Genomic DNA, 144179 nt, shown 5'->3' with positions numbered 1-144179 from the left:
CAATAGGAAAATATTTATTTCCGGTTGAGCTAGCGAATTAGGAAATAATGATAACAAATATGCACATTGTGTCAGTTTTCCTTGAATCAATATCTTGCATCCAATTATTAATTTTTAAAACAATACATAAGGACTAATCACTGACAATGTGGTGTTATTGTCAATAATGCAGTTTTGCAGGAAAATTGGAAATTTTGAATTTTAAAGTCTAGAGATTCTTTATCAGTCTTCTATAACCTTTTCCTATGGACAAACGATTGCCAATTTGAAGAAGAAAAAAATCCTGAACAGACAAGAATGGACAAAACAACCCAATGAGCTTGACTTACTTTAGTAACGGTGACATCTTTGGTTTGTCCAAGCCGATGGCATCTGTCAAAGCACTGCTCTTCACACGCTGGGTTCCATGCCTTTCAAACAATACACACACATGAACAATCTATTACAACTGAGTTCATAGTAAAATCAAATGCAAATCCCAAATGCGCGCTATTGATTGGTTGAAAATCAAGTTGCGCTTGATTTTTTAGAGTTATGATTGATTGCAACTCTTTCTGCAACGGGCCCCTGTGTTCATAGTAAATTTCTGGTTGGTTGCTCCTTTCCCACTTCTGCTGTTTAGGGATGCCAATTGCCACTAAGGCTTGGTCAAAAAAAGTATTAACCATTCAGAAGGCCCCTTTCCTACAAGAAAAGGTGATTTCTGTGGCCGAAAATATGTTGAAAAGTCTGAATTTAGACTCATGTCTGAAAAGTGGCATCCCTTTCTGTTGAATTTAAAGTGGGATGAAGTATCTTTACAAAGCATACAAGCGTCAAGAAAGGACAAAATGGACACTCTTAGATGAGTAGACTCATTTGTCAAAACCCTGTTGCACGCACCCACCCACACATATATCTTTGTTTCCAAGGGGTGGTCTAATTGTTCCTATTTTGTTCCCCCTGTCCTCACAGGGTCAACATCTGAGGACGTCATAGTAAGGCTTTCAAGGATGATTGTTCTCATAAATTTTCTCTTGTACACTTGTCCTTAGGCAAATGGCTATAGATGGGCAGGCACACAAACAGACCCACTAAGATAAACACACTTTGACCCTTAAGAGATTGCTAGTAAACTTTATACAGGTTCTACATGTAGCAGATATAGCCTAGAAGCTGCCGTCAGATTTATCCCAACCCCTCCAGCCTTGAGGGAGAGCAGAAAAACTTCAGGCGAGTCTAGATCATCTCTGCTGATCTCTCTCACCGCGCATACATACACACACACACACACATCCCTCCAAACGTGATGACCTTTGATCTTAACTTAAGAGATGGTTAATAAACTTACAGGGTCAAGGAGATATAGCCTGGAAGCTGCCGTCAGGTTCAGACCGACCCCTCCGGCCTTGAGCGATAGGAGGAAGACTTGTGGTGAGTCTGGATCATCGCTGCTGAACTCTCTTATAGCCTCGGTACGAGCAACGCGTGACATGGAACCATCAAGACGGGTGTACTTGAAACCCTTCTCACTGCAAATGTCAAAGCGTGGTATTGAGAATATAGTCAACTTAGTAGAAGAAACACTGCATAAACTACATCAATGTCAGAGGCACTCTGTATCATTCAACAATAAGGCAATTTTTTTTCTTCAAAACTTCTGAAACAAAAGTCACAGATTGGACTGATTCAAAGTAATCTGTAGCACAAGACAAGACATGAAAAATATAAATCATAAATTGCTACATAACATACAACAGACAATTGCTTAATACAGAATGTTTAAATAAGGGCAATTCCATAACGCCGACCCGTCTTTCACGCCCAACCCCCTTTTTTTAAACTTCACTTCACTAATAGCTCAAGCCATGACAATTTGAGTGCATTCCAAACTGTCACATGTCAATATTCCGTTCCTTTTCTGTACACTTCCAAAGGGCTTTGGATATTACCACCCCAACTTTAGCCTAGGAGCCTTTTACAGAACACAGGCATTTCAAGGGATGAAATCCTGTTACATGTAGGCACCCAATTACCACACCTGGGTCGAGTGTGGCAATTGTAGATCAATGTCCTGCCAAAGGACATTGTGCTGCACTCAACCCAGGTGATGCAAATGGGTACCTTACAGGATGAATTTCTTGTATACAAAATCCAGAAAAAAAAATTATCTAAAATAGCAATTCTTCTTCTTTACACTGTGAAAATTTGAAGTTGTGAAGTTGAATAAAAGAAAAGATACACGAGTTTCTTGGACACTACTTTTTCAGACTGCTTGGAAGATTCACTGAGATTGCACAGTATGCACATCTCATGCTCGAGCGAACCCCAAACTTCAAACCTTGTTTTCTCCTAATTTGTTGAGCTCTTGATGAATTTCCTTTGCATTCAATCAAGTACAGGTACTTGTAATGGTTATTGTTGGTCAATTTTAACATATTATATGTCATTTGAAAGCTTAGGAAATGAATTTTCAAGCTCAATAAAATATTAACTTTGGTCGACTTATTGTTGGTTTTGGGGTGGCAGGTCACTTATTATTCCTGAATTACCCCCCACAGCAAACTTACCTGAGGGGTTTCTTCAGCAAGTCAAGGAATGAGGTGAACTGAGAAACAACAACACTCTTTGTTGTCTTGTCTGCTGCCCTCTGTGTCAGCAAACACTCCATCAATGCATCCACCTATGGACACATATGGACACACACATATATAAAGATTGTTTACCGGGTAGCATGAAGAAAACAATAACATTCATTTCAGTCTTTCATTCAATCATTCACCTTTCATGAAGAACAGTTATGGAAAATCTGAGATTTTCCTGAAGTTTATACAATCTAAAAGAGGTAAACAACGGAAAAAGGGAGTTGTTGAGATTTTTATTCAAATCATAATAATACAACAAATAAAAGTGGAAATTAACCAACTGAGCACCAGACATTATACAAATAATGCATGCAGCCGAGTGCGTTCGTGGAAATGCAGAGCACGCGAGGTTTCTTTAGATAGGTGCCGCACTGTGCACGAGCCGCTGGCGGCGAGTGCCCAGTGTGCACCATCTGAAGAAGCTTTCTCTGCATTTACTTTTACGCACGATAGAGCAAGTGCATTATTTGTTTTATAAAATAGCAACACAGAAACAAATTCTTAAAAAGTTACAGTACAGTTTTGTTGGACTTCTCCCAGGACTTCTACCGCACTGGTTTGCTTGAGCGTGCAATGTCAATTTTCGTTGCGCACCTTTTGCACTGCCGTGCATTGCACCAAAAAAGTTGGATGTCATGTGACGCGTATTGGCCAATCGCGATGCTTGAAATAATACACCTATTTTATAAAATGAGAATTACAGGTGGGTAATAGATCAAAATAGGGATTAGACCAAATACTATCAGAGATAGACCAAGACTATAACCCATTTGCTCTACCTTTGCACTCGAATGCCACTCTCCTTCTGCATCTTCATTTCCAGTATCCGATCTATCCTTTGGCACCATGACAAGGGACTCCCGGCTTACCGGGTGTCGGCAAAGAGGGCAGCGTGCACGTTCCTGAAATAGAAATAAGATGCCATGAGAATACAGATCACACATCTGAAGATGAAAATGCAAATTAGAGATTGAGTAATGATTAAAAACACAATGGATTAATAAAATTCCATTAAATCATTTAAAATCGATCATAAATTTTTAGAAAATGAAGTAGAATCTGACCAGAATATCAAATTTTCTTTACCATTTTTTTGAAGACCAAATTACAATTAGGGTTTTTAGTAGAGAACCATCCACTGGCAACTTATTGTTGGTTTTGGAGTGGCTGGTCACAATTTGTCAGAGGGGGATTTGATATCAGCGTGATGGGTATGTACCGTACTTAAGTCTGTAGAACAGACTACGACTACATGTAAGGGATAGGGAGATGGCTGCGAGTGCAAACGAAAATTAACATAATATGCATTCAATCACCCAGGAAATGTGTACTTTAATTAGAACAGATGTGGACTAAGCTGGAGTATGGTAACTATACAAATTAGCCAAGGAAACCGTGTTTCATAACAATTAGTCAGGCAGGGGGTGAAAGTGCATTGAGTGCCAATAAGAAATTTTGAGTGGTTCTGACCACTGTCGACAACCACGGTTACCACGCTGCTGTATACATCCCTATGATACCATTTTGTACAGAATACAGGGGTGTGAGTGGTCACAAATAAAAAGATCTGAAAAAAGCTGAAGAGTGGTTAAAAAGTCTGAAATAGAAAGAGCTCCCATACTTTTTGTACAGAGGAAGGCCAAAAATAAGCTGAAATTAAGCTGAAAATCAAAAAGAAAATCTGAAATCAGATAAAAATCTGAACTCTCACACCCCTGAGAATATATAGTGTGCAATACCTTTTCTGAGATGATTACTTCACCGATACACCTCTGACAGAAGACATGGGCACATCTTGTAATGACAGGATCTTCGATGGACTCCAGACAGATACAACACTCCTACAAAATAACAACATCAGTAATATGTTCAAATCCAGACCTACCAACCTTATACAACAACAAAAAAGTATTTTTGGAAGGAAAAAAATATTTTTTGACAAAAAAAAGAGTACTTTCAAATATTTGTCCCAACTTAACAATCGCCAGCCTGTTGTAGTGAGATCGGTGAAAAACATGTGAAATGACTCTACTTGAAAAATTGATAATTCACCCTATTAAACATGTGCTCGTAGGCAAGAATTTACTTGTTCTTTTCATGCAACAAGTTTACTGGCCCGACAGTGATTTTTACCAGTCTGGGACTGTCGGACCTGTGCTAGTGTCACACACTGTGTATAATGCATGTACATACTCCGTGATTGGAAATTTAAAAAAGTAACAAATCGTACAAAAAAAGTATTGGTGTATTCATAGCAAAAAAGAGGAACAAATACTCTACAAAGGGGACGGTTGGCATGTCTGTCAATCCTACTCGGGGGGGAAATTATACAGGGGCTCAAGGCATTTTCATCCCCAAAATACTCAAAAGAGCCCTGATCGGGTGCTCGAGCATTCAAGAATGTCTTGCTTTAATGAAAGGTATCCATTTACTACACCTGGGTGGAAAGTGGCAACACAGATAAATGGTGCGACTGCTACTTTGGGTGATTTCAAGTCCGGTGTTGGCCTTGGTGTTGGTGTTGAAATTTGGATTGCTTCCCCTAGCTCCAAAACTTATTCAGAGTTTGGAAAAATTGATCCAGATCACATTATTGACATCTCAACAACTAGTGAGTGACTTTTCGGGACCATCTTCATTTTATGTTTGGTGTTATTATCGTGTCAAAATTGACATAAAACCAACACCAAAAGGTCAACACTGAACTTGAAATCACCCATTGGAATTTGAAACCCGGACCTTGTGGTTCAAAGTCCGCAAACATATCCACTGAGCATGACACCTCTCTATATATTGTATTGAATTACCCGAAAGAGGCAGTTTGGAGACAAAACATACATGTATAGACCCGTATTCTGAAGTCAGGTTTAACTTAGACCACGGTCTAACTCTGTGCTAAAATTATGGGAAGCCAAATGTTTCAAAATCTTGTTTACAGTGAATGCTTCTCATGTTTACTGTGCTCTTTACTAATTCTTTAATGGTGAAGACAACTGTCATACTTCTCCTTCCCAGGCAGTTTATAATATTTTGGGAGTCAAATGAGCTGATACATGGAACCTCTACTGTTATAGATTTATGTAACAACTGGCTTTTCATAGTTAAACCACAACTTAAAACCAGAGTTTAAATTAAAACCGACTTCAGAATACGGGCCATTTTGTCTGTTTCAATGATTAACTCAACATAAAATATGTCAAAATGTCTCCAGCTGGGGTTCAGCTGTATGACTAGAGACCATAATATTCATACACCACTTCCACAAAAAATATTGTTTTCCTATTACACCTCTGTAATAATAATCAGTTCAATTCCAAGTTCATTAATCCAAATTATGTCACAAATAAATGCCAGGATTACTTCATCAGATTCAAGAGTAACGTGAAATCAGAGTTACTGACAGGTAAATAGTCATATATACATTGCTACAAATACTAGCTCAAATTACAAAGATTACAGCTGTAGTTAATAATAAAGACTGCCGTTAATTTTCGGGAGATACCAAACATATAATCTCCTCAGCAGGCCCATATTGTCAGAGTCATGATAAGCTCAATATGAGACTACTTCTGGAATTACATATGGTATCTCACTCAAAACCAGTCAATATGTAAGAAATCAATCTCACCTCATCAGCTCCTTGACTAAGGAACGAGACCAAGGTTGCTACCAGCTGAGCTCTTTCTTCATCCGTCTTCTCACTTGCATCTATCAATCAAAAGCAAATCAAAACAAAACTTTAAAAAATAAGATGAATTTGAGACTAGTTGCAACATGCAAACTTATAATTATCCAAAAGCTTAGTACTTATGTGTACTCTTATAGTACCCCTTTCCCACTGACAAAGTTTACTCTACCGCTGTACTATAGGTGGGGCTAAATGGCAAGTTAGCCCCACCTATCATCCAAAGTCAAGCTCTGCTCACTTTCTTTTCTCACAACATTTTTACAAAGTGGGCTAACCCCACCTTTAGTACAGGATTATTGGCCAAAAATAGCAGGTTTAGCCAAACATTGCAGAGTTAAGCATGACAGTCTGGTTTTTGGATGCTGTGAGAAAAGAAACCTGGCCAAGCCAAGGATGTTGCTCGACGTTTGCCCCTAGGGCAGCGGAGTCGGCGCTCTCGTCCAATCAAAGATAAGCACTCATGAGTGGGTTCCACTAGTCCGGGGATAATGAAGTTTGTGTGAGAAAAGTAAGCATTTCCTTTTTGGCAGAAAATGTGGCTTGTGAGAAGAGGAAAAAATGATAGTACGGGGTTTAGGATAGCCAGCGGATAGCAATAGTCTGGGATTAAGAAAAGATTGTGAGAAAAGGGCATTCGTTACCTGTCATAATAACTTCTGAGGATCAGGCTATGTGCATGTATTTGTTAATGGAAGTTCTGTATACATACTACACGTACATCCAACCCTAAAATAATGCTGAAAGGTGAGGATGTATTTATGCTAAATATGTTTGTTAAAAGATGCTATGTAGTCATTTACATCCAATGAACGCGGATTTTAAAGCGTTCTTGGTACAGTGGCAGATACAAATTTTGACCAACGCGAGTATGTGACATCGCTATAATGCATTAAAAAATGCGTATTGTTCTTTTGATGATAGTTATCAATATAGTTAAGATATTTTTAGCATGATATCGACAGAGAATTTTCTCAACAATAACTGCCCTAGTATGTATTCAGAACTTCCATGTACAAATACGAGCTTGGAAGACAGAGCACTGAGGGACAGCCTGAATTTATATGTAAGGAACTATTAAAGGTAATGATGATGAAAAAATAAATATCTTTTTTTCTTCTTCTGCAATATGATTCTCCCTTTAATACTTCAAAGTGTTTTGAATTTCTTACAGACCATCTGTTGTGTAAACATTTTTGCAACAATCAGAGTTATCCTTATTTCATGATAATGTGATGTACTATTTTATCATTTACCTTGCACATGTTCTCTGTAAAGAATGTTATTTGTAATTATTTCTTTGAGATTTCATCATCATCATTATCATCAATCAATCAAATCTTTTAAATCCAGTTTTGTCCCAGTGATCGACGGTGGCCGGATTCACCCGACACCCCCAGCAATCGCCCTTACCCCCTCCCCTTCTTTCTTAATAGTATGTGGAGCGTTGTGGCCTAGTGGATAGGTCTTCTGACTTTGAAACAGAGGGTCATGGGTTCGAATCCCAGCCATGGCGTAATTTCCTTCAGCAAGAAATTTATCCATTGTGCTGCACTCGACCCAGGTGAGGTGAATAGGTACCCGGCAGGATTAATTCCTTGAATGCATGAGCGCTGAGAGGCAGCTCGAGCTAAAGCCGGGGTAATAATAATAACAACGCGCCTCGGAATAGAATATTTCTAGATAGATGGCGCTATATAAATGCCTATTATTATTATTATTATTATGACAATGAATATCAATCAATAAATGAATACCATTATTATAATAGAATCATAATACACACCAGTAGCGTGGCATAGGTTAGCAGCAGCCTTAGCACAGAGAGCAGGATGACAACAGAGTTGTCTCAGTCTCATGAGGATCGCTAGAATATCACCATAGTGATCTAAGACAGTGCCTTGCTGGAAATATCTGAAACAGAGGAAGATCATACATGTACAGTACTATATTTCACTAAAATATGAATATACTTGTACACTAAAACAAACATTTGTCTCTATCATGGTGTACTACAAAACAAGATGGATTTTTGACTGCGCACAGTTAACATTTATGCCTCCACCATTGCCAGATGTATATATTACACATCCAACTTTTATGTTTGACCTTTGACCTTGTGACCCACAAATCATATCAGGGCTCCATAACACAAAGCATAACGATTGATTGTAAATCGTAGTCAATGCAATCAATCGTGAAAATTTGTACTACGATCATTGCTAAGCTTTGTGTTACGGGCTCCAGATCATCTTTGTTCACACAGGCATGCATGAGCCAAGTATAAAATTGATCCCTTGAACAGTTCATCAGTTATCAGGAGAGATATTTTCAGGTATTTATCGACCTTTGACCTCAAGACCCCCAAATTTATCAAAGCCATCCTCCCTCAAATAAGCATACATGAACTATGAAGAGATAATTCTTTGAACATTCCTTCAATAACGTGAGAACAGGTTATTTCCATGTATGTAATGTGACCTTTGACCTCATCACCCAACCTCCACTTTGGCCCAAACATTGCAATTAAAACAAAAATATTAGAATAAAAGGGAGAATGCAACTGTTAAACGAGGAAATTGATGGTTCCCTATGCGACTTGAACTTTTCAAGCAAACATCACCATGACCCGACAGAACCAAATGAAAAGAAAGTCAACTCACTTGCTGACGGCCAGTCTGCCATCCTTCTCCATGGTCTTGTAGACCTCTTTCTCGTCATCGGAGAAGTCCACGTACTGGAGGACGACATTCCGAGCCGGTAGATCCACAATAGGTTTACCGTTTAACTTCTGGGATTTCATCCGACGCAGGGCGAGAGTGTTCATCAGCTTACGCACCCGGCTGAGGAAAAGATGAGAAGAAGATGAGGAGGAAATTAAGGAGTCTCTCATTACAAAGAGATTATGAAAATAGAACAGACCTGGGTCCCATAACAAAAGTTAGCGATTAATCGCACGCTTGATTTTCATGATTGATTGTACATTTCAGTCAATGCAATCAATCGTTGAATAATGTTCTATAATCATTGCTAAACCTTGTGTTACAGGCCACAGTTTGGAGTTATCTCATGGACAAGTTTGTTCAAATGGCCTTTCCTTTTTTGCATTAGGATAGTCACATTTCAAAGCAAGATATTATGTAAGCATGCCTGACATAGCAAGATTCAGAAATTGCAAAGACCAGGCGACGAGAATAGCACATAATAAGAAATAAAAATTTGGGGGAGGAAATTAAGGTGTCTCTCATTGCACAGAGATTATGAAAATAAAATAGACCTTGGTCCCGTAACACAAAAGTTAGCAATTAATCGCACGCTTGATTTTCATGATTGATTGTACATTTCAGTCAATGCAATCAATCGTTGAATAATGTTCTATAATCATTGCTAAACCTTGTGTTACAGGCCACAGTTCGGAGTTACCTCATGGGAAAGTTTGTTCAAGTAACCGTTCCTTTTTTTCGTAAGGATAGGCAAATTTCAAAGTAAGGTATTATGTCAGCATGCCTGACATAGCAGGATGCAGAATTGCAAAGACAAGGCAACGAGAATAGTATGTCAATGAACACTTTATAAAGGTATTTGTTGCATATCTACATTGAATGCATTAGTACGTTGCTATTATAATGTACTTGGCCAACTGTTAAATACCAGTTGCTAACGGATGCATTGTTGCTTTCCATTGGATCTAATAAAAGCAAAATTGAAAAGGAATGCAATCAACAACCAAAGATATTTCATACTGTTCTGTGATACTTACTCTATGCCAGCAGAATCATTGTTAGCAATCGGTCTCCCTATGATCCTCTGCCACCAGGTATGATTTGATTTAAAGGGTTCCAACCCAAGGTATGCAATCAATGACCAAAGATATTTCATACCGTTCTGTGATACTTACTCTATGCCAGCAGAATCATTGTTAGCAATCGGTCTCCCTATGATCCTCTGCCACCAGGTATGATTTGATTTAAAGGGTTCCAACCCAAGGAATGCAATCAACGACCAAAGATATTTCATACTGTTCTGTGATACTTACTCAATGCCAGCAGAATCATTGTTAGCAATCGGTCTCCCTATGATCCTCTGCCACCAGGTATGATTTGATTTAAAGGGTTCCAACCCAAGGAATGCAATCAACGACCAAAGATATTTCATACTGTTCTGTGATACTTACTCAATGCCAGCAGAATCATTGTTAGCAATCGGTCTCCCGATGATCCTCTGCCACCAGGTATGATTTGATTTAAAGGGTTCCAACCCAAGGAATGCAATCAACGACCAAAGATCTTTGATACTGTTCTGTGATACTTACTCTATGCCGGCAGAATCATTGTTAGCAATCGGTCTCCCGATGATCCTCTGCCACCAGGTATGATTTGATTTAAAGGGTTCCAACCCAAGGAATGCAATCAACGACCAAAGATCTTTGATACTGTTCTGTGATACTTACTCTATGCCAGCAGAATCATTGTTAGCAATCGGTCTCCCGATGATCCTCTGCCACCAGGTATGATTTGATTTAAAGGGTTCCAACCCAAGGAATGCAATCAACGACCAAAGATCTTTGATACTGTTCTGTGATACTTACTCTATGCCGGCAGAATCATTGTTAGCAATCGGTCTCCCGATGATCCTCTGCCACCAGGTGTGATTTGATTTAAAGGGTTCCAACCCAAGGAATGCAATCAACAACCAAAGATATTTCATACTGTTCTGTGATACTTACTCTATGCCGGCAGAATCATTGTTAGCAATCGGTCTCCCGATGATCCTCTGCCACCAGGTATGATTTGATTTAAAGGGTTCCAACCCAAGGAATGCAATCAACGACCAAAGATCTTTGATACTGTTCTGTGATACTTACTCAATGCCAGCAGAATCATTGTTAGCAATCGGTCTCCCTATGATCCTCTGCCACCAGGTATGATTTGATTTAAAGGGTTCCAACCCAAGGAATGCAATCAACAACCAAAGATATTTCATACTGTTCTGTGATACTTACTCTATGCCAGCAGAATCATTGTTAGCAATCGGTCTCCCTATGATCCTCTGCCACCAGGTATGATTTGATTTAAAGGGTTCCAACCCAAGGAATGCAATCAACGACCAAAGATCTTTAATACTGTTCTGTATAGGGGTACCTATGGAGACAAAATAGAAAGACGCCAAATATAATTCTGAGATATATGTCAGTTTATGGTAACAATCTCAAAATGACCACCCATTTTCATTTTTGCACATATGAATACAAAATATTTGCCAACTGATTTTGGTAGAGAATGTGTATTGTTAAGAAACAATAATAAACAATAATAAAACTGTCCACATGTGCTCATCTGTTTTGGTGTTCTTTAGTGTGATTGTTTTTCAGCTGAGATTTAATTTCACATAGTCAGGCTTATGAAAATGTACCAGTGCCCCATAGTACAAAGAGTTGCGATTGATCCGATCAATCACACAACTATGGACAGCCAGTAACGTCAACATCTAATATGCATGATTGTTCAAAATATGTTCTAACTATGATGCATATTCATGTATTCATTGTTTTCTTGAAAATTCACTGTGCTTCTCTTTGTTTACAAAAGTTCCTGTAAAAAATGATGACACTGATGGATTTCCATAGAGTCACGATTGATTGGATCAATCGTAACTATTTGTAAGACGGGGCCCAGATCTAATCAATGATGAAATGGGGACAATTAACTTGGATTTCTCATAAAAATCATTGTTTTCTGCTGCTACATTCCTTTTAATAGCAAAAAAGGGAAACATGAGAAAATACTAGAAGAGAGGATGAAAACTACCATGAGATTCCATTACTTTTTCATTTTTAGGAAGGACATTTTGGAGGGAAATAGTGCAAAGAATTGTATCTTCATATGCCCCCACATTCTACATATAATATAGATTAAGTGGTATAAGACCAAGTAGATTTTAAACAAAATGGGAATAGCTTGCCTGGAAATCAGACGAGCTACATGTAAATGGCAATTTAACCAGTGGTTCATAGATGATCTGGGGCTCATTTTTTATAAAACTTGTTAAAATAACTAATTGGCAATGACAGATTAAAGCTACCGAAATCATTAATAAGTTAACTTATACAGTGCATCCCACAAAAAAGAAAATCCGTTTTCAGAGACAGATTTCACAATTATCATATACTGTTTACTATAAACTTGATATTAATGGTAACAGTGGAATCTCACCTTTAATATGAGACCAACATCTTAGCAAATTTTTTGTGCATGGCGGATTACAAACAATGAATATTGAGGCATGTCAGAAACGATTTGCGCAGAAACTCACATGTGAATCTGAATCCAATCTCATTTCAGAGATTAGTGAGAGAAATTGATCAAAGAATACAAAAAAAATTCTGAGCCCATCGCCAAAATAGCAAGGTTGTCGTATCACGAACCAGTATCATTCACCTTTTCTGAGCAACCTGATTTTGACATTAAAATTTCTAATTCGTCTTGCTCATTAATGCGTGAAGTGTTTGTCTCATATTAGGTATCAAAATATAGAGGAATAATTGGATTGTATGATGATGTAAATGAAATGTCATGATTCATTGGAAGACCGGTAGACCCCAGACAACCAAGTCCTCAAGCAAAAAGGGCACTTGTTTTGGCCTAAAGTCTCCAGGTGGGTGTTTCATAAAGCTGTTTGTAAGTTAAGAGCAACTTTAAGAACGACTGGTGAACCTTTTTTGTGGTAAATGGTATACACCATTGGCGATGGTTAAGCGCGTACATGGCGTGAGAGAGGTTCACCAGTCGTTCTTAAAGTCGCTCTTAACTTACGAACAGCTTTATGAAACGGCCCCCAGATATTTGGAAGGGCATTAAGGCCATTCTGAGGGCATGGCCATGGCCTTGGGGTAATTTGAGCCCTGCAGTTTTTACTTTAATACCTGTGAGAGCCCATTTACATCTGGAATTGAGGGCGTGTGCGGCCTGTGTCTGGAGGGTGCCATGGTTCCTGATGGTATGGGCTTCGTCCAGAACTATCCGAAGCCACTCCACCTTCTGAAGGGTAGATTTCTCCTATTTAAAGTCACAATCAAATATTGTCTCATTACTATCCAAAAAGAAGGGTTGACATGAGAAACAGTCTTAATCCACGATCGCTCAATACTATCATAGGCGAATGAGTCTTCTGAAGGGTAGGGTTCTATCTAAAGTCAATCACATGCTTTCTCATTACTAACCAAAATTAAGGAGTTCACATGAGAAAACAATCTATTTTCACAATCATGGAATTTTACTAGTTTTGGCAAGCTCCATATCTAGGAAGGAAAGTTGCATCCTCGGTCGAAACAATGTTTAGTCCACCAGATGGATCAGGGAGGCTTTCGGCATTTGTGGGGAACAGAGACTTAGGACAATACACTCTCTGTTGATGTCTAATTATAAAGCGTTTTTGTGCACCATCAGCAACTTCGCCATCTACATCTACGACAAATGTCTGATGAAGCTTGTAGTTTTGTAAGTGAAAGCAAGCAAAAACAGGTAAAATTTCATGATTGGGAAAAAGAGAAGAGAAAATCCTTTCTTATCATCACCCCAAAGAAATGAATCTTTTTTTGGTGATAATAAGTTACCGATAAGACTTATGTTCTGTTTATGTACCTATACGGAGAGTGATTCGCTGTTTAAACAGGAATATCAAACCAGAAATCCATTAATTTACCTTTGCAAAACTGAATTCATGTTTTGGCTGTGTACAAAACAGAATTTCTATTTTAGATCAAGATTGAAAGGGAATAACAGGCTTTCAAAAATTGAAAAGACTGATTTTTATATGGAAAATCACTGTCCCTATACCTAGCGCCAAAAAAATGTCTGCTAAATGCTATAAATGCTATAAATAAATATATATCACAAGGCCAGAGTCATCACATATATTCGGAAAAAAAAATTTAAACGCTATCATCAGGTGTTTACGGTTTACAAGTAAAGGTAAACTCCCAACCCCACCAAAAAATGGTGTTACACTTGGTCAACACCATGAAAAAAATCTTTCAGAATCAAGAAAAAGTTAATATTCTTCGTTTTTTGGTAGTTTGCATTCCGACTATTAAAATCAAAACAATTTCAAAGTATGGAAAATAGATGGCCATTTCATGAATATGAAAGTACAATGTGGAATATCTGCAAATTTGGGGGAAGGTCCCCCCCCCCCCCCGGCCCTTGATCTATATAAAGTTAAACACTTATGAAAACAGGTAACCGTTTATGATAATACCAGTCGTTTGAGCACTGTTTAAAACGTTTTGACTCAGTCCTCATCAACATTATCATCATACCTTCTTGGCCTTGTACTCAGCAGCCATGGTATTATACGTAGTGATGACAACGTCTTGTTGCTTGAGATAATCGGCCTTCAGTTTCTTCTTTTCTGCTCCATAGTACAGACACACATTCACCTGGGCCTCATCAGAAACATGTTCACTGAATTGATCCTTAAAAAATATATTCAAATTTTCATTAAATAAAACCCAACCAACAATAAAAAGTGCACACATTGTAGCTAATGATTCCTAATTCTGTTTGATTCATGAGATTGGCTAATGGACATAGGTCCCCCGGACGGGGATCGAACCCCAACTTTCATGTGTCAAGTCAGACACCTTAAACAACTCACCTTCTCACAAACAATAAAAATTGAATAGATGGAAAATAAGCATAAACCTTTATGATTGTGTCTTTTCAACAAGGATAAAAAATTGGGACTGTTATTGACTATATTCCTATTTTTAGGTAGAATTCAGGATATAAAATCTTTTTAATGATGCAAGATAAAATCAAAAATAGGGCCTTAAATTTGACTAACCTTCAATCAAAGTTGGATCATTTGAAATGGTCGACCATGCCAATGAACAACTCTCATATCCAAGCCTTCTGTAGAATCATCAGGCCTAATTCTTTCACCCCTCTCTCTTCTAATAATTTATGAATACTATCCATTCAAAGTAACTTTATTATTCCCTCACTTCTCTTTTTCTCATTTTTTCACATCAAACCATTCACTATCATATAGAAAATAGAATTTTGATTTGAATACCGTTGGCAAAAAATAAATAAAATAAATATAGACAACTAATCTACAAATACTTAAAAACCAAATAATTTATGGAGCTTATCAGTTAACCACAAATTCAAAGACTTTGAATATTAGATATGCTAAGAACCTATTTCTATACTCACAATCCAGTTTGAAAGTACAGACAGTGGGCAAACTATGAGGGTAGTACGGGGGCCCTTGGCATCTCCATTTCCAACGTGACCTATGACCCCAACTCCAGTTGGTTTACTTGGGCCAGGTACTGCGACATTTGATGGACCTGGTGCAGAGCTCGATGCTACTGGTTTACGAGGGCCAGATCCTGAGTTGATTGATGGGCTAGTTCCAGCATGAGAGATGGCTAACTTACTAGGGCCAGGTCCTGAGGCATTTGATGGACTAGGACCCGGCATTGAGTTGATTGATCGGCTATCTACAGTGTGAGAGGTCATTGGTTTACTAGGGCCAGGTCCTGCGGCAATTGATGGACCTGGTACTGTGTTGACTGTTACGCTGGGTCCTGGTGGAGGAACCACTTCTTGGATAGTAGACAATGTCTTTGATGCATCTCCTGCGGGTGTCTTCTTGCCCTTTCCTTTACCCTTCGTAGCACTCTGACCTTTGACTTTGGGAACTGCTGCTGATTTTGACTGCTTCTTTTTAGCTGAAGCAAAGAATAAGAACAGAATAACCTCGAGTCAAGGATGTTCTTCACTACAAAACTGGCAACCTTAATTGTGAAAAAATCTGATTCTTTATTCCTTTTTATCATATTTTCAAGCCTTCATCCTCTTTTTCTTTAAGATTAAAAAAACATACCAAATATCATAATTCATACAAGTTTTAAGATCTTATTTCGTGTCATTTTCCCCTTGAGAAAAATCCTACTTATTGGCAAATCTGTTACTAATATGTTGCAAAAAAAAAAATCTTAATCGATATACAGTAGTATCAAAGAACTTATCAACCATGATAGCCCAAATTTGCAGAGGCTGTTTTGAATCTAAGCTAAGAAACCATGATTTATGCAGATTTTATGCATTTGTACAATCTGCATAATACTTTTATCACAGCACTACATGTAAATTCACGCCTGTCATTATTAACCCTTTGAACCCTTGATTATTTAGGACGGTCATGACCCTCACCCTGAATTCTTTGTAGATATCGAGATTATTGGCAAAATGAAGAAATACATGACATTTGAAATATAAAATGATCTCCTATACTCCTTGGTAGGGTAGTATAGTTTGGTCATTTGTTTTGTGCTACAAATGAGAGTCAATCGTCGACAAAATTATTAAATGAAATTATTGACTGAATATCTCTAAAATAACGTCATTTTTAAAAGGTCACCTGATACCAGAACCCTTGCTTTTCAAACCAATTGACTTAAAGCCGCATTCCAACTTTTAGGGTGTATGTTTTTCGGGTTCAAAGAGTTAAAAGGGTACTGCATTAATGAGCCAAGTGTAAATGTCGAAGTAATAATAATAAACCGTAGACTATTTTATTCAAAACAGTGGGCTCATTAATGCTGTAACCTAGTAAAAAGCATCAATTTAGCGCACTGTGATAAATGCAATGTATTTATTACTGGAGGCTTTCTTATTACATACCCTGAACATACATGTACATGTAAGCCTAAGTGTAAATATTACATAAAATCTGCATAATAGTAGAGCGGATTAGCCGAACAATTGTGCAAATTATGACTAAAGCATGAAACTTTCACAAGTATTAGTATATGCCGTAAGATTTATTTTAAAGATGGGAGGTAAATTTATAAATGCCATTTTCGGCCGTTGCCATGGCAACGGATTAATTTCTCCAAAATAACATGCATTCCCATGTAAATGGTAAATAAACATGGTATAGATGACCAAAATAATAATTTCAGGCTCCCAATTGAATACATATGATATTTAGAAATATTCAAGATCATCAAGATAGTTCCAAATGGTCTGTTGCCATGGCAACGGCTTGTTTTTCCCCAGCAAAGTAAAAACATTGATAAAAAAACGTTGTAGAATATGATTTATCTTTAATAATTTAATTTAATAATTAATTTTGGTGCTTTTCTTGGGGAAAAAGAGTTGTTGCCATGGCAACGGCCCATATGCAACATTGATATTTATCATTCAATTCAAGCATTACCAAGGCAATCTCAAATTTCATCATTCTAATGAACTAATGCGAAACACTGTAATCTTTGTTCAAAATTAAATGACTGGGTCAAACCTTGAGTTAATTGTTATAAATTGCATTTTCCACCTGTCCATTATCATGTCAACCATGTTATATTTTTTTTTCAAATCAGATGTTATTTGGTTGCCATGACAATGGATTTAGATATTATTTGCATGTTAACAGCAAACAGCAATATCTATTCTAATCCTAAAATTAAGGAAAATGAAAGAAAAATCAGATTATACAGTCCTTTTTTAAATCAAAACTGGTACTGTTCTTGGGTAAATGATCCGTTGCTATGGCAACAGGCCATTTGGAACATTGATATTTATCGTTGAATTCAAGTATTACCAAGGCAACATCAATGTTTATCATTTTAATTAGTTCATGCAGAACACTGACTGTATTATTTTCCCCTAAATTAGTTGAGTAGGTCAAACCTTACGCATGTACATTAAGTTAATATTCATTGTATTTTTCACCTGTTGTTAACCTTATCATCCACTTTTTAAAAAAAATTAGATGTTATTTGGTTGCCATGGCAATGGCTTAAGATGTTATATTTATAAATTTAGTCACAAACATATCTCGATTAGTACCTTTAAATTTGGGAAAATGGAATGATGATCATACCGTACATGTATTCTACATTTTTATCAATATTTTTACCTTTCTAGAGAGAAATAAGCTGTTGCCATGGCAACAGGCCCTTTGTAAAATTGTTCCTTTTTAAATTTAATTCAAGCATAACTAAGGGAACATAATTTTTTATCTTTATAAAGAACTCCTGCAGAACACTTTTTGTATATTTTGTTCAAATGAGGGGGTCAAAACTTAAGCATACAGATTAAAGTCAATTCCAATTGTATTTTCCACCTGTCCATTGTCTTGTCAACCATGTTATTTTTGTAAACTAGATTATATTTCGTTGCCATGGCAATGGCTTGAGATGTAATTTACACATTTAGCAACCAAAATATCTTTGTTAAGCACTGTAAAATTAGGGGAAATTAAAGATAAATCATTTTCTACAAGGTTTTTCAAACAAATATTTTTATTTTTCTGGGGAAAAACAAGCCGTTGCCATGGCAACGGACCAATTGGAACTATCTTGATGATCTTGAATACATGTATTTCTAAATTTCATATGTATTCAATCGGGAGCCTGAAAATTATCATTTTGGTCATCTATATCATGTTTATTTACCATTTACATGGGAATGTATGTTGTTTTGGAGAAATTAATCCGAAAATGGCATTTAAAAATTTACCTCCCATCTTTAAAATAAATCTTACGGCATATACTAATACTTGTGAAAGTTTCATGCTTTAGTCAAAATTTGCACAATCGTCGTGATTTTTGGAGCTAATCCGCTCTACTATAAACCATGTTTTCAAAGCACAGAATCAAAACCAATTTTGTGATTTGGGCCAATGTGTCAGATCCTTTCATACAAAAGTAAAGTGCTATATAAGAACTAAAACGGAGATCATACTTAATATGTTATACACATGTACATACCTTTCTTTATAGGTGATGGATTATCATCTGAATCATCACTGAAGACAAACTTGACATTAGCAGCACTTGCCCTGCAAAGAAACATCACCAAACAAATGTTCCTTAAGAGAAACACCAGTTGTGGTAACTACTGTATTCTCAAAATGATTTTCAAGTGCAGAACATGCGTACCCTGTAGGAAGAAACTCCTCTAATGCTTGAGTGCCTGGGCATCCCAGCTAAAGCCGGGGTAATTATAACATTATCATGTTTAAGCAGGGCCCGCTGGAGGAACAGTTTTTGGGGTTGAATTTGCCACCCTGAGAAAATATGATATTACTATTATCATTATTATCCCACCATCCAAAATTCCTTATATACCCCATGGTGAAATGTTAGCCTCTCCTACAGTACCATCATGAAACCCTTCAATGATCATCCAACAGTAACATATCCATTCAATTGAAATTAAGGGAATATTTAAACAATGTATTAACAAATAAATAAAGGAATAAGCCCAAGGGGGAGGGGTGAAATTTGAATCAAATTACCTCTTGGGTCTACCGGTGGCTGTGACTGCTGCAGTGTTTGAGGAACTTGTGACAACAGGTGCTTCATCTTTAATGACAATTATATCTTTACTATTGGGACTTGGACTATCCTGTATTACTATCACCTCCTCTGAAATGACAGGTATATCCTGGGAATCCTTGATCACCACTACTTCATCTACCACATTCTGTAAGATACAAATCAAGAGAGAGTGCAGTTGATATAAGGCATTATTACCTATACAAGGTATTTTAGCAGATAAATAAGTCATATTTCGTTCGCTACTTTCAATCCGAGACCATATCAACGAGGTAAACATTTGCCATGTTGCCCTCCCCTGGCATTGCCCATAGGTATTCTGTACAAAACAGAGGGCAATATTAGCCATATTTTTGCTAGTGCGCTTGCGCAGTAGGGGCCTCTACTTCAGTATTTGGGAAATCTGACTGGAACCAGTTTGTGAACCAACGCATTGTAGATAATGCACGGCGCGGCCAGCGCATACACGACCGTAACCCAAGCGTAAGATTTCTACGCGTTGAGTGTATGTGCACGCCAGGCTGGATGCAGGACTGGAAGGTAACAATTTACGTCACAATTGCTTATTAAGGGTTACTTCGCTAAGTTTGTGAATAACCTGAAATCGGAAGTATAAAAGCAAACAGGCATATAAATTGTTCCAAATAATAGTTTGAATTACACATTGTACAGCCTTAGGTAATAATATTATTGACTGGCTCTTCTTTCGGGAAACATCAAATATGTTACCCTTCAAAGAACCATATTGCCCTCGTCTAAAGACTTGGGCCAATGTGATCCTGTTTCGGGTGACATATTTGATGTTCCCCTCAAGGCCAGTCAATATTATATAAATATTAATCTGTTGGAAGGTCAATATTGAAATAATATTCGATAATATAGGACTATCCTCTATTACTATCACCTCCTCTCAAACGACAGGTATATCCTGGGAATCCTTGATCAACATTACTTCATCTATCACATTCTGTTACATACAAATCACGAGAGAGAGTGCAGTTGATATAAGACAATAACAAGTGGAACGCCTCTGGCAGTCTCGCCTGCATTACGCAATTTAATATAGCAGCAGTGCTAACTTTGAAAACTTCTATAAAATAATCATTCACAAAAACACCATTCATATGGTCAAATACACCCATGTCCACATTTCATTCACTCTATCCATAAACTTTCAAAGTTATGATGGCAATTCAACAATTACCCCAACATGGCCTAAGTTTATTGACCTTAACTGACCTTTGACCTTGGTTTTGTGACCTGAAACTCACAGGGGATTATTTAGTGATACTTGAATACTCTTATATCCTAAGTTTTATGAAATAGATCCATAAACTTCAGAGTTAGGATGGTAATTCAACAAATACCCCCAACACGGCCAAAGTTCATTGACCTTAAATGACCTTTGACCATGGTCATGTGACCTGAAACTCGTACAAGATGTTCAGTGATACTCGATTACTCTTATGTCCAAGTTTTATGAACTAGATCCATAAACCTTCAGAGTTAGGATGGTAATTTAACAAAGACTCCCAACACGGCTAAAGTTCATTGACCTTAAATGACCATGGTCATGTGACCTGAAACTTGCACAGGATATTCAGTGGTACTTGATTAACCTAATGTCCAAGTTTCATGAACTAGATCCATAAATTTTCAAAGTTATGAAGGTAATTCAACAAATACCCCCAACTTGGCAAAAGTTCATTGACCCTAAATGACCTTTGACCTCGGTCATGTGACCTGAAACTCAAGCAGGATGTTCACTAATACTTGATTAACCTTATGCCCAAGTTTCATGAACAAGGTCCATATACTTTCTAAGTTATGATGTCATTTCAAAAACTTAACCTTCGGTTAAGATTTTGAAAATAATTCTCCCAACATGGTCTAAGTTTATTGACCCTAAATGACCTTTGACCTTAGTCATGTGACCTGAAACTCAAGCAGGATGTTCAGTAATACTTGATTAACCTTATGTCCAAGTTAGGTCCATATACTTTCTAAGTTATGATGTCATTTCAAAAACTTAACCTTAGGTTAAGATTTGATGTTGACGCCGCCGCCGCCGCCGTCGGAAAAGCGGCGCCTATAGTCTCGCTCCGCTATGCAGGCGAGACAAAAACCTGTTGAAAGGTCAATATCCTCTATTACTATAACTTCCTCTCAAATGACAGGTATCTCTTTGGAATCCTTGATCACTGTTACTTCATCTACATGTATCACCTTCTCTTAGATACAAATCAAGAGGGAGAGAGAGAGAGAGAGGTTGATACATATATAAGGGAATATGGACCTGTTAACAAGTTTTTATTGAATAATAAATGCATATCCTTTACTACTATCACCTCCTCAGAACAACAGGTATATTGTGTGAATCCCTGATCACCATTACTTCATCTACCACCTGGGGAGCGTTTCATCAACATTTTCATCCGACAAGTTGTCAGATCGGACAACTTTCCTTAATTCTGATTGGCTTGGAAGCACTGTTACTATGGTAACTGCCGGATAAAACAGGACTTGTTAGATCAAGTCCTTCCATGAAACACTCCCCAACTGTTAGATATAAATCTAGAGAGAATGGTTAATGTTAAATATCGACTTGTTGACTTTAATAACCTTGGTTGAATTATGAGAATTTTTTCCAATGAGAGTAAGAAATTAATATCTGACCTGAGTAACCTGACTTGCCGAAGGCTTGTTGCAATCCATCTCCTGTGCTTCCGGCAAGCTCGGCAAAGACGGAGGAAGACCAACACACTCCGGAGGGAGGTCCGCGAACTCTGGCATCACGAACTCGTGCATGACGAGCGATATGACGGACAGAGTCTTCCCCAACCCCATCTCGTCTGCCAGGATCCCGCCACGCACGCTGTCCGGTCGCTTGGCGCTGGTGAAGTTTGTCAGGGAGTTGCGGTAGAGACCGGACGCTGTCTTGTCCCAGAACGTAGGCAGCTTGTCGTCGCTCTCTCTGGCTAACATCCAGTGGAGGGCCTGCTTCTGGTGAGGGTACATCGTACTTACAATCCACTTAAAGAAACAACAATAATACATACTAATTACAACCGCCAGTTACAGTAGTGCTCCAAAGTTAGTGAAACCCCACCAGAAAATGAAGATTATTAAATGTGTTCAAGTTCCGCCATGTTTTAGATATTTAATAGTGAAGCCAGGTGATAAAATGTTACACTCAATAAAGCTTGTTTGCCTCGGCTTGCGAACATTGTCTACATTGTCTATACTCAGCATGAAATGATTGCATTCTGTGGTGGGGTTCACTAATGTTTAAAAACAACTGTATTTTATACTGTGCTTACAGGTAATTAAGTGCTTCTGCATGCTGCATACTATAAACCCAGCTTTAGCACAAGATTTATCCACTAAGCCACAATACCTCTATATAAAAACAATTGAAAAAAATAAACAGAAATTGAGTCAAAAACAATATTTTAAAGTTAAAAATAGTTTGACTAAATACGATCAACTTGCCTTTAAAGACCACCTACCTGTAAAGACTAAAATTTAAATTCCTGTACATCTGGTGAGGATAAATTGTACATTGAATACAGTCAAACATGGTTTAGAGGCCACCTGGGCCCCATTGCATAAATGTTACTATTTTAGCATACCTTACTGGGTTCTTGCTCCGTAGTTTTGTCCTGAGATTTGAGATTGTCGAACAAGGTATCCACTTCATTCTTCATCTATAAAATAGAGAGGAAAGAAGGTTTTATGCATCAAAATTATTGCAACGATGAGTACAAAATACTTGTTTAATAATTTTATTCTTTATTCTTAGCACTAATATTCAAAAGTCAAGTCCACCCCAACAAAAAGTCAATTTGAGAAATAAATGAAAAATTAAACAAGCATTAAGCTAAAAAAATAAGGAAGACATTTTAAAACTTTGCTTAACGTTGCACGATACAGTGTTATGCAAAGGAGAGAATGATGTCCCTAACTTACTGATTCTTTTGCATCTGTACTTCTTTGAGCATTTGTGTACTTATGGGAATAATTAAATAACGTTCTTTCCTCTGCCTCTGACAATAGAGTGTTTCCGCTTTTACTACACGGAAACTCTCTACAACAAATTGATTCCTTTGAAAATGCAATCCAAATCATGAGGCTTTCGTCGAAAGTTGGTGGACTAGGACAGCAGATCATCCAAAGATTTGCCGCGGAAGAACAAATTATTGCAAATATGCCGTTGTCCAGAGTCAAGAGATTCCGATGCTGTCCCGGTCCATCAACTTTCGACAAAAGCCTCTCAGCTCTCCATTGTGATTTTACTTGCATTTTCAAAGGAATTGGTGCATTGTAGAAAGTTTCCTCCTAAGAAATGCGAAAGGTCTGAAACAAACTATCTGATGGTGATTTTGGATCGAGGTACATGTAGAAGACATCTTACAAACAAATGGAATGCCTCTGGCGGTCTCACATGCACCATACGATTCAATATAGCAGCAGTGCTGAAATTACTATAAAATAATTATTCATAAAAAACACCATTCATATAATTGATCATGTGACATAAAACTTGTCAGTGATACTTGATTACCCCTATATCCACATTTTATACACTATAATTATTAACGTTGAAATTTATGAAAGCAATCTAATAATTACCTCTAAAATGGCTAAAGTATAATGACCTTTGACTTTGGTCATGTGACCTGAAACTCGCATGAGATGTTCAGTGATACTTGATGACTCGTATGTCCAAGTTTTATGAACTAGACAAATATACTTACATAGTTATGATAGTAATTCAACAAATACCCCCAACATGGCCAAAGTCCATAGACCTTTGACCTTGGTCATGTGACCTGAAACTCGCATTAGATGTTCAGTGAAACTTGGTTACTCTTATGTCCACGTTTTATGAACTAGACCAATACACTTACAGAGATATGATGGTAATTCAACAAATACCCCCAACATGGCCAAAGTTCATTGACCTTAAATGACCTTTGACCTTGGTCGTGTGACGTGAAACTCTGATGGGATGTTCAAAGATACTTGATTACTCTTATGTCCAAGTTTCATTAATCAGATCCATAAACTTTCAAAGTTATGATGGCAATTCAACAGATACCCCCCACATGGCCAAAGTTCATTGACCTTTGACCTTGGTCATGTGACCTGAAATTCGAACAGGATGTTCAGTGATACTTGATTACTCTAATTCCAAGTTTAATGAATCAGATCCATAAACATTCAAAGTTATGATGGTAATTCAACAAATACCCCCAATTTGGCCAAAGTTCATTGACCCTAAATGACCTTTGACCTTGGTCATGTGACGTGAAACTCAAGCAGGATGTTCAGTAATACTTGATTAACCTTATGGCCAAATTTCATGAACTAGGTCCATATACTTTCTAAGTTATGATGACATTTCAAAAACCTTAGGTTAAGATTTTGATGTTGATTCCCCCAACATGGTCTAAGTTCATTGACCCTAAATGACCTTTGACCTTGGTCATGTGACCTGAAACTCAGGCAGGATGTTCAGTAATACTTGATTAACCTTATGGCCAAGTTTCATGAACTAAGTCCATATACTTTTCTAAGTTATGCTGTCATTTCAAAAACTTAACCTTCGGTTAAGATTTGGTGTTGACGCCGCTGCCGTCGGAAAAGCGGCGCCTATCGTCTCACTCTGCTATGCAGGTGAGACAAAAACCTCTGAACATTTTTTCTCCCAACTTTTTTGGAGTGTTTATCTTCTTATGAAGATAATTTAATAACAAGCTTTCCTCGGCCTCTGACTGTGTAATCGACTTCCTGAGGATGCTTTTGGATAAATCATCATCAAACCAAAAGTTTCAAATCTATTTTTTCCATGTGAACGGGGTGCTGGATTCACCTCACACTCCCAACAATGGTCGTTATCCCCTCCCTTCACTTTGCCTGATTCAGTGCATCCTCCACCCTAAACCCAACCCTCCAAGTCTCCTCCTAAACACGCTCTTCCGTGTCTTCTTCGGCTGTCCTCTCCTCCTCAAACCACCCACCTCATACTCAAAAGCCCTTTTTAAAACATGCCTGTCATCCCTCCTCAACACGTGTCAATACCAACGTACCCTAATCGCCTTGGCCAACAGGTCAAATGCTTCTTCCAAAACCTGCACCAAGCTTTGTAGGTATAATAATCTAATTCAGTTGGGCACTGACCTCTTTTGAGCAATCCTCTATTAAAGAGATAACATCAAATCAATCTTACCTCTGCCTCTGACAACGTCACCGACTTCCCAAGGGCACTTCTGGGATTGTATGTAGAAGACTTCTGGCTCTTGGTCTGTGATGGGGCATTCGATAGTCCTGCTCTTTTCTCTATCATCCCGATGCTGAATCCTCGGCTCCTCAACCTCTGCTGGACTACGGTTTGGTTACATTGTGGACCATACAGCGAAATATCTACAGGCATTTTGTACATGTTGTTGGTGCCCCTTGGTACCACTCTGTACAAAAAAAAATAGTGATAACTTTAAACTATGCATCGATCTATTCACAGTACAAAATACATGAGGACGACAGGCGATTTCGCACTTATGACAACCCAGATTCCCCAAAAATGTATGCTTTGGAGTGACCATCCTTTTTACAGTCGCCCCAAGATCTGTCACAAACAATATTCAAATTTTTCAATATTCTAACTGATAGAATAATGATATTTGTTTTTTGCTGCATAATTGCTTGTTACCCCGAAAAAAAAAGCCCTTAAAATAAAGGAAATTTCCTCAAAAAATTCTGCAAAAAATCAACCGAATGTGGATAGCCCCTAAAAAAAATTGTAGTGTATAAGGACATTGTTTCCTGTCACTTTACCTTTCACTTTTCGGATGCATTATCAAAATAATGATTTTTCAGATGAGACTTCTTTTTTATTTTTTCTGGGCTTCATTTTTGTAACATATCACAGACACATGTAAAAAGTGGGACTCTGTGGCTCAGATATTTCAAAGTCAAGTCAATATCTATAGGCTATGCCTTTAAATGTACAACTGAACTTGCTCTAAGCCAATCATACACAAAGATTTAAGTATCTCATAACAGTTTTGAAGGCAAGGCCACTTCTATATTGGGCACACTTATATATAGCTTACATGAGAACGATTAACCCTTAATGTGCCATGAACACATATCTGTGCATCCACTGGAGTGCCACGAACACATTTTTGTGCAATGGTCATACAGCTATTGTTATGTCTATTGCATTTTGAGGAGTGCATTACATGCATGAGTGATTCCATTGTTCAGTTCTGCTTATGGTCAAGAGGTTTAACATTATTGTCTCATGAGTGATTCTCTTTTTTTTATAAATAAAACATTTAAATATAGACTCTGAAAAAAGAGGCACTCACTGATTACAGTGAATGGCACATTAAAAGTTTAAAAGGGCACAAAAATATTCTAATGCCAGTGAAAGGGGCATTGAGACTAATTACTAGGGAATCCAATGGCCTTGGGGATTCTATAATTAAAGCACTGCACCACATTCAAAGTGATAACTTTAAATTATGCATTATATTTCCACCTGTCTTTTTTTTACCTAGAATTTCAAGTGAGGCAAACTTTATCAAATTTCTGTAATAATATCAATTGTAAATTCTTTTTGAAACAGAACCAAGGTCTAAAAATAATAAGGGTTCTCAAATTAGTGGCAAGTGTATCATTTGTGGATTACATACTATGAAATCATACCGTGTTGAAATTTGATGTTATGTTGTTAGCAATAAACAGTAGGAAGTGATTCTCTGTTTTTCGGTAAATCAAAATGGAAAATCCATTCTGGTTCGTTAATTTTCATGTGAAAGTTCATTCAAGGGTATGAATACTGACTCGATGTCAGGAATCTGCTGTCCGTTAGACCTTCATCCATAGAATTCAGGTGGGTGCATGATATCTTCTTTTTTCTTTCATTTTGGGTGTTTTTGGTACCCCAACCTCGAAGGTACCCATGTTAGTATTTGTTACCTGTGGCAGCTTATGGTTACCTTCTGGGCTTCGGCCCGCGCTCTCTGGGTTACCCTCATGGGTGTTCCATTACGGCATTCGTAAGTTACAAGCGACAATTTGAAAGACCGGTGACCCTTTCTTAGGAACTACATCAATACTGGTCAATGAAAATCTGGTGTGTATCATTTACCACAAGAAAGGATCACCAATCATTTCTAAAGTAACTTTAATACAGGCAGCTTTGTGAAACATCCACCTGGGGGTGTTTCACAAAGATTTAAGTGTGACTTTGAGTCACACTTAAATGTCTAGTTGTGGTGCGGTATAAAAGGCATGACCGCTTTGGTCAGATCATGCGAAGAGGACGCGCACTACTGCGTATTGACCAATAAGATTGCATGTTTCATATCTTGTAAGGCATTTAAGTGCGACTCTAAGTCATACTTAGAACTTTGTGAAGCATCCCCCAGGTCTATGATCTCACCCTTCAATCCGTGCATAGTTATTGTCTACGATGTATGACAATACTTCAGCCAGCTCTCTCTTGATGTGACCAACTTGCTGCCCCCATATGTTTTCCACTTTCACAGCATTCTTATCGTACCTGTTAGTAGGCTCTCGAACAAGGGACACCATCTCATTTGTATTTACCTAAGAGGAAAATACAACACAAAAACTAAGATGAAAAAAAATACAACAATTAAACGTAAACAACAAATAAGGATTTAAAAGATTATATAAACAAAAAATATTGTCTATCCTTCTCACTGATATCTGTCTAGTGGAATCAGTAAAAGAAATGAATGAATGAAAATATACAATGTAAGACTAAAATAGACAGATAACAGTTAAGATATAAACAAACAATTTACGAACAATAAATATTACCTTTGAAAATGATAATGATAATATTTAATTGTTCATGAAACCATTATTTTTCATTACCATCGTTATTAAACACTGGTAATATCACCACAATAATCAATAGTCTATCATCATTACGGAGCGTTGTGGCCCAGTGGATTAGTCTTCTGGCTTTGAAACAGAGGGTCGTGGGTTCGAACCCAGCCATGGCATGATTTCCTTCAGCAAGAAATTCATCCACACTGTGCTGCACTCGACCCAGGTGAGGTGAATGGGTATCCGGTAAGAAAAAATTCCTTGAATGCTTTGAGCGCCTAAGCAGCCCAGCTAAAGCCGGGGTAATAATAATAGCAGGGCCCACTGGGAGAACAGTTTTCGGAACTGAAGTGGCTTCCCTGGGTAAATAAACCTATATTATTATTATCATATTATTATCATTAATCAATCATTATCATCATATCCATCACCTTGATCATCAGGCCTAATTATTATCATACAGTATGTCCATCTCATCACCATTGCCATCACTGCCCAGGATATCATCAAAATCAGAGTGACTAAAATGTGTTGTTCATACATACACACAGGGTTATTGACTTACCAGAGAAACAAAAACTTTCAAATTGAATAGCCGCCATTCAAGATTAGGTGAAGTGTCAATGAATGTGATATACATGGTACTTTTTTTTAAAAATCCATATTTTATTGTTTGAAATAGACATGAAATGAAATCCTCCGAAAATTTGCTTTGCCCAATAAATCGTGGGCCCGGCAGCCGCTGTGCAGCGCCAGATCGACGAGGCTCTATCCCTTTAATCGTTGAACACCAAACAGGGTAGCAGTAACTCCCATCTTTTAACGTCTTTTAGTCTGACGCGGCCGAGGTTTGAACCCCCGACCTCCCTGTTGTGAGACGGACGCTCTCCCATCTGAGCCAACACACCGGTTTGAATTCACTTGGTCTACAAGCAGCACAGTCCTGGCTAAAAACCATCTGGTCTACAATCAATTTGGTCTAATTACCATTTGGCCCAAATTTCTGTCACTTAGGGCCTTTTCACAGGAGAATCTTGAATCATCATTGTGATGATGATTGCAATTCGTCTTTAGAATCATTGTACCATTCACACATTCACTCAAAAACTGTGATTTGAATTCGAATTCCTGAGCGAAGGCGGTATTGTGTCCCTAGTGACTTGTCAATCAAACCCAATCAAAGCACTGCATCGCAAAAAAGAGTGCATGACTGCATGACAATTGTATTATCTACGGAAGTGCTTGAAAGGACACGTAAGCTCCGCCCCTCAAAAGATGTTTTGGAGGCCAACCCTTTCAGACTTAATTTGTACCGTAATTTGAGTGAAACTTAAGTACTGGAATTCACCTCCAGAGTAGAATTTGAATTTGTGATTAGCGCTAGTGATTCTAGTTTGGTTTCACACGTGCTAAAAATTTGTCATTATAATTATTTTTCAATGGAATCATCATTCAAATTATGATTTTGGTACCGTGTGAAAGGGCGGCTAGTCTCATGCACAGATGGTAAATTTTCTACCTCATCATCTTATTTTGAATTTTGTCAAATTAAGATTTGGTTCGTAAAAAGTTCATCCTCGAATCATATCTGATGAAGTTAGAGTAAGTGAAGATGATATAAAATGGGTATCGTTGTAAAATTGGAATTAACGGTGGTAAAGGGGCCAAATAGTAAAGAGCAAATGTTTAGAAGATGGTCTTGTAGTAGAAGAACTAGGATTAGACCATGTGGGATGAGACGCAAATAAGAAGCCAAAGAAGCAGGGGTAGACTAATCATCAGCAATTCACTGTTTCTTGACTACAATGTATTATTCTTAAAACAGAATAAAAATAATAATGATAGCAATAATTGGGCAATTTCTATACTAAACTGAGCATTACAAAAATATTATTATTATTACCTCGGTTATAGCCGTGCTGCCTACAGGCACTCTGGCATTCGAGGAATTTCTTTCTAATGGCTACCCATTCACTCACCTGGAGATCACTGATCAATCAGAGAAACTAAACATTCAAACTGAAAAGCCACCATTAGAAATTATTTTATGTGTTAACATTCCATATAAATGACTTGGATGTTCAAGTACTAACCGTGCCAGAATAGTATTGCAGACCAACGATGTGGCCCAGGACCTGACCAAGGAATACATCATTGGTTCCAGCTTGGGTCGTTGCTATGGGGATATCCAACCCTAGGAGCTCGTTGTCATCTATGCCATCATCCCATGTTGACTGGCTCAAATAATCCATGGTCAAGGAAAGAGCTTCGGTCAAGGAATAACGGTTGCCATAGTTCCGCTTCTTCTTGGACTGTGACTTTTTCTTGCTGTTCTGGGACTGAGAGCCCCTCCCCCATGGTTCTGAGTACAAAGAACTTGGTTTGTGCCATCGGTTCCACCTTCGTGGCATGATTCCTACAGAAAAATACAAAAATTTATTCCAATGAAAAATGAGAGTTGTTGCCCAAAGTTGTTAAAAATCAACAGAGAATGGGCAGGAGGGGAAAATGCCCCAAAAACGGAAGGAGTTTTCTGTCTCATCCCATCATGCTAGCGAATGCTGATTCCACCATGTCCAGCGCAACAGCGGAGACCAGGCACACTAGATCTAAGTAAAACTAAAAGAATGTAGATCTATTATTTTGCCTGGGTTCTAGTTGCAGCAAACAATTATTCAATGAGAAAGCTTTTATGGCTTTAATTGTAACAATACTATCATACATCTAGATCAGTTGGGCATTTCATAAAGGCTGCTGGTAAGTTAAGCGCGATTTCAAGAACGACAGGTGATCTTTTCTTGTGTTGAATGATATTCGCCATTAAATGTTCATTGGTGATTATTTATGGCGTACATGTAAGAGAGGATCTCCAGTTGTTCTTAAAGTTGCTCTTAACTTTACCAGCTTTATGAAACGGCACCAGGTACTTTAACATAAACTTATTTTTGGAAAATAATGAAATCTGCTCTGAAAAACAATAATTCTGATAACCAATAGATCTAAAACAGAAAAGCATAGACCTCTGTGGGTGAGTGTAGATGGAGAGGTTAAGGAATAGACGATTTTTACATTTTATTTTTTTTCCTAAAAAAGTTATTAAAAATTTTTTTCTAAAAGTAGAAAATTAGATTTAAGATGGAATTATTCACGTGTGCCGCCCTCTCTCATTTTCCCCATATGCTTTATACACAGGTCACAGCTGCTTGCCGATATGCAAAGGTATTACTCAACACTGTTGGGCACCCTTCGCCTTGAGCGAAATCAGGCATTTAAAAAATTGCAGAAGACAGTGTCCAGTCTTCCCCTTGTAGTGTCTTTGCTTTAACATTAGGACCCCTTATTTATTCGGTCAGCGAAATCAGTTGACTAGACAGGAGAGGATGTGTTTGGAAAACAAAGCGGGATTTTCGTTTTAGTGAGTTCTGTGATATTTTCTTCTTCGTTAATGGTCTTTAGAATATTAACCACAAATTAGGGTAATACAAAACATTCAAATAATAACATTGTCCTACTTTTTATCGTCTGTAAACAAACCAACCAATGTATGGTAGCAAGGTCCCCCAAGTCTGCGCAGCCCCCCTTGTCTGCGCACACGCGTATCTGCGCGATTCCAGTGAAAGAAGATATACATTCTCGCCTGCATTACGCGATTCAATATAGCAGCAGTGCTAACTTTGAAAACTAAGTTCACAAAGAAATTGATTCATATAAATAATGAATTTTGAATTTGATATCACTTTATTGAAGTCACAATAAAGGAAAGACATATACAAAGTAAATACAAAGACATAATAGATATTAAGATAGGCCCAGGTCATGACGCATTACTGTCGATGCAGGGCAGTAGAATAAAAGTTAATGTACAATTTCGATGTAAGTAACAGGTACATAACTTATACATATAAAATATCTTAAAAAAGAGTATGTGAAATGATAAATAACAGCCAAAAGTGAGTGTAAATTTTAGAAAAAGAGAGAAAAAAGAAATATACATACACACACAAATATATTTATACTAAGTTTAAACAAACATCATGAGTAATTCCGACCACAATACTAAATCTGATAGGCCTACTATTAAGATAAAAATAATAATAATAATAAAAAATAAAATAAATAAAATAAAAAAATAAAAAATGACATTTGACCTCGATCAAGTGACCTAAGACGTGTCTGTGATACTTGATTACCCTCATGTCTACATTTCATAAATTTCAAAGTTATGATGGCAATTTAACAATTACCTCCAACATGGCCAAAGTTCATTGGCCTTAAATGACCGTTGACTTTGGTCATGTGACCTGAAACTCGCACAGGAAGTTCAGTGATACCTGATTACTTTTATGTTTAAGTTTATGAACCGATCCATAAACTTTCAAAGTTATAGTGGTAATTCTACAAATACTCCCAACTTGGCCAAAGTTTATTGACCCTAAATGACTTTTGATTTGACCTTGGTCATGTGACCTGAATCTCAGGCAGGGTATTAAGTAATACTTCATTACCATTATGACCAAGTTTCATGAACTAGGTCCATATACTTTATAAGTTATGATGACATTTAAAGAACTTAACCTTAGGTTAAAATTTTGATATTGATTCCCCCAACATGATCTAAGTTCAATGACCCTAAATGACCTTTGACCTTGGTTATGTGACCTGAAACTAAGGCAGGATGTTCAGTAATACTTGATTTACCTATGTCCAAGTTTCATGAACTAGGTCCATATACTTTTTGGCTCCAGTGAGCGGCCACCCCGGGGTGGGGGGGGGGGGCACTCACATTAATTGGTGGTACAGGGACGTGCCGCTTTGATGACCCCCTTTTTCTTTGTTCTCTAGATACTCCGAATGACAAAAGTTCCGTTCAGAAGATGCCACGCCCCGCTTGTAAGACCCGTTATGAGACATCTCAGCTCCCCAGCCCTGCCAAAAATGTGCAGCGCGCACTCCGCATGCGAGAGCTGCTCGCACGGCTTCACAACTGCCTCAGTAACTATTAAAGTAGCCGCTAGTATAACTGTTACAATTGGCCTGGCGAGCAGTAGCAGTAGCACCCACAGGCCACATCACATTCACACTGGAGACTAGTATAGGCCTAGACCTAGACAGGTATTCATTTAAAAAATCTGACTCAAAATGGTTGTAAAATAATGAATTTTTTGGCATTTCATGTGACAGCCTCAAAATGCATCTTTCTCATAAATAGGGATCTGCAAGATTTTTTTTATCTCATCAACCACTTCATTAAACTGATTTTTTTCAGATCTAGATGAAAATATGGCAAAATAGAAATCTACCAAATTTCATAGTAATCCATGAATAGGTTTTTGAGTAATAGCCAAATGAATTTCGAATGAAATTCAGTCAAATGCTCCCAATACCTTTGTAGTATATTTTGTCATAACATTAACACACACGCAGCTGAAACACACGACTACACACAGAGTGCAGATATTTTGTGTGCAGTTTTGCATTTGGGCCAGTACTGGGGGAAGGAAAGTTGAAAAATTAGTATTTCCAAATTCCATTGGATTTGCCATTATCGATACTACAAACACCCGCTAGTTAACAAAAATATGGATTATGGTATGATGGGGGGACCTAAAGCTACGCACTTTGTTTACAAACGATAAAAACTATGCTGATTTTTATATTCTAACAAACCATCTTTCACAAATTTGTGTTAAATATTGTAAAGATTCATAACCAAAAAGAAAATATCACAAAACTCACTAATACGAAAATCCCGCCGTGTTTTCCGAACACCTCTTGATTTCGCCGCCCGATGTAGAAGGGGTCCTAAAGCTACGCACTCAATTCATCATGCAAAGAAAAAGTATTTCCTGTGCCTAAACTTCTAAATAATGTTCATATTCTTATAGGAAAATATGAAATCAAACTGAATATAACTCCAAAATTCCAAACAGTTGCTGGATTTATCTTTATTTAGCGATTTATTGCAGCCTCTGTAGAAAAAAATGAATAGGAATCGTTCGTCACACTGCAGTCACTAGCTCCACACAGAATGCGCATTTTGCAATTGAAATTGCATGCGCATTGGAGTATTTGGAGTGGTGCGTAGCTTTAGGACCCGCGTAGCTTTAGGGCCCCCTACCATACCGGTACATTGATTCATTCACAAGATATGAGACTTGTTTGAACTTCCTTTTTTATTAATGCACCATATCAAAATTATGGTAGTAACCAAATGTAAAGTTAAACTTTACTTAAAGTTTGACTAGGCCGGTCTAACGTTAGGTTATTCGGAGCATTTTATTCTCTTTAATTTATAACTTAGACTTTAATTTGATACCAAAATCATTAAATTTGGATAACGTTAACGGGATGATCGGGATCATATCTTTAAATTTTAATTTTATGTCAGAAATGTGTTGTCTTTTTTTCTGTTGAACTTTGATTTTTCCCTCAAAACCATGACCATTTTTGGCTGTGTGACTGCGGTGGAAAGGGCAAACTTTTTAGCTCTGTGTGCAGTCACCCTACTCATAATTTCCCGAATAATGTGTAGGCCTAGTAGTCTGGTCTGTTAGCGAAATTATGTGGACACGGCGGACAAAAGCATGATTTTTTCTCCAGACCTTTGTTTATGTATAAGAATTAAAAATGGGGTATGCTCCAAAAAATCTGGCTGCAGGAACAGAGAAAAAATGGGTGAAAAAGGTCAGAATTTATGAGTTTAGATTGGTCTGATATATAGACTAGCGCTAGTGCAAAACTCAATAGCAGTGCATTATTTTGCATTGGTTTAGTTCTTGAATTCAGACCCTTTTTGAACAGATGTTCTGTTTGTCCTCACATCTCAATGCACCAAAGATCTGAATGCAGATGCTAAACAAGCCGAAGGGTGGCGGTGGAGGGGGTTGGATGTTGGTATGTATGTACATATTTTGGTCTTGGGGTAAAGATGTGCAAAACACATTTTTTGCATGTGTTGGAAATGGTGTTGCCATGGTAACAGTGTATTATGGCCAAAATAAGCTAAAAATCTTGCAGTTAGAACTACTTCCTCTGTTTTCATCCGATTCTCATGAAATTCGGCACACACATTGGTCTTGAGGTGAAGATGTCTAAGACACATTTTTGTGTGTCTTTCGGAAATCTCGTTGCCATGGTAACAACATATTATATGGTGAAAATTGGGAAAAAACTTACAATTCAAACTGCTTCATCAGTTTTCAATCAATGCACATGAAATTCGGCACACACATTGGAATTAAAGTAAAGATGTACAAGGCGCTGTTTGTGTGTGTGTTTCAGAAATTGTGTTGCCATGGTAACAGCATGTTATATGGAAAAGTTTAGGTAAAAACGTTGCAATTTGAACTACTTCATCAGTTTTGAACCAATTAATTCTCATGAAACTTGGCTCACACATATGCCTTGGGGTAAAGATGTGCAAGAACCATTTTTTGTGCATTTGTCAGAGAGTGCATTGCCATGGTAACCACATATGTTAGCCAGAAATGCAGGAAAACTCATTGTGGATCAAACTTCTTCCCCTGTTTTTAGTCAGTGCTCATAAAAGTTGGAAGAAATATTCATCTTGGGGTAAAGATTCATCTTAAATTCCAAATGTCTTCTCTGCATTAAAATGTTCACGCGAGAGTGTGGGGGTATTAATCACCTTCAGTAATATTTCTAGGTTTCGGGGAGGGGCGGGATTGGTCCGTAAAATCTGACATCAAAATAAAGAAGGTTAAAGGCAGTGGCCATTAGGAACATAAACATGATAAACACTCTTAAAATAAGCATCCCCTCAAGGGCATAGGTTGGGGGTACACTGCATGGGTGAATGTGAAACCTTCCGAAGAGGAGTTCCAACACTGGCAAGCAAAACGAAATGTGTACCCCTTCTACTTTCAACAGCTGAATTTCCAAACCTTAGTTCCACCTCCCCAAGATGTGCACCCCTCCCCATACCACTTTTAGTTCTACCTTTCCATGCTTAAACCAGTCTACGCCTTTGCCCCTCAGGTGTGTTTGCATTTTTAAAGCGAGACATTACTCCTTTTTTTTTTTTTTTTTGGGGGGGGGGGTCTTCAGAAAATGACCTCATAAAAGTAAAAGTTAAAGGATTATGACTAGGAACTTAACCCCCCCCCCCCCGAAATAATAGGGGGCTGATATATGTTTTGAGCAGACAAATGCCCCCCCCCCCCCTTAAAAGGTAAGAAGAGTCCTTTGCACTTCAGACCATTCATTTGAAGTTTAATGCATTCTGATTTGATAAAAAATTGTTTACGGTACCCAATTTATCATTGTTTATTTATATTCTCATACTCAGTCTTTTATTCAAATTCCGTTCCTACTCTTTCTTTTTATTTTATCACATCACTCTTGATTTTGAGCTTCACCATACCATCTCCTTCTGTTTCCTCTCTCTTTTTTTACTCTCTCTCTCTCCAAGTATATTTTTTCTGACATATTTTAAAGTGTACCTTTAATCATGCAACTAATTATAGAAATATAAATACATACAAAAATCTCTGCACTTGTTTTAGAAATTCACTTGCAAATCCATGACTCAAGAACATACCATGTCAAAAATATCCATATGTGCACAATAGATTTTAGCCTTCTATTTTCTTTCATTTAATTTTTTCAGTATATTTCTGTGACAGCCCCTGCTTTATCCTACATCTCCCATTGTCAAAAAATGAATATTATGTTTCAGTAGCAAAATTGTTGGATGCAAACTCTGACTGTCATTTTAAAAAATGCAAATAATTTTCCATTGGAGTAAAGACAAACTTATTCACTGTACATTGAGCAAATGATGACCTTTATTTCTCTACATATAATTATATTATAGTCATTTCCCTTTCAGATTGTGGTAACTGCAGGAATGGGAAAACTCAGTGATAAAACTAAAATTTTCACAGAGGATTTTTGGAAAATAACTAAATCCATTTTTGTCAAGCAACAGTTATTCCATTCTGAATGCTGCAACCTTGTTAATATGAAGTTGATGCACCTTTACCAAAATATAATATCATGACAGTCATTTCTTCAATTCTTTAAACTAGACATTAACTATTGCTAATAGTATTATTCAGGACAGAGTGTAGCCAAAATGGAGTTTAAAAGATTATGAAAAAAATGAATGTCATGTTATATTTCGGTGAAGGTGTAAGCATTCAAAATGGAATAATTGTTGCTAGATAAATAATTAAAATAGCAGAGAAAAATGTACTTAGAGAGGGAGACAAAGAGGGGGAGAGGGGAAACAAATCAAGAAGGTATGGTAAAGATCAAAAGTACAAAGAGTGATGTAAGAATGTCAGAGTAAGAACTGAAATGAACAAAGACTGCGCAAAAGAAGATAAATAAAACATTGATTAATTGGGCACCGAAAACAATCTTTTATCAAAGCAGAATGTTTTAGGCTTTAAATTAATATGCTGAAGTGTAAAGGATTTTTCTCCCCCCCTTTTTTTTTGGGGGGGGGGGGTTAAGTTCCTAGTAATAATTTCCTTTTACTCTTTATGTGGCAATTTTCTAAAGCCCCCCCTCCCCCCAAAAAAAAAAAAAATGGAAAGGGGTGTTTTTTTTAAGAGTGTTTAAGTTCCTAATGGTCATGGCCTTTAACCTTCTATATTTTTATGTTGTCAGTTTTTAAGGACCTCCTCTGCCCCCCCCCCAAAAAAAGAACCTATAAATATTATTGAAGGTGATTAATACCCTGCGCTATTATATGACGTTAAAGGGGAATCCAACCCAAATAAACACTTGTTTTTAGAGGAAAAGGAAAAATCAGACAAGTTTATAGGTCAAAGTTTGAACAATATCGGACAAACCATAAGAAAGTTGTGAATATATAAAAGTTGTAAACATTGGTAATCACTATACCCATGAAGACTTCAAATTGGCCGCATATGTGATGTCATCGTGATGTAAGGCAAGGACCACTCTTCCATGTACAGGAATAATTAATTGGCTAAAATGTCTTTTTCAAAAGTTTTATATTATTTTATATTATATCTTTCTTTCATGAGGACATAAAACAATATACTACCAGGTTCATATTACGGCCCCAATGGAATAGGGATTTAGGAGAAACCAAAAATCCTGATAATTAAGTACAAGCCCTATGGGAAAGTTGTCCTTGCGGCCTCGCCCCTTGTCATAATTTACTTACCCAGTTGCCAATTTGAAATCTACATACTAGTAGTCTTTATAGGGATCTTAATTTTAAAGCAGCCATAAATTTTGCTTGTCCGATTTCTTTCAAACTTTCACCATTCTTATTTTTCTCCTTTTCCACACAACATGTTATGACCAAGGCTGGATTCCCTCCCCTTTAACACTGAATATGAATCTTTACCCAAAATGAATATTTGTGTCAAATTTTATGAGCACAGGCTGAAAACTGAGAAGTAGATTGATCCACGATGAATTTTCCTGCATTTCTAGCTATCATATGTGGTTACCCTGGCAATGCACTCTCTGACAAATGCAAAAAAAAAGTTCTTGCACATCTTTACCTCAAGGCCAATGTGTGAGCCGTATTTCATGATAATTGTTTCAAAACTGATGAAGTAGTTCAAATTGCAAGGTGTTTACCTAAATCTTGCCATATAATATGTTGTTACCATGGCAACACAATTTCTGAAACACACAAAAAGTGCCTTGTACATCTTTACTTTAATACCAATGTGTGTGCTGAATTGCATGTGAATTGATTGAAAACTGATGAAGCAGTTTGAATTGTAAGTTTTTTCCCAATTTTCACCATATAATATGTTGTTACCATGGCAACGAGATTTCTAAAAGACACACAAAAATCTGTCTTAGACATCTTCACCTCAAGACCAATGTGTGTGCCGAATTTCATGAGAATCGGATGAAAACAGAGGAAGTAGTTCTAACTGCAAGATTTTTACCTTATTTTGGCCATAATACACTGTTACCATGGCAACACCATTTCCAACACATGCAAAAAATGTGTTTTGCACATCTTTACCCCAAGACCAAAATATGTACATACATACCAACATCCAACCCCCTCCACCGCCACCCTTCGGCTTGTTTAGCATCTGCATTCAGATCTTTGGTGCATTGAGATGTGAGGACAAACAGAACATCTGTTCAAAAAGGGTCTGAATTTAAGAACTAAACCAATGCAAAATAATGCACTGCTATTGAGTTTTGCACTAGCGCTAGTCTATATATCAGACCAATCTAAACTCATAAATTCTGACCTTTTTCACCCATTTTTTCTCTGTTCCTGCAGCCAGATTTTTTGGAGCATACCCCATTTTTAATTCTTATACAAAATCAAAGGTCTGGAGAAAAAATCATGCTTTTGTCCACCGTGTCCACAAGTAGGGTGTTTTTGACGCTAACAGACCGGACTATAGGTCTAACGAGTAACGTTAAGTGAATGGGTGCGCAGACAAGGCCAAGGTGTGAGGCACCATTGATTGATCTGAACTGTCTGGCCGGTCAACATTCATGTACCGGTATTTATCCTGAATTTCTGAAAGAATAAAACTTTTATAAAAAGAACGACTCATTTTAATTCAAGCAACTGTAACAAGTTTTATGGCAAAGACGAGCATCTTACCAATCAAAGGATGTTTACAAATACAAAATGTTGACTCTCTCTCCCCCTCGTTTCAGTAGTTCCTCGGTATCGACGCTGTGGCTATACTATCGCGCTATAGCGCGCACTAGCGCCTAGCTAGCTAGCTAGCTAGCGCAGCAGCGCAGCCTGCATGCGCTGCTCGCTCGCGCTCGATCGCGATCGCGCTCCCTAGTCGATCGTGCAAAACATCAAATTTTCCCGCTCGTATATATACAGCGCCCTCCCCGTAAATCCGGATAAGGGGATCAGCGAGCCGTTTGAGCGTTTCACGAAAGGACTTGTCGGACATTATCAGTAGGCCCTATAAAAGTCCCATTTTATCCGGCACTTTATCCGACAGTTACCTTTTTTTCTTCTTTTATCCTCAAATCGAGGTACCGTACGCTGCCCAATCGTCGCTCAGTTTACGTATTTTCCTTTATGTTTCATTCAATTAGCTATGATACCCTTACTTCTATGTCACCTGAAAGAGAAAATACTGGAAAATCGTTTCATAGGATAATAATTATATGTCTTCAAAGCACCGCTGTGTAATTCGCCGTTTTCGGCACCCCTTGCGCCTGTCCCATTCGCCGCTCACCACTGCCCTAACTCCGCTCACTTAGCGCGCGCATTCATACATGTAGTTTATAAGGCCTGATACTTATCTTTTTTTTTCTACCCTTTTTCTTGCACTTCTGATTGAGAAAGTGTGTAATTTTGTTGTGATTAAATGTATTGTTTACAAGTTTTATAGTACTATACACTGTATAAAATGTTCCTTTCGCCAAGTGCAATTATTTTTAGGGCCTCAAACTTTTTGTTACTGATCATCGCCTATAGGCCTATCATTTTTTTTAATCCTCTAAACTTTATTCCGTATTTTTTCATAAAATACATATTTTCAAAGTAATCATTTTCGCCACTCATCCAACTTGAGTGCCCCCCCCCCCTTGTCGTCCCTTCCGCTCATTGCCCCCTGATGCCATTGACCATTGATTTCCATTATTATTTTTTTTTTACTATTATAAATAATTATTTGCATCCTCCTTCAGGTTCTAATTCAAATTTGCTGCTTTGACACTGTCTTGACTCATCATTTACAAGTATGTATTCGTGTATCCCACTTTTTTGTTTACTTTTTCGTTTACTCTTTATTTATTCCCCTACTTTTTCTTGTCGTATTGATATTTTATGGGACTCTCACTGCATATTTTTTGGAGCCTTCAACCAACAAGCTTTGCTTTTACTTTTAGCTCCATCATATCCACATCTCTCATTTTCTTTCTTTGTCATTATTTTAGAACCAATTACAAGAATACATTCTAGTACTTTTTTCTATTGTTATTATTATGTATACATTTCATATGTTTACGATGTTTATTTATGCTTATCTATGAAAACATGTATTGTATAATATTATTGTTTGTATTGAATTGTTGATTTTTTGAAAATGTGAAATGTTGATGTGCATAAACCTTAAACCCTGAACTCCGATAATATTTTTTGGGGGGATTCCCTTATATTGACTTTCATAAAAAAAAGCTCATCTTGAAAAACAACAATAATATTTAATCACCTCGCTGGTTTAAGTTCATATTCTAACTCCCGTCAATAATAGGAGAGGGAAAAAGGCACTCAAGAAAATTCTATTTGTTCAAAATAAATTGGTCAATTTAAATCCTGTTCCGTTTTCAAACAAAACATAATAAAAAAAAGGAAATCTCCAGAAACATGACAAAGTTTCATCTATTCAAATCAATCAGGAAACTACTGACCGAGCTCAAAAGGCCTATATATAGGCCCATTAGTGGGATTTTTTAAAATTTATTCATTTAAATTCTTTATTTTATTTAGATTTATAGATATGAATCAGATAGGCATGCAGATAATGGGCCTAACATAAAATATATGTATCATTAGGCTCATAAGTTATCACATAGGCCTAATTACACATCTATTTGAGGTGACGTGTATAAAATCCTTGTTTCATTCCAATTGAATTATCCCTAAATTTCATACTCAGAGTAAATAATATTGGTAATCATCAAAATATGAATAGGCCACATTAAAAAAAACCAGCATTACGATCGATAATAGCCTAGAAGACATGCCAGGGGCCGCGGAACCGGGGGAGGGGCTTCACCCCAGAACAAACAAAAAAACTATCCCTATATAGTTGTTTGTACGTCGGTATTGATAAACATCGAAGTCTCATTTTTTTAGCATTGATGACCCTACGATTCGTTATAGAGCAAGATAATTTTTGTAAAACTTTTTCCCAAACACTTTGGGCCGGGACAATGATTACAATTAAATCTCGAAATATTTCTGGTGAACAGTGACAAACTCTTTTGATCATCTTTCAACATTTCTGTGAACGTCAGCTTATCTGCCTGCTCCATGATAAATCGTTGACGACCGAGGGGCTTTTATTTGCCGTCACCCTCAGCTAAAGGGAGAGCGGGAGAGAGAGGGGGAGATAGAGATGAAATCGAAGGAGAAGTGAGAGAGGAAAATGTAAAAGAGTATAAAGAAGAAAAAATGGCCGCGTCGCAAAATAGACAACAACGGATGAGGTATCAATCAAGGCCGGAATAGGAAAATAATAAAATGAAAAAAAAAAGATTATCAGGAAGGAAAATAAAAGGAAGAAGACAAGACGAAAATGAGAGTTGGGGGACCGACAAATACCTGTACCCTTCATTTAGAACAGAATAACTATTCAGCCTGCGCTTCGCGTCCGCATTGCCCGTTTGTTTCATTATTCATGTCTTGTTTTCAAGTCATTCTCGGTTTGTAAGATAAAATATCATTACAAAAGTGCTTAAAATGTTTCGTTTTTTCTCTGAATCAGGGGCGGAAATCTCTCCCAAAAAGTAGGGGGGGCAAGGGGCTGGAAAATTTGACAAGCAAAAAAAATTTGTTCATGAATTCATATGACACTCGATCTCTTTTAAGACTTACTTTATTATTCATGTATTACAGTTATAATCTGCTCTATAGCTAACATATTGAGCATAATATTATAGGCTGATCAATCGAGCTGATTTATCTTATAGAAAGTTGTATTGTCAAGCAAATATTACCACTATTCTTATTGAAGCGATGTTTCTTATGAGGTAGGCCTATACTGAATTATGACCTGAAATAAATTCAGACATTTCTACATTGTTTACACTTAATTTTCATCTCATATTAAATTAACGAGTTGAATTAGTAGAGTAATCAGGCGTTACCATGGCAACATACCATTACCATGCATTCAAATGAACTTATATCCATGCAGAACACTCTGTTGTTTTCGAAATTTAATTTAAATGAGTTGGTCGAACCTATGTAGATTTTTGGCATTTTCATTGTCATTTTCCACCATTCATCTTTTCCCACCATAATGTTGATTTTTGATGGCAATTCAATAAATGCCCCCAACGTACATGGCCAAAGTTCATTGACTTTAAATTACCTTTGACCGTGGCATGACCTGAAACTCACTATAGGATTTTCACTGACTCCCTTATTTCTAAGTTTCATGAAAGCTATAGAAACCTATAGGCCTATTTCAAACTTATGATTACATTTCACAAACTTATCCTGTTTTAAGATTTCAATGTTTACGACGCCGCGCAGTCGGAAAAAGCGGCGCCCTGTCTCTGCAGGCAATCAAGACAATTGTATTTTTCTGCGGGAAAGATAAGCCGTTACCATGGCAATGGATCTTTCGCAAAAAGCTTTGATGACTTGATAGGCCTATATCTAGAAATTGAATTTGGAAGGCTTAAGAATGATAGATTGGACCATTTAAATTGACAGGGTAATATGCCATATATATAGGCTCAATATGTTATTTTTAAAAACATATTAATCAGTTGCCATGGCAACGGCGGAAGGAGGCATTTATGAAACTGGCAACAAGCGAATTCATGTTCAGCACCATCAAAATAGAGGAAATGACACAAAAAATCAGATTCTAATGAAAAGTCTACTTGAAAAATTATGACAATTCCGTTTAGGCCCTATACTCTTACAATGATTATCATACTACAATCAGGGTGAGCGGAGTTAGGGCAGGCTGCTATCTCAAGGTATGCCCTCGCTAATTCATTCACACAACAAATATTCATTCTTGAAAAAATTGTCACGACGACATATCAGGACCTCCCGCACCTGCGACTCTCACATTTTCATTCATCATATAAGAATAAAAAAAATTTCACTGTTTTTAGGAGTTTTTAAAGTGATTGAAAAAAACCGTAATTTGGTGCAGTTGCGGTACAGTTGATCGAAGTTCAAACAGTTATCGGGTTACTTTACATTTAAAGCTGTATTTCACGATGGTTTATGAAGGGATTGATTTTATTTTTCCACACTTTGTTTTTTCATGTAATGGTCTCCTCTTGGGTGCTTAATTATGCGAGTATACTAAACAATAAGGAATTTGGGACGAATTTAAAACGATAATCATAATAAGCAGCGTGCGCATCGCGCTTGTGAGGGTGAGCGAGAATTGGGCAGCGTATACGGTATATTTATTCACAATAACATATACCGGTACATATATACAAACAATTTAACAATGCAATAATTTTTTTGAGTATGCACATTTCCAATTTCCAAACTTTCTTTTTTGTTTACATATCTTTCTAAATAAACAATCATAGCTACCTTAAATTCAACCCATAAAGAATTTGCATTATATATTTTACCTTTGAATGTGATTTTTTATATACTAAATAACAAATTAAGCAATAACACGAAATAGATTAGACACAGCATAGTTGTAGATCATTAACGTTTTTTTCATCCAAAGTAATCTTGAAAATATAGAATTTTCATCTTCCAAAATAATCGAACAGTGTGAGTAAGAAATAAAAAGTGGTTTCAACTACCCCACAAATGTGTTGTTATTTACTACGCACCACTTAAATAAATTATATTTTGAGGGTAAAATCTTGTTCAAAAATTTAAAACTAAATTGTCTAATCCTGTTATCTACAATCAAATGCAACTTATAGTAAAAGACATGATTCCAATTAAAAGAAACACGTACACAGTAAAAATTACGCTGTTTAAGATTTTATACAACGCTGTTTACTATATGAACCTTACAGTATTTGTTTAACCATTTAAACAATCATGTTTAATTTATTGAAGATTAGATATTGAAAATTAAACTTCGTTGCTTAAGATTTAAACACTTGTTTAAACTGTTTAAACAATTATTGTAAGGTTCATATATAGTAAACAGCGTTGTATAATTTTTTTTTACTGTGAATGAATAAAGACCAAAAGGATACAGTGACTTGTTCTTCAATCTGTACATAATAATGAATATATCTTTCTTGTAGGTAAATAATCTAAAGTTAGCTGCACTCCATTCTATTTTTGAATTAAAATCTTTCACCTTTTTTTTAATTGAGTAGATCATTTTTCACAAACATCTCATGTCTTATTCAAACAATAGACAGGAAAAGACTTTTTCTTTTAATCTAGCATACTCTATAAATCAAATAAAAGTTGAGAAAAATATATAGATTTATTTAAATATTTGGTGCTAACCACTGACAATTTCTTACAACATCTTAAAATTTACTCTAAATAGGCCTATACCTACATGCTTCAATTTCTCAAATGTCACTTATACGTTTATTAAATGTTATATTACTATTATTCCAAATTATTTCATTTTCAAGGTTTTTTTTTACTTCAAATAAACCAATATATCATAACTTAGACCAGCTACAAAAAAATCATGGTAAAAAACTTGGTAGATTTGCTTTTATCCCGGCTTTTATATATGCAAAGAAAATTCATATCTTTTGTGGATAAATTCAAAACATAAAGGAATTTCACCAATAACCAATAATTAAAAATGAATTTCCAGCTACGTTCACTGTGTTTTAGCTGTTTTATTTCAGTATACAAACATTTCTTTTCTTTTGTAGAATTCCAAATGATGATATCAATAACGTTATACTTAAAACTATAAGTCCATATATTGTTGATCCTCTTGCTTACATTTTCAATTTGTCTTTACTTCATGGACAAATTCCTGACTCCATGAAAATTGCAAAAGTCATTCCCAGCATTTATAAGAAAGGAGATAGACTGAATATTAACAATTATCGACCTATCTCCCTACTACCATGTCTTTCTAAAACTCTAGAGAAACTCATATATACCCGAACGATTAAATTTTTGAATGATAATAACATTTTTTCAAATTTCCAGTTTGGTTTTAGAGAAAAGCACAGTACAATTCACGCCTTATTATCCTTTGTTGAAAAAGTTGCTCATGCTGTCGATAAATCTTCACTCATGGTCGGTATTTTCCTGGACTTCTCCAAGGCCTTCGACACTATTAATCATGACATCCTACTTCATAAATTATTTCATTATGGCATACGTGGGAAGGCCTTGGAGTGGTTCAGGAATTACCTCTCTAACAGAAAACAATTTGTTTTTCTTAATGACCATTCCTCCAATTTGTGTAATATTATGGTGTGCCACAAGGAAGTATTCTGGGACCCCTCTTGTTTATTTTATATATAAATGATTTTTGCAGAGCATCTGACATTTTATCTTTCATTATTTTTGCTGATGACACAAATCTATTCTTCTCTCACAATGATCCGCTTACACTTGTTAACATAATAAACTCTGAATTAACTAATATTTTGAATTGGATCAGAGCTAACAAATTATCAATTAACCTTCAAAAAACTAAATACATTTTATTCAGTAATACCATAGAAATAGATTCCTTACCTTTTGACATTTTTATTGAAGATTTTCAACTGGAAAGTGTCTCCTCAATTAAATTTTTGGGAGTTCATGTAGATAACAAACTCTCCTGGAAATGCCATATTGATAATATTTGTAAAACAATATCCCGAAATATCGGCATCATAAATAGGTTGAAACGTTTATTCCTGTAACTTCTCTACTTACATTATATTCTTCTCTTATATTACCATATATCAACTATGGGATCCTTGTGTGGGGCAATACCCACCAAAACTTACTTAACAAAATATTATTATTACAAAAAAAAGCCCTTCGTATTATTTCATTCTCACACCCCCGTTCTCACACTGATCCGCTTTTCCTTGATTACAACATTTTAAAGGTTCAAGACTTATACCAATTTCAGCTTGGGCAGTTTATGTTCATGTATAAAAACAGTATGGTTCCTTTGGCATTTAATCATTTTTTTTCTCAAAATAACAATTTCCATAGGTATAATATCCTACCAGACAAGCCGATAACTTTCATCTGCCTATCTTAAGAACTCGTTTTGCGCAAAATACTTTTATTTTCACCGCCCCCAAATTTTGGAATTCACTCCATACAGATGTTCAACAGGCCCCCTCTATCCACTCCTTTAAGAGAAAACTAAATAAAATTATGTTACTGTCTAACCAAAGTAATTAATTAGTTTGTATATTTTTTAGTATTGTCTAAGCACGCTATTAAGTCACACTCTCTTTGATCCACGTTTGCACTCTCGTTCTTGCCCCCCCCCCCTTATCTCTCTCTTTCCGACCCTTTCTCTCCATATAATCTGTGTCTGTGTGTGTTTGTGTGCCTCCCTCTCTCTCACTCCCCTTTCAGTAATTTATTCCTTCTCTCTGCCCTCTATTCTTCATCATGTCTTTGTTTTCTTTTTAGTTTTTAGTATCGTCCCATATCTCTGTCATCTTTTTATCATTTCTCGCTATTACTCACCATCTTTTTATTATTTCCAATGTTCTATTTCAACCTATTGTATTTACACCTGCAAATGAGTGCGATTTCTCAAATGTTTAATATACTTTCTTGGGGGATCCACGCTCTACAAGCAATGCTTTTTAGTGGATCCCCTCATTTCCATATCAGATTGTGTTAAAACTATTTTACAAATATTTTGGAACTTGCAATTGATCTGTAATCATTGTTATCATATTTCTTTTGTATTTGTTTATATTTATAATGTACGTTTGATTTGTATTTGCTTATGTTGATAATGGAAATGGAAAATAAACTTGAACTTGAACTTGAACTTGAAATGAAAGTATATATTTTTTTTCCTCGTGTCAGAGGTTTTTTATTCATTCAATTGCCAAGTTTCAGTTTCAGTTTAGTTTATTTCACTTCCATTTTCTTATAATAAACATAACAAACATATATACATATGTATGAATGTACATAACAGAATAAGTGTCATAAGAATACTTCAATAATTAATTAACAAATTCGTAGGAAATAGTCGAAGTATATATAATTATTTTTGTTCCAAACACATTTTGATAATTAGACAAATTATAGATTACAGTTAGCATGTGAAAATGAAAATGAGGGACTTATTAAAAAGCAGAGTTTGTAATGGTAAGTCCCTTGCGATAAATTTGTAGTAATCTTAATCGTTTGTAATTAAAAGTAAAGTAGGACAATCTTGACCATATATGAAGAACGGCAAAATATGTTTGAATAACAAGGAAAGGGGGGGGGGGGACTGTGACTACATAAATTAGGGGGAGAAGGGAATATTAAAAACTGGGGGAAATAAAACAAAAAACAAAAAATTGTGTCTAGCAGAGAAAAGGGAAAGGGGAGGGGAAAGAGAAATAGGGTCGAGAGTTAAGTATCGTGGAAAAGAGAAAGCAGTTCATATGTGTTATACGTTGTACTCATTAAGGAATGAGAGTTTTAGGTGTTTTTTTAAGGTGTTTATATTTCTATTTTGTTTAAGGCTTTGGTGAATACCATTCCAGTATTTGGGACCTGTGTAAATGATGGTTTTTTGTGCGAGTGTGGTTCTAGTCAGAGGGGGATGATATTGATTTTGAATAGCTTGTCTTGTAGGGTATGTATGGATGTCAGTGTTTTTGGTAAAGAGTAATTGCGGGGGTAATTCGTTTTTTGATAGCTGGAACATAAAAGTTCCAAGGTTCAGGAGATAGAGATCGTGGATTTTTAGTATTCTATTTTTTTTTAAATAACGGGCTTGTATGAGAACGGTAATGGGCATTTTCAATTATTCTGACAATTCGTTTTTGGAGCAAAAATATTCTATTAGTTTGTGTTATTTGTGAGTTACCCCAGGATAACATTCCGTAGTTTAGATAAGGGAGGATGAGGGTTGAATAGAGGGTCAAAAGTATTTTGTGAGGTAAAAATATTTTTAGTTTGTTGATGACACCAATGTTTCTTGCGATCACTCTACAAAGAATATCAATGTGTGTTTTCCATAATAATTTGTTGTCGATGAATATGCCGAGAAATTTTGTTGATTGGATAGAGTCAATATTTATGCCATTAATGTTAATGTTACCATGGATCGTTTGTATTGAGTTACTAAATAACATGTAATTTGTCTTGTTATGTTTAATGATAGTTTGTTCGCCCGTATCCAAGTATGGACCGATTTTAATTCGGTATTCATAACATTAATCAAAGTTGTTGGGTCACGATGGGAGAAAAATATGTTGGAGTCGTCAGCGAACAGAATGAAATATAATAGTTCAGAAGATTTATGGAAGTCGTTTTATAAACAATATAAATAATAGGGGACCGAGGAGTGATCCTTGTGGTACAGCACAATTTATGTTTTCCAGGTTTTCCAAGTAAACATGTATGAACATTCAGGGTCTTAGAGACAAATGAAAGTATATAACATATTATTTATAAACTTGATTATTTTCTACGGGAACTCTAATTACTTTTGCAGGATAAACAATTTAAGACAGCAACAAAGTTTTGATAATAACAATTTTCCCGAAAAATGTTGAATTTCTTACTTTCCAGACTTAAATATTTTGATTAGTTTATTCTGCCAATTATAACCTTCAACTTCTGTCTCATTTTTCCCAACGTATTATATACCTAAATGTTTTATCGGATCTTCAGTGCTTTCTATATATTTGTCCGGGGTCGATATCGAGATCAAGTTTCAGCAGCTTGTTTTTGCAAATTAATCTTTGGCCCAGCATTTGAACCAAAAAATGTTAATTCCTCCATCAATACAGAAATAGAATTTATATTTGTCATAAATATAGTTGTATCATCGGCAAATTGGGATATTTTCACTTCTACTTCATCATTATTCCTCCGCGAAAAGGTAAATTAAGACCTTCAGTTTTATGATTCCGTTAAATTTTCCTTGCCAAAACGTCTGCAACGATTATAAAAAGTAGTGATGACAGGGGGCGCCCCTGCCTGACACCTCTTTTGATTTGAAAGGTTTCAGAAATCCAGCAATGATTAAACACTCGGCCTTGTGCGTTTTTATACATCGATTGAATCCACTGAATGAAAGAATTTCCAAAATATAATCTTTACCAAGGTAAAATAGAAATTTATGACCCACATTGTTATAGGCTTTTTCGAAATCCGGAAAAAAATGATCTCTGGGGCTTTAATACCCTGGTAATAATCAATTATATCTTGCACCAGAGGTACATTTTCGGCAAAAGACCTTTCCTTTATTAAAACCACTTTGATCAAGATATACAATGCTTGTTATTACATTTTGTAAATGTTTGGCGAGAACTTGTGCAAGCATTTTGTAATCCACATTAAGGATTGATATCGGTCTCCAGTTATGAATATTTTTTTTCTATTCCCCCTTTTTAAAAACATGGCCATGTTCTGACTTCGAAACAATAATTGTTACTTTCTCTGACCTTCATTTAAGCTATATTCATTAACATATATTTTAGTTTGCAGCAAAGGCATTTATAAAACTCGACTGTCAGGCCGTCGCTGTCTGGTGATTTATTATTATGCATTCTTGACAATGTCTCAGCACATTCTTTTTCGGTTACATCGCCTTCACAACCTGACGCTTCTTTTTCATTTAACATTTGCACATAATTATGTATCAGATAAATACTGTTCGTATTCCAAATCACTTTTAAAATCAAGGTTTTTGTATTATCATAATATTCACATAATCTCTGTAAACTGGTAATATTTTCACCTTATCAGTCATGGTTTACCCTTGTATTCTAGGCAATCAACTTTTTTCTTTTTTCAATTTTTTTGTCAAGGCCAAGAAAGTATTTTATTGATTTTCTCCTTCCTCCATCCACTTCTTTCTCGATCTGATGTAGGCTCCTCTGCATTTATGATTATACAATGTTTCTATATCTTTCATTATTTTATTAATTTCTTCGACATTTCTATCAGTAGGACGACTGTCCATTTCTTTGTTCGATAAGAAATATCGCTTTTTCAAATGAACAAGTTTTTTCTTTTTTTTTCGTTGTAGGCCCTACATCTATAGCATGTTTAATCGTATATTCTTTTATTTTAACTTTACACATTTCCCATTTTCCTTGAACATCAAGGTTCTTAAATTTCAATTCACATTTATTTAGTACATTTCAACATTCAACCTATATATCATCATTAAGTAAGTTACTGTTGAATTTCCAGTAACACCGTCCTCGTACATCAGTAATAAGTTTTAATTTCAAAGAAATAGCATTATGGTCATAATTAACACAAGGTATGATATCCGTAGAGTGAACATACTTTTTGGCTAAGGTCTCTTGAAATTAGACAATAATCCAAACGATAAAATAATTGAGGGAATTTTGCCTCCATATATATTGCTTACATGTTGGATATAATTTTCTCCAGATATCTAGCAAAAAGTAATGTTTTTTCAACTCTAGGATATAATCATCTGAACCACATGAATATAAAATTCCTTGTGTGTCTATTTTTTGTTGTTGAGCATATTCCAATCTCCACCAAAAATGATTCTCTCATTTGGATTTACAGCGGTTTTTTTTAGCTAACTCATAACATTTTCATAAAATAAACCTAACTCTGATCGTTTGGTATACAGGTGCAGAAACATTAACACAATCAAAACATTCACCTTAACATGTAAAAGATAAATTAAGTATTCTACCATCTCATTTAGCTTTGCTAATTATTTTGTCAATACTGTATATGGATTATTTTTAATCAGAACTGCAACCCCTTTTGAATGGTTCGTTCCATGATTAAAATAACATCGGCCTTTCCATTCATTACGAATTTTTGGTTGTAGATCACTTGTCCAGTATGTTTCCTGTAAACACACGATATTACTTTTTTGTTGATGTAATCAAAGAAATCTTACTTCGCTTCAGAAGACCTCTGTGCACTAAAGCACCGATTATTAAATTCTAGAATAAGGGTTAATGATAAACTTCTTCCAGGAACATATATCTTCAGAGTTTACTTGTTTTTATTTGATCCTTTTCGCCTTCTTTTGGCGGTTTTTTCCCCTTTCGAAACAGCCTTTGGAACTTCAGATGAAGATGATGTTGAGGGTGAGTCTTCACCTATAGCCACGGCGTCAACTTTGTTTCGCTGTGACTCACTTTTGCTGCTTCTAAGTCCTTATTCGATCAGCCGTCTTCTCTGTAGTCGCTGCTCTCGGTTGTTAGAGATCGCTCCGTCTGACGCGTATACGATGTTTGATGATTTGCAGCTTTATATGTAATGCAATAGCATGGTGAGAAACAAATTAAAAGATGACAAAGTATAGCAAACAATAGCGGGAAACGAAGGTAGAATGGAATTAGTCTAACGTTAAATTGGAAAACAAAGAAAAGGGACAAGAAAAAAACAACTTAATATCACGACCGGGCTGCCGAGGATTGAAAATGAAAAAAAAAACGGGAAGATGGACTGCATACCACACTGTGCTATAAGCTTGCTAAATTTTATACAAATAAGCTATCGGGGCTTGTCCCAGACCCCACGCAGTAGGGGCTCTTCATCTATAACCTTCAAATGGCTCTATAACCCCCCCCCCCCCCCCCCCGTGTAGGGACCCTTCCTACAATTAGCTTTATGTTAAATCACTGGCGTACAGGCGCGGGGGGTCTTGGTTCCAGAAATTATAGGTAACAACGTAATACTATAATGAAATAAATGGAAACAATAAAATGTATTATTTGCTGAATCTATTGGAAAAATCTATCACATAATTAGAATTTAATTTCAATAGGCAATTTTTTTTTCTGGCTCGCTTTGCTCGCTGGCGACTTTTTACAAAATTATCCACATTGCTATGTTTTGCCCCCTCAAAATATTTGGTTCAACTGGGTTGAATAAAATGTGTAAAAGCTACATTATATATATATCCGCGATTTGATTAAAAATAGCGGCAATCTGCGAGGTTTAAATGGCTTTGATATCAAGAAGTTTCGGGGCTCCGCCCCGGACCCCAACCGCATAGCACTGCCATATATGAATATGGAAGGGTTGGGCCATGGCCCCCAAATGTTCTACTAACAAGAACAAAAAATAGGAAAGAAAAGCAAAGGAAATGAAAAGTGTAGGATATGATTTTATTTACTGAATATAGAGTAAAAAAATAACTCAAAGTTAGATTCTCATGAAGCTGTGAAGAGGTGATTTTTTTTCTCGCTCGCTTCGCTCACTTGGAACTTATATTAAGCAGCTTTTTAGCACATACGCCATACTGCGCCCCTCTTTTTTTACTCTTCACGCTATTGCCGCAAAGAATCCTGTTCACAGTGGCGTAGGCCTACAGACCACAAAAAAAAAGGAATGGAAAGAGAGAAGAGTGAAATATATTATTCTCTGGATATTATGTCAAAATCTATCACAAAATTTGATTTTTGTATTAAATATGTCAAAATTTTTGCTCGCTCGCTTCGCTCGCACTTTTCTTTTAAAGATAATTTTTGCCCGATGCGCAATATGTGCCCTCTCAAAATCGTCGCCTCATCACACCATTACGCCTGTTCATACCATAATATGACCGGGAATTTTTCGGCTCTTGCCCCCCCCCCCCCCCCCCCCCCCCCTGGCCACCGACCCCTGTTTCGCCGCTGATTGCACATACCCTGACCGGAACACCAAACTCCAACAATGGACGAATGTACACTTTGCAGATATTTACGAGATCATGCTTTTCAACACCAAATTTCTTTAGAATGCAGATCGAGGATATACAGTCTTCTTGAAGAGCGTGAAATTATGTTTTGGATCGACTTGATCATCCCACTTGAGGTCCGAACGAATCATCACACCAAGGAGGGTCAACGAGTCGACACGTTCCAAGTAAACACACACCCTTGATTGCGATGTCTAGCGAAGCTTATTCCAGAGGATCGGACCATAATATTGAAAGGACTTTTTCATGATTTCAGTTGTGGGTTTGGGAATAGTAGAGGGGACTTTGAGACGTATCTGGTTAGTATCAGGGGAGAACGAAATGATATAAGACTCAAAAGATATTCTGTAGTTAGTTTATTTATACCCTTAAACATAATGATAATTGACTCTTTGATTAAAGGTCTGGGTGTATTAAATGTAAAGTAGGATTAAGACAAACGGATAACGGATATTAATCTCCGTATTATTTGATATCTTTATCAACGATTTTGACATTATACTTCTAACTCCTTTGGAAGCGCATATACGGACGTTATATCGTAATGTGATATGCGCCTTACAACACCTGAGTTGTCATTTTTACTTTGAGAAAAAATAGTAATGGTGTTGATTGATTGATAACGAATTTATTTCATTCCAAAATTTCAACAAGGTTACAAAGTAAAGCAAAATATAATATAACATTATGAAATGAAATAGAAACCTTCTGAAAATCAAAGCTTGTTATTGAAGGTTTCCTTCAATAAATAAGACAAATCAATGCAAAAATACAAAGTTCAATATAAATATATAATATACAAATCATATCTTTCTTGTAGAAGTTCAAAGTATATATAAAACACAAGTCATCATATCTTTCTTGTAGAAATTAAATGTAAATCCTTGTTAAATATATTTTTTTACATATTCTCCAAAGTTTAAGATAAACAAGGCTGGATTATATTACAAGATATGAAAAAAAGTGAAAAGGACACACAAAACAAAACGTTACAAAAACAGGACGTGACAGAACGTTACAAGAACAAGGCATGTCAAAAAGTTTTTATACAAAAACAAGACAAACGAAATGGTATAAGAACAGACAAATTGAAAAAAAAAGGACAAAAAACGAGTAAAAGAAAGCAAACAAAAGAACAAATAAAAAACAAATCTGCACAGGTAGATCGAATAAAAAGAGACAGAGACGAGAAAAGAAGCGAAATAAAGGCGGGGGGATCCGGAAGAACAGAAGATCCACAAGATATCCTAAGTAGGATGAATGATTTGAGTGTTATACCTCGGTCACATTTGCTCTACGGCGGCCGTACGGCGAGTTGAAAACAGCCGTTTTATTCATTTCTATTCAAACCATCTATATGCGGCTATTACAAAAAATGTTAAAACTGCTGTTTTAGACTCGCCGTACGGCCGCCGTAGATCAAATGTGACCGAGGTATTATAGTTATTAGTTAGATTTTTTTAAGTGCTCTATTGAAGCTATGAATAGTTGTGTTGACCTGTTTACACATATTACAGCTGATTTAAAGAAAAAAATCCTTGGGAATGCTGTGCGTACCTGAAATTATTCACTTTATTGAACCACCAAGATGCATTAAAATAGTACATAAATACTGTGATCATGGTGATGGATTGCCTTTGAACGAAAATATTAAAAAAGAATAAGATTGTAGTATTCTCTAGGCAATAATAGTGATTCAGATTTGGGGGAAATAATAAGGACTTACTACGACTCAATCAATGAACAGATTTTAAGTATGCCCAATAATAATTATAATACACTCTTAAAATGTAGGGCAGAAAGGCCCATTATTTAACCATCACTGTCCACACAACTATTGGTCATAGTCTGTCCAACTTGGGTAATAAATTTGCTAAATTTTGATAATATTTGCCTGGAATGAATATTTTTTTACCAACATACATTACCCAACACAATGGACAGTATGTTGCCCAACAGTTTAAGTGTGTAATAATAATAATAATAATGTTATTCCTGTTTATTGGTTGAATAGGTTGTTGAACATGTTGAAGGAAAATTATCTACTCGAATTAAACAAAAGTGAACGAATTCTAATTTCATTAACAAGTGGAGTACAAATAACTCTAGATTCTTTACCAACAAGAAATATATATTCTTTATTATGTTCGGAGGTATCGGAAGAACCAGGCATTGTATCATTTTGGTCTAATCTTTTCTCATTACCAGTTTCCTTTAATTGGAACCTTGTATTTTATTTTAAGTTGCATTTAATTATTGATAACAGAATTAGACAATTTAGTTTTAAATTTTTGAACAAGATTTACCCTCAAGAGACAATTTATTTAAGTGGCATGTAGTAGAAAACAACGCATGTAACATTTGTGGAGAAGTTGTATTGTAAATATGTTCGATTTTTTGGAAAATTATAAAAAGGTTGGAATTTTATATTTTAAAGATTACTATTTCTATAGATGAAAAAACATTAATCATAGGTTATGATCTGCAAAATTCCAGCAATGTTATGTGTAATCTATTTTGTTTTATTGCTCAATTTGTTATTTATCGAAATTATATAAAAAGCATATTCAAAGGAAAAAGATATGATGCGAATTCTTTAAGGATTTAATTCACGCTTACTATGATCATTTATTTAGAAATTTTAGGTAAACAAAAAAGTAAATTCGGAATTTTGAAAAAATGTGATATTCAAAAAATTATTGCAGTATTGAAGTGAATTGATTTTTTAAAATTGTTTGTATATATGTACATGTTATTGTGAATAAATACCTCGATTAAGAGGATAAAAGAAAAAATATATAAATAATAATAATGAAAATAAATATGCATAATTATCTCATCAACAGCTAAGGGCATTCAATTTTCCTTTTTTTTGTGGGGGGGGGGGGGCACTGATCTGTACACTATCTAGATGGACGGTGAAGCGGTGCAGACTGCTGAAGCCATCTCCCGCCAGCTTGGAACCATCAGCACACATGACACAGTGAATTTCCGTGTTTTGGCATCGCATAAAAAAAGAACATTTTACTTTTTATCAAGGCTGTGATACCTCCTCTCCATTAAAATATTCTTTTTATATGAACAAGTTTTACTATATTTATTCCTTCTCTCCCTTTCTTTTATTTTTCCTACTCTTCCCCTTGATATTTTTAATTCTCCCCTTCTTCTTTCTGATAGATTCTTTTCTAAATTTTTCGTTTATCTTGTTGTTTGTGAAGATATTTACCGTATAAAAATCACAATAAAATACATTGCACAAGATATGAGATTAAATGTAGATATATAAACATGCACATAAACATATACGGATGGATCCCTCTATTCAGAGCCATTAATATAATGGCCCTGTTCTTCCTAGAGGTCCAGTCAAAGTAACATGAGAAATGTCATGACATATATATACATGATGAAATATTAATGATAGCAATATTATTAATATTATTAATTAAATATTAAAATAACTACTACAAAAGCGAGTGGCAAACAAAATAATAATTAGACACAATAACAGTCCTAAACATTCCCTATTCCTAAGGACACCTTCAACCCTAACCCCCCCCCCCCCCGGTCAACCAAAAGTTTAAAGATCAAAGGTTTATATCAATTCATCAAGGTCAGTTTTAAATAAAGTGAGTGTGTTGGGTCTGTGAAGATTGATTGGGAGTTCATTATATATACACAACAAAAAAGTAAGTCCCCCCTAAATCAAATTGCTGTAACTTTTGAACGGAATTTTTTTTGAGATAGGGCCTATGATATTTCGTAGGTGGTTTTTTACACTCATTAAACGCCTGGGGAAAAATGAGATTAATCGGTTGTGTCATGCATGAGTAATTAAATATTAAATAAAAAATGACAATTTTTTAAAGTCACAAGAGTCGTTTTTCAGATTGTGCAAATACAAAGTTGAGCAAAAGTTGTTTTAGGTGAATTTTATGGTGTTATGCTGTTTTACTATCCATCATTTTTTAGCCACTCCACACACAATTTTGATATCGTATGTTCATGGTTGAGTGAGCACAATGTATTTCAGGGGCCGCGGAAGCGGGGGGGGGGGGAGGGCTTCAGCCCCCCACTTTTTTCCAAAAGCATGTACAAAAATATAAAATGTAAAAAAAATGTAAAAAATGACCATACGATTGTTATTTTTTGCACGGTCAGCCCCCCCCCCCCCCACTTTGAAAACCGTTCCGCGGCCCCTGTATTGTGACGTATCATCATAGGGGTTTATGGTAGTATCCTCTACAACTTGTTAGATCATGTTAAAATTAGAAAATGTTGGTGGCTCCCCCGATTATAGGCCCCTAGCTCCCCCATTTTAAAATTCTGGATTCACCACTGATTTGTCCATAAATTAAACTGATCATGAGAAATTGTTAGGAAAAGAATATATCTATGCAGTATAAAGAGTATTCATTCCTAAGTTTTCGAATGTGCTCGCTCAACCATGAAAATGTTCAAAGTTCGGAAAGTGTGTGGTGATGGAAATGATGGATGATAAAAACAACAGCAATTAAAGTCACATTTGAAACCGAATTTGCCCCCAATATTCACTTTATTACCCTTTAAAATGAGTCTGTGACATTGAAAATACAAATTTTCCCACTTTGATGCGTGCTCACTCATCCATAAATAAACAAATCGATTTCATTTTTTGCATATAATTCTGCCCAAAGGTTGATAAACATAACTCATAAATGACATTGCTAAAGACAGCCTTGAAAAAAGAAAAAAGGTTCCACCATATTGAATAAGGGGTCACCTATTCTTAAACATATGCACCCATAGTGTACACAGTGTCTATGAGAGAGGAAGTCAAAATATTAACAAATATGAAATGAGGGCTTGTTTCATGGATGGTTTTTGTTACTTCTGCTAACAGTTATTTCATGACACTTCGCACATGTCTTCAGAGTAACACTATCCAAAAGGAGCACACACCAAAATAACCATTCGATACGGCACAGAGTGGGGCCAAGGCCTTGAACTTTCTTCTCATTTGCATAATTTTCGAATACTGTGTGCTCACTGATGCATTAAACATAGGTATTTTCATAAAAACCAAATCAAATGAACTATGCAAGGAGGTTTGTGACAGATATCCATAGTTACAAATTGCATTTTTTTCCAATAACGTAAAAAAGAGCTAATCACATTCCACATGTTCATTCAAGCGTGAATGTTTAATCAAACGCCTTTGAATCATTGAAGCATGTTAATTGGTCATGAACATAACGAAAAAGTTGAGAAGAGCATTTTCAGCTACCAAAATAAAACGATACTTGCCTATGATATTTGAAAATCGTATTTTTTGTTTTCAATAAATGTTCATTGAACCGTGAAACGATGAATATTGTTGAAGATACTCTTCCCAAAAAATAACTGTCATCATATTCTATCATTTTTATTGATAGAAATGTGTAAAAAAATCAAATTGTAACAAATTTGGACTTGTGTTTATTCAACCGTGCAATTTAGCCAAAAACATTGTATCGTCTTTTAGAAAGCACCTTTTACAAGCCTTCTGACTATTTTTCATGATGAGAATGTGGAATTAGTTCCGATGAAATGGAATCAAAGTCATGATATTTGGCTTGTGACTTTTGAAGTGACATATTTGCCTTCTGACGGATCTCACTGAAGCATGACGTAAAATACGTCCATAACATTTACTCAGAGGGTAGCTTATAAAATTACCTACACGCTCATGTAAAAATATATTAAAAAAAACTCGCATTGGTTCGGAAATTATTGATGTTTGTTCAAGGGGGGACTGGCTCTTTTTGTTATGTTTATATGGGACCCTTACGTCCCAGCTGTCTTTTATTATTCATCTGGTTGATCTTCAGCTGTTTTCCGTGTTCATTCATATTCAGATGTATAGTCTTAATTTGCGGTGATGATGGTTGCGTTACAGCCATTCAGATGTTTGCATCATGCTGCAATCTATTAATTTTGATTCTTAAATTAAATTTTTGTCTCTTTCTTTCAAATCCTGAACTTGGCCTACATAATTCTAATTTAAAATTTTATAATTCATTTTCACAACGATGAAAACACAATGATTTTTTCTATAATCATAATTATTACTGACATTCATTATGCTTGTAAGTATACATAAGGCCCTATTATTGTAATTTACCGCTATTTTCCTTATTTCTAAATAACATTAGGCGTGTTTCCAATATTAATATCTTCATTGTCACAGACCAAGTGCGAAAGTAGGACAACAAAAAATCGAGAGAAACGGTTATTGCCTGAGTACTTTTCATACAACAAATTATGAAATAGAAAATTGATTGAAATTACAAATCAATTAAATTATTACAAATCTGTCACCATACTTCATTTCAACAAAAATTTACATCTGCGAAAAATATGCTAAGTATCGTATTAAAAAAAAAAAAAAATAAAGTTCTTAGCTGTATTCAATTCGTTTGGGCCCATTCAAGAAAACGACGAGCATCGCTCGTAGAATCCAAACACCGGTGACTCATGGTGACGTCGCAATTATTTTGGAACAAAATCGTGTTATGGTGAGATTGCGAAAATCACAGAATGTAAAATGTTTTAAGATCTCATGCGATTCTCGCGGATGATGTCCACTCTTCGATTGAAGTGGACCCCTCCCCCCCCCCCCTCCCCTGGATTGAAATACAATGTGAAACCCGTAATAGACCGATGATTAAAACGTAATAATGGCCCGTATTCTGAACTCAGGTTTAAATTAAACACTGGTTTAAACTGTGGTCTAACTATGGACAGCCAATTGGGGCACAAATCCCAACAGTACATATCCAATTTATCAACTCATTTGACACTCAAATTGTGATCATATCTGTCTGTGAATGATGACTGAAGTATTCTTTTTTTATTATGACAGCAAAAGAAAACAAAATAGTAAACATAAGAGATATAAAATATAAACAGAATTTGTGAATATTTGGCTCCCCCATAATCTTAGCAGAGTTAGACCGAGGTCTAAGTTAAACCTGACTTCAGAATACGGGCCCATGTAAACAAGGCTGATTTTGGTGCCAATGAATGCCATCAAAAGTCAAAACAATTACGTTTGTACTATCAATAGACATCCCGTTTCGTTTATTACATCCAGGCAGCTGTATGTGTATTTGCTAAAGGTTGTAAAAAATGAGTCACAACAGACGTCAAATTAATTCCATTCCTAAAAAGCAAAAAGAATTCACCGTTGCACTATTAGCTATTAATGTCGACGTGTTATGCCGCTAGTCTTCTCATTTTTATTGTCGAACAAATGTGGTTGGTTCCTTCTTTTTGTCACCTGTACATATTAGTGAATTAATTAATATTTGCAAATGCCTTAAACATGTTAAAAGTAGTACAAGTTGTGGAATTGATAACGTAAATTGTAAAGTTGTTAAGCGTGTCATTTATGCCATTGTCTTGCCTTTAGCTCATGTATATTCAATTTGTCTTTTGCAACTGGAAAAGTACCTTCAATACTCAAAGAATCTAAAGTAATTCCCGTTCTTAAGAAAGATGAACCAGATAAATTTGTAAATTATAGACCAATTTCCCTTTTACCATGTTTCTCTAAATTACTTGAACGACTAGTATATAATCGATTACATAAGTTTTTTAACAGTAGTGATATCTTTTAAGCGATTCTCAATACGGATTTCGACCCATTTATTCCTGTGAGCATGTTCTTTTAAAAGTTAAACAAAAAATAATGGATTCATTTATTGCTGACGAATATATAATTGGGGTTTTCTTAGATCTATCTAAAGCTTTCGATACTATGGACCATTCATTACTTTTATTTAAACTTAATCAATATGGAATTCGAGGGATCGCGTTAGACTGGTTTAGGGATTATCTTTTAAATAGGGTTCAACATACATTTGTCCACGGTGTCTTATCTTCTTCATTAACTGTATCCGTTGGGGTACCGCAAGGATCAATTTTAGGCCCCTTATAATTTCTTCTATATATAAACGACCTTTGTAAATCATCTAATTTGTTAACCTTTTATCAATTAGCTGATGACACAAGTATTTTTTATTCTTCTAAAGATTTAGATAATACCATCCACATCCTGAACAATGAACTCCAAAATGTTTCCGACTGGTTAAAAGCAAATAAGTTGTCCCTGAATATCAATCAAACTAGATGCATCTATTTAAAAAAAAAAAATATTTAACACGAACCCATACTGACAAATCTAATAATTATAATTTTGATTGATTGAAAATCACATTTATTTCCTTCAAACAGATACAAAATAATATTTGACATAGTAACGAATACAGTATATATTTCGACACAATTTTGAAGGAGGCGAAAACCCTGAAAGCAGAGCTTGAGTTGGGGTCGCTAGATACAAATAAATAACAAGTTACGTACTGTAACGACATCATATGTCATAATCCAATTGACAACGCTCATATTCATATTTATATCGACAATAAACGTATCGAATTAAGTAATTCCATTAACTTTTTAGGTGTCACATTGGATAATCTTTTGAGTTTTAAGTACCATATGATAAATGTATTGCATAAGATAAGTAGGAATACTGGTTTACTTTACAAACTTAATCATAGTTTGCTTTATAAAAATCTGATAACTCTATACCATTCCATAATTTTCCCTTATTTAAAATTGTCTGGGCTACCAATGTAACCTCATATGTATTGGATTCAATATTCAAAATTCCAAAGAAATGTTTAAGAATAATTACCAATTCCCATTACTTAGCACCATCCGCACCTTTATCTTAGAAACTGTCCTTACTTAATATATATGATATTAATAAGCAAGAACTCGCAATATTTAAGTATAAGTACTTGTAAGAAGAGATTGTTACCCACTCCTTTTTCAGATCTTTTTCAATACAATAATCAAGTTCATAATCATAATACCCGTTCTTCCAATAAATTTCATTTATGGTCTATTAAGTCTAGTCACGAAGCTAAAACATTGAGTTAGGTAGGTCCCAAACAATGAAATGAGATTCCCAAAATAATAACTAATTCACAATTTATATCTTCCTTTAGAAAACAGTACAAAAAATTTCTAGTAAATGATTACTAATTTTCACAGTTGATATCAATGCATTATTTATACTGTATTTACCCCCTTCAATTCGTGACTTTTGGTGTTTCTTAGTGTTCTTTCTCCCTGCTCCTACATTGTATTTACTATACAGTGCGTCCCAGAATAAACGAAACCGAGATTTAGCGATGATTTATCATAACTTAATCACAGATACAATAGACAAGTGACCTACCAATGTAAAGCTTAGAATCTCCTCTTTCATCTGATATTACTTAGACTCTAAGCTTTACAATGGTGGGTCATTTGTCTATTGTATTTGTGATTAAGTTATGATAAATCATCGATAAATCTCGGTTTCGTTTTTTGTGGGACGCACTGTATATAGTGATATGACATTCTGTTTTTTCTTTTAGTAACATTGTTGTGTTTTTACTATGTTTTGGCGATCCAGCCTTACAGGTTTCTTATAACCTTCATGGAAAGCCACGCAATTTATTTCATTATCTAATCACATTATTTGATGTTTCTTTGTATTTTCATCCTATTTGCAAAGTAAAGATTGAATTGAATTGAAGTTTCACGGCGAAATTGGAAAGTGATTTGTTGCAAAATTATTGGGAATATTTCCCCTATTTTTCTATAAAAAGCATGTTAATTGAATACAGGATATCAAAGCCGTATGAAATTTTGCAAAATACTGTTTGATTTAAAGCATCAAATTGTGAATTTCACAGTTTTCAAATCATTGTTCACCTTTCACCTTTTCAGACAAAAATCTTATTTGTGGATAGAATTTTGACATAGTGTTCAGAAATTTATAATATTTCACTCTTTTCTGTATGCCAGTGTTGGGGATGATAAGATGACAAAAATTGATTATTATTTGTTTTTGTTTTCCATGAAATAAGCCTGTAGATATAGTCATATAGGTAAAAAGCCACTCTTTTACACCTTTTCTTTCTTCTTTTTTTTTCATTTCCTGTTGTTGTTTTTTTACTTCAAATATTCATAGGGGGTGGTGAGTTCCTGGAGCTCCGGAAAGGACAGACAGCATATCTTATTGATGGCTTATATAATATTCCAACTGAAATAACAGATATTGGTTTTAATCTATTCTCATATCAAATATGATAAACATGATAATCTACCAAAATAAATCAATTTCCCACAACAACTAATTTGCACAATATAATTTGCACATCTTAAAAAGAATATAAATTTGAAAGAGCAATCACTTCTTCAATGCCGTCTATATACTTTGCAAATTATTTTTGAACGGAAGACCACTTTGAACTGCTTTGCCATGCAAGATGAATTCGTTCAGAATTCAAAAGAAATACAAAAAGAGCATATAACGGAAGTCACATTATAACATCTCATGATTATGCAGCCTGATTATAGATTATATTCATGTATTAAATTTTAACTTGCATTATCTCGTCTCGAAAGCGGATTACGAAACCATCACGAGATAGAGCCGGAGTTCAATTAACGGCGCACGGAAGAAACCGAAACTTCAATTGTTAACAGTACTTCCAAGCTCTTACAGAAAGGGGAATCTATGGGAAAGTTAATGATTGCTCAGGCAACAGTCACACGAACGAAACGGACTCCATATCGGCCGATGGTGCAACATTGGAAATGACAAATAACTTTGTGTCAGTCTTGTCAACAGTTTCAGTGGTGTGATTGGGTTGTTAGCAAGGAGTCAAAAGTGGCGAGAGAAGATCGCGCGTGGGGTTGGATCATCGGAAGCTGTTGTATTGGTATATAATTGATGCTCTGCATCTTTAGCAGACCAAAAACACTTCTGCGGTTTGTGGACTCTGTGGTGTCCATGTTGGTTTTCAGGTGTCTCCCAGTTTCAATAAATTGATCCCTGGTAAGTATTTTACTGTATTCTGTTCTAAAGTGGGTATATTTTCCTGGCTTTGGGGGTATGACTCGAAATCACGTTTTGGCGATTTTGAAGTTTGATTAGAAAATATGTCGCTTCTTGGTTTGCTAATTGTAAGATTGAAATTCAGGTGGAAGATCAATATTCCAGTTCCTAAAGGAAAGCCAGGTTCGAACTCATTTTTATTGTAATTATAGTTCATTTCAATTCTTGATACCTCAATTTCTCCATTCATCGCTTTTCAGCTTTGATCTGCAACATCTACCATATCCTGCACGAGTTACCATGGCAAGTACGATGGGACGCTGCAAGGGAGTCGAACGTTCCAGACACATTCGGCAATCATCAATCGACACTCAAACGGCGGTTTACTTGGGGAGTATGGTTCACAAGAAGCCAAAGTCAAAGCAAAATGCCCCTGTCTTAAGCCAGTCAAGCGAGCAACTTCTTAACGGACTGAAGTGCATGAGTTTGGACGGCCAGGATAACTGTGACGTAACAGATCACCTGCAGCTTAAGCATGTTAAGGATCGGGATGAGGCGTACGCGCATTATCCGACCCGCAGTGCAGCTGACATTACAGATCACCAACGACTAAAGAATCAGGGTGAGGCATACGCGCAATGTCCGACGCGCAGTACCATTGTCTGTGTCGATAACCCTCCGAATGATTCGGATTTCCCCTTACAAAATGGGCATTCCGGAAATATTCTTGAAGCATCTTTACCAAAGAGGGTTGCGAATGGATACGGAATGCTTGATGACGACGAAAGGGATTTCCTTAACGATGATGTCGAAAGAGATTGTTTTCTGCCCAGCTCTCATCATGACGACCAAACCCATTTCCCCAAAGGAGGAGATAAACAATGTTGCAGACGATCACTGAACGATAGTACAGATTCTTTCGATAGTGGCAGAGGGGAGGAGGAATGTATCGGAGAAGATGAACATGATGGCTTGCTCTGTGACTTGCTGGCACACACCAAACACTTCGTTCGATCATTCTTTGGAAAAAGTTTCTTCAGGTTTCACAATGAGGTATGTTTTTATGTATTTAATGATCAGCCCTAGCGTCAGAATAATTTTTTCAGAATATGTTGCACTTGTATAGGCCACCTTATTTTGCTAAAATAAAGAACAAAAATTAAAACAATTGACGCCATTTTTTACGAAATCATGTTCACCCCCCCCCCCATCATCATCACCATCATCATACCATCATCACCAATATCATCATTATTATAACCAGGCACATCACCATTACCAGCTGGGGCACCACCACCATCATCATCCTGATAACCATCACCACCATCATCATCATCATGGAATGATAGTCGCAATGATAACCATGATAATCACGAAATAAAAGAGAAGAAAATTATTATGCTTCACATTTACGGGCGTGAAAATTCTGCCTTTTCTTCCACTCAGGATTCGAGCGACAAGGGGGACGATGATGGGGTGGATGAGATACACAACGTCTTGATACCAAGCCCATTTGAGAATGGATACGAGTTCCTTGGCATTCTTATCAAACAGGAGGATATGGGTTGGAGGGTCACTCGCGTCCTGAGCAATTCACTCGCATGCAAAGCTCATCTCAAGTAAGAAATCGAATAGAAAATAGGAATTTGAAGTCACCTTACACTTGTTGTCGTTGTTGTTGTTGTTGTTGTTGTTGTTGTCTGACCAGTATGGATATATTTTCACACAAGGGATAGGAGCTCCTTACATAGATGGCGTAGAGGCGACACGACATTTGCTCCTCCGAGAATTGCTCCCGTCTTAATATCTTAGAAGGCATAGGGTTAGAGTAAGGATTGCAATAGAGTTTTTTTGGTTCAAAATGATGTAAATATTATGATTAGGGTTTATTTAGTTTTGGAGGTTATGTTTAATGTCTCGCTTAATGTGCAGATTCTCCATCAGAGCAATTGTCGCCGGAGCAAATGTCATTCATGGAACCGGCGTAGAAAGGCATTCTTGCCAAAGGGGGGGGGGGAGGGATTCTATATCGGCCTATTATACAATGATTGCATAGGCCTACGTTAAGCATGTGTGTGTTGATGGATGCATGTGTGAGGGTGTCTGTATGTGTATGTATAATGAATACATATGGGTTGTGTTTGCAGTGGTGTCATGAGTCAATTACCTGAAAATCTCCGTTTGTGATAGGTTTTGACATATTTCAGAAAATAATGTATTTACCGTTTTTACTTTGCCTGTTTTCATCATTTTTGTTTGTGGAGGAGTACCTTCCAATTAAGCCATTGATCCGACCCAATTACAGGTCAATGTGTGATTAAGGCTGTTTGTGTGTGTGTACACTTTTTTTTCAAATCTGATATAAAAGAATATTGAGAGGGAGCGAAGCGAGAAAGCAAAAATGACTGTCATGACTTAGTTCATCGTAAAATGTAATGATGTTTGTAATAACAGCAATTATGAGGATGAGGATACTGATGATGAAATATAGGTTTATATCATATAAAGAGCATTATTACAGCTTATTCAACACCTTAACACCTGGGGGTGATCGTACACAGCATTCCCAATTCAAAAAGTTTGGAGTGCATCCTCTTCGCTCTCTGCGCCTCATTAGCAAGTTTTCGCTCAGTGACGCATAGGGCTTTCAGCGACGCGGGCATATGGCAAGCCCTTTTAATATATATTCATATTTCTTGATGTCATTATCACCCAACCAGTCATTTACCTTCGTCAGTAATAACAAAAATAATAAATCATTACAAATCCACATATCATTAATAGCTGGGTTCATCTTAAGTCCTTAAAAGATACACTAAATGGGACATATACTTGACTTTTGATGTGGGTACAAAATATGGAAAGATCACAATACAAAAGATCTCCACCAAGGTACTTAAACAATATCATGTATATGAGATTTGCTGGTCACTGTTTCCGTAATGAGAAGGAAGTTATTTCTGATGTACTTTTGTTGCGCCTTTCTCATAAAACAAGAGGACGGCGACTTTTTAATTTTGTTGATTACGTAATTATGTATAGGGATAGGCCTACATACAATTTGTTACATGATTTACCAACTCTTAATGTCAGATCGCGAAGCCTGGCGTATTGTTGAAAAATAAGCGATACTTGAAAATGTCATAACAATTTACAGCATAAACATGTAACACACAAAAAGAAATAGTGAGTGGATGACGTCATCAGTCTCCTCATTTGCATACAGACCAGGATGTGCATATAACTGTTTTGTAAAATTAAGCGAAACTTTGAAATGTCATAACTTTCTTATTTTACATCCGATTTTGATGAAATTTTCAGCGTTATGTTTGTTGGATTTTTCTCTTTGTATTCAAATAAACTTTTTGTTGGAGTGGACTTGTCCTTTAAAAGGAGGGGTGCGAATTGGAACCCTCGAAAAAAAAAGGGTTCCCAAAAGGCCTATTAAAAGGTATGGTATTATAAAGAACCTATAAAAAGGTTATGTTTAAGGTAATTTAGATCCTTTTGGAGAACCTTTAAAGGTTGCAAATACGTGACAAGCATAGAACCCTCTGGGAACCCTTTTTTTTCTAAGTGTGTACAAAGGATAAAGTAAGGTCCAAATTACTCAGTAGAAAGGTGTCCTACAAAACAAATCAAATGCATCTGATTTGCATCTGTTAGAATTTGTTGAGATGAATGATCGAAAACTCAATTGATTGTATGATAACTAGCACGATAGTTTGAGACTGGCTAATTATGTGGCATAACCAGCATTTTATATACACCACATCCCGCGGGCTTCGTCTATTTCTAGGGTTGATTATTTTCTTTGTGTGAGCTAGTGTGTGTGTGTTTCTATGATTCTATACTTTTCCAAAGTCCTTACAGAAATATAAAAAAAATAATCTTATGTATATGGCTTTGTGTCAACAGAGTTTTCAAAACCATATCTATAATTGTCCAAAGTGTGATATCCGGAAAAGCTTGAGAGTCAAGTATTAGTTGAATGATATCCTTCCTGTCATCCTCAACTTTCAATATTGACATGATTGATGAGATTCTTCCCACCAGTATGAGGCTGTGCCACTTTTTTGCACAAATATTGATCGGTAATTGATCTTATTGATTAATATAATCATCATCATCACCACTATCATCGTTATCACCATCATCATCGTTATCATCATCATCATCTTCATTTTTCATTATCATTGTTTTTTCTTGAATATACAGCAAGTGTTGGCTTGTTAGATTTTTTTTATTATACTTAATTGGTAATTTTGATAATTCGTAATTATCCATTCTGCTCATAATATGATTATATATGTGTTTCGGTTTGTCATATTTTCCTGCATTTTTTTGCTTACAATGGCAATCTATCTTCTGCTACTGATTTTATGCTAAATGATATATGCCTGATTTATTGTCAATATATATTTGTTATATTAAAGCCTGTTATAGACAATTCTCTCTAAAACTTTGGATAAACTGGGGAGTATTGAGATTGGTCTATAATTGGATACAGTTGCTGTATTGTCTTTTTTGTGAATTGGAACCACTTTGGCAAGTTTGAAATTAGAGGGAAATACTCCTGTTGACACAGATAGGTTACAGATGCGTACCACCGGGGTTATAATTGAACCGATAATCTGCTTTAACAAGGACGTGCTTAATTCATCATAACCACAAGAGTAACTATTTTTAAGAGTACGCACTATATTCAGAATTTCAAGACAATCAGTTGGCTTAAAGAAGATGGAAGATTGTGACGAGTTATGCAGGTATTTCCTAAAATTGGAACCATGTGTATCTATTGTCTTAGCTTGATTTGGACCAACATTTGCAAAATAGTTGTTAAACGTATTTGCAATTGCATCTGCTGAGGTAAATTCCTTTCCAAGATGAATAAACTTGTTTGGGGTATTTGGATTATTTCGCTTACCTAATATATCTTATCCAAAGTTTTAGAGAGAATTGTCTATAACAGGCTTTATAAATTTCTGGATGATCATAAGTATTTGAATTCTGAACAATATGGATTTAGACGATTCAATTCCACTGACCTTGCACTATTGAAGATTTATGATCGTGTTTCAACTGCATTAGCAGCTCGCGAGCATGTTGTTGGTGCATTCATGGATCTCAGCAAAGCTTTTGATACACTTGATCACTCGATTCTACTTTGTAAATTGGACCACTATGGAATACGAGGTGTCGCACAACAATGGTTTTCAAGTTATTTATCTCTTAGAAGACAATATACTCATTACAAGGGTACTGACTCAGATGTTTCTTCTTTAACATATGGTGTCCCACAGGGGTCTATTTTAGGCCCACTTCTATTTCTCATTTACATTAATGATATTTGTGATGTTTCAGCTGCTTTGCATTACACTTTATTTGCAGATGATACTAATGTTTTCATTTCACATCGTGATGTAAATGTTCTAGAGCACATGCTGAATTCAGAACTTCCGAAGCTGACATTATGGTTCAGGAGTAACCTATTATCCCTGAATTTAGGAAAAACAAATTTTGTTAATTTTCAGGGGAGGAAATCTACTGGTAACAAACAAATAAGCATTAAAGTAGATGGAGTTGAAATAGAACAAAGGCAGTGTACACAGTTTCTAGGTGTGTATGTTAATCAGAAACTAGACTGGAGTGATCATGTCACTCATATTGTTTCCAAAATTTCTAGAAATATTGGTGTATTATATAGGGTAAAAACATTTGTTAATGATAGGATATTATTGATGATATACAATACTCTTGTACTGCCACATATTTCATATTGCAATGTTCTTTGGGCTACATCTAAAGTGTCAACTACCAATATATTTCTCCTGCAAAAGAAAGCAGTTCGCATATGTACTGGGTCTGGTTACAGAGACCATAAAAATCCCTTATTTGTAAAGCTGAAGTGCTTGAAGGTAGAAGATATAAATTTTTTGCAAACTGCCTTATTTATGTTTCGTTTTAATGCCAATATGCTACCTGACTCATTTTCTTTAATGTATCATCCTAACAGCACTGTCCATTCATATAGCACAAGACAGTCATCGAACATACATTTGGTTAATCCCCGCACCGCATTAGCTCATAAATCAATCAGACACCGTGATTCAGATGTTTGGAATTCTCTTCCACATAATATTCGAAATTTGAAAACCCCACGTTCTTTTAAATTGGCTGTAAAGCACAATCTCCTTTCAAAATTACAGAATCTGTAAAGTGCTAGTAACGTACATGAATACATGTATTTTGTTTTCTTTCTTCTATTCGTAACTGAAGATTAAGAATTTAACTTTGTTGAATTACTATACCATATATTCATAACAATTTGAAACTTAATTGTTATATCTCGGCAGTCTATCACTTTTACATTCTTCTCTTTCTTTCCTCTCTTCCTTATTCTTACATTTTTATTTTGTTTTCTTGGATGCAAAACCAGTTTAAAGGTGCTTCAACCAATTAAGCTTTTAGCTTATGTTGTAACACCTTTGTATGTTCATTATTTACTTGTGTTTCATATATATATTTATATATTATCTGTGTATTCTTTTACATTGTACATTGTGAACATGCATGAATAAATAAATAAATAATTATTATATTGTTATGTAGAAGAAAAATAAATCAAATCAATATTGATGTATTGTATCTGATATAGGTATAAACGATTGATTGCTCAGCTAATTGTAATCTTATATATTTGTAAAAATCAGATAATGAAACAGTGGTTTGATTCATTGATAAACAAATGATTAAAAAAATAATGAAATTACCTCAATATCATTGATATAATAGGTCTCGTGAATTTAAGCGATTGACAATTATTGTTAATTAATTGTTATATGTCAGCCGGTTGGTTGAATTTGATAGCCGATTTTGTCTTATGATTTTAGTGATAATGTAATTAGTCAATTCGTTGGTTAGTTTATTGACGAATGATTGAATTTGTTTACTCATTGATCAGGTGGTTGAATTTATCAAATAAGTAATCAACCGATTGTGTATACCAAATTGTCAGTTGATCGATCAAAATTGATTCCGTTTGAGTGACTCAAACATTTGAGTTGATCAGATTCATTGAGTTAATCAGATGATTTGTGTTTGCTTTATCTCAATCAATCATCTGATTTGAGTCGAATTCTTTGAGATAATCGTATGATTTGATTCTATTATTTATTATTGTTGAAAGACGCAAATGCTTCCATCTGACTTTAAACATTATTGTGAGTGTGTATGCGAGAGGGTGTGAGTGCGCGCATGTGGGTGTGTGTGCGTGCGGGCTTGATGCGGTTGATCAATGCGTGTAAAGGCGACCGCACACCTTACGATTGGTCTGCGACCCGATTTCAGAATAAAACGTAGCAGAATTTGATGCTAATATTGAGACTTGGAATATCTTACTGTCTAATGTTCAAAATCATCTTACGAATACCTATCTTCAAATCTGTGACTATGCTTTCATCCTTCTTAGAATAAAAGCAAATTTAATATCTAGTCGTAATGACGTCATAGCAGTCGTACGATTGGCTACGATTTGAAACTAATTTGGCTTTTACTCCAAAATAGAGGCTTGCAATCTTTCTAAATGGTTATATTAGCATTCTTTCAATTAATTTTAACCTCAAATAAAATGATATGTTCCATTAACATTTTCAGAAAATTAGCAAAATGCGATTTGTTCCAAAATCGGATCGCGAACAGTCGTAAGGTGTGCGGAGGCCATTAGACAGTGCGGGTGTGAATAATATTATATACTTCTGGCGTATTAATAATTCCTGTCTAAATGTATTTGTAACTTCTTATTGTGATAATTTTCTTTTATGTGAGGGGCCTGTTCCTTACCACCTACACTCTAAAAAACGAAGAGCTAATTTAGCTCTTAAAGAGCGTGTATAGTGACTGCACTTCAGAGTGCTGATTTTTCTAGTTCAAATTTGAACTAGACAAATCAGCACTCCGAAGTGCAGTCACTATACACGCGCTTTAAGAGCTTGATTAGCTCTTCGTTTTTTTAGAGTGTATCAAATTTTGTTTAAGTCTAATTTTTCTTTCATATATCTTCCTGAATTTGAGATTATTACTTTCAAGTGTATTATATTTCATGGTTTGTATGATTGAAATAAACTAAATTGAACCGATTTTTTTTTGTATTTGTAGAGAATCTGATATTCTAAGTCACTTAGATGATGAAGACCTGACTAATCGAGAATTGGAAGACATCCGGGGAATGTTTGGGAGAGTCCAGAAGTCATTCAAATTGGTAAATTGGTAAAAAAAAATATTTTCTCTCCTTAAATTCCTAACAGTATTTTTGGGATCATTAATCATAAAATATCAGTTTTTTATTGCAGCGTCATGGTGTAGTGGTTCTGACTCTCGCCTTTCATTAAGAGGGTTGTGTGTTCGATTCTACCTTCAGTTGCATTCGGCGAAATTTTGGTGAATGGGTACCCGGTATACATGGTATACTGCAAAAACTCTGGTGTTGATTTAACACACCAGCCCGGAATCTATATATGTCCACACCAGAGAAGTGTTAAACAACACCAGTTTCGTTTTGGTCTAACACCAGATAGGTGTTTATACAACACCAATTGGTATCAAAACAGCATCGGTGTGATTCCGAACTGGTGTTGTTTCAATACTTCTCTGGTGTGGACATATATAGATTCCGGGCTGGTGTTAAATCAACACCGGAGTTTTTGCAGTGTATAGATTCACTCCTTGAAAGATTCGGAGCCTGTACTGATGTCGGCTGTCTTGCAGCCGGGGTACCAGCTGTTCGTAAGTTACAAGCGACTTTACGAACGAATGGTGATCCTTTCTTAAGAGCTACATCAACACCAATGAAAATCTGGTGTGTATCATTTACCACATGATGGGATCACCAGTCGTGCCAAAAAAATTTCGTCACTAACGATTAGCTTTATTAAACATCCACCAAGTATATTAAAGCAATAGAGTATCTGCATATTAATTAGCTATTATTACCTTACTGGGAGAATTATTGGGGGTAATAATAATAATAATAATAATAATATAGCGCTTTTCGTGAGAACCACAATTTATCAAAGCGCTGTACAATGTAGAACATATGAAATATATGAACAAAAGTGAATGAGAAATTTTTTAAATGGGGCTATGGTGAATATGCTTTTTTCATAAGTCTTTAAATTGGATCTCAACAATGTGATATTTGGGGATAGAACAAAGGCAATCTTTGAGTATTCCCAAGAGTATTCCCAAGACGTGGGGCAGAGCTTGAAAAGGACCTATCACCAAAAGTTTAGTTGGTGACAGTATAATTCACAATATGGTAATAAGTCATATTTGTATTCCTGTTTCCATGGTTACAGACGATCTGGCGAGAAACACATGAGGGAGAAGCTATTCGTCGGACTCAACTTACTATCAGTATCTCGATTACTGAACATGGTGAGTTTTTGCTTTCTTCTAATCTTCACAGCCAGCGTAATCCGAAGAATGTTTACGTTTAACACATTTTCAGCGAGATATCTATAGGTCCCTTGTTGAAGTGTGATGAGGAAGTTTTAATTTTGTTTCTTGCCTTAAAGCAGTTATTCCATACACCAAGCAATAATTGTCTCTGGATTTCATTGAGTCTCTGCCATGCCTGCGTTTTAAGCATTTGCTCAGTACTTCACAAATATTTTTGTTAAAACATTGAATATTACAATCAAAATCCTCATCTCCGTCTTATCCATTATTCCGTTTTCGTTTTTACTTTCGAATGACGTGTGTATATGGAGTACTTTTTTCCTCTTTGATGACCAGCCATGGACTGTTTTACACTGAAGCCTTGCATAAAAAAGCAATACAAGGTATTGATAACTAAACTCTAACAAAGTAATCAATAATGGTATGAAAACTTATGCACACATGCACACAGAAAAACCAAACGGCCCTGTCACATCGTTCCGTGCAAGCCTTGCGTGTGACTTGCTTGCTGGTAACTATTTTTGCTACCTGCGGGTTGCCCACATTGACGGGATCTCGCACGCATCTCACACGTAGAGTTGCCTGCAGAAGCACGCAAATCTGATTTGCATGCAGAAAAGTTTTGAACATGCTCAAAATTCTGTGCGGGTGAGTTTTGGGCAATCACCCGCAGCCCACCCGCAAAGATATGAACGGAACGATGTAACAGGGCCTAAAGAAAGAAAGAATTAAAGAAAGAAAGAAAGAACCGGGAAAACAAGAAGTCATAAACATGATAGAGGAGGATTAATATTTCAAGATCTTTTCAACCTGTTTTTGGTCTTGATCTATCGAGAACAATTAGATTCATCAACAACTGAATAACAGTGTTGTTTTAAGTAAATGATACCAATCCTAGTATATCCAGTTTCAGTTTTGTGATTTTTTTTTCCTGTTTTGCAAATCTGGAGAAAAAAAAAATACCAGTGAATTTTATATTTGTGGACATCCGTTTTGCGCATGTTTACTATTATTCACGATTTTCTCATGATCCAAAATCATGTGTGTTTTCCTTCAGTAAGAATATCCTTCCTGCTTTCAACTGAGTTTTCCTTATGAAGTCAAACCAAACGATAAAAAATATCGCTTTTTTCTATTCTTGACATTGTGTTTTTCAGCGTGGTCATTGCCCCTCATTCTGCAGCTTTGATGAAATATGAAGAGCTCAGTTGCAAGAGGGGTTAGGGCCCGCATTGTTCATCAAATTTGATTTTTTTTTGTCTCAATGTATAGCTTTTTAGTAGCTCTATAAGATGATACCAAAGAAAAGTTGAAATTCCAATTAAAAAGTGAACAAAAATGGCAATTGAAAGACAAATCATTTTTTTTTTCAAAAGGGGGTTAGATCCATTTCAGTTTGGTTGCAAAAGTGGTTAGGTCCATGATGATAATTTTTGAAAAAATACATAGAAAAAAAAAGGAAGATAGGTAGATTTCTTTTATACCCAATTTTATGTTCACGTGATAGGGTAGTACATCATGACAATTTAGTTTCTCATAAGAATATTGCAATAAGTGAGAATAAAAAAACATGATTTTTCTCGGAATGGTCCAAAGTGGACCTAACCCCTTTTGCAACCAAACTCTTCATATAAACACATTCTAATCTGACCCCCGGGATCTGACCCAGACTCAAATGTTCTTCTCAGAACTGCAAATACGGAACTAATAAATATTTCACAATGGATCAAATAAAAAAAAATTGTCAATCAGTCTTCTTAAAACCACATTTATGTTATATCGCAATTATGTAATCTTCCCAGCAACTTAATCATTGACGACACCATCCTTGAGAAAGTCACCTCCACTAAATTTTTAGGAATTACTAATAAATGAAAAAATTATTTTGGAAATTTCACATTGACAGCATATGCAAAACTACTTCCAGAAATATCGGAACAATTAACAATTTGAAATATTATTTTCCATCTTCAACTCTCTTAATGTTATATTTTACTTTAATTCTACGATATCTTAATTACGGTACTCTTGCTTAGAGAAACGCTTCCAAAGTTCATCTTGACAGACTTTACTTGCCCAAAAAGAAAATTGTCCGTATTATTTCAAAAGAAGGTTTTTATTCTCACAATTTTCTATGCCAGTAAACTATTGAAAGCCAACGATCTTTTTTTCTTTCAATTAGGACAATTTATGTTTAAATACAACGCAAAAGAATTTCCAGACAATTTATTCACTAAAACAGCTCCAAACATAAGAACCCAACAAGAAATTCAGACTCTTTTCACATTCCATTTACACGAACTGTGTTGCAAATAAGATATTTACGTTTATTGGCATTTAATTCTGGAGTTCATTAGATAAAAACATTTTGCTTTCCAAATACATTTCACCTTAACAATAATTTAGGCATGGTTGTTTAAACACTTGTTTAAACAACTAGGCCTACACTGTGCGATTCACATAGTAAACAGTGCATTTTAATCTTTCATTGCTCAATTGTATGATATATGAGTGTGTTGTTGGAATTAGATAAATGTATTGAATTTAATTGAATTGATTTGAAAAGTTGTTCTCCAAATCTGAAAACATAATACTAAAAAAACAAAATAAAGAGGTAAAGTGAACGACATCATGTGACAAGACACCTGACCAGACGATTTTATCTTACAAGCTCAAACCATTTCCCTGGATTAAAAGGGAACAATGTTAAAATAATCACTGATTCAGTTCTTTCCGTTTCTTTTTTTTTTATTTATATGTTTTATTGGGTCAACACAGACCAAGTATAAACAAAAATTACAAATCAAACATAATTAAACTATTTACAAGTTATCATAACATCATTAGACAAAGCAAAAATACATAAATAAAAATGAATATATAAAAAGAAAGAAAAAAGAAAGAAAGCAAATAAAAGCGGAAAATTTTATGCAATGACACAGACGTGATATTTTACACAACTTTGATGGCAAGTATTCGTATGTAAACGGGATACATCCAATGATACATGAGCAGATGACATGAAATTATAATTCAAACTTCCATTTCTTAAAATGAGCCGCGAGTTTGTGTCTTTTTTGGCCACACGATATTCAATTTCTTTTTGCTTCTTAACAAAAAATCTAAATGCTCCAAAGTTTGGATCAACTTTGCTGAATTTACAAATGAAAATGAAGTACTTCAATAATAAAAAATAAGTTGTTCTTCCCGTTTCTGTTTGATGTAGTCACTTATCCTATTTTTGGTGAGAATCATGCTACTATGTCCTTAAATCAACAAGGAAATTGGTTCTTACGTTACAGACATTGTTAGGCCCACCTGAATTGGGGCAAGGGGTATGGGTTGGAATCCCCCATCCCAAACCCCCTCTTCCCGTCAGAATTTTGCCGACTTTTTTCTTTTCTTCTTCCTCTGCTTCTTTGATTGTTGACAGGAAAACATTTCAGAAAAGGAAGAACTTTATATATAATTGCCGCCCCTGCTGTGGTTTGCCAATTACGCCTCTGATTACATAGTAGATTTAAATACAGGTTTTCGTATTTATTCAGCAGCACGACGTGATTAAGAAAGTTTACCTTTGTATGTATAGTCACCGTGAACATGAAGAGCAGATCCGTTATCTTTTTGGAATCAACTAGGTTAAAAAATATCTTCTTCCGCATTTCTTCTCTGTCCAATACATAGCAAAACATGTCACAGACTCGAGATCAACGATCATGCACTCCTTACCTTCAAATAATATTTTCTTTAGGTTCCTTTCCCGTTTTTCCTTCCTTGGGGTCATCGAACTTTTCTGCATCTTTTCACGATTCGTTTAATGCTTCCTCTTCTTCATTTCACTGTTCAGTTGATCGATCGTTTGAGATCGAGGTATCGGTTAGACGTGCCCGTTTTAGAGCCCGCCCACGGTCGACCCAGTGTCGTTTCGTCACGCAAGACCCGGATGGCGGACATCAAATCTATATGCACTACGAGGATGACGGATCCCTCTCCATGCGAGAACTGGTCGAAGAAGATCCCGGAAGTGTTGATAGAGGTGAGTACATGGCCTGGGGAAGGGCATGGAGGAGTTTATGGCGATACTATTTTGATGACAGGGCCCTGGAAACGATATTTTTTTGTCTCGCCTGCATTGCAGAGCCATAATATAGGCGCCGCTTTTCCGACAGCGGCGACGGCGGCGGCGGCGGCGTCGTCGTCAACATCAAATCTTAACCAAAGGTTAACTTAGAGAGTGTATAGGCCTAGTTCATATCATAAAACTTGGATATAATGGTTATCAAGTATTACTAAAGATCCTGCTAGAGCTTTAATTCACATGACCAAGGTCAAAAGTCACTACGGTCAATGAACCTAGACCTTTTGGGTGGAATCAACATATGATCTTAACCGAAGCTTTTAAAATATTATCATAAGTTAGATATTATATAGACCTAGTTGATTAAACTTGGGCATTGGGATAGTCAAGTATTATTAAATATCCTGCCTGATTTTCAGGTCACATGTCCAAGGTCATTTAGGGTCAATGAACTTTAGCCATGTTGGGGGTATTTGTTGATTTCCACCATAGCTTTGAAAAAATGTGAATCTGGTTCATGAAACTTGGATATAAGAGTAATTAAGTATTACTGAATACATACGTGAGTTCCAGGTTACATGACCAAGGTCAAATGTCATTTAGGGTCAATGAACTTAGATTATGTTGGGGGAATCACAACGAAATCTTAATCAAGGTTATTTTTTTTAATGTCATAACTCTAAAAGTATATGTGGATCTTTTCATGAAATTTGGACATAAGAGTAATCAAGTATAAGTGAACATCCTGCGTGAGTTTCAGGTCACCTACACAAGTCTGGTGAAAAGTGTGACCCCTCGAACTATACAAACTATAGACCAATCTCGCTGACATGCATATGTAGTAATAGGTTATGGAGCATATAATCATCCTGAGCCATACATCTAAGCACATCGCAAGAAACAACATCCTTACTGATGCTCAGCATGGATTTAGACAAGGCCTCTCAACTACGACTCAACTAACATCAGTCGTACATGATTGGTCTGCTATCCTTTAACGATGAAGTCAAGCGGACATCATCTTCCTCGACTTCCAGAAGGTTTTCGACCGGGTCCCACATCATATTTTGTCTTCCAAGCTTGAATTCTATGGAATCACTGGTAACTCTCTGCGTTGGATAATCACTTCTTGCTTATCGGAAGCAGGCAGTTGTCGTTGATGGATCAAAGTCAACATGGAGAGATGTAACATCTGGCGTGCCCTAGGGTTCCGTTATCGGACCAACCCTGTTTTTGCTGTACATCAATGACATCTTAGATAATGTACAGTCAACGATGTGTCTCTTCGCAGATGACGGTGTCATTTACCGCGAGATCAAGCATTGTGACGACCACTAAATCCTCCAAAATGATCTCCAACAACTGTCTAGTTGGTCTACCAAATGGATGATGGACTTCAACATCAAAAAGTGTGCAGTGTTAACTATTACAAGAAAACGCACTCCCAACATCCAGCAGTATCATCTGACAAATAGTGTAATCTCTAGAGTTAACAACTACAAGTACTTGGGTGTTACAGTTTCTTATCTGAACTGCGATGGAATAAACGTTGCCAACACATTCGGCAGAAAGCAAGTCGTACTCCTGCGTAGGACTCAACAAGAGTATGGATGTGAGACCTGGAATTCATATAAAGTCACAAGTCATAAACCTGCTTGAGCAAGTACAAAGATCAGCGGCTCGCTTTGCGTACTCTGACTAAAGGATCTCCACACCACCTTCTGCTCTTGTAATGTCACTGGAATGGGAAGCACTTCACACACGCCGAATCCTTGCCAATGTTCCCTCTTTCACAAAATCCACTACCATCATGTCTCCATTAATTACTCATCCCATCCATCTATCGTCACCCCAGCAACATGTTTCACAAGACATGATCACGACTTGAAGTACATCATACATGAGGCCACAGTCGACCCCTTCAAGTTCTCCTTCTATCCAAGAACGATAAGGAACTTGAACAACCTACCCAGCTCAGCTCCAAACACCATAGAAATATCCAGTTTCAAGGAGGCTGCTCTCCCTGCAGTCAGAATGATGCAGCCCCCTGTTGGATCCCAAATGATTTAAAGTCAATAGCTTGGTGTTTACTTGCACTCGGCATAGCATGTTTTACTGTATATACAAATTGCTATGTCTATCCATCACCATTTATGCACTTCATGACACTCCTTCCAGTGGCTCACTTTATTCATCATCCCAGTAGAGCTTCCTGTATGAGCTGCCAAAGGGATTACTCCATCAAAAATCAAGTATCAAGGTCAATGAACTTTGGCCGTGCTGGGGGTATTTGTTGAATTGCCATCATAACTTTAAAGGTTTATGGATCTAGTTAATAAATGTGGACTTAAAGGTAATTACGTATCACTGATCGTCTTGCACAAGTATTCGGTTACACGATCAAGGTCAATGTCATTTAGGGTCAATAAACATAGTATTTTGTCATCATATGAATGGTGTTTTTTGTACATGATTATTCTATAATTGTTTTCAAAGTCAGCACTACTGCTATATTGAATCGCTTAATGCAGGCAAAACTGCCAGGGGTGCTCCATTTTTTTTTACTAGGGGTGCTGATGTAAATATGACAAGTAAAAAAAGGGGGGTTCACTATACAAAATGAAGGTTCTTGTCCCGTGAAATTTGACAAGCGAAAAGGGGGTCACTACAAAATATAGGGCATGTTGGTTACATTTATCAATTTTTTAACACCTCCCAGAATTCCAGTGGGTGCTGCCTTTTGGAAGATAATACACGCAGCCCCCCCCCCCCCCTCTCTAGGGATATCTCTAGGGATAAGAAAATTACCCCCCCCCCTATCTTGCTTGCTCACTCGCTTCGATCGCTCCAAGAAGTAACTGATAAAACATTACATAATTATATATATATGGCCGTTGTCGTTGGTATTCGAATCACAGCCCCTCAATTTCATATTTGCCTTTGATGATAACGTGTTGGTGACGTAAATGTTTCCACCCCCCCCCCCCCCTTCTATCCCTTCTTTTTAATACCCTGCTGTCCTTTATGTAAATAACAGTCAATTAAAGGAAGATACGCCTTATGAATGACAAAAAAACTATTTTTTTTTCTTTCAGCTTCTTTCTATTTCGATTTATACCAGAGTAACATCCCCCTACCTGTTGAAGGACAGTTGTGCACGATACGACATCGCACCAATGGTCATGAAGAAAGATTCTTTAACTGCCAGACCGGGTTGATGGAAGTAAGTTAAGAAACAATGCGACATCACAAAATGTCAATTCTATGATTCCTAATTTTTCATGGATTTCTAACAAACATAACTCATTCAAATATAATCACATTCTACTCTTCTTCATTGAAACTGTACGTCACAACGTGGCTACCCCGTAAGTTTAGGAGTATGGAGATGGCAGTGACTAGTGAGTCCATTTGGTCATGATGGTATTACGACCAATTCATCGTATCCGATACGTTCCCGGTACGAGTGCTTAAAGTTCCCACTCTGTCGTTGAAATTAAGAAGAAAAAAAGGCTTGTCCTGTACATAATTCGCCCGTGCCACGACCTGACTACAAGTAAGTTTCTCTTGGGTTGGTTGTGTGTACCTTTATTGTGTGCGCAGGCACATGATATAAGGTCGGTGCAGCGTACGGTCTATTCGCGATACGTCCTCGCTACGTTCCCGCAGTGTACAAAACGTTGTACCCAGTGGCGTATAAAAATATGTCAGGAGATAACAATTTTTTGACATTTAAGAAAAAAGGGGGTCTAAGGTAACCGCCTTTTTAGAAAACAACCGTCTGAAAAAGGGGTCATCAAAATTCTGTCAAACTCCCCTCAGGTGCGCCAGTGGTTGAACGTATGTCTGTTTGGAAGTTAGCGACAAATGGGACACAAAACGCGGTAGACGCGCAGAAGACATGCACAGAATTGTCGCTACGTTGTTTCCGTGTCCGCAACGTCAATATCAGGTAGTTTTTGCATTTACTTACCAAGGAACTCTCTTCATTTGAAAATGCAATTAAAATCACAATGGAGAGCTGATAGGCTTTTGTCAAAAGATGGTGGACTGGGACAGCAGATCATTCGAAGATTTGCTTCGGACGAACGATTGCAAATTTGTCGTTGTCCAGAGTCAAGAGATTCCGATGCTGTCCGGGTCCACCAACTTTCGACAAAAGCCTCTCGACTCTCCATTGTGATTCGACTTGCATTTTAAAAGGAATTGGTGCGTTGTAGAGAGTTTCCCCGTTGTAAATGCGAAAAGTCCGGTTACCTCGATGGAGCGTGAGAACGTCCTAAGAAGGTCGGTCATTTTCTGCATCATTACTTCACGCTGTTCAGACGGCATTTCCGCTACATGTACTTTCAAATTCAAAAGATCAAGCATACTATGCCACGTCAATAACAGTTCTCGTTACGTTCTCAGTGCGATGTAGCAGTTCCCACTACGTCATGGTCCCTTTCCCAGACGCAGCGAGAACTACATATAACGTTAGTGTAATAGGGATATAAGCGTATTTCTGCAATGACTACGCAAAAGCTTTCTAAAACCAGGGCCGACGCTAAAAGCGGATGGTTGTCGGACGTCGGTAATCAGTACCGATGTCTGTTGGTAATTATCAAGGGCCTCCCACCCCCCCCCCTGGAAAAGAGCGACGCCCCTGTCTACAATTAACGCATCGCTTCCTTTGAAATTGCAAAATCTGTCGTTTATCCAGAGTCTAGGACGACACTGCTGTTTTGATTCACCGATTTGAGTATATAATTATCGAGGGCATGTCATCCTAAGGCCCTTACACTGCAAAAACGCCGATGTTAATTTAACACCAGCCTGTTTTCTATATTGGTCCACACCAGAGAGGTGTTGAAACAACACCGGTTTGGCGTTATAGGTTGACACCAATTTGGCATTTATGCAACACCAATCAGTGTTAAACCAATATCGGTTTGATTCTTATTAACTGGCGTTGTTTCAACGCTTCTATTGTTTTTTCCGATATAGATACCAAGCTGGCGTTAATTCAACACCGGTGTCTTTAGGTGTATAATATGTTAAATATTTTTAGGTTAAATTACGTCATATATTTCTTTAACTTTTCTTCTCAGTTGTTGCCTCCAGGACGGACCAGAGCTCGAGACATGCAAATATACTTTATTTATCGAATGCCTATCCCTATTCACGACAAGGCTTTTAAATTCAAAGTGTTTCTACGCAATGGCGACCAAGGTAAGAAGAAATATGAATTCATATATGAATTCCTCTTTCAAAAGAAATTTGCTAAATGCCTATAGAGGAAAAGACTAAGGGGTACCCAAGGCTGAAAATGATATGATTTTAACAGACAGAGTAACATATTTTATAATATATGTAATATATATATATATATATATTAATGAGGCAAAGTGGTAATGCATTGTACTTTGTTCCAACAGTTTATTTTGAATTCCAAATTTTCGACGTTAAACATACGTCTTCCTCAGGGATACAATAAAGCTCACAGAGACAAGAACTGAAAAAAAAAATAATAATAATTTTAATTTTAATTTTAATTTTAATTAATTTTAATTTTAATTTTAATTTTTTTATTATTTCAGTTCTTGTCTCTGTGAGCTTTATTGTATCCATGAGGAAGACGTATGTTTAACGTCGAAAATTTGGAATTCAAAATAAACTGTTGGAACAAAGTACAATGCATTACCACTTTGCCTCATTAATATCTTCTATGTCCAACACGCGGAACGTAATATCGTTATATATATATATATATATATATTATATAAATATATTATACATAATAATATAATATATTATATAAAAAAAACATTGCTTTGCGAAAACAGTATTGAGATTCTGAAGTTGTGCTTCATTTTGTTAAAACAGCGTGAATATGCAATGAGCGAGCTGATGATGTCATGTGTCCACTTTTTAGTATTTTATTATATGAATTTATAGTCGGTCACTTTCTTCCTTGAAGAAGTAAAGAACCAAGACGGACTAATGACCATATATTTAACGTGTGAGATCGTCATTGTCGATTTTTTTTTTTTGGGGGGGGGAGGGAGGCACGCGTTTACACACAATGTATGAAAGAATGAAACACTAATGTCAAATGATAAATTCGGGGAAGTCGGGGCATGACGTCACCAGACCACCTTTTTAATGTTCATGACAGCATACATGTATGTTTTAACCAAAACTCAACTTTAAATTCTACATGCTTTGTTATACGTACTCAATTGAATAACTTTATACTTTAAATAATTTTCAGTTGAACTTTTATACTTATACTTTTACTCTTCAGGCTGAAATGATAACCCCATTAAGATTAAGATGTATATATATATGTTCCATAATGCACTTACAACACACTTTCTTTGAACTCTTACGGAATGACGGTGGCCGGGCGGCGAAATTATTTTTCCCACCGAGTTCTGGACCGACATATGAATATTCATGACTTGCGTCTTCGGATTGAGAGTACGCATGCGCGTGGACTTGGTCTCGACCAGTGCCGATCGTAAGCATTCACGTTGCTCAGAATGAATTAGCATCGTCAAATTACCGGTACCCTTACATAGTTACATAGGTCTTATAGGCTTAGATCTATATATATATATATATATATATATATATATATATCAAATTCTTAAACACTTAATAAACTAGCTGCCATTAATGGCAAGACATGTGCTAGGGTAGGGCTAGCTCCTAGCTTAGGCTAGCGCATTAACTTTACCTCAAATCTGGACCTGTCTAATTAATGCCTAGTACTAATCAGTGTTGTAGTGCCTTGATGCTCGGCCTTGGCCTTAAGGCGCCTTAATGCCTAGCTACTTTTTCAAAGCCTTGGCCTTGAGGATTTTGAGCCTTAAAATTTTAAGGCATTTTCAAGGCTTTTTCAAGGCATTTTGTATTTTGTACTTTCATTTGTTTTAAATAAGTAATTATAAATGTTTCAATTGTTTTTTTAATATATATTTAATAACACTAATGGTCAATACTACAAATCACCAGTAACAGTAGCAGCAGCAGTAGTAAGTGTACTAGCAGTGTCATCAATTGTAATTGTCACCATTATCAAGAAATTCAAACAAAGAATACATCAGTTATGAAAAATAGCATTATGTATTGGTAATGTGTTGTAATCATATGATGATAATGACAGTAAATAATAATGGTCATGATCAAGATAATAGTGCTTTGATGACAAGAATAATGTTTACATCTGACTGCAAGTTTGACAACAATTTTCATACTTTAAACATAGCTAACTCTAAAAAACGATAACAAGGTTGATTTCTATTCCATTAGGATTTTCCTTGTATTATTTTCTTTGGCCAACAAGAATGTTTTAAGTCTTAATGATATTCTGAAAAGATTTGGTAAACTTGAACACAGTCTCCAATTTTGTCATATCCAAATGGGTTATGTCAATGGCATGATGAGCCAGAAACTTTGAGGGGCCAAGCATGGCATATATAGAGCAAAATTTCTGTCAAAAAAAAAGAAGAAAGCGATTGAAGCGAGCGAGTGAACAAAATTTGTCCCCCTCTTTCTATAAGAAAAGCTAATTTTGCAATAGATTGTTTAAAAAATAATATCACATTTACTCCATCTTTTCCTTTCCCTCCCCCCCCCCCCCCCTTGTCTAAGTTTATTCTTGGTGGTGGGACTTCTTCTTCTCTCTATCTCTCTTCTAAATTTTATATTAGTTTTGGGTCAGATTGACAAAACAAAGGGGGAAAATGTTTACTTCTTTTTAATCATATATCGTTCAACATTGAATCTCATTTCTATACAGTTTCAAGGAAATAAGCAACGTATTTGTTTTTGTGTCAATTTGGTTTCAAGAAATAATAATTAACAAAAAATAATTTAGTAATTAATAATTATCAATATTATCAATAAGTATTAATAATTGATGATTAATTAACTGTTTGATAAAAGTGGTTGTCAGCAGAAAAAAATATGAAAACTGACAAGAGTCCTAAAAATGACTCATTTTCAGTTTAAGCATTTGAAAATTTTAGCTTGCGCTTTGTGCTCTCTTGCCCCCCCCCCCCCCAAAAAAAAAAAAAATTCCCTGTAGGATTTTTTTTCCAAATGAAATATGCCCTTTTTAAAAAAGAAATACCTTCTTTAATAATAAAACATAATACATTTTAGGTTCGAAAATCACAGATTTTGAATCGTGCTTGCATCAATTATTGTTTAGTACAGTACTGATAATGGTTACAAAAATGTATAGAATGTTGCTTTATGGTTGAAATATCACAAATATTTGGCTCGCTTCCTGCACTCGCATCAATTATTGTACTCGTTCTCTTCACGTTCACAAAAAATGCTTAGAATGTCCAGTTTTCAGGTTGGAATATCACAAATTTTTGAGCTCGCGCTTTGCGCTCGCATTATTTTTTATTGGTGAGTTATGTATCTTATTTAAAATGCAGTAATTAACTGCTTCCTTTACTGGTTAGTATATAAAAAGAATTAGCGAGCGCAAAGTTATTTTTTAGTTAGATACACATCTTTTTCATGATTACAAAACCAGCTCAGAATTAAATAATTTCCATGTCTTATTACACGACATGTCAAGAAGTTTGAGCTGGTGATTCGCGCTGGCAACATCGCGCAAGGAAATTTCAACAATGATTAGCCCCATAATTAACCATAAATCAAGTTTTACAACATCAGAATTGATTTTTTTTTCAAAACCGCTTGCTCGCTATGCTTTCTCGCTGAGAAGTAAAACCTAAAGCAAAATATCTATCTTATAATTAAAAATCACTTTAGAAAGCCTTTGCTCAACTTAATTTCTATAAAACACACAATTACTTCACGCAGTTCATAATCTCATTTTGGAAATACATGTATCTGTTTGCACAAAAAAAATCATTTTGATAAATGGGTGCCTTTTTGGCGTTGACCCCCCCCCCCCATAATAATTTTCTGTTGCCCCTGTCCCAGGGAGTGGAGAAAAACATACGTTGAGAATGCCAGGATCAGATGACCGTGGTAATAATAATTATTGCAATGTAAATCGCCTATAGAAAAATTATGGATTATGTGTACACAGGTAACTATATCATTATTTTAATATGTCTCTATCATGAAATTATTTTTGTTTTAAATGTACAAAGGTTAATTTTTTTCTCGCTCAGTCCCCTCGCTCACATACATTTTACCATGTGTGATGTCTGCCGCCTAAGTATTGTTAGTTCATTGTTCTGTATATCGTAAGTTTGACATGCCTTGGCCTTGAGGTTTTCAGGCCTTGGCCTTGGGTTTCTATGCCTTGGCCTTGGCCTTGGGTATTAAAGCCTTGGCCTTGGAGGTTTGAGCCTTGACTACAACACTGAATAGCCGACTAATGCCATGGTTAACTTCGAACTCGTTAATTCCGAACTTCACGTTTAATTAGGTTTAGACAAATATTAGCTTATTTGCCATGGTTTAATATGTCTAGTCCGTATACAAAACCAGTCCTTGATCTAAAAAAAAATTATCTTAGTTCTAGTCTAGTCTCTATATCTAGACTCTGATCTACGCTGTATCAGCATGGAACCACTAGTGTACCAAGGGGGGGGGGGAGACTGTCCCTCTGACTAGTCACAACTGATTCAGGGGACGTGCCCCCTTTGAGAAGCCAAATTAATAATTTGTAATGTAAAAATGCAATGAAAAAGACGTATGTCCCCTTTTTTGAACGTGAAGATCTTTTTTTTTTTTTTGCTTGTCAATTTTTTTTTCAGCTAAGAAATCCATAATTTGGGGTGAAGACCCTTTTTTTTTTTGGGGGGGGGGCTTGTCACATTTTTTCGCGGACGAAATATCCTCTCAAAAATTTGCCCCCCTTTTGGAAAATCCTAGGTACACCAGTGCGTGCATGGAACGTATTCTAACGTCAGGCACAAATTAACGTCAGTGATCTTGATCCCCGTCTTCACCCAAAATTAAGGATTTCGTGGCTGAAAAAAATTTGACAAGAAAAAAAAAAAGATCTTCACGTTCAAAAGAGGGGACAAACGTCTTTTTTCGTTGTATTTTGACATTACAAATTATTAATTTGGCTTCTCAAGGGGGGGGGCACGTCCCCTGGATCAGTTGTGACTCGTCAGGGGGGCAGTCTGCCCCCCCCCCTTTGGTACACTAGTGGTTCCATGGCTGATAGCGCGTAGATCAGAGTCTAGATCTAGAGACTAGACTAGAACTAAGATATTTTTTTTAGATCTAGGACTGGTTCTGTATACGGACTAGACATATTAAACCATGGTAAATAAGCTAATATTGGTCCAAACCTAATAAAACGTAAAGTTCGGAATTAACAAGTTCGAAGTTAACCATGGCATTAGTCGGCTATTCCTATTAGTATTAGGCATTAGACAGGTCCAGATTTGAGGTAAAGTTAATGCGCTAGCCTAAGCTAGCCCTACCCAAGCACATGTCTTGCCATTAATGGCAGCTAGTTTATTAAGTGTTTAAGAATTTGATATATATATATATATATATAGATCTAAGCCTATAAGGCCTATGTAACTATATGTAAGGGTACCGGTAATTTGACGATGCTAATTCATTCTGAGCAACGTGAATGCTTACGATCGGCACTGGTCGAGACCAAGTCCACGCGCATGCGTACTCTCAATCCGAAGACGCAAGTCATGAATATTCATATGTCGGTCCAGAACTCGGTGGGAAAAATAATTTCGTGGCCGGGCGGCGCGGCCCATGGACTCTATTTTTTCTCATATTTTCAGTAATAATTTCAGGAATAATTTCTCCTTTAAAATTACATTCTGATTAAGGTGTCATTGAAAAAACGTATATGAAGACCTTATTTACATCTAAATGATCCACAATTGTCTTTTTATGAATAATTCATTTGTTTTTAATACTGGAATTTCAGTATTCTACGCAAGGCGGGCAGCCTGATACTTATTAAGAATAAGGCCGACGCCAGGCTGTCTGAGATCAAGGATTTCATACTTCCCTACACGAGGTTGAAAGACAATGTCATGCTAGATCACATAATTGCCATCGAGCCGAGGCCGGTCAAGCACATCACTATGACATTTATAAAGATAATCAGTTTATTTAAATTGTAGTCGGTCTTGTATGACCGCTTATATCCCGCTACGACTTAACTGTAAAGCTATAGGTCATGAAAAGTGCAAACAAATCAGACCCGCCGAAAAAAAAAAAAATTGAAGTTGAATACATGGCCAAATACAACACGGACCACAGATTGGAATGGATTGTTATAATAGGCTAACTTATCCTTAATTTCTACAGTAGGCCTATATCGTTGCCTTATTTTGCGTGGCAAATGATATTAATCAAGCAAGAGATTATCAATTGATCTTACCATGTTTCTGTATTTTTGCCATTGCGATGGAAATGAATCCCGTTCGGACCTTTCTCTCATTTTCGTCATATTGTACGAGGCCTATTCGTCCCGCCATGATTCATGTTTTCCCTTTAAAATATTTTGTTCCATGTTTATATATACTTGTATATTTCTTTTTGTCGTGCATTACAGATGAATACCTGAAGAAAGTCGATGGCAAGATCCGACGATGCGCCTTGAATGAAATTCAATCTGATGCGATCTTCACAATATACAGCGTTCAGTAGATTCAGTTCCAGCATGGCGGAGTGAAGGGGGTGCCCCCCCCCCCCCGCCTCAGCTGATCCAGATTCAGATTTCGCAAATTTCATTGATTTGTCTCCATTAAATTCGTCATTCGTGCAAAGAAACGTGAGAACATATTATCGAGTGTCTTACAGTATCAGTTACCAGTCCGGTTTCGAATCCAATGTAAGATTTTGTTACTAGCTTATCAATGTTTCTACAGACTAATTTATACCTTAATCATGTTAATGTTATCTACTTCATCTTCGTTCACACGATAGGAATTTCTTAATTGTTCTTCCGATCTCAACAAAACCTAAGGTGCACTTTCATATGCTCAAATTCATTCTCTCTCCGTAAAAAAAATGGTCAATCGAAATGAATTTAATCAAAGTTGAATGAAATATGCATATTGCTTGCTCACAGGCATTCGTGCTTTCTTAGCAGTCAGGTAAAAAAAAACCTCGGTATAACATATAACATTTTCTAATTATTCATTCATGTCAATAAACGGTCCTTTAGTTCTGTGGAATATTCTGACTGCATTATCTTCCATTTTGCCTGAGCCATTTACATGGTTTTCGGGAGGGGGGGGGGGTAATTTTTATTTTTCAGTTATAATTACATTTTCTGAAATGTTCCTCACATTATATTTACATTTTGTATCATTTTGTATTTTAGTTCTGAAAAGAACATTGACAGATGCCACTGATGTTCGAATAAATTCAAATCATTTATTCACCTATTAGGGGCAGTTCTGTTGACTGCCGTACGTTAATTGTATCGTAATCTTAAATTCATTCGATATTATGCCTAATAATATTATGAGAGATATAGACATATTGGGTTATGTTATCGGGGGGGGGCGTTCTTCTTTTTTTTTTCTTTTTTTAGCGAGATACAACGTGTGAATTTGTCATTATTGCACATAGCATGCATGATGGTAACATGACTGAGCAGCAAAGCACAGTAAAGTTTTCCATCACCGGGGCACGGATGGGGCCATGGGTCCCCAAAAATTTTCACAACCAAGAAAAAAAATAGGGGAGAAAGGAAAGAAAACTGGTGAAATGTGATATAACATGTATTTTCATGATATTTCAAAACCTATCACAATTTTGTTATGTCTTCCAGGGTAGTTACAAAAATGGCAAAGTTATATCAGAAGGAGCATAAAGTGGGCAGATTTCTTATTGAACAATATGCCGCGACAAACGAAAGAATGTTATTTACCCGAGAAAAAAGACAATGCGATACACATTTTCTCCTTAAGGGTTATATATACATAATTTAAACGGTCGAAAGAGGGCATGTGTCCCTGTTCCGCCCTTTACTTTCATCTGCGCTTCTATGCTAGTTTAGAAAATTAACTTTGCGTCAATAACAATAATTTTTAAAATAAGAAAGTTGCCAGATTACTCCTAAAAGAAATGAAGTATTGTGAATACATACAAATTTATGGTGATTAATTGCAATACATTACACTGCAATAAAATAAAGATTACAATAAATGATTGGCAGCGATATACATGAGGAAAATTATGAGTGTCTTCATGATGATAATTGATAGTTTTTACTTCTATTTCATCTGCTGTTTGTTTGGCAATATAATTTGAAAGCTAAACAGACTCTTGCCAGTGTCGGTATCTCTTGATCTCTTTTTAACTTTTGTACAAATGTAAATATGATCATTTTGTTGATTACTTTTTTAACATGTTTCATTCATTCATTCATTCATTCATTTATTTATTCATTTTTCCAACAAATTTTACAATGCAATAATAACAATATATAAAACATAACATCAGACAATATAAATGACATGAATATTCAAATAAACCAAATATAAAAAATATACACTTGATACAGAAGATAATATTTCCAATTTGATAATAATATGCAAGATATGTTGGAAAAATGGAGTGGCCCACTAAATAGCAAAGCTTGTAAAGGGTGGACCACTCAAAAAGAAAAAAAAGTATAACGTATAACACTTAAAGGGGAATCCAGCCTTGGCCATAAAATGTTGTGTTAGGAAGTAGAAAAATGAATTAAACAGAACGGTGAAAGTTTGAAAGAAATCGGACAAGCAATAAGAAAGTTAAAGCTGCTTTAAAATTGAGATCACTATACTATGTAGATTTCAAATTGGCAACTGGGTAAGTGAATTATGACAAGGGACAAGGACAACTTTGGCAAAGGCCATGTACTTTATTATCAGGGATTTGTGGTTTTCTCCTAAGTACCTATTCCCCTGGGGCAGTAATCTAAATATAACCCAGGTAGTATATTGCCTTATGTCCTCATGAAAGAAATATATAATTTGAAATAAAACTTTTGGGAAAAATGACATTTTAGCCAAAATATGTATTGGAGTACATGGAAGAGTAGTCCTTGCCTTACATCACTATGACATCCCATATGCAGCCAATTTGAAGTCTCCATGGGTATAGTGATTACCAATATTTACAACTGTTAAAAATTCATAACTTTCTTGTTGTTTGTCCAATGTTGTTCAAACTTTGACCTATCAACTTGTCTGATTTTTCTTTTCCTTACAAAAACAAGTTTTTATTTGGGTTGGATTCCCCTTTAAATCTATATGGGCCAAAAAAAGCAGCAATACAAAAAAGATATACAAAAAAGATGTTTAAGTAGGCATACTTTCTCATCATGAGCAGTATTTGAATCATTGCATGATGTCAGATAAGCGAAATTGTAATTTACGCGCTTAAAACTTCCATTGATATTTCCAGGGGCAATTTCATAAAGAATTGTAATTATGAGTTTGCCATTATTGTAACTACCATGGAAACCTTAATTGTGATTGGTTGCTGGGACGTGTTACCATGGTTTTGATTATCCGACAGTTACCATAGTAACAGTGCCTCTTAGCCAATCAGAATCAATGAAATTTGTCAGATCTGACAACTTGTCAGACAAAAATGTTGATGAAACAATCCTCTGATCCAAGTTTGTATTATAATAAAAAATCCTGTTCAGTGGAAATTTTAGTACTTATCGCGAAACTTTTGTTGAGACATTTTGTGCATACACGAACATGTTTTAAAGCAATTTGAGTGTATATCACACACGCACACCCAAATCAGAGGCAATATGAGTATTTATCATAAACCCTGCCAGGACAATTTGAGTATTTTTACCACACAATATGTTTAGGAGCACTTAATTTTTTACACAAGAATTTTGGTATTTTCCTAAGGCGATAGTAAATTCTCGTGTTAACTTACTATAATACCTTGAAATTTGTAAATATCAGTTGTACTGTCATATTGTTTGTATAAAATACTTCATGTCTTAACGTTCGGAATAAAATAGTGGTGAAAGTTGTCGTTTATATACTCTTTCAGATTCCTTACATTTGTCTGTTTGTTTGTTTTGGATGGGTTTTTCAGGAATTAGGGTATTTAACAATGGTCATACTGTATTTAATGTATTTTGTTCCAAACCACTCGGGAAAGAAATAGAAATTTAACATTTTAGTCGAAAGAATATGCGATTAAATAAATCGATTGTTGCCCTGTGTTAGGACCGACGCGCCAGTCTTAACACAGGGCAATTAATTGTATGTTTTATAGAGCTGTTCATGAATTACGGGCGACTTTACGAACGACTAGTGACCCTTCAAAACTATACATTTATGAAAATATGGTATCATTTACTCCCCCCCCCCAAAAAAAGGGGGGGGGGTATCACCAGTCTTCGCTCGTAAATTACGAATTAACAGCTTATGAAACAGCCACCATGGATAAGTTGTTTATGTGGTGAAATTAAATAAAGAGAGAAGAAATAATGAAGGTTTGGTGCCGGTTGCACAACCAGTTGCATTCAATCGCAACTCTAAACAGTATCCATGCAGGGTGGCGCATCTGGCCCGTGCCCCCCCCCTCCTTGAGAACCATAGTTAATATTTTTAATGTAAATATGTCATTTTCACACAAGTGTGCCCCCCCCCCCTTTTTTTTTAGGCAGATATTTTTAATGGGAATACGCCGTTCATACACAGTGAGGACACACAAAATCTTGATGACCTTCAATTTTTTGTGAAAACCTTTTTTTTTCCTTTCTTTTATTTTTTGCTTGACAATTTTTTTTCTGGGGAAAATGTGCCCACCCCCCTTTTAAATCCTGGATCCGCCCCCTTACTCTATACAGTGCGTATCAAAAAAAAGTTTACACTTTGAAAAAACCCTGGGAATTAAAAAATATACAACATGTGCACTCTAAATTACAGGGATTTAAAACAAGTCCACATGGACTGTAGTTAGGGACCAATCGAATTCCGGATTTAGTTTGAATCCTTAAGATTCATTTTTAAATCTCGAAAGATTTAAATTTAAATCATTTGAGATTTAAATTTAAGTCGTTAGGATTAAAACTAAATTCAGAAATCGATTGGTCCCTAGCTACAGTCCATCTGGACTTATTTTAAATCCCTGTAATTTAGAGTGTGGGTAATTTTTTCACATATAATCTTGGTTTTGGGTCTCATCTATCCAATGAAAGTAATGGTTTTTACAGAATGTTACACTTGAGTGAGCACTGCTCATTTTTGTAAAGATTGCAGAAATCTGATGTTGTTTGAAGGTTTGCATGGTGGCATGTACAATCGTTGATGTGGTTTACGGTACACCATTGTGGAGTATTATAGAAACAGATGGACAGTCAAACTTGCCCGAAACGTCGAGTCTCTCTACTGCATGCTGCTGCTCATCATCTCCACTAGCCGACTCAAGCCAGCATCTCCTCATCCATCCTACTACTCAAGCTGTTTCAACTCATCAATCTCTTCTGGTTTACAGTCCTTTTCAGGACTACATTCAAGAAAAATTACTCTCTAATTTTTCACTTTCTCGCCTATCCATTTATTTTTCTTCTTCTACCCACTGTTTCTATAATACTCCACATGGTGTATGTACCGTAAACCACATCAGCGATTGCAGAAATCGGTTTGCGCAGAAATGCTCGTTTTCACGCTGTGTCAAGGGGAAAGGGCGAAATCAAACTTACCCTGCGAAACATTTCTCATACATTTCCCTTGCACTTTTAGTCAATTGAAATAAAACGGATACATTCAAGCATTTTGTAACAATGTTGCCACCCAAATTGAAATGTCAATACTTAGTAAGCACAACATTTACCCTTTTTGTGCCAGCTGGATCTGGAGGACATAACTGAATCTGAACAAAAGTTTAATCAGACATCTCCAGCGTTTTTTCACTAAGTTTTTATCATTTAAAGTGGGTTTACATTTCATTTGTCATCTAATACTTGTTTCTTCACACTTTTCCCAAGCTAGACAATGATTACCAAAATGAAAATCAAGCCTAATCCATATCATCAAATATCGTTACGATGGCCTCGGTGTGTGGGGGAGTGCACCCTTCGAAGTGTTTTGGGCAAGGAAACAAGTTAAAAAAGGTAAAAGATATCTTCAAATCAATTTTACTAGCTAAATTCCACGTGTTCTTCGTGATTAAAGGAGAATGAAACTCTTGGAGCAAGTTAGCTTTTGTGAAAGCAGAAAAATCAAAGAATAAGATCAACAAAACTTTGAGTAAAATAGGACTAGCAATAGAAGAGTTATGAGCATTTGAATGTCGAGATCACTAATGCTATGGAGATCCCCCCATTGGCAATGCGACCAAGATCTGTGATGTCACACACGTACAACATCTCCCATTCGGACACTGAAAATATACCCCAAAACATCTCTTTTTGCTCATTCTAATCATATGACAAACGATTCATCAATGATATAATGTTGTGAAACCTCTGTACTTGTCATCTCATAAAGAAAACACCTAACCTTGTGATAGACTCTATAAAAGTGAGAATATAAGTGAAATAAGTACTAAAGTAATGAGGGAGTTGTACGTGTGTGATATCACAGATCTTGGTCGCATTGCCGATGGGAGGATCTACATGGCACTAGTGATCTCAATATTCAAATGCTCATAACTTTCTTATTATTCATTCAATCTTCCTCAAACTTTCAACAATATGTTTCTTTGATTTTTCTCTTTGATATGGATTCAGCTAGTTTCAAGGGTTTCATTCTCCTTTAAGGTCTACTTTTATTCGCATAACTATTTCAAAGTTCTGCGCAAATCATTTTTCACTAACTTTTCAAAGGAAGTGGTGCTCACTCAAGCGGAAATATTTTTCGACAGTTATATCGTCATTTGCTTAAATGGATCTGTACCAATGTTAAAATGTGGAAAAATCTTCAGGATATTACAAATATATAATTTTACAGGATTTTTTCTTAAGTGTAAACTTTTTTTTGATACGCAATGTATAATAATAGCTGGATTTATAAAGCACTTGCCCGAGGATACAAAGCGCTGCTATTATTACCACGGTTTTAGCCGTGGACAAGATATTTTTAAGCCCCACATTATACAGAATACAGACTTTGGCGGAAAAAAATCCTACAAGTCTTCTTGGAACGTTCCCCAATTTGGGGGTCAGTTTGACCACCCCCCCTTCCGGACGCGCGTTTCCGTTTTACACCCTGGCGAAGGCATTTTCCGGAAAAATAGCCACAAAGCGACTAGTGAAGAGTCTATTTCTACGTTTGTTTACATAATCAGCTGGGCGCGCGATCCAAAAGTCCGCACCGAAGATATCCGCAGAACATACGTGCAAATGCAGCTAAGCAGACCAAAAGCTTCAGTCTCTGCCCCCATTCCTTAAATCCCATCCCATAATTTGGATTTCCCTCTTTCACCAACCACCCCCACCCCTTTCTCTTTATCTCACCCCTCCCCCCCAAAAAAAATATCTTTCCCTCTCTTTCTCTCCTCACATGTTAGTACTTCGCTCTTACCAATCAACTCCTCAAAATCCCCAATCACAAAACGAATGGCACATAACGTAATATGAAAAAAGAGGTTTTAATGTAAACGCTGGTCTAAGGCTTTGGTTTAACTATGGATAGCCAGAAGTAGCAAATGTCTATAAAATAAAGGATGAATAAATCAGCATATTTTGCACTGTAACCATTAACAACTTTGTGAGAATAATAACTAGGTTGTTGGATATTTCATTATTATGATGGCAATGGGGAACGAATGCAATAAACATAAGAAAGATGCTACATTAATAAATTTGATATTTTTGGCTTCTGATTGTTTTAGCACAAACTTAGACTATGGTCGAAGTTAAACCTGATTTTTATAATACGACCCTTTGTGTCCTCGTCAAATTTATTCTTCTCACTCATTCAGCCTATATAAGTGATTTAAACAGAATTACAATCAAATAAAACACCTAGAATGCAAAGCTGAAGCATTTCAATTTGAAATGAAAAATTGACTACAATAAGAAAAAGAAAACACAATATTTCACACAGATACACTTCATATAAAAAAAATGGTTTTAATTTTTTTATCAATTTTTTGTCTAGATAAATGACATGTGCTCTTACATGAAATTTTTATTTCCGACAGTGGTAAAAAATGAGAGAATACTGAATAGGATCTGTCCTTTAAAGGCCCATTACACTTATTCAGATTCAAGCAGAATCGGCCGGAATGAAATGACTCGTTTGACGACCAGCTGGTTAAGTTTTTCCCGCTATTCAGCTCTTCTAATATGTTCAACCAAGTTTCAAATGCTGCTGGAATGCTGGAAGAATACTTTAATGTATTCAGGATGTGGTAAGGGTGCACTTTAAACACGATTATATATTCTTTTTCTACTTTGAATGCACCTAAAAAAAAAATTTAAACATGAGCAAAACATTTGGGACGGCCACAAGAAATGGCCCAAATAATTCAAATACACACAGAATGCAGTCAGAATTATTAAATGCCCCTTGAATGTCCTAGATCATAGCACACATTTTCAATCTGACTCCATTGTGGCTCATTTCACCTCTAGTGTGTCTAGTATGTGATGAGTTGTATGATCAATTTATCATATTTGAAACCCAGTTGGGTGAATTTGAACCCCCCCCCCCATTTTTTCAGATTTTTGTTGTTGTTTTTACAAACGATTCTGCTTCATTCTTGACGATTCCAAATAAGTGTGACAGGCTTTGAAATATCATGAATGTACCTGAAACTATTGTTTCACAAAATTATGGTGAGGTACAAAAAAAAAGAAAGAAATGTTATAAATGCAACTGGATAGGTCCATTTCAATAATACAGTTAAAGTTCTGTAAATACTATTTGACAAGTTATTTATCGTTAAAAGTACAATATTAAAGAACAAATTACTTTCTGTCCCTTTTTAGCAATTTCATTGTTCTTATTCAATGTTTGTTTATGCAATAATAATAACTGACGACAAATTGATTTTAATTGTAAATGAATCTTTGATGAAAGGCCCTATTTAATTTTAGTATTCAATGAACTGTATGTATGCTTACCTTTATTTTACAAAATAGAATTTAATTCCATTGAATTCAGATTAAATCTCACCCACCTGTGAGGTACATGGTTCTCTATGGCGAAATTGACAAGGTTAGTGAATAAACAAATTTATTTTCTTGAATTATTAAAATAACTTGCATTTTCTGGACTGGGATCCAAAGCAATACAAAGAGATAACCATAAGATATGTCAAAACATTTGTAACACATTTGCATTCTATTGATGACAATTCTTTCAACAAAAAGAAAAGGATTTTCTTCAAAATTAGATGTTGGTGTTCACATAGCACATGACTAACCCAAGGTTATTAAATCCTAGACCGTGTTTTTATCATAGTACTTCTGTGGGTACATTTCCACCTGCCAAACCCACCCTGGCTCCAGCTTTCGGGCTGCGGTCGTATTTGGTCAATACACAATATGTAACCTCTCAGCTGCTACCCTAAAATCCAACAATAACTTGGAAAATATCAATTTTCTGTTGTATACATCTTATCAAACTACAGACTCTCATCTTTTAAAACACATTTGACTCACTTTAATTGGTTTATGATCAAAAGCCAAATTTAGAGAAAGTTTTTTTTAATTAGGAACAAAAGAGCACTCTAATACTTTATTTACTTTGTCAAAAAAATCAACTTACTCCCTTAATGTATTATTAAGAAAACAAGTGCTCCGACACTAAAAAGATGCAAGAAAAAAAAAGTTTAGAGGCCTTCAATATGGGTAAAAATACATTTTGTGAGAGAAAAAAAAAGATACCAAGCATTCAAAACATGATAGAGAGGTAACAAATCTTCCCTTTTCTATAAAAACTAATAAATAATTATTCTGGCCACACTGAAAATTTCACCTCTTTTCCAAATTACAGCAGGTGCGATTTTGGTGGTATTTGGGGGTCACATATTACATTCACGCCGATGGTTTTAATCCAAATGATGATTTGTGACCAAAAAAACATATTAGACCAAATAGCATGGTGGTATTAGACTATCAGGGAGTTAAACCAAATGGTAACAGACTAATTGGAGATGATCCACCACACTGTAACAGCATAATGGAGGCCAAAGCTCCACTTCAAACATGTTATTACATTTATAAGGGACATGGATAGAGTTGTTCTGCCCCCCCCCCCACCACCTCACACCCAAGAGTCAAATGATATTGGTAATCTATACATAACCACAGTTCAGAATATCAACAGAATGATTGTTAACTAGTACATTAAGCAAAATTAGAAGTAACATCAGAAAACCTTTCTAATAATGAGTTTAAGCTCCCATCACACACATAGTGTTTCATCATATTGCTACGTATGTACTTTCTGAATTGATTCTGTAATTCACAGATTTACCCAGGAATCGTACAGCTTGAAAGTGTAGGAAATACATAGGGCGATGGGCAAGTTCACCCTCTTGACAGCCTAAATCGCCCCTAAAATACCCCCAAAATGTATACTTTGGGGCGACCATTCTTTCTAATGTAGAGCCGCCCTAAACTCTCTCACAAACAATATTCAAGATTATTTAGAAAATATTCTAAATGTTATAACCGCATAATTGCTTGATCCCCCTAAAAATAAGCCTTTAAAATGAAAGAAATAGACCCCAAAATTACACAATCACCTCAATGAGGTCAACAAAAATAAATATGTACCCTAAAAAATAGAAATCATTTCCCATACTGCAGCTCGAGTATGCATCAGGTTGATTAATAATGCCACGGTCCAAATCCCAGCAAATATGCCTGTCAAAAGTTATGAAACACCAGTTAGCGACTTCAGTTCTCAAGATCAGAATTCCAAGAACTTTCCGTCTTCCCAATTTTTATCAAATTTTATCATTACCCTTGAACCAGCAGTACATGTTAAACAAGTCAAATCATCTTCAGTTTACAGCTTAGAAGGATCATCGCAGGTAATAGAAGGTAGAGCAAAAATTTAGTTTTTAATCAAGTGTCAGGAGTTCGGGAAGGACTGAAAATGCGGCCTCTCGTGAACTTTCAAGGTTGTAACTTCAGCTTTGAGTAATGCATGGAGAAGACCATGTATGGCATACCACTGTTCAAATCTATACACTTTAAGCTGAAGGTGTCACTGGATCTCGATCTAACTAATCCTTTTACTTTGGTAATAGGGGTCTAACACAGGCCATCAAGGTATTGATTTGGTGGTATGTCAGGTATTCATTCAAGTATTGATGGGGTGGTATATCAAACAATCATACAGGTATTGATTTGGGAGTATATGAGGCTATGATGGAAGTGTTACACTGGTGATATATCAGGCAAATTATACAACTATTGACTGGGAGGTATATCAGGCAGTCAAGGAAGTACTAACTGGATGGTATCTAGGGAAATCATGCAATTCGTTGGCATGTCAGGCAATCTTACAAGTATTGATTTGTTGATATGTCAGCCAATCATGTAATTCTTGACTAGATGGCATGTCGGGCAATCTTACAAGTATCAATTTGTTGATATGTCAGTCAATCATGTAATTCTTGACTGGGTGGCATGTCAGGCATCTAACAGGTACTGACAGACTGTTATGTCAGGCAATCATGTATGCATCGACAGTTAGTCACTCTTGCCTTTGAATCTCCAACCTGACAGTATTCTATATGGGGCAAGCTTCAGAGGTGAACCTTGACTTGGAAGTGTTTTTATTGTCATTGGATCTCCAACTTGGCTAGTTCTCTTCTTAGCTCGTCTTCCGTGCTTAATTTGTCTAGCTGATTCTTCTCAAGCTCCTTCCCACTCGCTTGTTGTTCTTTCAGCTTCTCAATGGCTTTTAGTTTCTATAAAGACAATAGCAATGTTTCTAATAAGAGTCAAATAAAATGATAAAGGGTTTTAAAATCAAGTTAACATGGCAACATAATGCACATCAGGTTTTAAAATCAAGTTAACATGGCAACATAATGCACATCAAGTGGGGTTGAAGTACATGAGAAATTGTTGGTAAAAAAACCCTTCTGTTATTCTCCTTTATACATATACGTGGAGGAAAAGAAAAATTTAGTGCTTTAAGTTAACTTTTGTAGCGCCAATGGTTTCTGCTTATTTGAAGATTCTATCAAATCCTCAAACATGATTGCTTTCAAAATATCCACACAGTATCAGCAGTCACTTGGAGGACAAACAAAGTTATGTCCACCGATGTTGCAGAAAGATTATGACCCTCCCCCCCCCTTTTTACCATTTCATGCATTAAAATTATGAAATAGAATCCTCTGATCTTCAAGTTTTTGGTTCTAATACTTGATGGCTTTTGTTTTCCATAAAAATGATTTTTTTTTTTTGAATTCCATGAAAGATTTCAGTTTTCATATCACTGAAAACTTGGGAAATTGATCATGTTTTAAACTGGGTTGGAATTGATGAAGGTCAGTTCTAGAGCAAAGCATTGTGGTCTGATGGTTCCGACTCTTGCCTAACAAAGAGGGTCGTGGGTTTAAATCACAGCCATGGTGTTATTTCCTTCAGGAAGATATTGATCCACACTGATCTGCACCCAACCTTGGTGAGGTGATTGGGCACTGGGCAGGATTAATTACTTGAATGCACCAAATGCCTTTCGCTAGTTTGGCAACTGGAGTTAAAGCCCAAGGTGAAACATACAGTGCGTCCCACAAACAAGGAGTCCAGAATTCCCATTTATATTTTTCAACAGAGCAAAACAATTTTAAGGTCCTTCATTTACAAAATAATGAACTTCAGCTTTTCTTCTTAATTTTGCTATATATAGGAATACAAAACCACTTTGCACGGAAAAATGGGTTGAGATTTGTCAAGGATGCGACGACCTTGCATTAGAAAGGGATGGCTTATTAGCATATTTTTTGTATTCTTTGTCCAGTTTCTTTCACTCCTAAAGAGAGTGGACACAGTTTCACATGTGAGTTTCTGCACAAATTATTTTTGATTTTACTCCGCAATACATGGACAATCAAAGAAGGGATTTCATTCTTACTATCAATGTTACATTTATGATCTAAACATGTTCAATGATTGTGATATCTCGCTTTCAAAAAGAGTTTCCTTCTTTGTGGGATGCACTGTAGTGCACCAAATTCAACCAGATAATCAGCACCTCAAAAATGCTATATATATTTTATCATTATTAATGACATCATAACATTTTCCACATTTCATACCAGTCATTTGCATGATGTTGTGTGTATTATCCTAAACTTTGTAGAATTGAATTGTAGTTTTTTTTTAATGAAGTTATCAATTCAAATAAAGTAATGTAAATACTTGTCAAAACTTTTAGCCAAGAAATGGTATACAAATAATGAATGTTTATGAGTGCAATGGACAGAATACTTCATGAGGTGAAAGATGAAATGATCCATCTTTCACCGAATGAAGTATTCTGTCCATTGCACGAATGAAAAACATTCATTATTTGGTTTATATGACACCTAAAAAATGATTTTTTTTTTTCATATTAAATTCATGAATTTCGATGCAAAACATGCTCATGCAGTGCGAGTTCAGTCTGTTGATTGTTACGTCATTACAACATGCGCACTGCTGGTGCCTGCAGCTGCAGTCTCGGTGCGCGAGTGCAATGGACAAAATCGTATGGATCCAAAATTGCACGATGAATGGATACAAAATTGCACGGTTGATGACGTCATTGCAAAATGGGCTGAATGAACGATATCAAACAACCAATCAAATCACAAGGATCTATCTAGGTGTCATATAAAGACAAATAAATTTGATAATTGGAAGAAGAGACATTATTTGCCTTCCTTTTGCATTATTTTTCTATAAATAGCATATACATCTTTTTTAAGTAGGGACAATTACTCTGGAAAGGAGAATTAGAAGCATTCTTTCATTTAATAAACTGAATCTGATTAATTTCAGAGTATTAGAATAGATTTTTCCATCAGCAACACAGCATTTCAAAGTCCTTGATATAGTCAGAGGAACTTACTTTATTCACATCCATGTAATTTAACACACTAATCGATACAGTCCAATATGATACGTATGCCATCAATACTTTCATGAAAAAACACAAATATCTACTTCCTCATAGAATATAACTTTCTCACATTACTTTTGGTTTCTGGTCATGAAAGAAAACTATTGACATCAAATAGTATTTGTCATCTTAAATTCTTTTGTTTTTAAAGTTCAATGAAAATAAATGAACAGATGCATAGCATCGATAGACAAAGCACAGACATTATACGAGTAGCACAGGAGCTCTAGTTTGATCGACAGTCAAAAGAACTATCATTAGTTGGGTATTCTCGAAATGAAAGTGCATTGCACTGTGTTCTATCTTAGATTAAACTTGTGGTTCCTTATAGACAGGAGGTTGTTCTATACAGCTGGTTGCTAAAAGCTAATGGGTGTTTCATAAAGCTGTTCGTAAGTTAAGAGCGACTTTAAGAACAACTGGTGATCCTTTCTTGTGGTGAATGCAGTGGCCGCGGAACCGGGGGGGCTTCAGCCCCCCCACTTTTTCCCAAAACAGTGTACAAAAACGTAAAATTAACCATATGATTGTGATTTTTAGCATGGTCAGCCCCCCCACTTTTGGCTCAGCCCCCCCACTTTGAAAACCGTTCCGCGGCCCCTGGAATGGTATACACCAACATGATCATTGACGATGGTTTGTAGTGCATAAGAAAGGATCACCAGTCGTTCTTAAAGTCGCTCTTAACTTACGAACAGCTTTATGAAACGGGCACCAGGTTTGACTCTGAGCCGATTTTAGATACCTTTTCCCCCCTCCCCACCTAGTCATACTGGACTAATACCGTAAATCTAAACTACCGTGCGAGTAAAAAAAACTTGATAGCTCAAAAATCCCCAAGTTAAGAAAAACAGAAGTCATGAACGCGTAATCATTATATACGACTGGAAAGAGTATCTTCTCCCAAATTATTTGATACCATATTTATGTGGTATGTGTTAACACTTGGATAATCAGGAGGTATTCTTTACTGTGATGTAAATTTTGATTTGGGCCAAAGTAAGGCAGGACTGCTATAAATGAACCCCAGATGCCAATGATGTCATAACCCTACATGAGTATATTTAACATATTTGCAAATCCCTTTCCAATTAACTTAGCTTGAGAATTGATACTAAAAAGTGTTTATTAAACAATTATAATGTAAATTACTGAAAAACTGTTTAGAAATGGATTTCAAAGCAATCCTTGTAAGATTATGACATCATTGACATCTGGATTCATTCATTGCAGTCATGCCTTACTTTGGCACAAATCAAAATTTTAAGCACTGCAAATAATACCTCCTGATCATCCAAGCGTCAACACACACCACAATAAATATGGTATCAAATTATTTGGGAGAACATAATCTTTCAGGTCATATATAATAATTATGTGTTCATGGCATATTTTTTTCCTTATATTGGGGATATATGAGGTGTCAATTTTTTTTTTACTCACATGGTATATAGAATAATTGGATGAATATACATTATGGGGAAAGAACTTGTTAATGTCTGATGAGAAATAGAAGGAAAAAAAAGAGTAGCTCACATGTTACCAAACCTAGCCATATTGGACAAATAAATCCAAACTACATTGAAATATTAGATGAATATACCTCATGTGAAGGAACTTGTTAATGTCTGAAGAGAGACAGAAAAGGTGATTTGTTCAGATGTTACCATTTTGGGGTCTTCTTACCTTCCTGACATTTTTAATCTTCTTCTCTGCTTCTACATCAACACCTACTGCCGGAGCGGGGGTGGGCTCGGAGAGGACATAAGAAGCAGTTGCAAGGGCAGCACGCTGCTCAGCTGATCTGTTATCCTAAAATATAAGAGAGACAAAATCTAGTATTCTGAAAGGTGTATTCGTTCAAACCACAATTGAAGTCGGTGATCTAACCACGGGCAGCTGAGTGTAAGGAGGGACGAGCACGCTATCCTGAAGCATCGAAATAAATGATGGGCTGGTTATTTATAATGCACTTAAGACATACACTGCACATATCTAATCGCATGTTTACGGCTACCCCAGTCATTGGATTCATTCAGTCTTTTCCACACACATAGTATGCACATTGTCCACTCCCTGGGGAGTATTCAAGCCAGTTGCCATGTGAGGCGGACACATTTCTAGACAAGCTACAATGACTTTCACATCCTACCGGGTACCCATTTCGAACCTGGGTGGAGAGTGGCACAGTATGGTTTAACGCCTTGCCAAAGGACACAAGGCCGCGGTGGGACTGAAACACAGGACCCTCTGATTACAAGGCCAGAGTCAGAACCACTACACAACGGTCACTTTCTGGTATCTGTTGACATCATTCCAGGGATCAAAAAATCCAAGGCCAATCTAGGCCGTGGCAATTAATGCCCTATTCATTGACCTCGAGTCCCTGAAGGATATTTCACATGCCCTTTCAATTTTTACCATAATGCTGTATCATACAAATGTGCCCGATGGAAAATTGGCCTAACTTGCTTTTAAAATGTTAAAATCTAACACCTGTTATTCCCATTCCTGTGTTCCAGCACAACAAGCTGCATCGATTCATCAACCATATGCTGATTCTTATGTAACCCCCCCCCCTCCCTCCAACTTCACCGGGCCTGTCTTACAAAGATTTACGATTGATAGATCAATCGTAACTCTATGGAAATCCATCAGTGTCATAAATCTTTTAACAGGAAAAATTTGCACAATGTCCTTTGTAAACAAAGAGAGGCACAGTGATTTTTTTAAGAAAACAATTAATGCATGTATATACATCATAGCTAGAAAATATTTTGAACAAGCATAATACATGTTGACATTGCTGGCTGTCCATAGTTGCGATTGATCCGATCAATCGCAACTCTTTGTAAGAGGACGGGGACCGTTCCATCAACATTTGTCATCCGACAGTTGTAAGATCGGACAACTTTCCTTAGCTATTCCAAACACTAAAGAGGGCATAGTATTACAAACCTGAGGAGATACTAATTAATTAAAAAATCATACCACTGCACATTGCATTGACCTTCAACTACATAACAAGGGTTATAGTGAGATTACATACTGTGACGGCTGGCTTTCCCTTGTTCTTTGCGTCTCTCTTCTTCTTGTTCTTCAGCGCTGATTTTGAGAGCTTTTGTTCTATAAACAAAATGAAAATATATAATACTATTGATGAAAAAAGATCATACTCCTATAATAAATGTTAATTTTTTTTCGTTAATTAAATCCTTCTCCCCTCAAAAATGTAATGAGTAATAATAATGATAACGGCACTTCAGTTTCGAAAACTGTTCTCCCAGCGGGCCCTGCTATTATTATTACCCCGGCTAAGCTAGGCTACCTATTCAGGTGCACACAGCTATTTGAGGAATTACTTCTTGCCGGTACCCATTTACCTCACCTGGGTCGAGGGCATTACAGTGTGGATGAATTCCTTGCAGAAGGAAACTACGCCATGGCTGGGATTTGAACCCACGACCCTGTTTCAAAGTCCGGAGACTAATCCACTGGGCCACGACGCTCCAGAGTGAATGAACATTACAAATATCATCTAAACCTACTATGCAAAATGTTGCCTGATTGAAAAAAAATAATAAAATTTGATTGATTACACTTTAATCATTAGTTCACTCATTTAATATCACCTTTTTTGTGTATACACCTTCTTTTGTAAGTTAAAAAAACTTGTTTTCACATATAATTTTTATAAAAGTTTCTGAGTTGCTGTACGGTTGTAAGAGTTTTCTATAAATATTTTCAAAACTTTATTATCAAAGTGGATTTTAGATTTAAAATGCATAGGCTAACAATATTTTCCCATATTATTCATATTTGTATCTATCATATTTTAGAAAAATAGAAAATGAATAAATGCTTGCCTTCTGTCAGTGGTGCAGCCTGTGGCGGTTCTATTTCATTCTGAAAATTTGAAGAAAAATACAATACAAGATTAATTGTGTAATCTTCTTTACGTTACAATTGTCAATATCAATCTTTTTCAATGGCAATATTTTTATTTTCTGGAGGTCCAAATATCTTGGTGATGCTAAAAGAAAAAGGACTACAGTACTCTAATTGAATATGAAATGATTACATACCAATTTGAATGAAGCCGGTTTCCCTCTGGCTCCCGGGGGTCTGTAAGCCTCTTTTGAAGCCTGGGGTTCCGAAGACTGGATGATCTTACCCGTTGGTTTGCTGATAGGGACGTTCCTGAAGAGATCCGCCGGTAACGTCTGCCATGCTACATCGTATATATGAACGCTGTCTGATGGTGCAAGAAACTCATGGAGGAGAGACCCCGAGACGTGCCATACCTTGAACCTGGAAAAGGTCAAAGGTCAAATGTCAAGCAAAATATTTTCTGACCATGGGATGTTCAGCATTTAAAACTTTCCTACATGAAAAAGTGTTTTCTATGGATAAAAATATGTTGAAAAGGTCTGAAGTCAGACTTAAATCTGAAAAGTGGCATCCCTACTTGATGAGTTTGGAAACTTACCCATTACCAACCCTCAGTCTAGGAGCACAGACAGCCGTAGCATAGTGCTGACCGTCTGGAGACCATTGGAAGACCGTTGCATCAGCTGCTTGGCTCTCAGATATCATCTTCAGATTCTTCCTATCCCACAATTGCTGTTAGAAATAATAATTGCAAAAACTTAATTATCATAATAAAATAATATAATAAAAATAGTAATAATGAGGGGGAGGAGGAAAAGGAACAGAGAAGGGAGAAGAGAAGAGGAAGAGAGAAGAGAAGAGGAGGAGCAGGAGGAGGAAGAAACAAGTAGAAGATAAGAGGTTTGGAGGAAAGAGGAGAATGAGAAAGAAAAGAAGGGAAGAAATAGGAGAATGAGAAGGAAAAGAAGAAGGGGGAGGAGCAAGAAGAAGAATATTGCACATATATCCATCTTGTGCTCAAGAGGCAGTCCTATATCACAAAGCCAAGCTTACAATGAAAAATAAAGTTTGGTCATGAAACGCCATATTATGGGCTAGAGTTGCATTATTACGTAAATATATAGATATACAGATAACTTTGCCTACATGTAAGTCAAATATTTTAGGACCATAGAAATTTGTTCAACTTAGGAGAAGCTCGACTTAGAATTTTATTACACATGTTAAGAATAATCTGGTCTAAAAAAATTGCTTTGGCTTGGGTGAATATTTGACTATTGGAAGGTCTAAATTAGGCAAATTTGCCTGGACCCTCATCTTACAAAGAGCTAAGATTGATCCAATAAATCTTAACTATATAGAAATCCATCCATAACATAATTTTTTCTACAAGAAAATTTGCACAATCTCCTTACTAAACAAAGAGAATCACACTGAATCTCCAAGAGAACGATGAATGTTTGAATAAACATCATTTCTAGAAATTTTTTTGAACAAATTTGCATTTTAGATGTTGACATTGCTGTCCATCCATAGTTGTGGTTGATTGGATCGATTGCACTTCTTTGCAGGACGGGGCCCTGTACATTTCACTTGGAATACTACTTTAATATGGAATTACAAGCTGAACAAGAAACACCAATACATGTCTATCATTGATGAATAAAATATTCATTGAAACAATCCGGACTGATAAATCTCTACTCTAATTTCATTATCACAATAAAGGGGAGTTGCAAGAACTTATGATTGATTGCTAGTCTATTATTGGTCCCTTAATCAGTCGTATGTCTTGCAATTAATTGTAAATTTGTGATTGATTAGTGATCTGCCTCTTCCAACAGGGAGTGTAATCTGATTCGCTACGGCTAAAACTGATCTATTCATTGTAAAATTGCAATAAAATATTTGCAATTGATTGCAATTTTTTTCTTGCAACACCACCTAAGAATAACAATTCATTTCCATACATTAAAATCACACAGAATTACTTACAATATGACCTCTCAGGTTGGCAAATCCACCAAGGGCAATAAGTATAGATAGTCAAGGAAGTTGGTGAACAAATTGGTGTTTCGCTTCTTTCCCTTCTTACCCATATCTTCTCACTGGTCCATATTCTGAAGTCAGGTTTAACTTAAACTCAGGTTTAAAGTTGTGGTTTAAGTATGGATAGCCAGTTGTTACATAAATCACTAACAGTAGAGATATCATATTTCAGCTCATTTGCCTTTCAAATCATCCACAATTCTCTCGGGAGTATAAATTGATGATTGTCTTCACCATTGATGAATCAGAAAAGAGCACAGTAAACATCAGAAACATACAACTTAATGAAAATTTTGACTCTTTTGGCTTCCCATAATTTTAGCACAGAGTTAGACCGTGGTCTAAGTTAAACCTGACTTCAGAATACGGGCCAGTAACTCTAAAGTAAACTACAAGCACATACTCATATTTGACACTCCAACCAATTATACCATGTCTAGAGTGAAGACTACATGCAAAACTCTCTGGCCCGAATTCACAAAGTTGGTTTTGAAAACCCACGGTTGAGTCCATGGTTTAAGCAGATTTCATGTAAAAATTACGCTTATTTTACCACGTATATTAAAAATGTCCAATGCTGATGCGCGCTTTTGTCACAGTGCGCCAAATTGACGCCTGTTGTCGTGGTTATCCACGCTATTTTATTCACGAGTCTACTGTTTTGAATCAATGAGTTCACTCTTCAAAATAGCGTATCGAACCATGGTAACAGGTGTCAATTCGGCGCACTGTGACAAAAGCGCCTATCAGCATTGGACTTTTTTATACATGCGCCCGATACGCGCTAAATTAAGCGTAATTTATACAAGAAATCTACATAAACCATGGATTCAACCGTGGGTTTTCAAAACCACCTTTGTGAATTCGGACCTCTGTGTCAAATACAATAGAGTCAGCTTCAATACATAGGGAATCTAGTCTCACTACTCCAGACTCTGCATTATGCACTATGCGAATTGCGAGAAACCAAAGGTCTGTGTCTGCAGACTACTCATCAAGCGTTTGTCCCATCTGGGGCTGGTAGCACAAAGAGTTGAGATCAAACACAACTTGATTCTCAGCAGGCCCTGGGGGCTGTTTTATAAAGCTGTTAGCAGGTTATGCATGGCTCCATGCATGACTGGTGACCCTTTTTGCCTTGTTGGTATATCCCCATGTACCCAAGTTTAACATTTAAAGACATGTTCCAGTCTTATCTAATGTCATGAATAATTCATCATTTGCCTTTTGAAATCCAAAAGAGAACATACAATACAGACTTCAAAGTTTACAAGTTCAACTGACTCTGTAGCTCATCTCAATCCATATACATCATAGTGCGATAGTATGTAAGAAATACATGAACAATTCTAATGTTTGGACTGTTTCAAAAGTAAAAACTGCACTGGCAATTTTGTTTTTTTTTCTGGGGGCTACCTTTCACAACTTGATGCCTAAATCTGCAACATTGGATAAGCTTTAAGGGATTTCCAGGGCTCTTTTGGGCATTTAAAGGGATGATCCAGGCTGAAAATATTTATATCTCAATAAATAGAGTAAAATTCACAGAGCAAAATGCTGAAAATTTGATCAAAATCGGCTCACAAATATAAACAAAGTTATTGAATTTTAAAGATTTGCATTATTCCAGTGAAACAGTTCTAAGCATGTCTTTATGAATATTCATTAGGTGGGCTGATGATGTCATATCCCCACTTGTTCTTTTGGATTTTATTATAGGAAATTAGGTTTTCTGCAAAGAACTAAAACAATTGAATTGACAACTGATTAAGTGCATTATTTATATATTGCCGCAACTTATTTCATCGTAATGGAGACACATCATTTACACATGTATGAAAAAATGAAACATTCATGATTTCATGTAATAACATAAGAAAAAGGAAAGTGGAGATGTGACATCATCAGCCCACCTAATGAATATTCATGATGTGCATATAACTGTTTTCACAAAATATTGATACAATTTAAAATTCAATGACTTTGTTATATATGTTATATGTGATTTTGATAAAATTTCCAGCATTTTGCGTTTTGAATTTTACTCTATTTATTTAGATATAAATATTTTCAGCCTGGACCATCCCTTTAGGGGCTTTCCCTGCAACTGTGCAGTTATTCTAATGCACTAGCAAAATGATGTTAATTTGTTTTTATAAGATAGTGACGTGCATCCTTATTACTTGATAAACCAATGTCATCTCATGCGAAAAATATTCTTTATTACACAATCATGAAAATTTACCTGTTTTTTGTAAGCTTTCGCTTGACAGGCTGCAAGCTTCGTCAGACCTTTGCTTTTCTCATGTCTACACACCAATCAGACAAATTTTTTCAGTGATCCTCATCTCAAAATCATGACTGGTCTAAAGGACTACTCATTAATTACAGTCATAAGCAAATTTTCCTGTTAGCTAATTGAATTTCTGGTCACATGACAGATTTCAGCCAATCATTTGATAAGGATCCTTATCACTGTTTTATAATTTAAACTACGTCCCTCTCAATGCAGTAAATATTACAGTGCATCCCCGCCCAAAAAAATGACACCGGGATTCCCGTGTCTTTTTTTCTTCAAAGGCAAATAAATTGCGATCCTTCATTTACATCACCACACCATTTAATTATTCCTCTACAATTTGATATGCAGTAGGAGACAAACGCTTCGCGCACTAATGAGCAAAACGAGTTTGAAACTTTAATGTCAAAATCAGGTTGCGCAGAAAAATTTGACAAGATTGGTTGGTGATAGGATGAACGTGCTGTTTCGACGATTGGCTCATTTTCTCTCACTAATCCCTAATACAAGAGTGGATTCAGATGCAGCCGTGAGTTTCTGTGCAAATCATTCCTGACATGCCTAAATATTTATTGTTTGTAACCTGCCACGCGTGGATGATTTGCTATGCTGTTGGTTTCAAATTCGAGATGAGATTCCACTCTTACCACGAGTATCAAATTTATAGTAAAAAACATATTAAATAATTGTGAAATTTATTTCTGAAAACAGGTTTCCTTTTTGGGGGAAGCACTGTATAACATTACAACTGTCAATATGAATAAAATCACGATTTTCATCGAAAGGATATTGGTTCCTTGAGGGTTGAAGTAGACACAATTCCTTGGGCCGGTTCCAAAATCAAAGATCGGTTCGCATCTGAGGTTGAAGAGTGTTGCTTTAGCAGGCATAACTGATGCAAGATAGGTGTTAAGGATTATAACTGCTAAAATGACATCAGGGGCCCATTTCATAAAACTTGCTATAATAGTAACAGTTAAAAGCTACTGAAATCCTTCAATTTGATTGGCTGATAGTAAACTTGTTACAGAAACTATGCAATTGTTACTATAACAAGTCTTCATGAAATGGGACCAAAGGCTTGATAAGATAAAACAGAAATGTAATAATTATGATGACAAGGATTTTTTTCCACATATTAATATTATATCATTGGCATCGGCACAAAGGATTATCCTTTGTGTTTAGGGGGACACAATAGTAGATGTCCCCCAATGAACAAAGGATAATCGTCTGTACTGATGCCCATATCAATATAACTTTTTTTTAGAAAAGAATAATTTGCTAAAAAGTGTAGAGGAATCAGGGATGCATTTCATGAAGGAAATAGTCAGTGATTATCAATAACTACTATTTGTTATAAGCCACTGAAATCCCTCCAAATGATTCAATCAGAACAAATTTGGCAGTTAAATTTCTCTCCAAGCGTTATGTAAAGTCACTGTTTACAGTGCCTACACGCACATAAAATTTGACACGCAATCTCATTGATCAATATGGAGTAGCACACGTCCTCATAGGAGATTTGACCAATGCAACAATGTTTTATACTGCACAAGACTGTGAATTTAAGTGTGACTGTTAGTGACAACTACAGCCTTTTGAAACACCCCCACACCCCCAGTTTATTTATGAAGGCAAGGATACAGCCATAGACGACACAAAACTCTGCTGAATTCGGATTCCAATCCACACTGTACACAGGACCTTTCTTGCCTAAATATTAAAAAGGAAAGCACAGATAGTGTCGCATCACAACATATTAGTTGAATAAGAAAAATCTGAACAAAATGTCCTAGTGAAGCAAATATCGTTAACCCTAATCATTTTTCTGCTCAACAAAATATAGACTGCATCTATGGGAGGGACAAGCTTACACACAATGCAGGCTCAGTAATCCGCGCGGCTTGGACTCAAACCCATGACCTTTGGTTCGACATGCGGACCCTTTACCGACTGAGCTAACTCACTCCCTTAATGAGACCAAACAAAATAAAGACAAAGTCAGGGTTACCACAGAAATTTAAAAAACAGAATTCCATGACTTTTTCATGACTAAATTGCTACTTTCCATGACTTCCCCTGATGTCCCGGCAGTTATATAGAATTTGGGATGTCGTAAAACTGGGAAAAATGGAAATTATGAACACCAATTATAATAGAAGAGTATGAGAGACGCGAGACATGACAAACTTGAAAGCTGCCATAGCCAAGAGGTAAAATGCAATTCCATGACTTTAAAAAAAAAATTCCTAATTCCCTGACTTTCCATGACCAAAATATTTCCAGGATTTTCCATGACTGTGGGAACACTGAAAGTGGTCATAGACGAATTGACAATTCAATCTTACACTCAACACTCAATCTTACCTACCGTAACATTAGAACTGCCCCATCAAACTAGGATTAGACCACAAGGGATGAGACAAAACAAAATGAAGACAAAGTGGGTATACATGTAGACTGGGTGGCAATTAAATCTTACACGCAATTCAGTCTTACACTCAGTTCAGTCTTACACTCAATTCAATCTTACACGCAATTCAGTCTTACACTCAATTCAATCTTACATGCAACTCAGTCTTACACTCAATTCAATCTTACACTCAATTCATTCTTAACACTCAATTCAACCTTACACTCAATTCAATCTTAACACTCAATTAAATCTTACACTCAATTCAATCTTACACTCAATTCAATCTTACACTCAATTCAATCTTACACTCAACACTCAATCTTACCTACTGTAACATTAGAACTGTCTCCATTGACAGCCAAGAAGTGTAAAGCCGTTTCACCATAGTAAGAGCTGCCTGTTGAATCTACCTCTTGTGTGGCTATCACTAAAACAGCGGACCCTATGAAAGAAAAATGGAAAGAAGTTGAATAATGTAAGCTGAACGGTAATGAGTACTTCTTAATCCGGGTAATTAGGATTTGACGACACTAAGAAAAGCTGTATTTAAGAAATAAGTCAATGGTGGCAACCACTTGTCTGAAACAGCCTTCTAATAAATTTTCATTTCTTTTTTTTAAATTGATCGCTTGTAAAATTTGCAGGTGAAATTTGCAATTGATTGCAAATGTTTTCTAGCAACACCCCCTTAATAATTGTAGATACACTGTACTAAGAATTTTGATACAGGTGGGTTTTTCACAAAGGTGTTTGTAAAGTCACACATGAATTTACACGAGACTGGGGCATGTTCTTAGGTGCTAAATTCATTAGGTAGGCATGGTAGGAATATATCATTTAGCCAAGAAAGGATCACCAGTTGTGCTTAAAGTCATTTGAAAGTTATGATAGATCAATTTCAAATAAAAGGAATTTATTCTTGTTGATGCAAGATGCTGACCAGTGATCATTAGCAAATTTGCAATTAATTGTGAGATTTAAGATTGATTTTTGGACCTAAAATGGGCTTGCAATCTCATAAAACATTTTACCTTTCTTGTTCCAAATCATGTCAACACTGTCTGCCTTGTAAAAGCTCTTATTGGCAATCATCGCTCCAGGCCCATCAAAGTTAGGGTACCTGAAAAGCCTAACAGCGTGAGGTGCTCCCTGCAAAGAAAATATGGTAAAATGGTAAATGGTGGCTATTTTTACCTGATTGCTATAAAGGAAGCATGGATGCTTGTAAGCAAGCAACCATAGGACCAACAGCTTAAGGTCCTCTTCGAGGGATCTGGTACTGAGGATTAATGCCTTACCAAAGGGCACTAACGCACCAAGTGGGAATCGAACCCGGGCCACCGGAATCCAAACCCCCACTCTACCAACTGAGCTATCCCGAGCTATCCTTTGACCATGGTCACGTGACCTGAAACTCGCACATGATGTTCAATGATACTTGATTACTCATACATGTATGTTTAAGTTTTATGAACTAGATCCATAAACTTTCAAAGTTACGATGGGAATTCAACAAATACCCCTAACATGGCCAAAGTTCATTGACCCTAAATGACCTTTGACCTTGGTCATGTGACCTGAAACTCGAAAGGAATGTCCAGTAATACTTCATTACTCTTATGTGTAAATTCCATGAACTAGGTCCATATACTTTCTAAGTTATGATGACATTTCAAAAACTTAATCTTAGGTTAAGATTTCGATATTGATTCCCAAAACATGGTCTAAGTTCATTTACCCTAAATGACCTTTGACCTTAGTCATTTGACCTGAAACTCTGGAGGAATGTTCAGTAATACTTCATTACCATTATGTGTGTAAGTTTCATGAACTAGGTCCATATACTTTCTAAGTTATGATGTCATTTCAAAAACTTAACCTTATCTTAAGATTTTATGTTGACGCCGCCGCCGTCAGAAAAGCGGCGCCTATAGTCTCGCTCTCCTATGCAGGCGAGACAAAAATGGTTGCCTGGTCAGGATACTCCCCAGTAAGTGGTGATGATGCACAATATATCCTATGACCGGGGTAATAATAATTACCATATAAAGTGCTTAGAAACACAAAGTATGAAGCGCTATATAAATGAAACTATCATTATTATTATTTACTATGTCCTACAGTACTAGTGCTTCTACACTAACCTTATTGCCTGGTATATGAGCTGCTACGTGTGCAGGGGACCCTCCTCCTGATATCCGACACATCACCTTCGGAAGATGAAGTCTATTTGCAATATTTTCTGCAAATAACAAATAAAAATTGATAATACTAACACATCAAGGTATAATAAACACTTTATCTTTTGATCAAGTCACAAGAATTTTTATCAAAGTATGCATGTTACATGATAATCAACTTAAACATAAATGCCAGCTAAGAGAATAAATTTTGATTGCAATCACTATTAATTTTTCTCCAATAAATATATCCTTTAACATAATAATAATAGCTGGATTTATAATGCACTTTTTGCCTGAGGATACAAAGCGCTGCTATTATTACCCCAGCTTTAGCTCGAGCTACCATCACCGGCGCTCAGTGCATTCAAGGAAATAATCCTGCCGGGTACCCATTCACCTCACCTGGGTCGAGTGCAGCACAGTGTGGATAAATTTCTTGCTGAAGGAAAACACGCCATGGCTAGGATTCGAACCCACGACCCTCTGTTTGAAAGGCGAGAGTCAGAACCACTAGACCACGACGCACCCAACTATTTAAGGGCATAACTGTTTAAGGGCAAAAAAAACCATAATCTAGAAATGAATTGGAATAGTGATGTGCACTTTGAGGAAATTAAAAAAATAAGATGAATTTTCAAGAGGCTAGATTATGGATGTTCCACATGAGGCGGGATTTTGATAATGACTAGGACTCGAACCCACGACCCTCTGTTTGAAAGGCGAGAGTCAGAACAACTAGACCACGACGCGCCCAACTGTTTAAGGGCAAAAAAAAAACATAATCTAGAAATGAATTGGAATAGTGATGTGCACTTTGAGGAAATTTAAAAAAAAATTAAGATAAATTTTCACCAGGCTAGATTATGGATGTTCCACATGAGGTGGGATTTAGATAATGATTAGAAAATTTAATGTTTGATAAAATATTCGTGTTTAGTCTAAATTTTGTATCATCTCTTTAGAATTTATTCTAAGGGCCTGTTCTATGAAATAGGGAAATCTTTAGGGAAAAAAATGTTGAAAGAAGAAAATGCTGACAAAATAAAATGCTGGAAATGATTCCTAGTGAAATTCTTTATGACCCCAACCAGTGATTTAAATTTTGTTTTTGAAAATCTATTATTCAACTGAAAATTAATAAAAGAATTTCTGCCTTATACTTAGTTAATAACTTTTGACACTTAAATTTGCTTACCATAGTTTCCATTTTCAAAGAAGTGTATTTCACTATTTGCTTGTATAGCACATATCCTTTCATCATCCGTCCATTGTGGTTTCCTGTTAACAAAGATGCAATGATTCAACAAGAAAATAATATATGAATGTTTATAATCCATCTTCAACAAAAGACAATTGTATATTAATAACAAACAACATTAAGGGCATTAGTATGAATTATAAACCACTTGAACAATTCTAACACATTTAAACTAATAATAATAATATAGGTATATTTACCCAGGGAAGCCACTTCAGTTCTGAAAACTGTTCTCCCAGCATGCCCTGCTATTATTATTACCCCAGCTTTAGCTGGGCTGCCAAGGCGCTCAAGCATTCAGGGAATTTCTTCCTACCGGGTACCCATTCACCTCACCTGGGTTGAGTGCAGCAAAATGTGGATAAATTTTTTGCTGAAGGAAATTACGCCATGGCTGGGATTCGAACCCATGACCCTCTGTTTCAAAGTCAGAAGATTAATCCACTGGGCAACAACGCTTCACAACTGTTTCAGAGGTAACAAGTGTATGTAATTATTCTACTTCCGGAGCAAGAATATGGATATCATATTTTATGTAAGATGGTGATGTGGATCCTTGTCATTTGATATTAACCATCCTAATCTCAAAACCATGACGGGTCAATAGAACAAGTCACTAGTACCAGCCATGAAGAGGTGCTGTGGCTCAGTGGATAGGTCTTTGGACTTTGAACCACAGGGTCCAGGTTCAAATCCCACCGCAGCACTAGCATCCATCTAGGTGTTTATTTGCATTTGCCAGTCTCCACCCAGATGTAGTAAATGGGTACCCGGTTGGAAGAAATTGCTTGAATGCTCGAGCGCCCGGTAAGAGAAGCCATGCTAAAGCCTGGGTAATAGTATGCAGCACTTAGAAACATTATGCGCTATATAAATGTTGCATATCATTATTATTATTATCACTAGCCAATTTTCCTCTTAATAAGAATAAATCACTGGTCATGTGATGAATTTCGACCAATTATCACCATCATATGATCAACAATAATAATGGAGTATTTCGACTATTGATAGTAATGAACAAACAAATCAAATTCACAAGACAATTTACAACAAATAATAATAAATGCTTGCAAGCAGGCATATTATGGAAATGATCTGTTTTGAAATTTCTTTTAGTTGAATGCTCTGTTGAGGGATGAATATTCAGATCAAGGTCAATTTAACATTGATTTGAATTTATTGTAACTTTTTTTTATTAAAGTCGATGTATAATGCTGCCTACCTTGCACAACCCCCAAAAAAGAATTATAGTAGAAAAGGTTAAATTTCTGACAAAAATTGAATTTTTCAACGTAAACCTTAAATTGATAAAACCACATCTGTCAACCTCTAGGAATGTGTAACTGTATTCCATGATTCCCAAAACTGTATTTTCCATTCCAAAACTGCATTTTGTAATATTGACCATGAAATGATCAACCAATAGCCATTATTTAGTAATTAAATAAAGAATTTTAACGACACAATTTTTCACAATAGAACACAAATTTCTAGACTAAAAATATGTGTTTTTAAAAATGAGAAAATCCTAATTTATGAAGAAAAATGTAATGATTTAAAACTCTGTATATTCTGGTGGGTGTTTCATTAAAGTTGTCAGCACGGACTAAAAATTGTCAGTGCTGATGACTTTAAAGTAATCCTTGGTAAGTTAAGGTAACTGTCGGAGCAAGAGAGCTTGTCAATGCTGACAACTTTCATGAAATGGTCCCCCAAGCCTTACCATATATCATTTTGTCTCATGATAAATGACTTGACGCATCTTCCTGATTGTATCTCCCATATATGAGCATTATGATTAGGGCCCGGCGTAGTGGGTGAAGCTGTAAAGAACAAATCAAGAGTGAAAAAAAAATAATGACTCCATCATTTACAGAAAAAGATTTTCTGAGTACTAAAGAGAGTTCACATAATTTATATCCCATTTTAATCTTTCAAAAATTGCCCCAAACTTATGTTTACCTCTCACAATAATATGTACCCCCTGAAGCACTCAACAGGGTAAATTTGGTGCTACTGTATATACAGTACATGTACATTATATTACAGACCTGCCAACCTCTGGGAATAAAAATTTGTATTCTGTGTATTTTTCCCAAAAAACTGTACTTCATAATAAAATGCGTGGCGTGTGTGCGCTCATCGCAGCGCTCAAGCTGCATACAAGCTAAAATGCGCAATGCTCTTGGAGATAAAAACAAAAAACAAGTTACCAGAAATTACATTGATCCCATAACCATATTTGTGTAATTTTTATGAAATAGAGATATATAGAGATGATTTTTCCCAATATATTATGATTTAGTATAAAAAAATCATTTTCCTTCTTTTTTACAAAATCATATTTTTAAAAGAAAAAACGTACTGTCATATTTTGGTTGCAAAAACGTACTGGTTGGCTGCTCTGATATTATCATTACAATTTTAATTTCCAGCGAGACAAATTGGTCACATTCAATATTCCTAAATATATCATAAGCTAAAATCCAAAGTCATGAAACATGACTTTGAATCCCGTGGTCAGAAGCAACATAAAGGAGATTCTTGTATTGCACTTACTGTAAATGCTGTTATTTTTTGCGGGATTAATTTTTCGCGCTTGGCGGCTTCAAAACATATTCGCAGGTTCTTGAATTCGCGCTGCAAACCCCATAATCACAAAGTCATTTCTGTGAATGGTTTTAATTGACATTTCAGCGACGAAATTGTATTTTCTGATCATAATTCTAGCTCTAAAGCGGCATAATTCAGCATTGTTTTGATCCAATCATTAGCTTTTGTGACATTTAGCGCAACTTTTCTTAGCGGGGCGGACATCGGGGAAGGCAAAACGGAGGCGCTACTGGCCTGGTATGGACAGCCGAGCACCCGGTAAGGACTGGGGGGATTACAGCTAATCAAAGTGCATGGGATCAATCCACAAACCTGGGCAATCAACCCAACGCCTTCTTAAAAACTAACAGATCTAAACACTCACCAATCAAACAGCAAAAGCAATTAATATTTCGACCAAAATCATAATTTAAATACCGATCTGTGACTGTTAAAATAATGATCGCTTTGCTTTGGAACAAATTCTCGCTATGCATATGATTTTGGAGCTCATGCTTAAATATTGCCCTCTATAGGTGAAATTATGCAATCTCTTTGCCAAAACGATACACGCAATTGAACCGCAGTCCAAAACTTGCATTAAAATAGATGCCCATAAATTTGCATGTTTTCAAATTCGCGCTTGCCGATCTTGCCGCAAAATCCGCGAAAATGTCCACTTTTACAGTACCGGTAATTTAATAATGGGGCATACAATGAGAAAGATTCAAATGAGCGCTTCTCTCACAAGGCAATGAATTCATGATTCATGCTATGAAACCAAAGTCTGTTTACCTTTATCTCAACTGGTAGGTTTTTCAGAAGTTTTACCCCGCCCCCCTTTGAGATCTTGGCTGCAAAAGGTCTGAGTGATGCTACATTTATAATAACTATCATCTCACGATTCCCCCAATTAAGTGTGAAGAAATATATGATGCATAGTGAAGAAAGAAATATATGATGCATATGAGAAGAAATATATGATGCTAAGAGGAATCTCTTGTGTCTTGTGAAAAATTCCATCCCCCAAAAAAATATTTAAAAGGAGAATGAAACATTTAACAAGATAGCTTGTGTGAAAGCAGAAAAATCAAAGAAACAGATCAAAGGAAAGTTTGAGAAAAATCTGACAAATAATGAGAAAATTATGAGCATTTGAATATTGCGATCACTAATGCTATGGAGATCCTCACATTGGCAATGCGACAAAGATGTGTGATGTCACTTGTGAACAACTCTCCTCATTACTGTAGTATATATTTCACTTAAATTGCCTCTTTTATCAAATCTATCAGTAGATCATGTGTTCTTTCTATAGGAGGGCATGTAATACAGATTTTTAAAGAATACATCATGGATAAAGAGTCTGTATCATCCTAAGAAAGAGCAAAAATAGACATTTTTGGGGTATTTAATAGTCCATCAAAGGGAAAGTTGTTCACATGTGACATCACACATCCTTGTCGCATTGCCAATGGGAGGATCTCCATAGCATTAGTGATTGCAATATTCAAATGCTCATAACTTTCTCATTATTTGTCTGATTTTTCTCAAACTTTTGTTGACCTGTTTCTTTGAATTTTCTGTTTCGACACAAGCCTACTTGTTACAAAGGTTTCATTCCCCTTTGAGTTAAAATGAAATGATTTTTACTTACTGAAGTAAACTTCCCATGTAGCGAGGTATTTGCCGGAGGGTGAGATGACTAGACCAAGAGTTTTGGGTTTATCAAGTTGAAGTAAGGTTTCACATTCTGGTAGCTGAGTTACAAATACACTGCAAAATACAATAATAACAAAAAGATACCATTATCATTACCACAGAACATTGATTGAACAGCAATGGGCAAATCATAAATTATTCATTCCTTCACTTTCAATATGGCTGCTAAATTGAATACTCCTGTTTAGCGCACGGTAGGCAGGGGTGTGAGTGGTCACTAATTAAAAGATCTGAAAAAAGCTGAAGAGTGTTGAAAAAGTCTGAAATAGAAAGAGCTCCCATACTTTTTGTACAGAGGAAGGCCAAAAATAAGCTGAAATTAAGCTGAAAATCAAAACAAAAAAATCTGAACTCTCACACCCCTGGGTAGGAGCCAGGTGGTATCTTTATAGGGGCTTTTTTTCCACATTGCGGAATCTTGTGGGTTTTTTTTTCTTTCATTCTAAGAGATTCTTTTTAGGGGCAACAAGCAATTATGAAGCAAAAGCATATTTTATTCTGCCATGGTTAGAATATTGATTTTCTAAATAATCTTGAATACTGTTAGTAACATATCTTGGGGCACCTAAGGAGAGGAATGTTATCATGTGTAATGTTCCACAGAGGTCACTCACACTAATTTACCATTGCACAAATAGCTATATATGCATAAGAATCACACACACAGGGTAAGGTGATGGCTTCTTGTATGACCAGTATAAATTTCATCATACAAATGGTAAACTGCAGATCCGTCTATTGCCAACTCATCCACTCATCACATGGTCTACCTTCATTTAGTCTCATGCCATTCTGTACAACAATATTTCATCTAACACCCATTCTGTCCAATAATCACTTTGTCTAATCACCAGTTCGTCTATAACCATTTTGTCTTATAACCAGTTGGTCTAATACCCATTTTCTTTTCATTCATTTCCCGCAATTAATACTTAGTCGAATTAAACCAAATGGTATATGGACTAAATGGCTATTGGACCAACTGGTTATTAGACGAAATGATGAGTGAACAAACGGCAATCAGACCATGTGGATATTGGACGAACTGGTGGTAGACCGAATTGGCAATTGGACTAATTGGCATTAGACCAAGCAGAAATAAACCTTACAAATAAATGTTAATCATCATCTTTGAAGTTTGATAATGGACTTACCTATCAGAATTGGAGTAAGCGAACAACCTCCCATCAGCACTGTATGTCATCACTGTGCATTTGTCATCACTGCCAAAGTAAACAATAATAGAGACAGGAATTCAGGTTTAAAAATATATTTCAATACAGGAAACTTTTGCAGAGTTGAATCTTTTAAGACTACAGAAATTGTTTGACTTTGGAAAAAAATGGACAAGAAGATGAAAAGTTTAATACTTATACACTAGTTTTGCATAATCTGGTCAAAATTAAAGTCACTTCGCACAAGAACCAAACAGGAATAAAAGATTATTCAAACCATGTGATAAATAAGTCTGATGTTGATTTTTATTTCCAAAAAGGGAACTGTTATTTCCTTTTCTCACTACTTACCGACCGAATGTTTCATTAGCAGTAAATGATGGTGGTCCACTGATCATGTAAACACCTTCAGTTCCCCGAACTTGGAAGATAAAAGTTTGAAAGAAGTCTAAAATTAATCAAAAACTTTTGAAGACGGACAGTCAACCTGCCCGAAACATCTCTCCTGCTCCAGCTCTACAACTCCACTCGACGACTCAAGAAAGCTTTCTCTCATCACTCCGACTCAAGCCAGCCTTCTCTCATCTATTCAAGCCTCTCTCACCTCTCAAACTCAAGCCAGCCTTCTACTCAAGCCTCTCATCTGTATTACTACATGTAGCTTCGAAAACATCACAACTGCAAGTATGCGCAGCCAACGCGATACCCGCGGTCAAAACTGCGAGGTTTTCATATTGGCAGTGAAAGATTATTTCATGAAGAAATAGGTACAGGGTTTAAATCATTGATTTTCAGACTGATATATCCATGGAAAAAAAGTAAACTAGTTGCTTATTGCTTGAGTACATCTTACAGATGCCTGGTAAGTTCATTTATTTGCATCAATTATATTTATTAAAAAATAAATTGTACAAGTCGTAAATTGATAGTCCAATGTATATGGACTCACCCTGATGTTTCGTGTAGTAAAGAGCACGAACCATCACCTCAGGTAGCAGCGGCTTAGTTCAGATTTTAAAAAGTGGGTTCGCCAAAAACTTTGCTAAAAACAAAGAAATCTGTGGTTTTGTTCTGAGTTTGCGAATGTTTTTGCAAATTTAGGATTGTATCTTCAAATTACAAATAAAAAAACATACAAAATTATTCCGGGTTGCCTGCATTCAACAGGGGGTCCGAACGCTATAATGCACAAGTGAACTAGACCGAAAGTCTCAGTCTCTGTTTCGTTGATAGTTTCACTGGACTACATCTTGCTTCAGGAGAAAGTAAAAATTTCAAAAAATGTCTAAAAACTCCCCAAAATTTAAAAAGTAAAAACAATATTCAAAAACTTCTCCAGTTTTCAGCCATCTAGCATGTCTTGAGGCCAATGGTCGCTGCAACTCTCTTCCAGGTTGCAGCGTGCAGTGCAGCATAATTCAGAGGCTCTCACAAGTTACATGCTCTGACTACTGAGAGCACAAAGCGCAATATCAAACAAAGTCCAAGAACGGGCAGGGACATTTATAATCCAGGGTGACCAGATGTCCCGTATTTCTTCTCCCTTCCTCTACATTTTTACACTCTGGACGGGAACTCCGATATTCCCGGGTACAATTTTTCTAAACGCTCGTGAACTCAGAACAAAATCACAGATTTTTTATTTTAGCATATTTTGGGGTGACCCCACTTCTTAAATCTGAACTAAGCCACCAGTTGCTGTGGAAATATGGCGCAGAGCCTGCAATTTGAAGGGCGAAATTAGGATTTTCACCCCCAATTTTTGGTTGAGTAACAGTCGGTGCCCTAGTATACTGTAAATGTAATGGCACTAATGCAGTTTCATACCCGCCTGTGTTGCGGTGATGATTGACTGTTTGAGCTGTGCTAGAATTCAAGCTGTGCTGGCGTCGGCGTAGCTTAGCTTGTGAAATATAATGACATGCATTCAAGATTTCATAAAATAATTCAAGTGAGTTTTTATCAAATAAGAAATTGAAATAATGAAAAGAATTTCTCTGAGTAAAAATTCTGTTCAAATTTGATAAACTTCATCCTATTCAATTTGATTGAAAAAGATGTAAAAGAACATCCAGTTGATTTACTACACGAGATGCAAACAGTAAACATTAAATGAACAATACTTAGATCTAAAGTAGGCCTAATCATGATCATTTGACAATAACAATGAAGAAAAAATAAATGTCAATTAAATAAACAATGTTATCCCCACCTTGGCATCACCAAATCAACCATCCCGTATGACCACACTCAACACATAATCACCAAGGGATACAACACCCTCTTCGCCATCATCGGTAGCAACAGCAGCAATAACCTCTTCCTCCCCCACACCCTTGCGAAGCTCTGGAAAACTTTCTGCCTACCCCGAATGACCTATGGCTCACAGCTCCTGTGTTACACTCAATCCTCACTCAACAAACTTGATTCTGCCCAACACTCCCTTTTCAAGAAACTCTTGGGTCTACCGAGATCTGCCCCCAATATCTCTATCTTCCTGTTAACTGACCTACTTCACCTCTCCCGCGAGATTGAACTGAACACTTTCCTTCTGATAGGACAGCTCTTCAACATCGACCATAGTAGATTTGAATTTCGCTCATTCCTCCATGCCCTCTCCACCAAGACTCCTACTATCATCTACTGGAATAAACTGCTCTCTAAGTACAACCTTCCCTCACTCACCTCTCTCCTATCTGAAGATTTATCATACCACCGCTGGAGTAAAGTGTATGATGCCCAAATGGAAGAAGCCAGAGTGTGCATTGAGAAATTCTCATCCCTCAGCCTATGGAGTAACCTCTCAATGCTCCCCAAGATATCGTCACTTTACCCCTCTTCACTACCGACCCATCTTCGATCAGCTGTGATCTTACGCGCTCAGCTGCTTACGTCCACTTATCCCACACAACGACGCCTAATCACCATCGTGAAGAGCACAGACCCAACCTGCAAGCTCTGCTCTCTAGAAGAAGAAACCACTACCCATTTTCTTGCCTCATGTCCAGTCCTTTTGACGCAACGTCTGGACCTACTACAGCATGTTGAGAACCTTGACTTGCCTGCACACATCCTCAATCAATGATTTCACTGGAAATGACCCCCTCATCCTTGCATCCTCCATCCTCTTTCCCTCACACTCTCTGCCCTCCTCCTCTGCTTCCTCTCTGACATGTCACTGCCTAAGATACATCTTAAAAATCCACCTATGTTGACAGCACCATCAAGAAAGGACCTGAACTTTGCGGCCTGCCGCCGATCTCCGAAGACCGGAGGAAGGAAATATACAATTACAAGTTTGTTCACAAGTTAAACATTAAATGAATTTGTATACAGTAGAGGCGCACGGCCAATATTGGAGACTATCTCCAATGTGGGAGATTATCTCCAATATCAGAGACTTTTGTAAAGAATTTTGGTATCCAATTTTAGAGACAGTCTCCAGTTTTGGAGTCCAATTTCCTTTGTTTACATTTGCTGAAAAAGGATTACCTTGGCGGCAAATAAAAATGTGATAAGCAGATTCCTCATGAAAAATTACCCCTTTTCACCATCTACTTTAAAAATTCACCGTCTACTTTCGTTTTGATAATAATTTTTGTTGTCAATCACACACAAAACAAATGGGCTTCTGACCCCAGTAGGCAGTGCTGCACCATCCCGAGTTTGCTCAATCTCGAGATTTTAGCCCGATCGGCCCTCTTCGCGATTAATCTCGAGATTCAAGAAACCCCATCTCCACCATCGCAAGAAGAGCGATTCCTGCTCGAGCGAGGCAACAAGCCGGATATTCCGAGCATGCGCACTTTCGGATCTTGGAGTTTCAACGGCGCGCGCTTTTGAATAACTTCCCGCGATATGCAATCAATGTAGCACTTTCGCCGAATTCGACCGGTGTTATGCAACAATCCTCTCAGCTCAGCCGCGCTCAGCGAGTGAAGAAGTGATGTATTCTTCGTTAAATATGATGGTTTTAATGTCATGGCGGAGAAGGAGGCAACGACAGAGAGAGAGGAGGAAAGAAATGCTATTTGCTCACATTTTGCGAAGAGGGGTTAACAAACGAACAATCACAACTGGAATCTGTACAAAAACGAGCAATGCGTATAATCAACCCACAATTATCGTATACTGATCGAGGCACTCAAAGAATTAAACTTAGAATTGTTATCCGACCGCAGGAAAATCATGTGTGAAAAGCAATTCCTCCAATTGCAAAAGTCAGATCATATCTTAAATAACCTCCTTCCATCAAAGAAAGAGTATAAGTATGATTTTAGGAACAGAAAACAATTTCCCTTGCCAACGTGTAAAACAAAGAGGTACAAACAGAGTTTTATCCCCTGGTGTCTGTACAACCTTCAATTACAAGAATAATTTCTAGCACATTAGACAATGAGTTTGTTTATTACCGAGTTGAAAGGATCGAGCAGTCTCTTGATGTTAAAGTTTTACATACATTTTTATATTTAAATATTGCGTATTCCCGGATTTGCTATCATGTTAAGTCTGTATACTTGAAAGTGATACAATGTGTAATATCTTCAAGGTTCATAATTGCGTCTGCATTGCAAACAATCTCGAGATTTTTCAGATCGGGATAATTTGCCGGATCAGAAATAGCGCGCTAATTTGAAAACTCGGGATGGTGCAGACGGCCCTAGTGAGACAATATTTTGGGTGGAAAAATCATGCTTTTGTTGGTGTTGTTTCTTTTGTCCTTTTGCAAAGCAAGTCTCCAATGTGGGAGATTGTCTCCCCTATTGCCTTGGAGAGAGTCTCCCATATTGGCCGTGCGCCTCTACTGTAGTACTGGGAGTGGTATACAAGCAGGACAAACTGCGATGCTAAACCATGTGTTGAGTCATGCAAAAAGAATGGCTCTCAAAAACTGAAAATGGCTCTGGTAACTATTTATTGGTAAAATGAAAAATGGCTCTCAATTTTTTTTCAAAATGGGGAAATGGCCCCCAAAAAATAAAAAGTAATTTCATTTTCAACACTGTCACTGATTTAGACTTTTAGTGATTACAAAAATAAGTTCTATCAGACTATATTGAATGATGCATATTTCACTTTGTAAAAATAAATTTTAGAACAAAAAAATATTGAAGAAAAGCTCAGGTTCCGGTTCCTGGCTCTTTGACTTTGATACTCAATTTTTTTTTCTAAAATTGAACTCGCATAAAATTGAATGTATGGGACTAACCACGGTCCTTTACGCTCAAAAACAGAGCCTTGATATATCAATCTAAATTAATAAAGTTACAAAAAAGTAATTCACCAGTAAGTTGGGGACACGGAATACTTGAAATCGATGCCATTGCAGCCGGTATATCTTCCACACTACAATCAGATTAATTATTAATCTTTTAGACGATGCCCATCAGCGATTCGAAGACGAGTAACGTAGTGAGCAAGCTAGTTGCCCACGTTTTACTCTTTGGTGATATGACGTCATCATGTCGAAGATAGCGCTAGCACAGCGCATATATAATACAAAAGCATATCGCATACTAGTACAACGATCCCAAATTTCGAAGGACAAATAAATAAAAACAAAAACTAGAATCTCGTAGATAATGATTACTTCATTAAACGTTACATATTCTACGGTAATAAAACACTTAATTGGAACATGAGAGCTAATCTGAATAAACGAGTTCGGTTGAGTTTGTCGAGCAAACCGATGACGATGACAATGATGAAGTCATGAAGATGATGAGGACGAACAAATGAGCTAATGATGCATGATTTCATGTCGTCAGGTCGAAATCGTCGTGGTTAATAAGAACGATCATGTAAAACATTATCTATGTTCTATCTTACAAACAGTTGTGATTGATACAATCAATCTCAACTAGACCTATATGGAAATCCATCATTTTCATAAATTTTCCTACAGAAAATTTGCACAATGTTTTTTTTTTGTAAACAAAGAAGAAACACACAAAATTTTGTATAGACAACGATCAAAGTATAAGTACATGCTAGAAATCATATGAACAAATACATGTATATATGCATTATAGATTTTGGCGTTGCTGGTTTTCCTTAATTGTAATTGTTCCGATAATCGTTCATCTTTAAAGGCTTAATTAGCCCTGGTTCAATCAGCATCTCCTTGCCGATGATGCTCGCACTCTCTTTAGCCTCAGAGCAACTGTATATATATAAGGAAAACTGCCGCAGCGCTCATATAGCTCCAAGAATCATGAAGGCATCGTCGGTCAATCCAGTGACATCGTAATTATACTTCTTACATGGACCAAAGAGAAAATATTAATAGCTGGATTTATATATGTAGCGCTTTTTACCTGAGGATACAATTAAAGCGCGCTGCTATTATATTACCCCAGCTTTATAGATCGAGCTACCATCAGCAGCACGTGCATTCACCGGGTATAAATCCTGCCAGGTACCTATATAATTATGTTCCCCTCACCTGAGTCAAGTACAGCACAGTACGTGTGGATAAATTTCTTGCTGAAGGAAACCACGCCACGGCTAGTCGAACCCACGACCTTCTATTTGAAAGACGAGAGTCAGAACCACTATTATATAGTAGACCACGATGCGCCACAATATGAAATGATACAATATCCAAATGAACTTTCAGTGGATACAATCCAGGGGCCGCGGAAGCAGGGGGCTGAAGCCCCCCCCCCCCCCACTTTTTTCCAAAACCATGTACAAAAACGTAAAAATGACCAGAATATGATTGTGATTTTTTGCATGGTCATGCCCCCCCCCCCCCCACTCTGAAAACCGTTCCGCGGCCCCTACAATCCATGACCGAAGTATTAATACTTCGTAGTTCCTTCATTCAAATTTATATTCATGAATATCCAAATAGTAGGGGGACATTTTGAATTGTGTCCCCCTACTATTTTCGGTAAGGGGACGCGCCCCCTGTCCCCCTGGGATTTCCGCCCATGGTACATAATCATATTTCATTTTTATTTGAAAGAATCATAATTCACGTATCTCACATTATTTGCATAATAATTAAGACAATTTAATAATTAGTTTTTTTTTATAAAATTAATTTTACAGGGTGCACAAAATTAATGTATGATTTGAATTTAGTATGATTATTGCTTAATGGTAGCGAGCTATCCTTCAAAAACATTCCTCCATTTGACATCCTAGAACACAGGGATAACGTTCGTATTGCTGATCATGAGAGTGAGGGCGAGATCGATGATGACGTCGAGGAGATCATCGACGCCAGTTCACAGACGACTCAGGCTATGGTCGTCAGGAGATGCAACCTTGTTTTAAGGGCCAACATCATGATCACATATCAGTCAGGTGAGCTGACGGTCCTGTGCTTCAGACGCACCAAAGGAACCGACTCCAAACAGACCGATGAAAACTCATTGGAAATAACGTATGCCGGTTTGAGGTCGGTCTGGACAGTGCGGCTGTACCATAAAGTCGGTCCAACTTGAGCTTTCGTGGGAAGTATTTCAAATTTTCTGCTACCGGCAGAATGGGGAAAGCAATTGTGATCATGTGTGATGATGGCTATTTCCTGCATTGGGAGATCAACTAAGATCGTGTCTTCCCAACCGAGAAAGTCTTTTAAAAATTATTTCCATCAAGCGATAATTAGTTTAATAAATAACTTAAATTAACTTTCATTAAAAAAACGTTAATACTCCTCCTCTCCCCCTCTCTCTCACTCTCTTTCCCTCTCTAACTACATTTCACCCCCATCTTTTCTTTGCATCTTTTATCTCTACCTCCAATCCACTCTCTGTCTCTCTCCTCTCTAAGTTCGATTACATAGTTGTTTCATATCTAACTCTGACTTTCAGTGATCTCCTTCAGTGTAAATCGTTTATTTCTCACCAATATATAGGCAGTAAATTATATTTTTTGCCTCATTTTTCGTAATTTCTTTTCCCTAGACGAGGTTAAAATCAGACATTTGAGTAGCCAGCCAGGAAATGTCATCACGAGACGACGACGCGACGTGGCAACGCCATGGCACAGATCAGAGTTGCCGTATCCGTCGATGAGATCGCTGCTATATGTATTTCATCTCACTGCTCTGGGCCTTCATCAGGAACCCCTTCCACGGTGCCTACCGGGCTGGCCTCCAGACGGTCCAAGATGCTCTGATGGGAACAACAGACGATAAGGACGTCGACGAAGAGAGTGCCGTGATCGTCCATGAATGAGGGGGAGATCATCCTCCAGAAGGTGTGTTCAAGGAAGAGAATGATTGTAGCGATGATAATGATGATGACGATGATGTTGGTGATGAGATAAAGTAGTGTTGTTGATGATCACCGATGACCGTCGTCATAATGTCAAGGTTGACGATGTACAAATGACTTAAAATGGGGGAGGGGGTAAACCTAACAAGTAAAAATAATAAAGTAAAAAAGGGGCCTAAGCTTTCGATCCTAGCAGAATCTTCGTCGGAGGCAAAAATAAGAGAAAATATATTTGTCATTGATTTGCAAGGAAATTTAATTTAACATAATTCGAAGACCGAAAGTAGCGAAATTTTCCGTCAGACGTCTTCTGATAAGTTTTGTTCCAGTACTCCTTTGAGTCGTCTCTGTTAATAAAAAGATTTTAAAATGTTTAATTGATAATTGCATGTCTTACATTATCAGAGGGACAATTGATTCAATGATGAGAAGGAGCTGAATCTCCCCCTTATCGTTTACTTTTATTTAATCAATGATTTCTAAGAGGTATATTTCTGATATTGTTAACGTTTGCTTGTTGTCTCAGCTTAAAATTATTTATTATCACATTTTCGTCGGCCTGATTCATACCAATAAACAACGCAAAAAACCCTTTGTTGTTAGCAAAATTAAAAACTAGAATCAGATCATCCAATACGTGTGTAAGATTAAAGCTAATCTCCCACATTAGATGTATTCAACTTAAAAAATACTATTTAAAAAATGTACGTCGTATTATATAAACTAGCAGATACACCCGTGTATGTGACAAGTTCAATGGTATAAGGAACATTGAGATGTTTTCTATCATGTAGTGTAAAGTGTTTTGAATTGGAAACATGCGCTAAATGTAAATATTTATTTTGATATCAATATATGAATTGAATTTATTTGGCGTTATTGTGTTTATGTTAATCGTCAACCATAATCTTGAAATACAATGGATCTTAAGCTTGTATGTAGATTTAGTTGTATGTGAAATGATATGTAGAGTTTATAGAGTTTTGAAACTTTTAAAAACCTACTTGATGTAGATCTAATTTAGTTGATTTGGGATTGTGGGGGCCTAACTTAAAAATAACATTACCTGCCGTTGATACGGCGTGCTAAGCATTTTTATTTAGTGTTTTACATCTACTTGACGCCCCCCCCCCCCCGTAGGGATAGTAATTTTTAGTTTGCTTGTGAAAGAAATATGCACCAGTCGGTTACTGGCCGTTTTCTTTGGGGACTTCTCATTTAAAAGGGCAGCATACTTAATTTCACACTTAACTTGGGAAACCCCGTCCAATGAAGTATTTAATAAATAATCTTGGCCAACATTGGACAAACTGTTTTGGAAATCTGCCTGCTGCACTATGTTTAAAATAATTCATGAACTTGCCCCACCTATACTTTCACGTAGAATTGTACTTCTAGAAACCGTACTAATGAGGAACTCTAGACGATCAAATAAACTGATTTTGAGACTCCCAAAATGTTCCACCTCTTTCTATCAAAATTCTTTCCTTTATTCAGGTGCCACAAAGTGGAACAACCTTCCGGACGCTACGCGACTAGAAAAGCGGCCAGCTTCCTTTAAATTACTCCTAAAATGATATCATGCAATCACAGATCAGAATATGACATCACTTCTCATACTTACAGCCCATGCTACATGTATTGGAGCGGTTATGTGACAAAAAATGGCCAAGATGCTCGGATCTGGCAGAAAGTGTGAAATTTGGTATACAGGGGTATTTTTGGGCGCTGATTTCAAAAATTGCCGGCCCCAAGCGATTTGACCATCGGGTCGGCCGCCATTTTGAAATCCAAGATGGCCGCCATGCAAAATAATTAAATGTCATTTTTTTTTGTTTTACATGGCATGTGACACTGAAATTTGGCATATAGGGGTATTATGAGGCACTGATTTCAAATATTGCCAGCCCCCAGCAATTTGACCATTTGGTCGGCGGCAAAATGGCCGCCATCTTGAAATCCAAGATGGCCGCCATGATATATTATTGCAATCATTTTCTCGAGTTTTATATGAACTGCGGTATTGAAATTTGGCATATAGGCTTAATTTGGGGTGCTGATTTCAAATATTGCCGGCCCCAAGTGATTTGACTATCGGGTCGGCCGCCATTTTGAAATCCAAGATGGCCGCCATGAAAAATCATTGAACTAATTTTCTTGAGTTTTACATGACGTGTGACACTGAAATTTGGTATGTTGGGGTATTTTTAGGCACTGATTTCAAATATTGCCTGCCCCCAGCAATTTGACCATTTGGTCAGCGGCTAAATGGCCGCCATTTTGAATTCCAAGATGGCCGCCATGAAAAATCATTAAATGTCATTTTCTTGAGTTTTACATGATATGTGACGCTGAAAATTTGGCATATAGGCTTAATTCGGCGTGCTGATTTCAAATATTGCCGGTCCCAAGTGATCATGACCATTGGGTCGGCCGCCATTTTGAAATCCAAGATGGCCGCCATGAAAAGATCATTGAACTCATTTTCTTGAATTTTACATATAATATGTGCCACTGAAATTTGTAGTATATCTGTATCTGGGTGAGTTCATTAAAAAAATTGCTGGCTCCAAGCAATCTGACAATTGGTCGGCGGAAAAATGGCCGTCATCTTGAATTCGAAGCTGGCTGCCATATAAATGTTGCAATTATTTCGTTGAGTTTTATATGATCTGCGGTAGACATATAGAAGTATTGTCGGGAGCTTATTTCAAATATTGCTGGCCCTCAGCGATCTGATCCCCTGAGTCAGGGTTATACGGGCCAAAGATATTCATTCGAGCCAACCCATTTAATTCTCAATTTTTAATTTTGATATTGCTGATTGACAAAAATGAATGAATATGATTGATAATCTAACACTGATTCTAGGGAGGGTAACTTTACTGAACTTCCTTTTTTCAAATTGGGAAGATATATCACCACTTTGGAACTATTTTTATACTGGCGGAAGAAGTATCGCCTTTTTACTGTCTCAAGTGATGAATTTGATCCTGTCAGGTGTAGTCTTCATAAATGCCGATTTATTTTCAAAATGAGCTGGTCGAGGTACCCTTTTCTGGTCAGATATGGAATGTCAGACATGTATCCTATCCACTGGACAGGTAGTAAAAACATTCAATTCTCGAATTTCATCCTTTTTTTTTATTTAGAGCGCCTCTTTAACACAAAAGTCTATGGGAAATGTTTTAGGCCCGTGATACCTCAGGTGTCACGCGCGTAAAACATTCCCCATAGACTTGTGTGTTAAAATGGCACTTAAGAAAAATAAATGTGAAATTAGAGGGTCGAATGTTTACTACCTTTGGATAGGATATATATCTGACATTCCATATCTGAGGCCAGAGAAGGGTATCGTAGCCAGCTCATTTTAAAAATGGCCACCATCTTGAAAATTCGTTAAAATCATTTTCTTGAGTTTTAAATAATTTGAGGCACTGCATTTTAGACATACAGGGAGGTTTTGGCCTGCTGGTTTTAGAATATTGCTGCCCCAGTGATTGATCCACCGGGTCAGCTGAAAATGACCGCCACTTTGAAATCTAAGATGGCTACTACGAAATATCTTTCAAAAATGTTTTCCTGAATTCTACATTACCTGTGACACTGTAAATTGGTACTATGAAGCAAAAACTTGTATTGTATGTTAATTTCAAATATGGATAGATAATAAACATAATTATAACACATAACACACCTTATCTGCCATTTTAAATCACACAACATAATGGGGCTGCTGCTCGTACAGTATATGAAGTCACAAATCAAAAACTTGAAATTCTAATATCTTTGATGGATTTACCAATATCCTTTTTATATCATATTTTCTTGTGTTTTTACAACAAACTTTTGTCCGGGGTGAACTTTCCTTTTTAATGGATAGAGCAACGTCCGATGTGGCGCTCCTAAGTTGCTGCCGGGCTCATGATCTACAGGGTATGGGCGAAATAAATTTTCGGAGCATTTCTGTTACTGAATTCTATTTTGAACAATAAAATATGTATTATTATCATCCATCATTAATATTAATTTCATCATCATCATCATCATCTTACCACTATATAACCATCAGTACTTCAAGTCTGGAGCAGTTTTCTTCTTGTCGATTTGTAATAAAATATCGCAATTATTGGAGCAATATTCTGAAACCAGCTGGCCAAAAACCTGCCTGTATGTCTAAAATGCAGTGCCTCAAATTATTTAAAACCAAGAAAATGATCTTAATGAATTTTCATGACAGTCGATCCACTCTAGATTTCAAGAAGGTGGCCATTTTGCAGCATATCTATTAGACAGATTACTGGGGGCAATTTCAATATCCCTAGATGCCAAATTTTAAAATAATATGTTACGTGATACTAGATAAAGTGATTTTTTTTCAATGATCTTTTTTCATGCATGGCAGTCATCTTGGATTTCAAGATGGCTGACATTTTGCTTCTGACTCAGGGGATCAGATCGCTGAGAGCCAGCAATATTTGAAATAAGCACCCCGCACTCCGTCGATATGTCAAAGTGAAATACTGCAGATCATATGAAACTCAAAGAAATAATTTACAGCCTCTCAACAGAAATGATTGTTCCGGATGGTTATTATTCAACAAAAGCCACCTCAAATGTGTTACTGCAGAAGAAGCTAGCTGGTTTGTGTATTTATGGTGCTTCATACTTACGTAACATCTATATCAGCAATTAAGGGTGCCAAAGTATTATAATCCTTGCAACGGACAAAGATGTGGTTGTGTTGGATTTGTTTTCAGTGCCAATACAATGGGTTTACTCACCATTATAATGTTGTACATCATTCAAACTTGATAACCATATTGGAATTCAAAATAGCATCTATTTATTATGTTTTTTTCATTGATCAAGGATGCAAAGATCAAGTTTTTTTCCAAATTCAAAGTGTTACAGGCACAGTGGCGTACCGTGGGTCACGGCATTGGGGGGGGGGCACCAGCAAAAAAATTGAGTCACTTAAAGAGCGCGCTTCGCGCGCTCAGTTGCCAGGTATACTGACCTAATAGAAACATTTAAAGGACAGTGCCATTAAACGGATATGTATCTCACTGATCAAATAATGCGAGCGCGAAGCGCGAGCTGAAAATTTTTTATATTCAGACCGAGAAAGGGACATTCTAAGCAAATTTTTGTTATGTTATGTACTGGTCTCACTAAAAATACAGAGCGCGAAGCGCAAGCTGAAATTTTTGTATGTATTGACCCCAAACAGGGACATTTTAAGGACTGTATTTTAGGAATCCATTAAGAGTATACATATCTCACCATAGTCATCTAATGCGAATGCCAAGCGCTTGCTGATTTGGTTAGAATTACATTTAAACACATGAAGCACTTTTCATATATTATTGTAATCTTGATTATCATATGCATCTCACTAATCAAATTGTGAGCGCGAAGCGCGAGCTGAAAATATTGGAAATTCAGACCTGAAGAGGGGCATTCTATGGCTTGTTTGTAGGAATTCACTAAGACCATACGTATTTCACTAACCAAACGATGCGAGCGCAAAGCGCGAGCTGAAATTTTTTTTATATTCAGATCAGAAAAAGGGACATTTTGAGGACTGATTTTAGGAATTCATGAAGAGCAGACATATCTCACTAATCCTTTAATGCGAACGTAAGCACGGACAGGAAATGTTTTATATTAAGACCTTTAAATGGGGCTATCACTTTAAGTAGTCATGAAAAAGAAGCATATATATGTCACCAAATAAAACAATAATACGTTCGAGGAAATGTATTTGGTGTATATTGACTTAATTTTACAACGTCACGTCTCAAATATACTTGAAAACTATAGTATTCCGAAAAAAATATTTGATCTATTCCAACTGATTATACAGACAATGCGAGTACCAGGAAAAATGAAGCAAATTATGTTTCATACAGTTATTAAAAAAAGGTTTTTTAATGTAATATACAGTAACATAACATAATTATGATATAATATAATATAACATTATAATGAACAACAATTTCTTCTTTCCCACTACGTTTACTTTTCCTTTCTCCCTCTTTTTCTCCTTTTCCCCGTTTTTTTTTTTTTGCCAGCCGATTGGGGGGGGGGGGGCACGTGCCCCCCATCCCCCCCCCCCGTAGTTACGCCACTGTACAGGCCATACGTATAAGACTTGAGCAAATTATCTTTCATGGCGGCCATCTTGTATTTCAAAATGGCAACCAAACAGGGGTCTGACAATAATCAGTGCCTAAATATATGCCTATATGACAACTTTCAGGGCCAGAGTTCATATAAAACTCAAGACAATCATCATTACTTTTAATTCATGGCGGTCATTTTGCCGAAACCCGGTGGTTACATTGCTGGTGGTTGGCAAAAATCAGTGCCACGTACTTCTGTATGCCAAATTTTGGTGTCATATATAATGTAAAATCCAAGAAAATTATTTTGATATGGTTTTTCATGGCAGCCATATCTTGCCGCTGAACTGATGGTCAGATCACTTATGGCTGGCAATATTTGAAATCAGCACCCAAAAATAGGTACTCTATTTGCCAAAAGTTCAGAGCACATGTAAAATTCAAGAAAATGATTTTTAGTGATTTTCATGGCGGCCATCTTAGATTTCAAGATGGCAGCTGACCTGGTGGTTAACTAAACCTACACTGTATATGCTAAATTTCAATACCATAGCTCGTACAAAACTAGAGAAAATTATTGCAACGATATTTCATGGCGGCCATCTTGGATTTTAAGATGGTTGCCGTTTTGCCGCTGACCTGGAGGTCAAATTGCTGGGGGCCGGCAATATTTGAAATCAGCACGCCGAATTAAGCCTATATGCCAAATTTCAGTGTCACATATCATGTAAAACTAAAAAAAATGACATTTAATGATTTTTCATGGCGGCCATCTTGGATTTCAAAATGGCGGCCATTTAGCCGCTGACCAAGTGGTCAAATTGCTGGGGGCAGGCAATATTTGAAATCAGTGCCTAAAAATACCCCAACATACCAAATTTCAGTGTCACACGTCATGTAAAACTCAAGAAAATGACATTAATGATTTCTCATGGCGGCCATCTTGGATTTCAAAATGGCGGCCGACCCTATGGTCAAATCACTTGGGGCCGGCAATATTTGAAATCAGCACCCCAAATTAAGCCTATATGCCAAATTTCAATACCGCAGTTCATATAAAACTCGAGAAAATGATTGCAATAATATATCATGGCGGCCATCTTGGATTTCAAGATGGCGGCCATTTTGCCGCCGACCAAATGGTCAAATTGCTGGGGGCTGGCAATATTTGAAATCAGTGCCTCAAAATACCCCTATATGCCAAATTTCAGTGTCACATGCCATGTAAAACTCAAGAAAATGACATTTGATGATTTTTCATGGCGGCCATCTTGGATTTCAAAATGGCGGCCGACCCGATGGTCAAATCGCTTGGGGCCGGCAATTTTTTTAATCAGCGCCCAAAAATACCCCTGTATGCCAATTTTCACACTTTCTGCCAGATCCGAGCATCTTTTTCACATATCTACTGGACTATTATGTTTTATCAGAAATGCATGATCATTTACTCAATTTGGTTTTTATCCTATGCTTATCTTATGCTATTCATAAGAATATGCTTGACTGGTCAAATATTACATAATTTTCTTTGCTCCTCAACTCTCTCTCTCCCTCTCTCACATTTTTCTTCCCTCTCTCTTCACCTCTCTGCCTCTCTCCCTCTCTGTTTGCCTCTGCCCCTTTCTCTCTCTCTCTATTTCTTTCTTCCTATCTTACCATGTCCTTTTACTTTATCATTCTGAATCTTACTTTGATGTGTGTATATGCATGTCTACTTGACTTATGTTTTCTTTATGTAATGAATTATATGTTTTTTGGTATTAATGCAGAGCCCTGTGGAAGACCAGCGATTTTTAATGAACGTTTTAATTGTATATATTGTGTAATTTTACATATTTGTTTGTATAAAGCTGAACAGGCTACTCTGGATAAAGATTTGAAATAAATAAAATAAATAAATAAATAAACAGTATTTTTCCTAGACCAATTGAGAGTTCCCTCATTATTTTAATAGTGTCTTAAATATTCATAAGATCGTGTAAAGTGTTTGGAATATGAGATGAAAAAAAAAATCATTAATGCACTGGTTTATTGTTTAGTAAAATTCCTATCCTGTTCATGATTTGAAAAAGTGCTACGATTGTCCAGTTTTTAGGTTGGAAAATCAAAAACTTTCAGCTCGCGCTTCGCGCTCGCATTAATTGTTTAGATTCCTATCTAGTTCATAATTTTTTTTTAAGTACTAAGAATGTCCAGTATAGGTTGGAAAATCAAAAACTTTCACCTCTTGCTTCGCGCTCGCATTAATTGTTTAAATTCCTATTCCGTTCATTATTAAGTGCTAAGAATGTCCATTTTTTAGGTTGGAAAATAAAAAACTTTCAGCTCGCGCTTCACGCTTGCATTAATAATATTGTTCAGATTCCTACCGTTTTTATATTCTTTATAAAGTGCTATGAATGTCCAGTATTTAGGTTGGAAAATCACAAATTTTCAGCTTGTGCTCGCATCTATTATTTAGTTAAATTCCTATCCTGTTCATTATTTGAAAAAGTGTTACGAATGTCCAGTTTTAAGGTTGGAAAATCAAAAACTTTCAGCTCGCGCTTCGTGCTCACATTAATTGATTAGATTCCTATCCTGTTCATATTATTTTTAAGGAGCTGGGAATGTCCAATTTTTAGGTTGGAAAATAAAAAAACTTTCAGCTCGGGCTTCGCGCTCGCATTCATTATTTAGATTCATATTCCGTTCATTATTAAGTGCTAAAAATTTCCATTTTTTAGGTTGGAAAATAAAAAACTCACAGCTCGCGTGTTTAGATTCCTATCATGTTTATACTCTTTTTAAAGTGCTATGAATGTCCAGTATTTAGGTTGGAAAATCATAAATTTTCAGCTCGCGCTCGCATCTATTATTTAGTTGAATTCCTGTCCTGTTCATGATTTGAAAAAGTGTTACGAATGTCCAGTTTTTAGGTTGGAAAATCAAAAACTTTCAGGAATCTAATAAAATAATGCTAGCGCGAAGCGCGAGCATTATTTTATTAGATTCCTATCCTGTTCATGATTTTTATAAAACTGTTAAGAATGTACAGTTTTTAGGTTGGAAAATTACAAACTTAAGCTCGCGCTCGCATCTATTATTTAGTTACATTCCTATTCTGTTCATGATATGAAAAAGTTTTACGAATGTTCAGTTTTTAGGTAATTCCTAGCTATCCTGTTCATAATTTGAAAAAGTGTTACAAATGTCCAGTTTTTAGGTTGCAAAATCAAAAACTTTCAGCTCGCGCTTCGCGCTCGCATTATTTATAGAGGCCTTTCATCTTTAGTCAGGAATACCTCCTCTTCGAAATGTATGTATGTATATATATATTATAATTATATATATATATGTATGTATGTGTGTGTGATGGTGTGTGTGTGTTTGAGTTAGTAACTCTGTAGAACATAACAACGGAAAACTCAAATGTGGCCCCCTTAATTTTAGGAAGAGATTTCCGCCCATGTCCTAGCCTGGATCTTCTGAGCACCTTAGTTAATGGTGAACTCTGCCAACTCTGGTCCAGCAAACTCCTCTGTCTGTCTTATGGACGTTCCACAGTTATGTTTGTGCGCATTATGATCTGCGCATATTTTAAACTCTGCGCGCTGACGTCACAATGGATGAACAAGTGATTAATTAGCTGTGAGTATGAGCTGAATTTTCTCATCATCTGCACTCTAACTGCAGATCCGATGCGTTATTTTATGAAGCTAAGAAAATAGAATTATTCCATGGACCATTTTTTTAAATATCTCTACAATTTCAAAATACTTTACTCTGCAGTGCTGCCAAGAATCACGAATATGTCCCCGAGTTTGAATAAATGGTAGAGTGGTTTTGATTTTTTCCTCACATAGATACAAAGCATTCGACGCATTTTTGGTGTTTTAAAAAGCACATTTGCTCTAATAAAAATGCTGATAGTTTATAAACAAGCACATGAACCCCTATTTTTTAATGTTTGTACTTCTTAGGTATACCTTCCTCTACAACTTTGCAAATTTTGGTGAAAATGACATGGATTTTGAATAAAGTGCAGCATTTATTGTACGTTTGTAGTTTGTTACTGAAATTTTACATTTTTTAGATTGGGATTTTGTTATATTTTACGCAATTTTTAAGAACTGACAGTGCTGTTAAACTTAAAATTGCAAACAAATAGCACTATTAATAGATTCTCAATTCTAACGATACAATTATTAATTCTCTTGCGAAATTTGATGACTTTTTCATGTATTTTGACTGAGTAATGGAGGTTTAAACTCATTGTAGTAATCTTGGGCGGTCTAAAAATGCCAAATTCTTTTGAATGCGCGAACTTTGAAGCTCTATAGCAAAAAATCAAGCACATGGACCTATGTTAATTTTTGCATATTTCGAATATTAAGGTTCTAAAGTATCTATGTGCAAAGTTTGGTGAAAATGACATGGATTTCACTTTAACTGTGGAACGTCCTTAAATGCTGTCCGTGCATCACCTTCTCTTTCCATCCTTCCAATCTCATTTTCCTAGGATCAGCCTTCAGCTTTCGCTGTCATATCCTTTCCTTTCCTCATCGACTCTCTGACAAATAATAGTAATAGTTATTATTGTTATTATTATTATTGTTATTATTATCATTATTATTATCATCAGTGGCGTAGACAGGTTCGTACACCAGGGGGGGATGACTGGGCTGCCAACGCTGTTGAGGGCGCGAAGCGCCCGAGCGAGGGAGCGAAGCTACCGAGGGGGGGGGGGGAGGGTGTGGGAGGGGGGTGTCCCCCCTCCCACGGTAGGGAGCTTTTGCAATTTTGAACTTGAAATCGTGCAATCTGATGCATACTTAATGAGGTAAAATAACACACACAAGCGCGCACGCACACACACACATACTCACCCCCCCCACACACACACACACACACACACGGGTGCGCGCACCACACACATACTACGCCTTGAATGGACAGACATACATCGACAAGATCTACACACCGTGGCATACGAATACAGAATGGACTGACACATAGTATTGCATATTGAACCACACTACGTATTTATTTATCTCTGTGAATTTTGCTGTTACACCTCTTCAGAAAAAAACCCAATGTCAACTGTGTACACGCAGGTATAGTCTTTGTTGTCTTGATATGGGTATGTGGTTATGAATGAAAACAGCCTCTGTGGCCATTTGTGAATAGAACACATAAACAACAAACAAATAACAATATGTCTGTTCATTATAAAGCATAATGAATACGTACATACTATGCTTTTTTTTACCTCAAAGAAACAGGCATAGTATCCATAGATGGATATTGGCTGGCGGCTCATTAACATACAGATACAAAAAACATAAACAGTATCACTATGATCCATGGAGTAACAATACTGCTCTGTAAGTTTGTGAAGAAATCGGAACCATAACGGCATTGCATCGTTTCAAATTAGAGCATTATTTACTTCTATTTGATCTCAGTCTTATAATAGTAATAATAATAATAATAATAATAATAATAATAATAATAATAATAATAATAAAAAAAAATAATAATACTAATACAAATAATAATGCTAATACTAATAGGTTCCTTTTATCTCGCATTTCAAGACAGGGTAAATTCACACTGCGCTTTACATGAAACAAACTTCTTTAAACATTTCAAACTTATGTCTTCATGCATCAATCAACATACTTTAAATGAATACAAAACAAAGTGCATCTTAAATAAAACAAAAATAAATAAATAGTTAACAATACAGAAAAGATGTAGCTGCTGCAAGCTTAACAACAAACTAATGTATACCAGTCAGTCCTGATATCAGTATTAGTGTAACAATAGTCATATAGTGGGAGCATGAAGTTGAACAATTCATGATTATACATAATTATATATGTTTGTTTGAATAATACTTGTTATAAAGATAGTAGTATGGTACTCTCTGTCACGAATTATTATGTATACTGTTGTATCACATTCATTTTCTATTCTGTTTTAGATTGCGCTGATGCATTTTACACACAATGTATAATGCCTATAACACGAGTGGGCCAGACCACACATGTATTTCAATAAAAACCGACTTGAGAAAATAACGTGTATATAAATATATAAATAAATAAATAAATAAATGCATATAATGTATATATATATGTATAAATATCATATACCTGTAATATAATCTGATATAAACTAATAAATAAATAAATAAATATAATACATATCATATATGAGAAGGTATTGCTAGTACTCGGTTCGTGCCTGAAAAGTAGTCTCGATGAAAAGAAAAAAAGTTGTTGCTTCATTCCCATACCAAAAACAGCTTGATTAACAGTTGCTAATCAGATAATAGAGACATGCGGTAAGTTGGTAAACTTACTTAAGGAGCATTCATGGCTCAACAAACAAACATATCGGTCTCTTAGTCAGTTTTACTTTTGTAGTCTTGCAAATTTGTGTCTTAGAAACCAAATATCTTGCGCCTCTTTTCGTTCCTGCCCAGTAAATACTTGTAAGATTTTCTTTTTTTTACCGTCTGAATTGGCTTTCACCGTGTGAATGCGGCTAATAACAATAAACACAATTACAATAATGATGAGGATTATTATTATCATCATCATAATTATTATTATTATTAATATTATAATTGTTATCATTATTATTATTACTATTATTATCATCATTATGACTTATTAAGTAACCAAATATCATTCCCCAAAACCTGGGGGGGATGATTGTACATGCCATCC

The 144179-nt window shown here is 36.3% G+C and overlaps 3 protein-coding genes across 3 annotated transcripts in view; 1 reads left to right on the top strand and 2 right to left on the bottom strand.

The window, feature by feature from the left end:
• LOC129278980 (helicase-like transcription factor) overlaps nucleotides 1-40357 on the bottom strand; it is a 41716-nt gene extending 1359 nt beyond the window's left edge. The window contains exons 1-20 of the mRNA XM_064111134.1: nucleotides 40125-40357; nucleotides 30628-30950; nucleotides 28119-28285; nucleotides 25899-26136; nucleotides 23299-23373; nucleotides 22343-22699; nucleotides 19627-19814; nucleotides 19097-19167; nucleotides 15528-16048; nucleotides 14627-14782; nucleotides 13232-13364; nucleotides 11312-11450; nucleotides 8973-9152; nucleotides 8096-8223; nucleotides 6253-6332; nucleotides 4364-4465; nucleotides 3404-3526; nucleotides 2550-2662; nucleotides 1331-1511; nucleotides 330-410 (exon numbers count right to left, since the gene is read on the bottom strand). Coding sequence (XP_063967204.1) covers nucleotides 330-410; nucleotides 1331-1511; nucleotides 2550-2662; nucleotides 3404-3526; nucleotides 4364-4465; nucleotides 6253-6332; nucleotides 8096-8223; nucleotides 8973-9152; nucleotides 11312-11450; nucleotides 13232-13364; nucleotides 14627-14782; nucleotides 15528-16048; nucleotides 19097-19167; nucleotides 19627-19814; nucleotides 22343-22699; nucleotides 23299-23373; nucleotides 25899-26136; nucleotides 28119-28285; nucleotides 30628-30945 — 3351 coding nt within the window. The 5' untranslated portion in view covers nucleotides 30946-30950; nucleotides 40125-40357. The remainder of the gene's footprint in view (nucleotides 1-329; nucleotides 411-1330; nucleotides 1512-2549; nucleotides 2663-3403; nucleotides 3527-4363; nucleotides 4466-6252; nucleotides 6333-8095; nucleotides 8224-8972; nucleotides 9153-11311; nucleotides 11451-13231; nucleotides 13365-14626; nucleotides 14783-15527; nucleotides 16049-19096; nucleotides 19168-19626; nucleotides 19815-22342; nucleotides 22700-23298; nucleotides 23374-25898; nucleotides 26137-28118; nucleotides 28286-30627; nucleotides 30951-40124) is intronic.
• Nucleotides 40358-64865: 24508 nt separating this feature from the next.
• Nucleotides 64866-91528, top strand: LOC129279149 (uncharacterized). Its single transcript, XM_054915252.2, has 9 exons — nucleotides 64866-64951; nucleotides 65212-66004; nucleotides 66398-66570; nucleotides 73109-73211; nucleotides 74308-74386; nucleotides 78258-78446; nucleotides 81584-81711; nucleotides 83579-83699; nucleotides 90013-91528. Exons 2-9 carry the CDS (start codon nucleotides 65252-65254, stop codon nucleotides 90105-90107), a joined length of 1641 nt encoding a protein of 546 aa, XP_054771227.2. The 5' UTR covers nucleotides 64866-64951; nucleotides 65212-65251; the 3' UTR covers nucleotides 90108-91528.
• Nucleotides 91529-97489: 5961 nt separating this feature from the next.
• LOC129279394 (eukaryotic translation initiation factor 2A-like) lies at nucleotides 97490-128566 on the bottom strand. The gene is made up of 18 exons (XM_064111013.1): nucleotides 128389-128566; nucleotides 123456-123525; nucleotides 123084-123152; nucleotides 121865-121983; nucleotides 119339-119438; nucleotides 117550-117632; nucleotides 116316-116413; nucleotides 115203-115320; nucleotides 114497-114613; nucleotides 113400-113468; nucleotides 112543-112644; nucleotides 109400-109440; nucleotides 108003-108136; nucleotides 107599-107824; nucleotides 107380-107419; nucleotides 106563-106639; nucleotides 105200-105325; nucleotides 97490-101309 (listed from the first exon to the last, which is right to left on the bottom strand). The coding sequence occupies exons 1-18, from the start codon at nucleotides 128426-128428 to the stop codon at nucleotides 101181-101183; spliced, it is 1758 nt and encodes a 585-aa protein (XP_063967083.1). The 5' UTR covers nucleotides 128429-128566; the 3' UTR covers nucleotides 97490-101180.
• Between the last annotated feature and the right edge of the window lie 15613 nt (nucleotides 128567-144179).

The sequence above is a fragment of the Lytechinus pictus genome, chromosome 16 (assembly GCF_037042905.1).
Source record: "Lytechinus pictus isolate F3 Inbred chromosome 16, Lp3.0, whole genome shotgun sequence".
NCBI classification, from domain to species: domain Eukaryota; kingdom Metazoa; phylum Echinodermata; class Echinoidea; order Temnopleuroida; family Toxopneustidae; genus Lytechinus; species Lytechinus pictus.
Note: the sequence above shows the minus strand (reverse complement) of the source record. Positions and strands in the feature narration are given on the sequence as shown.

Excerpts from the sequence above, each read along its gene's own strand:
- LOC129279394 (XM_064111013.1), bottom strand. The coding sequence starts at position 128,428 with ATGGCATCGATTTCAAGTATTCCGTGTCCCCAACTTACTG. Across the intron at positions 123,153-123,455 it reads GCTAATGAAACATTCGGTCG|TGATGACAAATGCACAGTGA; the intron begins GTAAGTAGTGAG and ends TTACTTTGGCAG. Across the intron at positions 105,326-106,562 it reads AGGGAAAGCCAGCCGTCACA|GATAACAGATCAGCTGAGCA; the intron begins GTATGTAATCTC and ends CTTATATTTTAG.
- LOC129279149 (XM_054915252.2), top strand. The coding sequence starts at position 65,252 with ATGGCAAGTACGATGGGACGCTGCAAGGGAGTCGAACGTTCCAGACAC. Across the intron at positions 66,571-73,108 it reads GCATGCAAAGCTCATCTCAA|AGAATCTGATATTCTAAGTC; the intron begins GTAAGAAATCGA and ends TTGTATTTGTAG. Across the intron at positions 83,700-90,012 it reads TCTACGCAATGGCGACCAAG|ATGAATACCTGAAGAAAGTC; the intron begins GTAAGAAGAAAT and ends CGTGCATTACAG.